This window comes from Mercenaria mercenaria, chromosome 17 (genome assembly GCF_021730395.1).
Source record: "Mercenaria mercenaria strain notata chromosome 17, MADL_Memer_1, whole genome shotgun sequence".
Taxonomy (NCBI): Eukaryota; Metazoa; Mollusca; class Bivalvia; order Venerida; family Veneridae; genus Mercenaria; species Mercenaria mercenaria.
In genome coordinates this window covers 50,326,627-50,470,805 of record NC_069377.1, presented here as the reverse complement: position 1 = coordinate 50,470,805, position 144,179 = coordinate 50,326,627, and the positions used below count along the sequence as shown (strand labels likewise).

Sequence of the window (144,179 nt, the reverse complement as noted above, 5' to 3'; positions counted from 1 at the left end):
TTTGGCCTTTTTGCATACTTGATAATAAATGACATGTCTTGCAAATAAAACTTTTTTATTTTATTGCGCATTTTTGCAAATTTTGGGACATTTCTTGTGCTCAAATTAAGAAAGAAGAACTTCGCACATTAGAATTTTTAAAAAATTAAAGGGTTTGGGTAGACCCCCTGGAATGGGGGCACAGCAAACACCGCCATACCATATTTTCAAATTTGGCCCAAAAAACAAATAGAAATGGGAAAAAAGAAAAACGGGTTCCCCCTAAAAAATCAAAAAAAGAAATTTTTTCATTATAAATTAATATGAAAGATACAAAAAAATAGGGGAGGGGTTAAAGAAAAGGGATGGTGTTATTTGGGGGAAAGGGTAAATAAAAAACAAAATACATTTGAAAGGGGAAAACCTGCCAAAAAAAACGAGGCACCCCCTTTGGGAAGGGTCAAAAAAGGAAACTAGTTTTTTTTAAAACGCATTTGAAGCAAACCAACCTCCCAATTGCCCTTATTTCAACAAGTTAGACAAAACAGTATAAATAAAGACTCTAACTTTAAATAAAAACGACATAAATTTGGAGGTGTTTACCTTTGACTTTTTCATTTTCTTAAGGTGAACAAGAAATTTGACTTAAATAAGAACACTTGAATATCAATCCCAAAAAAAACTTTGAATAGAACCTACCATAAACCTTTTAACTTGACTACTTTTTGTAACTTTAGATCCGGAGCTCAACGAATTTCAGAACAGAAAATTTAAACGCGGCCCAGGTATGTTCATTTATTGTCATTTTAATTGTGTAAATTTAAACAATTTCGAATTTTCCCAAGGAAATAAGCTTTCCCATTGATATTTTAAAATATATAGATAAGAAAACCCCAATTTTATTAAGACAAACTGTATTTATAAATTTTTTACTCTAACAACGACCATGTTTACAAAGGGGCGGGGGTTCTACCCGGGGCTCACCCGTGATAAATTAATGCATGGAGGGGCGGGGGGGTTTTTTTCCCCCCCATCAAAAGCGGGGAAAGCCCCAAAAATTTGAGGTTTTTATTTTGTATCAAAAAAAAATCACGAGTTTCAGCGGACTATTCCGACTTTGGGGCGCAAATCTTTCCGCGAAAGAACGATGCATTTTTCTCGATCAAATCTAAAATCTTTTTATTACATACCATACTATTTAAATAATTTTTATATAAATGATATAAAGTTGTTCTTTAGTCTGAAAAAATTTGAAAAATCGTTTTTAAAGAACTTTAAAACGCGACGACATGCGAAAGACGCACAAATGACTTCACCACCCAATAGGGAATTTTGAACGTAAATACAAAAATTATCTTGCCTCCATAATTTCTTGCATTTATTGGTCAATAGACCACGGGGAGACGGGTAATTTATTTTTCAATAGAATTTTGATTAAAACAAACGGCTGCCACATTTTGGTTTAATTAATAAAGCCAGATTATTTTTAGCTCCAGTGTGTATCGTTTCCGAAGAAATTTTGGGGGGGCGCCGTTTTCTTTCACAAAGTTGAGCTCATAAAGTTTGACAAAAGTTTGCCGTAAAAGCGAATAAACCGAGGGGGAAAACCGGGCGTTGAAATCTTTTTTTGGAAGTTAAATATTAAATCATCGTGAAATAAAGGGAATTTACATATTTGTTGCTCAGCAGTTTGTTGTTGGATATTTAATTCCTGCAAGATAAATATTTTCAGGGAAAAGGGATGAAAGCCGGTATCAAGACATTTTTGACATCATGATATCCGGTAACTTTTGAAGGGAGGAACAAGAAGTTTTTTTGTGTTTCAATTAAACCATTCAAAAATTTAAATGAATTTTGTGTTTTGTGATTTAAAAAAACCAGTCATTGTGCATTTTATGGGTGGTGAAAAAACAACTGTGAGACCAAACAAATGATTGGGAGGATTCCCGTGCATGTAAATTTTTGTTAATTTTTCAAAAAGTGTTATTCGTATACAATAATAAAGGGGGTCGCAAAATAAAACGTTTTTACGTTGTTGGGGACAGGAAAAGGGGTTACGCGTCTGAAAATCCATTCAGGCGAGGCGAGGGTTTCCTCGACAGCGTATACCCCGTATCCGTCACCCAAAACATGTAACTAATAAAATTTTACGTTTAGGTTAAATGTAAATTAAAGGGGTTTATAAAAGATAGCAATCAATGACAAAAACAAAAAAATTAACGCAAAAACTAATGTCAATGATTTTAAACAAGCAAAATTCAATGAATGGGCCTTTTATAATTGGGTTTCTCGACTGATTGTTTTAGTTTTTAGTTTTTTTAAAAAGGTAAACATTGAAACGTGCCATTTCATTCAAATCCGCCAAAAAAAAGCACAAACCACATTTTTTTTTTTATATTCATAACTAAAAAGATACATTGACTGTGTTACTTCTTTTCAGTAAAAGCTTAAATGCATGATTTAAAAAGAACTTTGCAGTCAAATTGATCACCGGATTTCCCAAATTTAATTTTCCGAAATATTGGGGCAACCAAACTATTCACAATTTGATACACATCAACATGAACCCGATACTGTCCTTTAAAAAAAATTAGTTTTTAAACAACCAAGCATTTCAAATTGTTCTACGTAGGCTCACTTCAAAAATTTTCCGTCAAATCGGTGTCCTTTCTATTCTCTAAAAACCTTCATACGTCAAACGTTATTTCGGCTTTTTTACTCGCAAATTTCAAGAAATTCTTTTAATGCTTTGGGCGGAGTTTTTAAAAAATTTATTCATTTTTGGAGGTTTTTTAGGGGTTGTATTAAAAATTTTTGGTAAAACCCAAAAAAAGCATAAGAATTCACGCAATTAGGTACAGGCGGAATACTAAATTGGTTGTTTCCCGGAAGGTTAATTAAAAATTTAAGGTTCTATCTGCTCCCCTTTAAACTGGGACTTCTTTTCAGAGTTTTTAAATTTTTTTAAAAAGATTAACTAAAGTCTAAAAAGAAAATTTTCTAACAAATTCGGGGGCATTGTTTTTAAAAAGTGTGACCGTTTTTTGTATTCTAATTAAAAAACTAATTTTTTATAGAGGTTTAAAAAAGTGAACCTACATTTCTTAGAATCGAAATTTTACCGTAATTGATTTATTTTTGCTATTTTAACAACAAATAGTTCGCGTTTAAAACAGGCTTCGTAGGGAACTTTTCGCGATAATATTTCTAATATTACTAGGGTTTTATTTGATGTTGTTTTTCTTTTAACAAAAATTTTTTAAAATTTTTAAAATTTAGTGATATTTATACAAACACTTTAATTTTTTAGCAAGGCCGGGGAGAAAACTTTTACTTTTGACAGGGAAAATTTTTCCCAAACACCCATGAAACAAGGCCCCAAAATCAGACATCGCCCAAAGAATGCTGCGGGTGGTCGATAACGAAAGAAGTTAATAAACATTATATTACATATATGAAAAAAGTAGGCTTTTTAAGACATGTCACTGAAACAAAAACTCAAGAATATTCTCTTTTTAAAACCTAAAATACATTTTAAAATGAAGTGAAGAACGAGTTTCCGGCTTGATAAAAGCCTCAAAAGTAATGACCAGAAACTGTTTAAAATATTTTTTTCAGATGGGGCTTTTTAAAAAACCAAATGTTTACTATCATTTCTTTAACAACAAAAGGGAAAATTAACATTTCGTTTTAAAAAAAAGTTAAAGGGGTTCAATCCAATCAATTTAAACAAATGCATTTATACCCTTTTTCTCTTTATTAATTTTCTCGCAAGTTTTATATAATTTTTAAATAGACTTATGGTTTTTTAGGTTTCAAAATTAATTTATTGTTGACATGAAATAAATGGTAATTTTCTTTTGTTATATTTGTTAGAAGTTTTTTTTCTTTGAAAAAAATATTAGATCACATGTTTACCCTACAAAACATCATTTATAATTTTTAACCTATCTTTTCGGACAATAATATTAAATATTAACTTTTTTTTCCTGAAAATATCTTTCGGAAATGTTTGAAACAGTGTTGAAAAAAAAATCCCCCCCTCGGAAAAAAATGAGTCCATCTTACAACAAATCAGGGAATTATAAAAAAAAGAAGAAAAAAAACCTACAAGCTTTTGGGCAGAGATTAGGGTACGCAGGGGATTATTGTTTTTTGAGTGAAAAATGACGATAGTTTTTTTTTTTCGTTTTTATTACGTAATTAGGGTTGTAAATTTTTAAAGATCATTTACAAAAAAGAGTATTAACAAATGTATAGACGCCCCACTAGTTGACAGGAAAGGCCCACCGGGGACAGAACCATCAAACAAATCAACCCCCTTTACAAAATTTAAAAATTTATTTACTAAGAGATTTTTAAACAATGAATAGATAGAAAAAAAAAAAAAAACTGATATAAAAAAAAAAAAAAAAAGAAAGTTCAATCTCAAAAAGATACAAAAGTTTTATACTTCCACTCAAAAGAGTGCACAGGTTTTTAATGAAATTTGTGAATTTAAAAGAGCACAAAAAAACAGTTCTAAATTCAAAATCAGCCCCTTTAAACCGTAAATACTTTGATTCCGTTTTGGCTCCCTATGGGGTAGTGATTGACCTAGCTGATTTTCAAGGGATAACAAAAATCACGTTTTTGGGTTTACGGCCAACCAGGGGACGAAAGCCTGGTGGAATATCACATCCAGGCGGGAAAAAAGGAACCTGGGGCTTGTATTTCCGGTTTTGACATCACCGGGAAAAATCGTTGGCGGAAAAAGCAAAATATAAAACATATGGTAACACCATAGAAAAACAAAAAGTCAGGGCATAAAACGCCCCTTTTGGGGTTCCCATCCCTCCGAGGCCCCCATAAATAATACGGCTATTATAAAAATATATTTTCTACTAAGTTAAAAATCACATGATTAAAATACTCACTTTTTCTCCATTATTCCCAAAAATTATTTACTTAAAAGAAAAATTTAAATATGAAAGATATGAAAAGATATGATAAACATTATAGATAGGGACGAAAAACTGCAGCTATTATTTACAACTAAAAATTAACAAAATTCAATAAAAAATCAAACGTTATATGATAGTTGGCATCCAAAAACAAATGCCATACACTAAAACGACATGTATTTATGCAAAGACTGTCACAAAATTTCATATACAATAAATATTAACAAACTGGCACTAGACTTGCCATTAGTTTAAAACAAACCAACAATGCAGAAAGGGCTTTTCCATAATAACGAAATTTTGACAAATTTTTTGAAAAAAGTACTTTATAAATCTGTTACAAATTTCAGTAAAAACTAACATCTTAATAAAAAAAAAAATTTTTAGATTCCCTTCGAAATAATTTCAAAAGTCTAAAAAATTTTAAAAAAAAAAATCAACCTGACAACCAAACTACCAAAATCATGTGCCGAAAAGAAAATGTTCGAATTCTGTAAATGAACAAAAAATTTCCCAAAATAAAAATCGAAGTAAAAATCAACAAAAATCAACAAAAAAATTTCTTCCCCTCGATCGAGCAAAATTTTTCTAGCAAGAAAATAATTCAGACATAGATTCTCTATAATGCGGAAGGGGGTGTGCGAAGGATATCTACCCATTATTAAAGGATAATGTCCCCCCCCAAAATACAAAATTTTTAAAGGATTCAGGGTTAGCCGTGAACCCGACTATTTTTTTCCCAAACAGGATTCACGATATACCGGGGAATCAAAACTACTTTGGCGCAAAAATTTAAATTGACAATTTGAGGCCCTTTATAGTGGTTTGGGATAAAAAAACAAAATTTACTGAAGTTTAAAAAATCAACTTCTTTTTACTGAACAAAATTTTAATGAAATTTACAGGGAAAATTTAAGTTATGAATCAGAAAAACATAAGGTATTTCATGCGTGAAATCTGAATTTACCTCAATAACTCAAAAATTTACAAAAAATATGCAATAACCTCTTTTTCCAAGCAAAAAATAAGGCCGATGTCAATTTGTGACAAAAACCCCCTTAAAAAGAAAATTTAAATTTTTAAAAAAGAAAAAGGGGGGACATACTGAAAATAAAACAAAAAAAAGAAAAAACACACTGTCCATCGACACCATATAATATACCACCTGTCTACCTCACCAAATAATCTGGCCTACATTTTCTCAAACAAAATTGCTAATATTGATCCTAAGGCTTAATCCAACCCCACCCATCAGCGGAGTTGTAAGTTTCGCTTTTTTTCAAAAAATGAGGGTGATGATCTGTCTCAAATACAAAGTCTTACCGACAAATACCGTAAAAACTTAGCTATGCCCAACATCGCTAAACCCCCTTCATCACTGAGATTTTTCCCAAGTAGCAATTTCTACTGCATACGCACAGGTAATTTTCTCCATCACTTTCCCTGAAGTAATACTTGCCTAAACCAAAAATTGAAGCATCAACCCCAAATAAAAAGTCGATCTAAATCTGGCAACTTAAAAATGGGGGCCCCATTAAGCACCCAAAGTCTGGAAAGCCTTTTCTTGACTTTCACCCCTCTACAAGATTTGGCTGCCCCTTTTTTCGTCAAATCGTGAGTGGAACTGCAAGGGCTGAAAAATTTTGGGATAAACTTTCTGTAAAATCCAACAAAAACCTAAAAGAACGTATTGCCTTCTTTTTTTTCGGTTTTCGCACCCTGTATGCCTGTCCCTTTATTTGGAACTGGTAAAGGGTCTAAAATCTCCTATCATGTCCCAAAAACTTTTAACTTCTAAAAACCCTATAAAACACTTTGGGTTTTGCTGTTAACTAGCCTCTCTTTTTGGGTTTAACAACCGTAAGGCTACACATTTTCGGGCCAGTGTTTGTATACCCCAGGATATATCTATGAAGCATCTAGTGCCCGGGCCCTTCAAAACCTTCCGCATCATCTAAAAAACTTTGGGGTCTAACAATCCAAAGGGCATTTTAGGGAACGGGAAAAAAACCCTTTGGGGGTTTAAAAAGCATCAGGGTTTTTCCCTTTTCAGACAAAGGGAAACCTGCCAGTACCTTTGCCAATCTATTTAGAAAAAATTATACTTGATACTTTAAAAACACTCCTCCATTTTTGGCATAGGTTCAGCATCGAAAACCCATTTGTTGCCTGACGAAAATCTATACAAAACCCTTTTTAAAACTGTTTTTTTTTTTCCCTTATGAGGACGATAGGGGGGGAAAAGGAGAAATTTGATGTCGATACTCCCAACCCCAACATTTTATCACTCCTTTTTCACTACTGGCGCGAATAAAAAGGAATGGGAAACCCTTTACTTTTATGGATCTGTAGTTGACAACTGAATATCATTTTCAACAAAATTTAGTTTTTCCCCGGGAATTCTGTCAGTCATCGAAAAAATTTTCTAACAAATCACACTTCCTGCTTACATTCTACTGGTTAACTCGGGATTTACCTCACATTTTGTACTTTCTGTACCTGTTTATAGGACACAAAATAATCCTTTTCAAAACTCTACTTGAAAACTCATCACTATTTCATTGGGTCAAAACTATCAAATCTTCTGATCCCCCCTTTCAATAGCTGCCCCAACCCTATTAATTCCCCTTATCTTTTTATAGACTTCTACACCCTTTCCCTTTCAAACAGTACTGTTTCGCATTTTTGCGTGAAAATTTTTCAATTTTCCGTCACATCTATCCTGTAATCTAGTCTTTTTTACTACCTTACTACACGAAAGGACCCTTTCCAATGTAACAACAATTATTATTTTTCGTAGGTAAAAATACAAGTCCCTTTTACTCCCTCCCTTAAACCTCCTACTCTACCTTTCCTATTTAATACTTTTGTACAGCACTACTTTTTGCAACGTTGCTGACATCTTACACGTATCTTCCAACTTTTCTTGTAAATCCAAACTACTGGTAAGGTTTTAACCTCATCATCTCCGTTTTACCACCCAAAACTCTTTAGCACAGTTATGGGCCCAGGGATTGTTCTCCAAAAAGAACTCAAAGGGAGAAAATCCCAAACTTTTTTGCGGAACTTTGGTAACAAACAACATAGCTTCAAATACCTTTTTCCCCAAACTCAGGGGCCTCCTACACAAAGTTCAAAATCTGCTTTAAAAACCCTTAAACTCTCACTAAACCTTACACATAGGGGGAACGGGTTGTAGTTAACTGCCTTAATGCCAAAACCCACTAATTTTTGCCAAAAGGTCTGACGTAAACGGATCCACAATCAAGCATTTCCTCTGGCACTCCTAATCACTGTACATATTTCTAAGCCCCGCTACTCCCAGTTTCAAAACTAGGGGAGTGCTAAGCTTCTGGATATTAGTAGCATAATCTACCTATCAAAATGACCTTTTTTCCATCATCATAGGTTTCATCGGGCCAACGTATCGACGGGAAACCCCTTAAAGGAGTACAATCAAAAGCATTTTCCTAAAAAGGAACTTTACTTATCTACCCTTTGCTATAACGTTGACAAATTACATGACGACAGTACCTCCTAAACCCCTGCCATTACTCCCGGGCCCTAAAATTCGCCTAAAACCCTATCACTATTTTCCTTTTACAAATGGCCTACATAACGATCAGTGCAACTTTTATCACAGTTTCTCAAGACAATTAGGTACAAAACAACGTCTACTTTTTTCTAAATTTTGGGCGGTATTTCCTCTATATAAAATTTTTCCTTTTCCAAAACCTAACTGAACCTTTTCCTTACACTGCTTAACTACCTTTTTCAGCCTTTTTCTACACAAACTAACGTGCATCTTCGTTGTTATCTAAAATTCCTCTTAGATATATCTAAAACGAGACGGAAAATTAAGCTTTACTTGCCTTAATTTTGGGTTGCGCCCTAGTTTCACGCTGATGGGTAAACTACTAAACTGAGGTTCACACCCCTCACATTACCAAATTTTAACATCATTTGGTAGGGTTATCTACAACCAACGCCCCCTACGTACCCTTGAAATACGGGGTCAATATTATTTACTAATCTCCTATGTTCCCCTCCATCTATGACTTACATCTACGGGTTTTCCTAAAATGACTTCTTCTACTAAGTCCCGTTTCACACACACCAGACAACCTGTATCTCGCATAGCGATTACATCCCTACCATACAAAACCGGGTTTTGGGACTGTATTACACAACTACCTAAAACCCCCTACATCACTTAGTTCTAAAAGCTATTTCCCCCTTGACCTACTTGACTTCCCTCTCTATTCTATTTCTTCCCGACCTCTATCCTAGATCGGGCACGGGCCCTTTCCCTATTTCTATTTTCCTTACATTCATTCTCCCCCTTTACTATTTTCCCGTTTTTTCTCTACCTCTAACTTGCTGCTGCATTGGCACTATTCCGCCTACTTCCACTCCACAGTAATATGTATGCCCTATTCGAACACTTATAACACTTCAACACCCCAAGGGTTGAAAACCTACCCATTACAAATTGTACTCCTCTATTATATGCCACATTTCGACTCTAGATACTGCTCTGAGGTTTTTTTCAATGTTTAAGCTCCGGCCTTATTGTTCGATTACGAATACTTGGGGCCTCCACGGTCTTTTCAAACAAAAAGCACTTCTGCTACATCCCCAGCTTTAACTAACTTTTTTTATACTCAAATTCGGGATAGTTCTCTATTACAACATCTAAAAATTGGGCCCTAAGTATAAAAAATTTAAAAATCCTTCACTTTTTTTCAAAACCTTTCTCAAACTAAGCCAAACCATCTAAAAATTTACTTATTTTGGCTAGAAACATCACAAAGGCTCATTTTCACGACCTCTCATTCAAACTTTTTCTTATACCATCGTCATGATTCGAACGACGTCAAAGCGGCTTTCAGTACATATCCTTCCCATTTTCCCAAAGGAAACCTATCAAAAACTCTCTTGCCTACCCTTTTGAAGGGGAAAGGGAAGTTAAGTGACCATATCTCTTTATTCCAATCCCGCGCAAAAATACGTTTCGTACAATCAAGTACGCATCCTGGGTCAATTTTTTTCCCTCAAAGGGGGACATCTTAAACCTTTTCCTTTTCTAATCATTTTTTTAAGTCTGTTTAAAATTAGCTCGTTTCTAATTTTCCTATTTGCTTCCTCCTTTCTGGTTCTAACTTTCCCAGCTAACATTAAATTCTCCTTTTCCCTTTCTAACTTATCCCGTTCTAACTTACGCCGTATTCTAACTTTTTTCCTTTTCAGCCCCTAACTCTACGTCTTCTTTCTATCTTTTTTCCCTTTTTCCAAATACCCAACTTAACCTTTTCCTCTTGTTCTAATCTTTCCCCTTTTCTGTTCTAAAAATATTTTTGTTTCTCATATTTTATCTTTTTTCCCTTTTGAACCAGTTTAATTCTAACTTTCCTTTTCCCGCTTCAATCTACATGTCTTTCCTCCGTTTCCCCACCGCTCTTTCCTTTTAACAAAGTTTCGTAACCCTCCCTTCATAACCTAACTCCTTTCCTACCTTCTTTTTAAACCCACACAAGTATTTTTAAATGGTACACTACGTAACACTAATAACACTACCACTACAGCTACTAAACAAACCCGAACCCCTAAATAAACAAACGTGAGGAATACTAACTAACTATTTACACTAAGGCCTAACATTACCCCGAAGCCAAAAAAAAAGTCTATCACTAGTATTACTACAAAAACTCCTCACCCAAAAAAATAATACACTAAGTTGCGAAAAAGTAAGGTCAAACGGTTGCATAGGCAACAATCAACAAAATACAGTGACAGAGGGGTAACAATACCTTACCCTTTTCAAATACATCAACGAACTAGTGTTAAACACTTTTGGGAACAAAAAACAAAAATAAACCAAAATGTTTACCTAAGATAAAATGATATAACACAACAGGGACACTAAAAAATAAGAGTAGGTTAAAAAAATTCAATTAAAAAAGCTTCTAACACACACAAATAAAAAAAAAAACCGTATCGGTATGAAAAAGTAACTAAAACAAAAAAGGTCACTGGGGAGAAGAAGGGCACCACAATTAAGAGAGTAGGTAACTCCCTTTTCAAGGGGGGTCACCTCAGCACAAAAATACGGTGGGGTTAATCATTGAGTGACACAAAATAAACCCAAAAGAAAAATAAAAGGAAAAGAAAACACCCCAAACCAATGTCGAAGCAACTTCTATCGTCTGGACCACAAAAGCGGTTTTGCTAAACACGGCTGCTTGTCTTGTCTGGGTAAACTCACTTGAAAAATAATAAAAAAAATATGGTAACAAAAAAACAGAACAAGAGGGAAACTTTACAAATTATTTCGCAGTTAATGGGTGTAATAATGTTTCATAGCTCGTGTCTGGTCGACCAACCCACTTCGACACCATTGTGACAGGGAAAAGGGCCTACCGGGGGACAGCAAACCCTCAGAACAAACAACCCCCCTTTTCAATATTTACAAATTTTTTTAATAAGATGATTTTAACAATGAATAAAAAAAAAAAAAAAAAAAACTATTATAGAAAAAAAAAAAAAGAAAGTTTATATCTCTAGATACAAAATTCTTATACTTCCACTCTAAAATACGTGACACAGGGCTTTAATTAATTGGAACTTTAAGTAGCACAAACAAAACAGCTTCTAAATTCAAAATACAGTCCCTTTAAACCGTGAATACGTTGATTCCGTATTGGCTCCCTATGGTGGTAGGTGATTGCATCCCTGAGCTGACTTCAGAGGATAACAAAAATCATCGTCTTTGCGGTTTACGGCACAACCATGGACGAAAGCTCTGCGCTGGGAATATCACATCCAGGCGAGTGAAGACAAGTGAACCTCGGGCATTGTACTTCCGGGTTATGACATCACCAGGAAAAATCGTCTGGCGGAAGAAGCTAAAATATATAACATATGGTAAGCACCATAGCAAAACAAATAAGTCAGGGCATAAAACTGCTCCTTTGGGTATACCATACCTCCGTAGGCTCCCATAAATAATACGTGCTACTTATACAAAATATATGTGCTACTAAGTTCAAACGTCACATGATTAAAATACGTCACTTATTACTTCCATTATTACCAAAATTAATTACTTAAAAGACTAAAGTTAAAGTATGAAATGATATGAAAAGTATATGATGAAACATTATAGATACGGACATGATAAACTGCAGCTATTATTTACAACTACAAATTAACAAAATTCAATATAAATCAAACGTTATATGATAGTTGGCATCCATATAATATCAAATGCCATACACTAAAACGGACATTGTATGTGTATGCAATAGACTGTCACACAATTTCATATTACAATAATATATTACAAACATGGCACTAGACTTGCCATATAGATTTATACATAACCATACAATGCAGTAATGGCGTTCCATAATAACGAAATGTTTGACATAAGTTTTTGAAACAAAGTACTTTATAAATATCATGTTACAAATTTCAGTATAAATCTAACATCTTATATAAATGAAACATTTTAGATTCCTCTTTCGAAATAATTTACAAAAGTCTGAAAAATTTAATAAATCATCCTGACATACCGAAACTAGCCAAAATCATGTGCCGAAAAGTAAATGTTACAGAATTCTGTAGAATGAACAAAAATTTACCAAATAAAAATCGTAATGTAAAAATCATACAAAAATCTAACAAATAAATTTCTTACCTCGATCGAGCATAAATTTCTAGCAAGAAAATAATTCAGACATAGATTCGTCTATAATGTCGGAAGGTGGTGTGCGCAAGGCATATCTAGTCCAGTCTATTTAAAGGATAATGTCCCGCCAAATACTAAATTTCATAGGATTCACGGTTAAGCCGTGAGCTCCGACTATTTGTGTTTCCACGGGATTCACGATATAGCCGGGGAATCTAACTACTTTGGCGCGAATTTAAATTGACAATTTGAGGCCCATTATAGTGGTTTTGGGGATAAAAACATAAATTACTGAAGTTTATAAAATATCAACTTTCTTATTACTGAACAGAATTTAATGAAATTTACATGGAAATTTAAGTTATGAAATACAGAAAAACATGAGAGGTATTTCATGCGTGAAATCTGACATTTACCTCAATAACTCAAAAATTTACAAAAAGATGATGCAATACCTGCATTTACACTACAGCTAAAATAAGGCCCGTATGTCAATTTGTGACACCTAGTTATAAATATATTTCTACATTTTCACTCTTTTTGGTCGAATTCAATTTCATAGAGACAAAGGCAAGTCTGTTTTAGAGATTTTCACAGAGAACTAACTGATTGTAATATTATCATATTAGACATAGGATATAGACTGGCTCAGTTCACTACATTCAATCATAAAAATGTAAAAAGATAGATCATAGTCTAGGAGTTAGTCTAACACGTGTAGAATATAGGAATTAACATATCCCAAACAGTGATTTCTCGTTGAATAAAATCATTGTTTGGAGTTTAGATGTAATAATACGCAACTGAACAAAATAATTAGTCAACACAAAGTTCATCCACACAGCGGCTTGTCCACCACCAACACTAATTGTTTCTAACAGCGTTTAGAGGATATTTACATTGTCTAATTATATAGTTACAGGAGCATTGCTTGTGCTGAAGGGTGGGTTTTTGCACCAATAAATTCGTTTAAACTGCCAGTTGTCACTGACCGTTGCAAGGCGGTGTCTTCTTGCTTTCATATTTAATATTTTTTGTGCCTGTTTGTTACTTCTATGTTTTTATTGTTACATTTATTTGTGTTTATAGATATACGTGCTCAGCCGATGTGCGTAGGTAGTACCAAGATTTATTTTTATTGTGAGATGTGTATTGTGAAACCATTTAATTTCGTGAGCATGAAGTTTTAAGAATGTAGACCAACGCGGTTATTTCCAGGGGTTATCAATTCAAGGATTTCAAATTTGGAACAAACAAAGGTGAATTTTACCTCTTCGTTTTGATTTGATTTCGTGGATTTATTCAACCACGTAATCCATGAAAAAAGTTCCCTATGAATATTAATGATTTTACAGTAATTGAATTATTTCATTTTAATGACTGAGCCATACATTTTTCTAATTATGGACACGTGAATCTTACTGCTTGATAAGTAACGGAATCTGTACAGCAACCAATATTTAATGGCCGTATTTATAATAGAACATTAACAGTATATCTAACGCTTTATATGATGCAATTTTCTACAGGCTCAATTTATCTTCTTCCATTAAACTGAAAACTTTCTATATAGAGATACCTGAAATAGCGCATTATTTGAAACACTTCTATATAAATACAGCTATGTCAGTGAAATAATATAGGATTGTCAAACGGACCATGCTTCTATATAATGATAACCTAACGGCACAGGTCTGTGTAAAACTACCGCCTACACTGCTGTCAATGAAATAAGAATGATTACATAATGATTTATTACTCTGCTGTAATCTTATGTCTTAAAGAATACGAAGCCATTGCTCGTAGTTAATCTTCATGAATTACATGGTGTCTAGCATTATTATAGAATAAATGCTACACTCATCATACACTATACTGTAGCATTTTACGAGCAGGTCATCAAAAAGCGTGTCAGAAAGCACAAATGTATCTGATACAGCTATAGTTTCGGTGTATCTCGTTTAAGAAGACATAGACCCCAAACTGAACATCAAAGCAAAAAACATTGCATCTGAAATGTACAGTTATATAACTTTATTTTGTAAATCTGTATAAAGAAATAACTGAATTCTGACTACTTTGCATTACATTCCTATTGCTTGCTGCGTGGATGCTAATTTCATAATTATAAACAAATATAAAATGTATTAAGAATGTGAAATGATACAATTATAATACTTGTTAGACAGAAAAATATATTATAGCATACTGGAGTTTTTCTTCTCAATACACATATATTAAAAATGACTAACGCATAATATTATGTTAACCTTTGGAAAAATAGTCTACTTTTTTTGTCTTTCACTTTTGTCTCGTGTCTTACGCGTAATAGTAAAACAGAGCATATTTTCAGAGGAAGATGTCTGTGTTTTGTTTGATAATTTAATTTGTGTGGTACTGTTTCGGTTCTCTGAGCTTTTGCGATTTACATATCCCAATTAGGGTTCAGATCAGTAAGTGTTTTTATGTTTTTCATACGAATTATCTTCATAGATAAATTCAAATGAATATGGGTTGATGCTATTTTCCAATTTAATATAATCTAGAGTAATACTGATATTTGATACAAAAATGCTTTTACTATGAAACAATAGCAGAATGTGAATTATAGATAATCTCGTATAAATGTCGACAGCAGCTACGGACATAGTGAGAAATTGTCCAAACCATACGTTGATATTAACGTTAGACTGGAAACAGCTGCTGTCCAGGAAGACTATCTGTAGAAATGCTACCATGCGGATTGGATTTTAAGTGTTGTTCGGTTTCTATCAAACTTTCACATTTTATTTTCTAGTCAAAAATAATGCCATGAATTTTAAGCATTTCATTCAAAGACTAATTCACATTGACACTAAAACTTTTATGAAGAGAAAATTGAGCGAGACTACATGCACGGAACAGAGCTTCAAGTCGTTAAATGCTTCTTCGGTGGAGCTTAAAAAATTTATGAACAGAATAAGTCGTCCAATTTTATTTGATTTTGGAACAGAGGAAGTTCAAGGTTGTCTCTTTCAGAGGATTGTCTTTCCTGGCGTCAGCGGCTACGAAGTGGCTTAACAACAATAGATGTTCCGTATCAAAGAATTGGTTCAAATCACATGTTTTGCAGAGTTCCGATCAAGTGCGTAAAGGGGTGTTGCACATTTCATTAACTTTCGTGTGTTTTATATATGTTGCTTTGTTGCGTAATATGCTTCGAAAGGATCTCTTCTGATAGACTATATTTCCAACAGAATGGGTTGTCAAAAGCACAAACAAAAATCAAAAAGATATGTTAGAATTGTTAACGTCGATTCTTTAACTGGTTGTACAAAAAAGTAAACTGAACTCTTTTTTTTTATTGCCAATATGAAAGAAGTTTGTCCTGCTGATGTAAACAAGATTTCAGACCAGAACACTGTTCTGCCTATATATTTAGAAAGTGCGAAACATCAAACCTGTAATAAAATACATTATTTTTACAGTCAATAACTACAAAACCTTTTGTATACGGAAAAAAAACAAAACAAGGAGGATGGTTCTGATATGATATATACAGGCAGAGCTTTTGATGACAGATAACAACCTTTCATCTATTCCGAATGTCTACGCTTTCAGATAGCATCATTTTGAAATCATTACGTCTCTTGAAGCGGACCGCTTACGCTTTAATTATTTGAACAATTTCCTCCTCAAATTATGAATCTGTTTAGCAGTTATTTATATTTATGCTATACGTGATTTTCGACAACTCTGTAGACTCTGAAACAAAAGATAAAATTGAAGCTCCGTTGAAACTTTTCCTTCCTTCGTACTAAACTCAACTCAATATGTGTCTCTTCAACAATTTTTCAGTCATATAAACGGCAGCAATAAGCACAATGTCCAACTTTATTGCATTGCCTCACTGAAATATCACGCCGTAGACACGTGACAGTCACATTATACTGACACCGGGCTAACCAGTTTAAGAACTATCCTCTTAATGCGCCTACTAGTACTATGGCAATCCTAGACAGTATTATATGGGAGAGATATATGACGTTCCTTGACACGGAGTTTGCTAAACGTGTTGATCACCACGACATTCAGTTAAAAAAGGCACTTACGGAATACTAAACTGCTGAAACTTAATTAACTTTACGAATTTTAGCACTCGTATAACATTTTGATGGCGCTCATGTTTGATTTGATATGAGGTTTCAATAATGCTGACGTGTGCATTCTATGAAGAGAAGGATTTTTGGCACAATGCTTATCGAAGGCAGTTTCATAATTAATATGATTAGGCAGCAAGAAACTGCGCACAAATACACTAATGCATAATGTATATTTTTTCGCCTCTTTTTCGAAGACAAAACATGAAGGTGGGGCATAGAAATGAGCTGCGTCCTTCCGTCAATCCGTCACACATTGTGTCCGATTCTTAACTCTGCCATCCATTAAGGGGTTTTGAAATTACTTGCCACAAATGTTTCCCATAATGAGAAGAAGTGTCGCGCGCAAGATCAAACCCCCTGTTTTTATCAGCAATCATTAAAAGCCGTGTAGCAGCCGTAAAAGGTCTTCCTGTACTTGGATTCAATGTTGTTATATTGCCTCTTCCTTTGGGGTCATGGAATTTATACAATATTTTGTTTGGTTGCTTTCTATGCCTTGCAGATTTTATTATGTCCACTGAGCGAAAAGAGATCATCTATCACACCTGGGCTAGTTTTGTAGCACAAGCGTTGAAATAAATTTTATAATGGTCATGTGACATGTTACCAGTATTATCACAAAAACCTGGATCGATGACCCCGACACCTGATATTATTCTGCCGTCGTTCCTGATTAAAACAACATCTAATGTATGGCGACGGAAATGGGTAGGTCCGTTCACATGTCGATGCATACCACATGACTGAAGAACACTTTTAAATCTGAAAGCATCCTAGTCTGATGAAATATCGAGAGGGAATTCAAGTCTCCTACAATAATGATGTTATCATCAGAAGTAGCATATTTGGCCAGAAAGTAGGTAGGTCATTGTTCGTCCAGAAACACACTGGTTTTTAAACTGTTTTATTTTGTTGATGATGATCTATATGCCTCTGTCACTAAATCCATTGATATTCAAGTTACAATCCATGTCTTCAAATTGTTTAAAATCTTTGTCACGACCAAATGTAATAACACGAGCAGATGTACATATGCAAGCCATGCCTCCTCTATGGCTGCTACCGTACCGTGCAACATGTATAATCTAATAACCAATAGGTTCACCAATACAGGTTTTATCAAGGGTAATTTCCATCGATGTCTCAGTTAGGGCTACCAAATCCAAGTCCAAATCCAAATCATCAACTATATATTATTCACACAGAAAAATGGTCTTATTTTTGATAGATTTAGATTAAAACTACATACATGGTTTTTCATCCTTTCATAATTTAATATTTTGGTTACATTTTTGGTGTTGTGTTGCCGAGTTTGAAGACTTTGGCGATCCATACTACTATGATTACGATGGCTTCGAGCAGTATTTGTAAATTATTGTAATAGCTTCAAGCGGTACTTGTAAATTATTTAAACGGGCCCCTTCATTGGCATCTCATATTTACTTACTTTGATATTTACCTCCTTTTGTACCCCTTTCCGTTTAAATATCCAATTGTTTTATTATTCTCTCTTTAAAGTTACAGATACTGTAACTTACTTTTTTTCTTTTTGTTTGATATAATTGTTTAATAAATGGTCATTTCATCTTTAAAAGGTGTTGCAACATTTCTGTTTGACGGAGGTACGGGGATCCTTCTTCGAAATATTTTGAAATTTATGAATGTCAAATCCTGAATTCTAGAGGATTTCAACTATTGAAAGTATGGTTGTCAACTACTCTATGTTTAAAACATGTACTGACCAATTAGCCTTGGAAAAATAGATGTTTTAAGTAAGATTTTTTAGGGTAAGATTTTTTAGAGTATTTCAATGATTGATATTGTCAGTATAACATAATGCGCAGCAAACACCATATAGCTTTAATACGTTAAACCGACTCTTAAAATAGGAAACCTAACAGCAATTTAAAAGCATATGGCTTTCGGTGTAATTTTGTTTTTGTTTTAATCTAATCTTGAGCTAGATTTTTGTTCAGTGACTGTGGGGCCGGATTCTTTTTTTCAAATGTGTTGAAGCCAGAATATGTTTTTGAAGCAAATCCAAAGTCAGATTTTTTCTAGAAAATCCCCCCACCTCTCCCTCCCCCACCACACACAAACATCAATCCCGAGTCCCAAAAACATATCAGATTGTTGCCTCCAACCCCCACCCCCATGGCACTTATTAATTTAGAAAAACTTATATCATTATTTCATCTTATTATTATATTAATATTTTTCACAGATTAGGTTTAATCTAAATTTTATCAGTTAAGCATTCACCACATGACTTATGTCAGTGCAATATGATCACATAGAAACTGTAACCGTTGGCGAAATAGCAATATGATCACATAGAAACTGTAACCGTTGGCGAAATAGCAATATGATCACATAAAAACTGTAACCGTTGGCGAAATGGCAACATGATCACATAGAAACTGTAACCGTTGGCGAAATAGCAACATGATCACATAGAAACTGTAACCGCTGGCGAAATAGGCCAGATATGATTTCAAGTGGACACACTTATCAAAGTAGAAGTCTAGAAGAACCACTTTCATGAAAAAGGATGACTGATCTCTTTTGTCACAGAAAAATTCTCTTCGTTTAAATATAAAAGTATAAAACAAATATAAGTGACTCATAGAATATCTACTACTGTTTAGATTCTCGCCTTACGTATACCATGTTTATCTACTGGAATCGAACTAAACAATTCTAAAGACGTTATAAATCTACCAAAATGACAATTTGATTGTTACTTGAGAAGGTAGAATATAATTAAGACGAAATAATTGTGCTATGGAGTCTTAAAAGTGAACTATTTTGGGACAGCAAACTCCCCGTCACTTCTTTAGTGTTCATACCTACTCTGACTGACTTTTATAATTTCTTGGTGACATAATAATACGAATGTGGTTTTGACGTGAAACATGTATTAAACTATTTATTTATATTTTAGAGTGAAAACTATGTACTATGTAGTATTTTGTGTTTAGTGTAGATGGAATAATGTCAATAAAATGAAGAAGAATTGATACTATAATAATTGGAAGGATTTCTTCAACATGTACATCTCATTTGATATAAAATCAATGGCCGTTTACTTCGGCAACTAAAGCAGAATAGTGCACTCTTGTCATCAAGACAATGATAGAAATCGTTTTAAAGATAGTTATCCAAAACAATGTGTTTTTGAGAACTGAAAATATAGAGAGCAAGTAACTGCATGTCAATATATATTTTCGGACTTAACTGTAATCATATCTTAAGTATTGTAACACATTATTGCGCTTAATAAGTTTTTCGACAATATTTAACAACATCCTTGAATTTCAGAAAAGATTTCTTATGACAATATAAATTAGAATAAAAGACTTTGTGTTTTTCAAGTTCAGTTTTTGTTAATCGTTACATATTATACAACCTAGTAAAGGTGCAAGATATTTAAAATATTTTTCGAATTCTACCAGATATGTCCAAACCGTTGGTGTCCGAATATAGTGTGACATCATTAAAAAGTACGGTTCCTGAGCTATCTATCGAGAACAGATTCTTTACAGTAAAAGAGAAAGCAACATATATGAATTGACTGAAATCAACCTCATATCATTAACGCCACTAGACGAACGTGTTATTTCAATCTGGTCTACAAACCTACGACGCATCACCTACTTTAAAAAGAATTTACGTTGTGAAATGCTACTTCAAAGTAATTTGTCAACTCCGTAAATTACATTATGGCATTCAAAAGCGAAATCTAGACAAAGTCTATTTGCGTCGGTAGTGTTACAGGGTGAGAATATGTGCAGTCAGTCCGGGACTCGATCCCGGGACCCCTCGTTTACAGGGCGAGTGCTCTACTGACTGAGCTAATCGGCTGCCTGCCACATCCTCTCCCCTTACGTGATAAAGTCCGTACCGTGACAAACATATGTAGTAAGGTAGAGTCTATGGGTGCACTTATACTTCCTTGCTATTGAGCTAGCTTTTATAGCGACGTGGTAGTGTCCGCCTTAGGTGAATGAGGTTTCGGATTCGATTCCCGGTCAGGGCTGAAGTATTTTCAGCCTGTTACATTTGGCGCCTAGGTAATAACTCACGAGTAGATATGAATGGAAAGCCCGCCCGCTTAGCTCAGAAGGGAGAGCACAGATCTACGGATCGTGGGGTCGTGAGTTCGATCCCCGGACGGGGCGTATGTTCTACGTGACGATTTGATAAAAGACATTATGTCTGATATCATTCGTCCTCCAACTCTGATTCAAGCGGGGAAGTTGGCAGTTACTTGCGGAGAACAGGTTTGTACTGGTACAGAATACAGGAAAACTGCCCGCCGTTACATAACTGAATAACTGTTGAAAAACGGCGTTAAACCCAAAACAAAACAAACAAAGATATGAATGGACATTTTGGAAGGTCCAAACTGGAATTCGAGGGCGAATTCTAAAATGGAGGGGGTGTATGTAGTAGGGTAGAGTATAAGGGTGCACTTATACTTCCTTGCTATTGAGCTAACTCTTTAAGCGACTTTGTAGAGTGTCCGCCTTAGGAGTGAAAGGTCTCGGGTTCAATTCCCGGTCAGGGCTGACGTATTTTCAGTCTGTTACAGTAGTATGTATCGATTACGAACTAATGACTGACACTGTTTCAGACGTATCTGGACTTAGGGTACTAATTAAACACATATCTGGACTGCGATATCATATTTTATCGAAATGTGTTGTAATGTATTCTAGAGTCAAAGTCACACACAAGGTGCTAGATACTCTCGAATCTTACCCTGTTGTATATAACGGTACACGTACTTGTTATATTTGTGTTGCAGAGTTGTTATAGTGGGATTTAGTATTGCCACTCAGTATTTATGACATATTCCCGACTTAACATCATTCAGTTGTGGCCAGTTGTCGAATCGCTGTTTAAATCTCTTATTGTATCATCTTAATTTGACTTTAACTCGGTTTCTGTTTTTCTTTCTTGAAACACAACATTTTTATTGATTTAAGACTAGACATGTTTCCAGATATTTTCAATTAGAATCAAGAACTGCGTACCGGCTTCACTGTTCCACAGTAATGGAAACAGAGATGTATGATCATAGCTATTGCAAATTATAGATATCAACACATTTACTTTTACGCCGGTCTTTACAATTAGTATTTCTGCCGTTGCTTGCCTTTCTTTTTGTCTGCTTATTCCAATTTTTATATTTTACTTTGTATCAAGTGGAGTTGTGAGGTGTTTTGAAATTGTGACTTTGCTATTCTCTCCGAAAGGGAAAGCACATGTCGGTGCTTGGTCCCTCCGGCCGTTCGGCCGTCAGTCCGTCTCGCAATTCTTGTCCGGGGTATTTCTCAGCAACCACACGCTGGAAACGTCATAGGACGCTTAATTTTCAAGAGGAAATGCGCATTTTATCTTCATGCATCCATCGGAGCTTTTGCCCTTTGATTATTTAACATAGTATGCTACGGTGCCATTTCTTGTCCTGAGTATTCTTCAGCGACCATCGAATCTTCATAGGAAGCTTCACTCCAAAGAGGAATGGGCATATTATCTTCATGTATCCATCAGAGGATTTTTCACTGAGTTATTGCCCTTTGATTATTCAAATTTAGCATTCTTGTCCAACTATTCATGAGCAACCATTGGCTATAAATTCAGCGACTTTTTATTGGAAGCTTCACTCAAGATAAGATGCGCATTTTGTCTTCATGTTCCCGGTTGGATGAGTCTTTGCCCTTTGATTACTCAACATACATAAGTTATAGTGTCAGCCTTGTCCGGAGTATTTCTCAGCAACCTTTGGCTGGAATTCAGTGACAATCATAAGAATCTTCGTTCTAAAAAGGAGATGCCTAATGTCTTCATGTTCTGGTCAAATTGTCTTAAATGAGTTATTGCCTTTTGATTTCTCAAAATTAATATTTTTTAACATATAGCACTATTTCTTATCCGGAGTATTCCTCAGCAACCACTTGATGGAATTCAACGAAACTTCACAGGAAGCTTCACTTTCAGGAGGGGATGCACATGTTTTTCTTGTATTCAGTTTCATTTTTGTAGGTTATTTCCTATGATATATTTCCTTCGATAAAATTATATATCGGTTACTTACACATGGACGAATGCATTTATTTAAGAACTGAAATGAAATATCTAAAACGTAAACATTTCTATAAAGTTTGTTATAACATAGAGTTTGTTAGGTCAAGTATTTAGCAAGTCGGACGGCTATTTAAGTAATGTACATGCAATAAACAATATTAAGGCTATTAAGGCACTCGTTTTACCTTTATGTGGTCATTTCCAACTATAATTTATCTGGTGAATTTAAGGATCTTATAGAATTTTAGTATTAAAGCAACATCAATCTTCAAGTGTCGGGTGATATCCGTAGAAGGTCCACGCACCTATATTCAGTTTTGTTATATGTTCTAGTCATTTTCATCATGGAGTCCATTCAGTATATGTGCAATAGAATTACTCTTAATCCTTCATTTTAGATTGTATATCAAAACTAAATGTTTTAACATATTTGTTTTCTTGGATGAATTCATATCTTTTCATCAATATAAAAATAATTTAGCGTTGAAAAAATATCGATGAATAAGAACAAACATAGTTTTACCCTTGAATATATTATGCAAGAAGACAGGATATTTTTGTCTATGTTCTCTTGCACTTTTCCTTAAATGCCGAGATGTTATTATTATAGTAATTATAATTATAATGATTATTATCTTTATACTCTGGATATATTGCAAATTGGATTTTTACGAGGGAGACATCTAATAAGAACATGGACTGTAACAACTCAAAATAAAATGTCAACAAAGTTTCTTATAAATAATAAACGGATATATCTGGTAATTCAGACGTGAAAAGTTGTACTTTATAAGCACCGATTTTCATCCACAAATAATGCTGTCTGAGCTCAGTGTCCATTTGTATTCCTCTTAATACCTTTCATAGCAGACGAATGATGTCTAGATGGATATTTGCACATCTGAATTACGGTAAATTCAGGAAATTATCTCGAAGAAAGTGAAGTGTATAAAGAGCGTAACGCCATCTTCTCTAACTTTTACATGAATCTCCTATTCAAATTACACATAACATTTCTGTCAAGATCATGACATCAAAACTACTTAAGGGATTTGTTTAAATTTCACACAATTCCAGGAACTTGAGAGAAGGTGCTGTGAAAAAAATCATGACGCAGCCTTTAACTGATTTTATTTGTACACAGCATAGCTCTAGAAATACTGACAGGAATATAACTGCCTTGCTTACTTTTTGAATTTTCTACCTTTATACAATTTACCCATAATGCTTTTATAAAGAGCATAACTAAAACTTTTAACTAAAGGAATTTTAAACTGGATTTAGTCTCAGAATACGATAACAGAAAGTGCAATGAACCTGAGCAGGAATCATAAATTTGCTTACTGTTTGAATTATATTCCATAAGTACATCAGTTTGTACCGGTTATCACTGTAAACGTGTCGGCTGGTTGTGTCTGGGCCCTGTATGGGCCACCAGCGCTGAAAAATAGATCTAAATGGCTTCAGTTCATGACAGAAACTTAGTGATGGATTACCAGCTAACTTGGTTTTAAAAATCCTTTTAAGATCTTAGTTTTGTTCAACTGTTTATGCTAAGCCGCTTTTAAAGGCCACTAGTGCTGAAAAAGGAAAATTCTTGAAACAAAGTCTCGTGAACTTTGTGATGCCTTTTCACAATAAGTCTGCAGCATCTTTATATGTCCTTAGATGATATTGACAGGAAACACAGTGCGCATTGTCTATGATTCGACACTGCTTTCATTTTTAGGTATCACCGTTTATTTAATATACTTGTCCGGGACATATAATCAAAACATGGAATATAAGAAATGTATTAAAACTCGGAGATATTAAGAGAACATGCAGTGTTTAAAACCATTATTCCACTTTGTATCTGATTTCATATATCAATGCACTTGTCAGACAGTTTACTTAATTTTGTTTATATTTTAAATTAGACAATGGAAAGGACATTTTCACCAAGAGAACATGTAGTGTTAAAACCCATTATTCCACTTTGTATCTGATTTCATATATCAATGCACTTGTCAGACAGATTACTTAATTTTGTTTACATTTAAATTTGCACAGTGAAATGCGTTGACTATTGTCTGAGAACTGTCACTCTATTTTGCATCATTCTCTTGATTAAGTCACTTTGTCATATTTCATTATACTTGGTCGGACTATAAACACTTTTCTAGGAATATTTAATAAAGATTACTTTAACAACTTGGTTCGTCTGTACATATCTATAGAATTATTTGTCTTCGTAATCTTTGCTTGGAAAAAATACTTTGAAAAGTTGTGATGTGAATACCTTTAAATTGTATACAATGATTTAGAACGTCATCAAAATTTGGACTGTACAAGAATAATTTCAGTTGACGTTCTAAAGAAACTTTATTATAAGTGAAGCACTGTTAAATCATATATTAAGAACACTTGCTCGCACCTTAAATATGTATGATTCACTATTATAAAATGTTTCCTCTTCTTGGTCTCCTTTGCTTTTATGGGGATGAGCATGCCCATAACGGCTCTTGTTTCATTATTTGATTGAAAAAAATAACGCATAGCTGCGTGAAGAATTCACCCTCTTTGTACAAATACTGCATATAACCGCAAGTTTTTTTTTATTCCTGTGTCGTTCTGTTTGGAAATGTTTGATTAACTAGATTACTTCAGGCGTAAAACTCTAAAGATACCGAATAGTGTAAACCTTATATTGAAAAGGTATGTAAACTGTGCATTACACGATTAATATGTTAAGCATTGTTCATTTTACAACAACCTTTATCTTTGAAAACGGCTTGAAGCACATCTAAACAGTGAAAATGAAAATCACAATACATGTATATAAATTTTGATTGTACAGTATAGATACATCATACACAAATGTTCGCCTTAGAGTGAAATTATTATAATAGTTTTGTGAATATTTCTTATCGACTTATAACAACACTGTCGTTTATTGACTTATAAGTTTATTTCTCTTCCGAAAATAATCATGTACTCTCTGTGCTCCATATCATGTTTGTACTTGCTAGGGGTATTGTATTTACATGCTTTATGCAATAAATTGGAATTGAATTGAAAACAGAATTGAACATGTGCCTTCGTTTATCATATCAGAAATTACTTGATATAAACTGCTTTAAATTTTCAGCTATATCCAGAATGGAAAACGTGGACTTCATGGGTAGGGTACAATCAAATATTTGATTGGCACGGCCTTATGCGAATGGCTTGTCGAAAAGGAAAGAATAAAAGACACAATTTACGATAAAATATAATCCAAGACCACATATAAGTTAAATACATAAAGAATTTTTTTCTCCAGTATTCTCGAAGCTACAGAGGCTTTAAATCTAAAGCATCTGACAAATGTTATACGACTGTTTTCATATGGCTTTTTGTTTAATATGTGTGCATCAAGTTAAATAGAAAACATTCTATTTTTGAACAGGGCTATAAATCTTAAAATTTTGTAAATGGATGGCAAGTGAACATATTTCTGATTATAATTTGATTAGCTTTGTTTATATGATTTAAAGAGAATTCCTATAGTTTTTTTCCTTTCATAGACTTTTTTCAAATTCACATATATGATAAGAAAATTTGTGCTGAAAACAATGAACAAATAAAAACAATGGGTCACCAGGTTTGTTTTTGTGAAAAAATGTTTTGAACACACCCACCGTTGCTGAAACTGCCAGCGATTTTTCAAGATTTTCATAATCTTCAATTTTTTTATAAATACCAACCAAAATATACATCAACACAGCACAATAAGGTTTATTCTTTTTACAGAGTTTATTATATACTTATTAGATATCATAGTTATATTTGTAATGCAATATCCTTACAATAATGGGTACAAATGAAAAAAAAAGTCTTGTTTCCTTTTCACTTTTGTGAACTTTTTTCAATGAAAAAATGCCCATAGTGAAGAATATTATTTTTTAATTTTGAAAACACTGTTTCATAGAATTTTTTTCCTGTTTTTCTTGTGTATGAATAATTGTATTGTGAGCATAAAAATGGCTAAAATGTATGGGTCACCAGGCTAAATTTTATGTTAAGACCGCTTGAATACAACACCTGTTCGGACGAAAAATGGCGCGAACCTGACCAAATTGATTACATGTATATCTGCTAGAAGTTAAAAAAAAGTTTTAATAATTCTTAATTCGTTCTATAATTGAATACTAAATAATCTGAAAGGTGATATTGTCTTATCAGTACTAACTCAATTGTCTTACGTTACATGAACAACGCTGTCTTTGTACTAAAATGCGGAGTGAAAACACCCACAAAAATGGCAAAATACCTGGCAGGCATGATACTTGTCAATACAACATAACCACTATCTATTTGTTTACTGATAAAACTTATTATTCTGGAATATCTTAATTCAATATTCATTCATTGAGAAATGATGGATACATGTATCTATTTTTATCTTATAATCATACAGCGTACGTTAAAAGTTTATAATCTCACTGTATTGATTCTACGTCGTCATTAATGAAAGATAAAATATAAAAATTGAATTTGCACGAACTTATTTTACAAAACAACCTTAACGTTTTCAAGTTTCTGTACATGAAAATAGGCATATTCAAAGAATTCAAGTAATGATTTATCAATAAAAGAACACGAACCTGTAACCAGTTCTCATTAGTGAATGCAATGTACTTAATAAATGTAAAGTAAGGATAAACTGTAAAGAAAGTTTATTACAAAAGATAATAGGTAAGGGTAGATTTCTCGGATGCACAGAGCACTACAAACACAGCCTCGAGCCGCGCATTTGCAAAGTAGGGCTCCACAATAAAAAAAGAAGCTGCAACAGAAAAAAAAATACAGACGGGTTGCTTCAAAAATCCAACAAGTACTTTTAAATTTTATGCAAAATATAGATATAGAGGGGTGGAAAGGGTAATGGGTAGAGAGTGGGGTTGGGAAGGGGGGAGAATGTTTTCGAAAAGTATCTCTGATACTCCGTTTGATGACACAGACATAGAAGAAACTCAGCTGCAAATATTTATCTGACGTTTGTCAATGAATAAAAGGAATACAAATATTAAAGATGAAATTGGTCATGGTCGTGGCCGACTTTATGGATATTATTACTTTGCTGTGCGCAAATAAACGCCATAGATATGTAAGCTTTAAAAGTGATTCACCTAAAAACCTATTGTATCCTTGTAAAGCTAAACGAAGCGGTGGTATCTGATATCTGTCAAATTAAATTCACCTTCTCTGCAATAAAATGAGGATTGAAAAACTTGAAATACAGTGTACCTTTTGACTGTTTTAAGATACATTCGACACATTTATTGTGAAGCAGCTTTTTGCAACGGAGCATGTTGATAATTTGACCATATCTGGATAAGGTTAAATCGGAAGTCAACTTTCCTAACGTTTAACTAAGTACGTATACAAGATGATATATTTGTCATCACTTAATACGAGGTGACGTTGAAAGAAATCCAAAAGGACTGTATCGTTAAAGTCTCCAATCCATATACGGAATACTGTAACCTATGAAAGTAAGTTTTAAGAACAACATGGATCGTGAGCTATAAAATGTACGAAATGTACACAATAACGTTTAATCTGACTTCTTCCTGGTTATCGCTTGCCATTCAATTTCAAATTCAAACAAAAATTATCACGCAAATAGCATTTTCAACGGTTTTCAACGTTCTGTTATATTTGAAACAATAATATTTATAACAAAATAAACATGAAGCTGTTGCATACCATTTCTGGTGTTTTGAGATTTTTCATGAATGGAATTAGATTGTATACCACAATCTCCGCTACAATGATATCGAATATGCAACCTTTTCATTTGTGTCATGATGGGCGACCTGCAGTTTTCCATTTTTCTGCTTCTTTGATTTCTATCCAATATAAGACATCAATAATGATAAACTTTTCTTCTCTATTGGCTATCAGTCCTTAAATCATTTCATAAAAGATGGAAGCATGGATAATATTGACCTTTGTTCCATCTCAAAGCACATTAGGATTGATTTTAAAAATCGGCTGTTGGTTTTTTAGGATATAATTAGCAGATATTGTACATTAAAACGTCATTCACAAGGTACATTCAAAATAAAACATTATTAAAAGCAATGGAATAAAACTATATTACCAAAGAAAAGAATCATGCCGCACAATACGATATAAGCAAGTAGTGTGAGCTTAAATCACAGAGACATTTCAAACATGTTTACAAACAAGACTGAATTATAGTGATTTCATTGTTTTTTTGTGTTTTTGTTTCCATTAAAACAGAAATATAAGGTATGGAATCAAGCTGGAATCACAGAGATACAGGAAAACCATGTGTTCTGACTACATTTGTTGCCTTTTACGATCATGCAAGGGTAAGACAGTGGTTCCGGTTTTTTCATACACAAGTTGTCCCGGAACCACATAGGACTGGTGGAATTATATTTTGCAATTGAGCAGTTCTTTTCCCGCATAGCAATCTTGCAAATATAGTAATGAAATATTCAGTTAATCGTACAGAAGCCACAAATCTCGATCATCTTGATCGTCCATGGTACAGATATAATCAGTCTATCTTATTAATACGGATAGTAAAATGGATTACGGGATGCATTGAATGGTTTCATATTGAGGATTAATGCACACGAATAAAAACTCATGTTCAGTTTATAAGTTGCTAAAAGACAATGGTATTTGATGAATTGTAATATCGAAAATTGTAGGCAAGCGCCTCGTGGAATCTAGGCCAGGCAAAACCCACACGAGCCGTAAACAACATTGTAGCTCAAGATACTGTTATACTAACCCTATCACTACCTTTTCTTTCTTTCTTCATGAACAGACTCAAATTAAACCAAGAGTGATACCATTGTGCTTCATTGCATTCTATATTTCAGTGGAATTACTGCTCGGTTATAGTAATGATGAAATGCTCTTTAAAATTAGAAAGGTTTTACGGCGTACAAATATGCTGTAAAATTCAACGACATTCCGAAGAGGCGTGAGCAGAATGGCAGTTGTGACCTGCATTAATTTATGAGATGTCCTAAAGATATAACATTGTTTTATTATACACAAGTTCAAAAGACTCATTGCAAAAGTTACTCAAGACGCAACGCTAGATCAGCTTCACGCCGAGATGCGAGACACGTACACTATACACTATACTGAACCATATCCATTTTAGAAGCATTCATTTTCAAGACGTACCATCCAAATTATGGGATAAAATGGGACACTCATTTAGCCAATATAAGATCAAAATCAACCTTCAATATTGTGAGAAAATGGAAAAGTTCTAAATATATTTTTTTATAACGTCTTTGTTTTGGTTAGACTATTCTGTGTTTAGGTAAGCTACTTTTATTCTTTTAATGTGCATCCAGTCAGTTAGACACGCAGCGCAAACGCTTACAAAACATTTGTGTTTTATTAACCGCCCGTAAGACGCTCTACTGGTGTGCGCCGCCCGTGAGACGCTCTACTGGTGTGCGCCGTCCGTGAGACGCTCTACTGGTGTGCGCCGTCCGTGAGACGCTCTACTGGTGTGCGCCGCCCGTGAGACGCTCTACTGGTGTGCGCCGCCCGTGAGACGCTCTACTGGTGTGCGCCGCCCGTGAGACGCTCTACTGGTGTGCGCCGCCCGTGAGACGCTCTACTGGTGTGCGCCGCAGACTATGCATACTACGTCGTAGACCTTAACAGTTATGCCTGAAACAACAACCTTCTGAGTAAAATTGGCTAGAAAATAGACGATTTCTTCTGCAGCATTTCATTAATTCAGTATTTCTCAGGTAGCATCATTCTATTTTAATCTTCAGTTTAGTATTAGCACCAGTGCAGATTATTGTCCAAAAGGAGTGGTAATACCATTTCATGAAAATGACTTTGTCCTAAAGAAAGTAACACTGATAGTACAAATGAACATCCGGGGGTTGACTTTTGTTTTATTTCAAACAGGTTTTTCATAACTAAGTTCAGTTAAACGTTTCTTTCAATCTAAGGTTCAGACACAAACTTACCGCAAACGTTGGTGGCTTTTACAGGCAACTAAACTCCTATTCCAGCTCAAACTAGCAGTAGTCACGTCTTCATAGTTCGCAATGCAATGATTATTCATACTTTCAGATAGTATCAGTTTTAATAATGTATGACATCACCAAGTTGTACCCATTTAAATCTATCTTTTTCGATTTGATAACACATATAGTGGATATTTATACATTTACTGGTTCAAAACCAGTGAATGGACCTTAAAAGTAACACCACGAGACAGATGAGAGAGTTAGCAGTCGACTGTAATCCCATCATGTAAACACAGAATGCGTCTGTCTGATATTTAAAAGCAATTCGATCCGCTGTTCAATCTTCTAACACGTATCATGAAAGAAAGACAAAATAAACCGGTTATTATTTACTGTGGCGTAAAAATGTATGGGATGTCCTAGGCAAATGACATTAGTCTAAAATTAAAGCCCTGAAAGGACTGATAGCCAGTGCTTATTGAGAGCTATTTCAACCGATAACAACAATCAACATTTAATTGTGTTTAGTACGTACGGGCATGATTAGAACAATGTTAATGGAGGTCCACTAGACAATGCTACATGACAAATATCTAAGCTCTGTGCGTTTAGGTTCAAGACAAGAAGATTTCAATTTCAACTCTAACCCTAACCTTAAACCCTAACCACCCTAACCCTAGAGCGGAGTGATTCCGAATATTTCGAATGTGAATATAAAGTTCATAACTATTCTACAATCCTTTGCTGTTTGTTTTTGTTGTTTAGAACAGTAGTCCTCAGTTGCTCACACACTCACACAATACCAAGATTATAAAAAATAAATATGGGAGTATTTTGTTACACGTCCAGAATATGTGTGATGCGGTCAGATAGAAATAGAAAGAAAACTCAAACGACGCGAGGTTGAAACTTGGGAGTTGATTTAGAGCTATACCAGTTGCAAAAGCACTGGCTAAAAACGAAAAAGTCATGACCCTTCTAGCACCCCGAAGGTACAAGAAAATTGCAAACTGCGCACTGTTTTTACTCGCAAACAGAGCATTGGTTAATATCATGCACGTTTGTATATTATAACTCAGATGTATATGGGGAAATTTTCCTTTAAAAAGCTCAGATAATTTCTAAACGAATACTAAAATATTCCCCTAACATTTAAATAGCTTTACACATCTGACCAGCAGATAAAGAAACATTAAAACCATTAGCCCAAATTCAAACGTAAATCAAAACAAACACATTTACTTGAGTTCTTTATTTAGAACGTTATGATTTTGTACTGTAGATGATGCCATTGCACCAAATCATCTGATACATTAAAATAAAACAAACTGACTGATTTAATGAAAGAAAACATTTTGCAACATCGAATGCTACATACTTTTTCATTGTTAAAGACAATAAGATGTCTACCTTAGCTAGCGTACTCATAAAATATGAATTGAGATCAAACCGTTATTTCTATCTTAAGATACATTGCTATCTGATTTCAGAGTGTTCGATCGGAGCATGCCCCTTTCAACGTGACAAGTTATAGAGTATAGTTTTATCGCACATAATTGTACTTTTCTGATGTAACTCATGATCACCTCGTGATTTAATCGCAGTTTAACAAAACGGTAAACCGCATCACAAGTAAACTAGAGAAAAGGGGTTGGTATTATTACATTAACAGTTTGGAAAACGTCAGGATGTATAAGAAAAGAAGCTGCAGAATATTACAGCTTCATATTTGTATATATAACGTATTCATTCTTATTTCACTGTCAGCAGAGTTGAACTTTTACACAGACACGCCTGACACACTGTGACATTAGGTTATCATGCTATAAGACATAACCTAGTGAACAATCCAATCCTAACTGACATAATTAAGTATAGAGCAACGTAATATAACTTGCTGCTTCATCAGACATTTCATGTCATCCAGTTCACAGTGAAGATGTGGCAGTATTAAGTTCATATGTGCTCCTTAATTTCGTTATCGGAAAGGAACAATGTACTTGTATAGCACAATATACAATTTAATATATCTCAACATAATGCAGCTTTGATTAAGATGTCAGTTTTTATCAAAAAAGAAATTACTGACCTAGATAAGTACATTAATAATTACATTCTGTAATGCTTTAGAAGATACTTCTTGTGGCTTTCAAAATTATTACCAGTCAACAGTGGTACAGATACACGAAGTAGAAGATTTATTTATATACTTTATTTTTTTCAAAACATTGATATCACAATGGCATAGGAGTGTTTAATATTACAAATATCAGTTCATTTTCAAAAGGACATTTATTCTTTTGTACAAATGTAAATAAGATAAATTTCTGCTACATAGTTTTGTAATATCGCCAAGTCCTATGTCGTTTGGGAATTAGATTACCCCGAGTAAGCACTGTTACCACGAACATTGCTGTTGGACAAACTTTACACAGCTCTCTAACGACCGGCCTGACGCATCAACTGTTGTTGTCGAAGTCGCTGTTGTAATCAGCTGAACCCTATGTAAGCCGACATAGGCAAGGCATTTCTCCGGTTTAGTACGTTTTGTATATAATCTAAATTACTGAGGCCTGAAATAAAGTGATGGATATTACAATTTGAGGCTGTCTAAAATCTAAAAACATCGTCTTAAAATGATTTTTCTTCACATATGTGAAACCCAAATGCTGCAAATTTTAACGCATACATATGACACGCTTTAGGTAAAATATACCCGAAACAGAATACTCGAGTTTTAGAATAAAGCACATCATTTTACAGTTGATATATTAACTTAAGTGTGTTGAAGTCTTGGCAATATTCTAAAAATGTTTATTCGTTTCTATCCCAAAATGATTTAAACTATAATGTACTGAACCAATTTTCTTGTCATGGAAAGGTCGATAATGTACAAAATTCAACGTCGTTACTATCCTAATTACAATTTTATTTAAAAAGACAGATTTTAAGAATCATGGCATAGAAATATTATCCTACCTGAAACAGATGTTCGCCATTTTTTCGATGAATTGTCTGCAAATAAAAAGAACATGTGTCAATGTTTTGTTTGTATTCTTATATTTCTCAAACAAAAACGTAAAGAATTATTTGTTTAGGATTACTACGACTACCAAAATGTGTGAAAAAGTCACTTTAAACTCCAGATTCTCATAAGTGTCCCCTATTGGATCCTTGTTCTTGTTTTAACTTCAGTTAAGTACATTTTATCTGAAATCTGCTTTACTAAATATAAGAAAATCATGCAACCGGTCATTTAAAGAAATATATTACCGTTTTGGTTTCTTTTAAATCTAAATGAGCGCCGAAGGTATTGATTCTGCACCAAATTATCTGAAACGTTTGGAATACACATAAAAGTAAGGAGAGATTTAATTGAAAATTACACAAATAAAACTATAAAGACTCTTAATTAACACTTTTTGATTTTTAACATACGTAGTAAAGAAATCCAAACCTTCAAAACTGACAAGCACTCGAACCTACTGTAATGTCAACTGTTAGATAATGCAAACTAAATATACTTGTTTATAGTTCTACTTTTCTTGAAAGATTAAACAATCTCTTGAATCGCAAGATTCGCAAAAACATGAATTAAATGGCAAACGAAATAATATTTCTTGCAGTTCGACTTTTATTTAGCTTTCCTAACACTGTCTCCATATAAAAATGTTTTTGTAATATAAAAATATGGTGCTGCCGCACAGGCAGTGTAACCTGAGAAGCAGATTCTTGACAAAACAAGTACGACAATAAGAAACGAATGTTAATAGAAATAGATTACTAGTACGTTTTCCATCCTGGAGCAAATCGAACATCGTTAGTCTATTGATTTCCAGATCAGGTCTAGTACCTCCTGCATGCCCAACTTCAGACAGGCTGCAAATATGTACAGAACAGCTGTATAAGCATAGGCACAGCCACAGCCGAAACCTCAAGATGTGACCGTAGTCGTACTCCATAGTTCACACCCTATACACCTCACACCTAAAGTATTCAATTTACTACATTGTTAATTCCATTCATAAGAACAAGCTCTTTTTTTCCTTTACTTATGTTGTTTTTGTTGCATAAACTAAAAGAAATTTTCATTACAATGTTAAATCCGCAACATCCTCCAATTTATGAATTATTTGTATCGATGTTTTTAATTTGTGTAGTTACACTTTCTACCCAAATGCCCGAAAGATTAAAACAGTCTTGTCTAGTGAAAATTGTGCGTTAAAATTAATACACGAACTATTTTATTAACTTACTTCTCTAAAAAGAACACCGCCTGTCACTTTGCCATCTACAAAAAACTAAAGTGTACACATGTGTTACATCTAAGAATCACGCTATTAACATTTGTTGTTCTTATTTTACAAAATGAATTGGGGACTTCAAACAGATTCAATTGCTCTCGCTCTTTAACCCGAAAGAGTAAGACGGATTGCCGCAGTTGCCTTTGTGTCCAATTACAGTCGTGTATTATGATCCTTTTAGTAACCAAACTAGTTAATATATAACATCAGCAATAAACCATTTAAATGAACACCGTTCTATGAAGTATTTCTTTTTTGCAGATTCAACAAACTTAAGTTGACTGTGAGATGAAGCAGAAAATGACTGCATGTACAATTTGTCTATTAACAATACCATTTCAAATGTACAATATGAAATGTTATAAAAATCTTCTAGGTGCTTTATTTTATATCAAGTAAGAAACAAAAAGAAGAAATGTCTAGGATAAATAACAAAGACAGCTTAATGACTAATTATGCACACCGCATGGCACATATATATGTATTCAGCTATTAATAACTATTGTGATATCAAATTAAAGAACATAGTGAAAAATCGAAAGCTAAGATATTCAAATATTACATTTAAATCAGCCTGCATAAACATTTTCTCATTATTTAGGAAAACCTACCAGCTAAACAGTTGAATAAATTTATTTATTGATGATAAACCAATTCGCTAGATTGATAATATCAATTTAAAACGAACCATACCGTTGATTTAAACATACACTCATAGACATTTATAATCGATCACCTATGATTTTCATGTAATTTGCTAAGACTACAGTAAAGTATATTACGCATAATTTAAGCCATTTCAATGGAAAATTACCATCACGAATAAATAGCATATTGGAACAAAGGTGATCGAGAAAATTTCATTCCTGTAATTTAAATATTATCCAAGTTTTCGCAATTACAGCAGTGACCGATTATAAAAGTCTTTGAGTGTATATAATATGAAACGTAAAAATATAAAAGAGTGTGGAGAAATTATATCACTATGCTAGGCTGGATTTATCAAATAACCAGTTTAAACTGAATGCAGTCAGTGTTGTGTAATTAGTAACTGAACTACTTTTCCACGATGTTCATGAATGCAACTAAATTTTATGTAGCGCACGAATTACGATATTGTTAGGAATAAAATAAGTATTGTCTGGTTTCAGAAATTACGTTATATTTCTCGAAGCGGGTAAATCCGAGTTCCAAGGACATAAGTTCTAAAGGTGGAAAAAACAATGAATACGCTAGAGTAAGGGTTCTTATGACAGATGCGTACTGTGTTTCCTCGAATTGCAATTATCAGAACTTGAGGATTCATGAAGTACTTTCAACAGCTATAATGTAGTACGGGACCTTCGTGGCAGGGTTGTTAAAAGTTATTAAATACTGATAATGTACACTAACTTACGTTCATGCTTAAAACATAATAGATATTTGCTAGAGTTGTGTTTACAATTTGATAGTCCTATTTTGATAATGTAAATTTAAAGAACAGGTATTAATCTGATAAACATAATTACCCTCAGGAATGATATTAACTATTATATTTGACAAAGATGTGCCTTTACATTTACATATACTAGTCATGTTACAAAGGAGACATTTAATTTATGCCAGAGCATGAACTTTCAAACAAATAACGTAGTGTACCTAATAACATGCAAAAAGTGCAACATGCAATATGTTGGGTAAACTATGCACATTTGAATAGGTAGAAATTTGATATATATTATTTTGTTGATCTCGTATTCTCTTCCGATGTTGCCACAAACTTCCGTTCAAATGATCATTATATGTAATAGTTATAGTATGTGTGAGAGTGTGTTACGAGGATATATCAGAGCTAGGGGTACATCTCGGTATTTTTCTCTGCACATATCTGTCGAGGCCTACCGGCCTCGACAGATATGTGCAGAGAAAAATACCGAGATGTACCCCTAGCTCTGATATATCCTCGTAATACACGAGCATTACATGTTATAACTGTTTTATCGCATAGTTTTATCATTAAAATTTATATATTATTTTCATTTAAATTTGTTTATTATTATTTTTACTCTTTTGATTCCCTTTCTGTGCCTCGCTGACTGAAACACTAAAACTTCTGTTTTAGAAAATGTGTTCCCCAGATAAAAGTATCCAACAGATTTCTGCATTGGTTTTAAATCTTTGCATTTCATTGGCCAAACATATTGTAAAACTTGTTGTTTAGTTTGTAAAAAAAATCAAAGAAAAAGAAACATTTGAGAAATCTCTGAATTTCATATATTTCACGTATTTCTGAATTTGGCGATAACTATCGAGTTTTTGAAATATTCTAGTTTATTCTTTTACTTTATAAACGTAGGTGTTTGTGATAATTCTTTCTCTGTGAACTGTAAATTGGAGCTAAAATCATCTTTTCTTAGAAAGGAAAGAATTATACTCCCTCGATAGGATCTAGATAGAGAAAAAGTGTTGCGATATATATCGGAACAGTTTTACTATGCTGATATATATCACAACAGTTTTTTTCTAATGAAACTCTATAGAGATTTCTGTGTTGATATATATCGTAACAGTTTTGTAAAATATCAGCAAAGATTTTGTAGTATTAATGTATGTTACCATGTTTAACATACTGCAAAGATCAAAGGAAAACTGCCGCACTATGCGATAAGAGTGGCTTCTCATTTTGTCGAATGATGTTGTAAGAAATATTATTGACCATCTCTGTAAAGAAACTTTCTAGATCCATAGTCATAAAACGCTGTCCAGAAAGCTTGAGTTCATAACTGCTGTTGAAAATAGATAAGTTTCGTGTTTATTATATGCCGTTTTGCATATATGTACTCTGGGTAATAATTCGTTATTTTTATCTCTGATTTCTTTAATCTAAATATTCTACAATAGCAAGGTTTAGTATTCTCATATCCGGGATGGTACCCAATAAAGTGTATGTATAATTATGTATTTTGATGTTGTGCTATACGTTTTCCCCATTTCACGTTACGTTGCCAGTTTAACGTCACGTCCGTTGCTTATAAATATTTGAACTATACAACCTGACAAAGGCGAATTCTTCATGTCACAAAGCCAACCAAGGTAGGTGGTTGTACCTAGATGCCCGTCCAACACATACAACACAAGAACAATGTTTATAAAATTTGAAAGTAAATTTCGTACTTGAGTAGTTAAGGCGGCTGACTTCGAATCGTATGCCCAACAACATTTAAGTCAATAATCTTCCTCTGCATACCTTGTAATAACAACGAAAGACTTCAGAATGTACAATTACATGTATACTTGAAAAAGAAGTTAAAATGTATGCATTTTAAAAGGGTATTTCTCTATGAGATTGCCCAAGCTTCTGTTTGGGTACGCGCGAAATAAGAGGAAACGTGGTCAGTTTTGAATGAACTTTGACTTCCTGATTTTGAAAGCGATATTGTTTACACGCTTCGTAATATGTACGACCAAGTCAACTTTCTAATGGTATATCATAAATCTATCAAGAGGTTATGACTCGAATGTTTTAAGATACGCTGCATGTTTACGGTTGAACGCTGCAGTTTCCTTCTTTTCTGAAAGAATTCTTACAGCCTACCGGGACTGAGCCACTTTCATATCTGTCTTCTGGCAGGCCTAGGATGTTTCGTTGTGCCCTTAATGGTGGTTTTCTTGATGCTCTGTCGCAGGGCATTTAGTACATATGGGTTATATTGTTCTTTGGGCCTAAATTACAAGAAGTCAGGTTCGGTAACCAAGCATTTTACCGTTATTTTGCAGTAAGCAATATAAAACGACTAGTTTATACTTTATACACTACGTAGGTCAAAATTGTTTCGGTTATGCTAATCTTACACCTATCCTATTTTCAACAAGTTAGACAAGATAGTGTTGATAAAGTCAATAATCCCTCTAACAGTAGTGACAAAATACCAGACTATAAGGTAAAGCATATAAATAGGATCGGTCTAAGTTTATCAGTAGACCAATGTACTCTTAATTCTCTAACGGCATTATTTTATATGAAGAAAACAGAGATATAATAAGTTTTAGGATTGATTGTAATTCTCTAGAAATGGTAGCAATTACTACAAAAAGGCAAATAAATGACACATTTAGTAAAGAACAATATTGAATATATTTAAAGCATAGCAAAGCGAAATTCGGGAGAGGTTAGGGATTCAACGGGTGGGCACACTGGCTTGTTAAAAAGTAACATGGTAGGGTTTAGGGTGAGGTTTGGCGCCAGTAAACTAAATTAAACTCCCTATTGCTGTTTTTGCCAGTGACCGTGTAAAGGCGGTATCCTACTGTGTATCTTCTTCATGTATGTTTTATGATTTTTTTGGTAACTTCTTTGTTATTATTGCATTCGATTGTGTCACCGTGTACATGTGCTCAGCCACTATGTACGTGTATACAGTTTCACATGTCCGTAGTTCCATCCTGGCTGCTTTATTGGCGGCATGACTCTAAGAAAATATGCACCAGTTCTTGTTTATCAAATCTCTTATCTCTTTTAATAATCTTTTGATTATTTAATTTAGAATTATCATCTTCAATAATATTGTAAATGATTAAAGTCTGTGCTTATACGTGTTCCTAGAACATCGTTCATAGAAGTCTAAAAATGAATAATGAGTGGAACAAAATTAGGTTCAAATGGGAAACTGCTTATTCGTCTAAAAATTCTATGCCATTGTTTTTCAAAGTGTTATCCAATAGAATCCACAACACTTCACATACATGATCCTTGATCTACAAAGTGTACTTGTTAATTTTATTGTTAGACAATTAATAATCTTGTTTTTGTTATGTGCAAATTAAACAATTTTTTTTTTCCATAAAAATGTTTTCAGTTAAAGCTACCATTTTTTATGAGATTGCATGGTACATTAGTATTTACAAAGAGTGGAACAGTCGTATGCTTGTAATAGAACTCTTGTAATGCTTTTAATAGCATTTTGACAAAATCTCTTCATGGTATTCATGTTTGACCAAAATAACGCCAAAGTTCTCATATATGTAAAATCATTACATTTCTTTGTTATGAAGTGTCATGGCCGAAATGACAATTTCATTGGGATATTAATTCGCGTAGACAAAATGAATGGAAATTCTGCATGTTCATTAGGCTTTGGTATATTTCACTCATGACTCAACCACGAAATTCACGAAATAAGTCCTCTACAGTTCATTAGAGAAATACTTTTGCATGCAGTTAGACAAAAAGTCAACAAAAATGAATAGTTTTTATAGTACAACAGGTTGAATTAGTAACATACCGAACTTAGGGAGTTTCTGAGACACTTCAGCGGGCTGTTTACGCGTAACTTTGACGCACATGTCCTCCGGTCTTATAAGCTATATACAACTGTTTTTGTTTGCTTTACCTTTTACGTGGGATAAAGAGAACTAATGTACCAAATATACTGAAATAATGAAACAGACCGTTGGAATTCCGTTTCTATGGTTACTTGGCCACTTTGAAATACAGTCGAGTCCACTTAATACGAACTCGCTTGATACGAATTTTCGGCAAAAACGAACAAAACCCGGATTCCCCGGCTGAGTCCTTCTATTTCTTTGTAAAATTATTTCGGTAATAGCGAACTCGCTTCATACGAATTTTCGGGAGATACGAACACATTTTGGAAGTCCCAATGAGCTAAAATGTTACAAGTTTCCATTTTTTGATACGAACTATTTTTAGATGTCGGCGGCCATATTTTTGCTTCGCTTGATCTTTTAACAGTTTGAATCCGTACAGTGCCGATATTTAGTCGAAGTGATTATCACCTGTAATCGATAAATACATAATAAAGAGATTAACACTATGCATGCAGTTATTTTATTCATCACAATCGAGTTCAAGTAATAATGTCTTTAGCAGTTGAGCGATAATCACTGTCATTTGTACACCTGTCCATGAAAATATAATTTCATTGTACGTTTCCTGTGTATCTATATGTGCTAGATCTATATGTGCTATAAACACTTGATGATTCAATACATTTGTACATTAAAATTTATTTTTCATACATTTTTACGTGTTTAAGTATGAATTTTGTTGACTTGTTTCACTGTTAACTGAATACACTCACTTGATCAATTAAAACTACTAATGAACATCTATTCACTACTGTATTTTTATTTATCAGAAGCTATTCACCGGCGATACCGGTGATACTGCCCTACTTGCTCGGGCAAATTATCCGGGAGTCATACATTCGTTAATACGAATTTCGTTTGACACGAGCATATTTCAAAGGTCCCGAAGAGTTCGTATAAAGCGAGTTTGACTGTAACTAGCTGTGTCACAAAGAAATCATTAAGTTTCTGTCCACAACTGGCTTTATTACTTTATAATACGTAAATCTATCTGTCCATCTCTCCATTAGAACATGCTCATCGGAACGTTCTTAACTTATATACATTAATATGAAATGAACACGTTATAAGTAATTCGTCAATCAAAGAAATAACAATAAACAAAACATCACTGTCATGTTAACAATTTAACGGTACAATTTAAAAGTATAAAAACTAGAAGTATAAGGAATTTTGTCACTATAAGTAATGTGTCACTTTTAAATTAGTTCCATATTAACAAAGAAGTCTTGCAATCGCACCATATACACAATTCATGACTATTGCTTTCTTTATAACTGGAGATTTGGTGTGTTGCGAAGTATATGTTTGCTCCTGTTAGAATATAGCATTTTCATTATGCCTAATGATAATTTAATATATAACTTGAAAAGTCGTAAGTGTCCCGTTTCCTATAAAAAATACGATATCAATTAACCATTTTAGAAAGACTCCATCGATGTACATGCACAGTATATATAACAGTTGTTCGTACCGATCTGTCATCGTGATGTATGTTTGTCCTAATCTTCTTTCTTTTTTATTTTCGTTTTCGACCAGCTGCACGCATACGTTCGCGTATGTCTGACAATGCAGCATTCGTTCTAAAAGGCAGCCTTGAAAATATTCCAGTCATAAAGTCTAAGTTTTCCAGTCCAGCCATAGCTGAAATTTTAAAGCAATTTATATAGAATTATTGACTAAATATACATGTATTTTGTTTTCAAAAACAACATTTCATTATTCAGTCGCGCTATCTAAATGACTCCAAGTATATCACTAACAAAAAAAAAGAAGTAAACGCCGAGTTGTAAAACAGCGACGGTTTAAGTAATCATGTATTTGATAGACATGCATTAACCTTTACCCTGCTAAATTTCTAAAATGGACTGGTCCATCATTCAATTTGGGCAATACCAATTCTTATTCACAGGGGTGTTCAATGAAAATTTACTGACCGAATAGCAAACAGTGCAGACTATGATCAGCCCGCACGGACGTGCAGGCTGATCTTGGTCTGCACTGGTCGCAAAGGCAAACCTTGCCGCCAGCAGGCTAAATGTTAAAATATACCTTGACAAAGTAATACATAACAAAACGTAGGCAAAACATGCAGACAAAGGAACACAGTGTGGTACCTTAAATTGATTAGTTGTGTTGTAAACAATTCCTTTATTCGTATTTATAACTATACTTTTATTCAGTATTTACACGACTAGATTTATAATTAACTATATGGTGCTTAATGTGAACATTTTTTGTCAATATAAATGACGCAAAAATATATGACACAAAATTACCAAATCCGCAGTATATATGAGATGTCAGAAGTCTGTTAGTATTTATACATTCTGTTAAATATGTTGGCTTTTCAACTACACAGAAAACATTCCTTAAATCATGTGCTCGAATTTATATATCTTTATACAACAGTTATGACCACTTTAGATATATAAAGTGTTATTTCTTTTGTAAATAATATTGTAGAGTATAAACCTTCACAAAGTGTCTTCCAACCGTCACCATTTCTACAGACTAACAATTGCTTATGTACAACAAACAAAATTTAATCCTTTGTACGGCGGTTGTAAAAAGTCCTCAGTGATTTTTTTTTTATTTTCTAGTCCTTTAAGATTATTGAGTACCTACATTTTTACTACAACAGATTAAAATTCGGCTTCAACCAGCGCTAATGGGCGTGAGGGATGTTGCACTTTTCAATACCTCTCATGAACAGATGCAATAAAACGAAAAGATTATGTTCTTGTGCATGTTAATAAGTTCCTTTGATAACTTTCAAACAAATGAAACCAGTAAAGGGTTTCACTGCATCACAAAGCACTGACGTTCACGTATGAAAAGCACACTCTAATATGTAAGATATTAAAATGAATACAAATTACATTCTGGAGCTCAGCCAGTATCATTTGTTAAAGCTGTAGGCGATTTATACTTAATGGTGAAGAGCTACTGTACAGAAGCAGGTATTATGTGTTGTCATTTAAGTTTGAGCTATTAAGTAATGCAAGATTTATTGTGAAAACGGAAAAAACACTACACTTTCTCCTGACTTGAAAATTAACTTTCTGTAGCCTTTCATCGCAACTTTTATTTTCTTAAAGATACGAATTTATCCACACAAAAAACAACCACAAAAACAATTATAATAGTTTTGATAAACGTAAACTTAAAACGATACATAACACTATAAAAGAAAACATTATTGGACATACCTGGGCCACGTTTGAATCTGTCGTTCTGAATTTCGGAGAGCTCTGGAACTGAAAGACATTGAATATTTGAAGAAAAGGTGAACTTCGGCTATTTGTTCACAACGCTTTTCAGCCGTGTTTCCGTTATGTAGTAAAATGAGCTTCAAGGTTTCTTAAATTCAGGATAAGGTATTACAGAACCTCCTTTTTGCGTAAAGAGTTACCCTTAAGTAGGTTATTCTCATTCGCACATATAACTAGTGATGGGATTTTTTTCCTGCATTTCATGTACAATAAATAATAGTAAAAATAAAATCATACATTAGCGTTGGAACAAAGTACGGGAAATTTACGTCCGTAAACAGGAAAAACGTCATGACGTTTCAACGTACACCAACGTAGAGTCCCGGCCATTTTTACTTTTCGTAAAATAACATTTTATCATGGAATGTTTTTACTTCGTGATTTACTTAAACTAGATGCCCACCAGCAACTTGACAAGCCCGTCCTTTGACCCCTAACTGTGACCTTGACCTTTGAAATAGGAACGTGGGGTTTGCACATGACACTCCGTCTCATTGAGGTTAACAGTCACGCCAAATATGAACAAGATTGCTCCATGCATGTCAAAGTTATGGTCCAGACAAACAAATCCGGACGGACGGACGCACGCACAACGCACAACGCACGCACATACACCGAACAGCCAGTTGGACGACTATGTCTTCGCTTCCGCAAGCGGGCTCGACAAAAATGAAAATTACTGCGCGAATCTAATTGATATACATTTACAACACGAAAGTCATCTTACAAAAAAGTCTCCCCGTACTTGGATTCAGTGTTGTTATATTTTCTGGTCCTTTGTGAGTCCATTCGATACCCATGTAATACAGTTCCACTTAAACTTGTGCTGAGGCGTGTGAGAGGTGTCGCACTTCTCATTACCTTTTATGAGCAGATTTAAGCAAACAAAGTCTGCTATTATTCTGCTTGGTTGCAATCTATGCTTCCAAAGGTTCTTCTTAAAGATTTTATACACCCGGTGTGTAAGGTCCCTCGGTGTATCTTGGGGTTTTCAAACACCACTGGAAACATGGGAAACTCCAATCCGGTGTGAAGGAAAACTTATTCTCGTCACGAAATCGACAAAATATAGAGGAACATTTTTTTTTTTTGCAGCTTACCCGAAAATATTGACATCGATAATATTAATTTATAATATTTTAATTCAAGTTCAGTTATGGTAGCCAGAACTATAATCGGACATGATATGAGACTAGGACATGATACACAAGACTATCTGTCTATACTCAGTAACTGCAAATGTCCTATATATGATATACTAACCGTGATGTCCTACTTCTGCTACAATTGTCTGGTCACATAACCTTAGTTGAGAACATGCTGCTTCTGCTTTATCAGTCTTGTTACGATCTGATATGATATACAAGAAACAATTTCAGCTATTCCTTTCCATTTTAGATCTACCTCCTTTCTGAAGAGCTGCAGATTATCTCCCTTGGAGTACCACGTGACATAGAAGAGACCGTGGTCTCATTAGGGAAATAGTGTGCTAAATATACCTCCTTATCATGACATGAAATTTAATCATGTTCTTCAAAATATAACTTTGTGTAGAGATTATTTTGATCATGTGATTCCCCTAAAACTTTTGCATTTACCTGCTGAAGACCAAAACTTGCTAAAGACTGGAGTACATGCGTTACGTAAAATACACTACGTTAGAATAACATGTATTTTTAATCTTGACATATTTTGGTGCACTGTATAAATACGAAAAACTGACAAGATCAACAATTAGAACAAGAAAATGGCAGGTGTTAATCAAAGTGACGATGATAACCTAACAAAGGAGTCTGATGAAGTTCAAGAAATGTTTTGTGAGCAATGCGACGAGCATGGCGTGTACGCGGTCGCTTGTGGATTCTGTGTGGATTGTCAGGAATACATGTGTGATATTTGTATGGTGTACCATAAAAGATACGTGCCCGGTCATACCCAACAGGATAAATACACCATGCCTCAGGATTTCTGCCTTGAAAAATGTGACAATCATCAAGAAAAGGTAATCAAATATTTCTGTAAAAAATGCAACAAGTTTGCCTGTGCAAAATGCAAACAAGAAGACCATAAAAGCTGCAACCTGGGTCATATTCCCTCCCTAATACATGGCAACGTTCTTGATGTCAGCAGTGAGATGATTAGTTTAATGGACAAAATTGATATTATGTCTAAAAAACTGGATGAAACGAAAGAAAAAATAAACCAAAACGTTTCTAAAGTTCTTTCTCAAGAAAATGACGCAAAATCAAGAGTTAAACAGGGCATTGTGGAAAAGAAAAAGAATTTCAAGAGACAAATGGATGAGGTGATTAATGCATTTGACAAAAGAATGGATGAAATTATAGCAAAGCTTGAAGAAGAAAGGCATGAAAAGGTGGCTTGGCTTGCTGAACAGAAGAAAATATTTGAAAGAAAACTCAGTGAAGGGGTAGAAACAGTAGAATTTGAAATAGAAAAGTTTGTAGTAGCAGATCAAGCGAAATTAAATGCCCTTCAACAAGATTGCAAGGAAGTAACAGACGATTTAAAGTCATTGAGGTATGATCTAGAACTGAAACGGAATATTGGCCAACTAAGCAATATCTTTGTAACATTTAAAAAGATGCAACCAGACATTATTAAATGCCAAGAAAAAATGAAAACTTTGATTGAAAACAATAAAACCAGTACCTACGAAATTGATTCCGAAGACGTTTCCTTGACTTTAGAACCTAATATTTTAACACATAGTGTCTTTACCATAGGTAAAGTTGTCGATGATTCAACAGACGACAAGATAGCCATTATCCCGAATATGGATCTAATATTGCAGAGTGAAGAAAAGCCAAAGCTTGTAACATTTTCCAGTTTATGTGTTCTGAATGAAAATAAACTTGTAGTTGCAAACTACAAGCACAATTGTCTCTTTATAATCAATAATTTGACTAAAATCACACCTGCAAATGTTGTAAATCTAACTTCAAATCCATGGGGCATTACAAAAATCACAGCTGATCAAGTTGCTGTCACATTTCCGGATGCCAAAAGCGTCCAATTTCTGACCATATCTACTGAAAACATGAACTTAAACCCCAAAAGTTTGCACATGGGAGGAAATTGCTATGGCATAGCATGCACTGGTGAACATTTAGTCGTTTCTTTCCTCAATCCAGCAGAAATCAGAGTTATAAACTTCGATGGGATCGTTATAAATCATCTTGTTAGACCCAATGACGGACGGACTTTATTCAAATCTCCCCTGTGCCTAACATTAAATGTAGACCATTCCGCGTTGTACATATCGGACAGCGAGGCTAACACGGTTACATGTATGAAATTTGAAGGAAAGGTTAAGGCCACCTACAAAGATGATCAGCTGACAAGCCCTTTACATATGGCAGTTGACGGAACTGGATTAGTTTACGTTTGTGGACGAACATCAAATAATATTCATCAGTTGTCTTCTGATCTCAAAAAAGGAATAGTACTTCTCGACAAACATGAACTTACAAGTCCAACTAGTGTGGCATATTGCACGAAAAGAAAACGTCTTTATGCGGGAATGAAAAATAAAAATGTTGTCAAGGTTTTTAAAATAAAAGCAGTACATGATGGTGAAACTTTTGAACAAATATGACATTTATAAAGAGGACTAACAACCGAACAATTGATTGTTCAACTAATACATTTTTACGAACACATGTATTTCTGTGAACCTATCAAGTCAATCCTTTGTTCTATTAAGAGGTTAAAGAAAATCCAATATGACATAATTATGGTGATTATGAAGTTTACATGGATAAAAGAACTGACCAAGATCCAGATTTAGTTAAAACACATTCACAGTTAAAATTGAAAACTTCAGTACTTCTTTATCATCTAGTTATTTATGTCATCTAGTTATTTATGATATATAAATTAAACTAATTGTTGAGTTGTTCAATCAGTTTAACATATTTAATATACAGAGGCAATGCAAATGCAAGGTCGCGGTGAAAATCAATTCAATTCACACAGTTGTAAAAAAGCTGAAATGTGGTTATGCCACAGAAGACATTATTATTGCCTTACGCAAGGACATTGAGTAAACTGGCATTAGCTTCAGTTTTATTAATTCGGCCTGTCTCAGGTTTCAAGTTTATTGTTAAGGTAGTAGTCCGGCGTGAATCAGGTCTACCGGACAAAAACGGATGAGAACAAGACAAGTACCGAATAAGGAACGCAGTAACGAACAAAACGCATATCATCGCATTGCTACCGTACATCTAATGGACAACTTTGGCCGCGGATGCACAGGCTGGTCGCAAAGCCACTATGTTGATTTCTCATGGCGCGGCTCAAATATATTATATTCTCTAAATTTCCATAAAGTTAAGATTATTTAAATGATATAGCAATCGCCACAAAGACGTTAGAGTTGAATCTGTATGAATATTTAGATTTTTTAATAAAGAAAACAAATCTTCCGAAATTGAGTTACATTTCCTATTCAGTTTGAACAAAATTTTCTTTCATACTGGCAAGGATCATCGAAATTGACACACAATCAGTACATACTACTTTGAATTGCATCTTAAAATGCCAAGTCTGTCCCATCTCTTGTAAATGCATCTTTCAACCTGCCGTTTTGATATCACTTTTGCAACTTTACAATTGTAATATGCACCATAGTTGTTTTATTTGGCACCAAATACAATAGTGCTTTGCCTATACCATCTTTAATCACAGTTTGTTTTATCCTGTGTTTAATTTGCAGATTAAATAGTGAAGTTTTTGAGGACCTCTGAATGAGTAACAAACGATTACATAGTCGTAACATTCAATTTTATTGTGTAATCATGTTCATCTGTAGACATTTTGCTAGTATTTTACTGGATTTAGATGTGTTCAGGACTACTTGAGCCTCACTTGGGGCTTTGAATTCTTCATGTTAGGAAGCCATCCAGCTGGCTTACGGAAGGTCGCTGGTTTTACCCAGGTGCCCGCTCGTGATAAACTAATGCACGGAGGGGGACCTGGGGTCTTCCTCCACCATCAAAGCTGGAAAGTCGCCATATAACCTATAATTGTGTCGGTGCGACGTTAAACCTATCAAATAAATAAATCAACCAGGGCCTTCTGCAATAACATTTAGTTCAAAACTTATTTACCTATGATCAATTCGCAATACAGTTCATACAGATTCTGACATGAGCATTTGCGATGTTCTTGCTCACATGCTTAAGTTCCAATGTGCTGTTTTTAGTGATCCAGTTAACAATGAACCCAGAGTATTGCATGTATTTATTGATCTTCATCGAGTATGATTTCCCAAGAATCAGTTTGTAGGGATATTTGGTATCCACCAGTGAATATTATGTCGTGTTGTTTTCAGGAAATATAGCAACGACCTTTATGATTTCAGTTCTCTCTTTTCTTTCTCCAGTGGTTTGTAAAATAAAGACCCATATTCCACTCTTGGCTCAGATGCCACATGTTTTCATACGAGTTGTAAACTGTCTTATTAAGCATGTTAACTTGTTAAAAAGTGTCTACAGAGTTCAATCAAATCAGCTTTTCTTTAGATCTAATTGTCATTATTTCTAAGGTTTGAAAAAAAAAACCGAAAGAAACACAAGTTATTTCGATGGTATCAAAATCTGACAGGTAATGGTCGATTTCCCGGGGCAAAACAAACACATTCAGAGCCATTCATCGCAAAGATGGCCGGCAAAAACAGAAATTGTAGGCCTAGTGGAAAGATACTTACTTTTCATGGTGTACCGTTAAATGGAGTCCACCAAACGAATGGCTGCTTCTGTTGTTTTAACATACGGAGCTCAGGCGTTAGCCGCATGTGGAACGACCTCCTGGAAATAGTTGTCATGGTACACTCAATAAATACAGCGAAGTCTAGATTAAATAGCCATTGAGAGGGCCTTTTAAATTTAATGTAAAATGTGGTGTGTGTCCGAAAAGGTCCCGAATGTCTGTGAAACTATGGACGGTTTGCATATGGAAAATATTTTCGTTTCAAGTTGTGGGTCAGTGATGACTCAAGTTAAAATCACTTCCTTGTAGTTATCTCAAGACACGGCCAATCTTCAAATAACATTGTACGTGACTGTAGTCACAGACTTGTCGCAAACCGATATGCACTTTAGAAAGAAAGCCCCTTTTGATTCTTTCCCACCTCAGGGGCGTCGGAAGGTGTTTGATATTGGGGCCACGAAGGCGAGTAGGTACGGGGAGGAGAAACCCACCATACGCACCCGGGAAGTCTCCAGTATTTTCTTACTATTTACACGACTGTAAGCAAAATGAACTCTGTAACGCAATACAAAGAATACGTGTATTTTTTTTGTATTTATATTAACATACTGAACAAAAATCATTCCGGTTAGGAAGTGCGTTTTTGAAATTTAGTGGTTAGGAGTATCCATTATAAGTTTCATAAAAGATTTCTTATTTTGTTTAAAATGTCAATTTTTGAGTAAAACAATTTATTCCTTTCATCTTAGCGGTGTGATAAATCTTAATACTTACCCCTTTCATTAAAGAAAAACATGATAATTATTTTTCTTAATTTTTTAAGTTAACTCCTTAGATCTAAGCGGCGAGGTATAGCTTAAACGTACCTTTAACTATACATGTCAATTAAAACATGTCGATTTGTTCAAGCGTAATTAAGTCCAATCACGGACATGTGTGTATGATTCCAGTTAACACCCCCGATCGTGTCACCATCACCACGGTAATACACAAATCTGGACAGCGTGTATTGGCCCGCCCTCTTAGCTCAGGACAGCGTTGGTCTACGGTTCGATTCCCGGGCGGGGCGTATGTTCTCCGTTACGATTTGATAAAAGACGTTGTCTGAAATCATTCGTCCTCCACCTCTGATAATTCATTTGGAGAAGTTGGCAGTTACTTGCGGAGAACAGGTTTGTACTGGTACAGAATCCAGGACAACTGGTTAGGTTAACTGCCCGCCGTTACATGACTAAAATACTGTTGAAAAACGGCGTTAAACCCAAAACAAACAAAACAGCGTGTATTGTTTAACGCGAAGCAAAATCTAATTTACTCTACAAAATATCGGGTCCGCGGATCTGTAGCTCAAACTTATAATTTTACAAAAATCGTTTTTGGGCAAATTATTGGGGCCACGACCGCGGCACCAGTTCCGACGCCCCTGCGCCTAGATTATCTATGTATGCAAACGTGAGCAAAGGCGTCATGAAGTAACTTTATTTTTGTTGGGTTGTTTAATTCTTTCACTTTGAGGTCAAGTGCACTTATCACTGGTGCAAGAACTGTCTCTTCGTATCTCAATAACAAGAGGACCATGATGGTCCTGAATCGCCCACTTCTTCCCACATGATCCAGTTTTGAATATGACGTCGTTTTTTCTATTATTTGACATAGTGACCTACTTTTTGAGCTCATTTGACCCAGTTCTGAACTTGACCTAGATATAATCAAGATAAAAATTCTGACCAATTTTCATGAAGATCCATTGAAAAAAATGGTCTATAGAGAGGTCAAAAGGTTTTTCTATCATTTGACCTATTGACCTAGTTTTCGAAGGTACGTCACCCTGTTTTGAACTTTAGTTAGATATCATCAAGGTGAACATTCTCACTAACTTTCATGAAGATCTCGTGAAAATGCCTCTAGAGAGGTCACAAGGTTTTTCTATTTTTATACCCACTGGCCTAGTTTTTGACCGCACGTGACCCAGTTTAGAAAATGACCTAGATATCATCAAGGTGAACATTCAGATCAATTTTCATGAAGATCCATTAAAAAATATGGCCTCTAGAGAGGTCAAAAGATTTTAATAATTTTAGACCCAGTTTCGAACTTGATCTAGAAATCATCAAGGTAAACATTCTGACCAATTTTCATGAAGATCCATTGAAAAATATGGCCTCTAGAGAGGTCACAAGGTTTTTCTATTTTTAGACCTACTGACCTAGTTTTTGACCGCAGTTGACCCAGTTTCAAACTTGACCTAGATATCATCAAGATGAACATTCAGACCAACTTTCATACAGATCCCATGAAAAGTATGGCCTCTAGAGAGGTCACAACGTTTTTTTAATATTTGACCTAGTTTTATAAGGCACGTGACCCAGTTTCAAACTTGACCTAGATATCATCAAGGTGAACATTCTGACCAATTTTCATGAAGATCCATTCAAGGGTATGGCCTCTAGAGAGGTCACACGGTTTTTCTATTTCAAGACCTACTGACCTAGTTTCTGATCGCAGTTGACCCAGTTTCAAACTTGACCTATATATCATCAAGATAAACATTCAGACCAACTTTCATACTAATCCCATGAAAAATATGGCCTCTAGAGAGGTCACGTTTTTTCATTATTTGACCTACTGACCTACTTTTTGACCGCACGTGACCCATTTTCGATCTTGATCTAGATATCATCAAGATGAACATTCTGACCAATTTTTATGGAGATCCATTCACAAGTATGGCCCCTAAAGAGGTCACAAGGTTTTTCTGTTTTTAGACCTACTGACCTAGTTTTTGACCGCACATGACCCTGTTTCGAACTTGACCTAGATATCATCAAGGTGAACATTCTGACCAATTTTCATGAAGATCCCATGAAAAATATGGCCTCTAGAGAGGTAACAAGGTTTTTCTATTATTTGACCTACTGACCTAGTTTTTGAAGGCACGTGACCCACTTTCGAACTTGACCTAGATATCACCAAGATGAACATTCAGACCAACTTTCATACAGATCCCATGAAAAATATCGCCTCTAGAGAGGTCACAAGGTTTTTCTATTATTTGACCTACTGACCTAGTTTTTGAAGGCACGTGACCCACTTTCAAACTTGACCTAGATACCATCAAGGTGAACATTCTGACAAATTTTCATGAAGATCTCATGAAATATATGGCCTCTAGAGAGGTCACAAGGTTTTTCTATTTTTAGACCTACTGACCTAGTTTTTGATCGCACGTGACCCAGTTTCGAACTTGACCTAGATATCATCAAGATGAACATTCAGACCAACTTTCATACAGATCCCATGAAAAAAAAGGCCTTTAGAGAGGTCACAAGGTTTTTCTATTATTTGACCTACTGACCTAGTTTTTGAAGGCATGTGACCCAGTTTCGAACTAGATATCATCAAGGTGAACGTTCTGACCAATTTTCATGAAGATCTTGTTAAATATATGGCCTCTAGAGAGGTCACAAGGTTTTTCTATTTTTAGAACTACTGACTTAGTTTTTGACGGCACGTGACCCAGTTTCGAACTTGACCTAGATATCATCAAGATGAAAATTCTGACTAATTTTCATGAATATCTCATGAAATATATGGCCTGTAGAAAGGTCACAAGTTTTTTCTATTTTTAGACCTACTAACCTAGTTTTTGAAGTCACGTGACCCACTTTCGAACTTGACCTAGATATCACCAAGATGAACATTCAGACCAACTTTCATACAGATCCCATGAAAAATATGGCCTCTAGAGAGGTCACAAGGTTTTTCTATTATTTGACCTACTGACCTAGTTTTTGAAGGCACGTGACCCACTTTCAAACTTGACCTAGATACCATCAAGGTGAACATTCTGACCAATTTTCATGAAGATCTCATGAAATATATGGCCTCTAGAGAGGTCACAAGGTTTTTCTATTTTTAGACCTACAGACGTAGTTTTTGATCACAAGTGACCCAGTTTCGAACTTGACCTAGATATCATCAAGATGAACATTCAGACCAACTTTCATACAGATCCCATGAAAAATATGGCCTTTAGAGAGGTCACAATGTTTTTCTATTATTTGACCTACTGACCTAGTTTTTGAAGGCATGTGACCCAGTTTTGAACTTGACCTAGATATCATCAAGATGAACATTCTGACCAATTTTCATGAAGATCTTGTGAAATATATGGCCTCTAGAGAGGTCACAAGGTTTTTCTATTTTTAGACCTACTGACCTAGTTTTTGAAGGCACGTGACCCAGTTTCGAACTTGACCTAGATATCATCAAGATGAAAATTCTGACTAATTTTCATGAAGGTCTCATGAAATATATGGCCTCTAGAAAGGTCACAAGGTTTTTCTATTTTTAGACCTACTGACCTAGTTTTTGAAGGCACGTGACCCACTTTCGAACTTGACCTAGATATCACCAAGATGAACATTCAGACCAACTTTCATAAAGATCCCATGAAAAATGTGACCTCTAGAGTGGTCACAAGGAAAAGTTTACGGACTGACGCACGCACGCACGGACGAACGCTGCGTGATCACAAAAGCTCACCTTGTCACTTTGTCACAGGTGAGCTAAAAACCAGTGTTGGCATTAAAGCGAAAAATACAGGGAATTCCCGGGAAATATGAGTCAGAAAAATAGTTTATTCTTTAGAGAAGTTACACCCCTAGATTATTAGCTCACCTGAGCACTTGTGCTCAAAGGTGAGCTTTAGTGATCACCCAGTGTCGGTCGTCAACAATTTGACTGTTGACACTCGAGAGGTCACATTTTTGGCCCAATCTTAATGAAGCTTAGTCAGGATGTTACCCTCGATGAAATCTTGGACGAGTTCGATATTGGGTCATCTGGGGGTCAAAAACTAGGTCACCAGGTCAAATCAAAGGAAAAGCTTGTTAACAATCTAGAGGTCACAATTTTGGCCCAATCTAAATGAAACTTGGTCAGAATGTTACCCTCAATAAAATCTTGGACGAGTTCGATATTGGGTCACCTGGGGTCAAAAACTAGGTCACCAGGTCAAATCAAAGGAAAAGCTTGTTAACAATTTAGAGGTCACATTTTTGGCCCAATCTTAATGAAAGTTAGTCAGAATGTTACCCTTAATAAAATCTTGGACGAGTTTGATGTTGGGTCATCTGGGGTCAAAAACTAGGTCACCAGGTCAAATCAAAGGAAAAGCTTATTAATACTGTAGAGGCCGCATTTATGACAGTATCTTCATGAAACTTGGTCAGAATGTTAATATTGATGATCTTAAGGTCCAGTTCGAATCTGGGTCATGTAGGATCAAAAACTAGGTCACCAGGTGAAATCAAAGGAAAAGCTAGTTAACACTGTAGAGGCCACATTTATGACCACATCTTTATGAAACTTGGTCAGAATGTTAATCTAGATGATTTTTAGGTCAAGTTTAAATCTGGGTCAGCTGGGATCAAAAAATAGGTCACTAGGTCAAGTCAAAGGAAAAGCTAGTTAACAGTCTAGAGGCCACATTTATGACTGTATTCTCATGAAACTTAGAATGTTAAACTTGATGATCTTTAGGTCAAGTTCGAATGTGGGTCATGTTCGGTCAAAAACTAGGTCACGTGGTCAAGTCAAAGGAAAAGCCTGTTAACACTTTAGAGGCCACATTTATGACTGTATCTTAATGAAACTTGGTCAGAATGTTAATCTTGATGATCTTTAGGTCAGTAGGTCAGGTGAGCGATACAGGGCCTTCATGGCCCTCTTGTTTTTATAATCCTTTCATAACAACACAATGAAAAGTCAATAACAGTATACAATAAACCACCAGCTGGTTGAGATACACAATGCATTGCTTCTTGTTGATCATATAACATGTTACAAACAACTAAACAGCTGTATCACATAGCTCAGAGACCGAAGTAGGCCGATATACTGGTGTTGACTGAAAATATCCTATCTGCAAAATGCTCTAGTCAGTTTGTTGAATCTGAATACAATTTTCTGCTTTGTTGTTATAAGTATTCACATATTAGACAGAAATATTGTTAATACAGCTTGGCCATCTGTTAACAATTCATATATATTATGTCCTCTTCCAACAAGAAAAGAATGATAACTAGAAGATGCTTTTGTAGAAAAGCGCATGTCTCCCCCAATGCATAGTCGTATAGGCAAGAAGTCAATGTGGGACTGGAGCAAAGTCAAAGAGACACTGATGATTGGCTGCAATGGGGATCATCTACTTGGTATGTCCAATCATCCCACTAAGTTTCAACATTCTTGGCCTAGTGGTTCTCAAGTTATGAACTGGAAACGTTTTTCCATGTTCAGACCCCTGTGACCTTGACCTTTGATCATGTGACACCAAAATCAGTACTATGTTTCAACATTCTGGGTCAAATGGTTTTCATCGGCATGAGTTTTCTATGTTCAGCCCCCTGTGACCTTGACCTTTGATGGAGTGACTCCAAGAACGATAGGGCTCATCTACTCTGCAAGTCTATCACCCTGTGAAGTTTGAAGGTTTCTCGAGTTATTGACCGGAAATGGATTTCCATTTTCTGTCGCTGCGACCAATCATCCTTTGAAGTTTCAACATTCTGGGTCAAGTGGTTCTAAAAGATATTGATCAGAAATGGTTTTCCATGTTCAGACCCCCGTGACCTTGACCTTTGATGGAGTGACCCCAAAAACAATAGGGGTCGTCTACTCCATAAGCCATGCCACCCTTTCATGTATGAAGGTTCTAGGACAATTGGTTCTCCAGTTAATGATCGGAAATGAAGTGTGACGGACGGACAGGGCAAAAACAATATGTATCCCCTAGTTTTTTTTTGGGGGGGGGGGGGGGGGGGGGGGGGGGGGGGGGGGGGGGGGCGGGCGAGAGAGAGACTTAATGAAGTCTCTATATGGCTGCAGAAGCCAAAACCAGATAGTATGCCAAAACAAGTTGTGTTCAAGTTTGATTAAAATTCTTTGCAAAATGTGGTTTCTATTGTGTTCACAAGAAATAGTGGACAGACGACGGACGATCACAAAATCTCATCTTGTCACTATGTGACAGGTGAGCTAAAAATAATGGCAGAATCGAAGCTTTAGTAACAATATAAACACTTGGCATCAATATATGACCTAAGTTATACTTCAAAGGTCAGTATTTTTACCAGGACAAAATGTTAAGTGATATCAACTGTACATTCAAATTAAGCTTTATTAATTTGTAAGATTCACATATTAAACCTTTTTATTTTTTATCAGTACATTTTGATTATCACAGAAAAAATCATTAATCTTTCATAGAATAATTTCACATAACTTTAATCATAGGAAGTTCCAAGAACTATCACAGAAACTTTCCTGTCCTCCTTGTACCAAATCTGATTATAAACCAGTGTTTTATTCCAGCTAATGTAACTGTTATCAAACGGGACTTTATTGCAGTCTATGAAAGAATGTTTCTATGATGGCTGGATTCATTTTTTTATTTTGTTGGATTTAACATCGCATCGACACATGATAGGTCATATGGCGACTTCCCAGTTTAATGGTGGAGGAAGGCCCCAGGTGCCCCTCCGTGCATTATTTCATCACCAGGGGGCACCTGGGTAGAACCACCGACCTTCCGTAAGCCAGCTGGATGACTTCCTCAGATGAAGAAAGTTTAATTCCATCAAATGTCAATGTAACCACAATGGCACTTCATTATTTTTCTGGGAGACCTATGAAGTGATGTTTAATTCCTGCCCATGTCTATGTAACCATAGTGGCACTTCATTATTAATCAGTGACATCTATGAAGAGCCAATGTCAATGAAATCAGAATGGCACTTCATTATTCATGAAGTGATGTTTTATTCCGTCCAAATACCAATGAAACCATAACTGCACTTCATCATTCATCAGTGACATCTCTATGAAGTGATGCTGAATTCCAGCCAATGTCAATGTAATCACAATGGCACTTCATTGTTCATCACTGATAATCATAAGATGACGTTAAACTCCAGCTATTGTTAATAGTCAGTAGTATAATCATGAGGTGACGTTAAACTCCAGCTATTGTTAATAGTCAGTAGTTTGTAACTGATAAACCTTTGGTCCTTTCTTCAGCAAAAACCCTTGGGTATTAAGGGAACCAACAAATGATCCAAAGTCAGCAATATTCATTCCCAAATCCTGGAAATAAACAAGATATTGATCTGCAACACATTAGTGAACAATTAACTTGATCCATCATTTTTTGGGAGGGTTAAGTGCCACTCAACATAAATTTCAGTCAGATAAAAATATTACTTAACCTCTTTTACATTTCACCACAGGCTTTAGAAAACATTGCCTGAACACTGTTTCTACAACTGCCAGACTTGCAAGTTGTGCGTTTACTGTAATACAAATTTACCTCTTGAGCATGTTTTATGTCTAACATTCTGCAAAGAGAACTCACTGACTTAGTCATGGACATGGAGACAAGATTTCAGTGCCAGAGAAATGACTCACAAGCACTTCACCAATATGGTAAACAATGAAACACTGAGGCAGACCTGAAATCAAAGTACAGCTCACTCGAGCAATTCATGTGATCTCTGCCCGTTTTCCTTATATTTTCTATGTGTATATTGCTCGAAACAATGGATTTTATACTGTATAGAATCAAGCAGGCTTTGATAACACAAGTTTGATGCTAAAGACCTCTTTTATCAAAATAATAACTACAATCTCAACACATTACACAAACTGTTGATCACCTAGGCTCACCCGTGTAATTAATGTGGTCCCTGTCTGTTTTCTTAGTATTTTCTATGTATATATTGCTTGAAACACTGGATTACTCAAACCCTTGTAACCTCACGTGAGCAGCAGTTTACAGTATAGTATCAAGCAGGCTTTCAGAACAGAGTTTGATGCTAAAAGACCCCTTTTATTGAAATAATAACTACAGTCTCTTTACACAACTCAAACAATAAACACCAGTACAAGAAAGATGCATTAAGAAAACAAACAGATAATTTCATTGCAAAATAAGTACTTTATTAGCAATAGTAGCTTTTAAAATACCTTTGCTATCTGCTGCATCTGTTGTATGGTGAATATAGAGTTGTATGTTTGGTCCGAGATCCTCTGCAGAGCTGCTATGAATTTTTTAGGTTGGGATCGGCCACTCATTCCTGACCCGTGTTGAGATCTCCTGAAGTCCAGCCCACCAAACTGGTCTGAATAGGTGTCAACCATACTGTAAAATTACGTCTTTTTAATTAGGAAAGAAATAGAAGTATAAACTGGCAAGAACAGAAGTATAGAGTGGTGCTTTTTTAAAAAGACACATACCTTTTCTAAGTTTTCATGCACTGAAACTTGCTAAGGCAGCTTTATTTAGAAAATAAAATAGAAAAGTAAATGCTAACTCTCTACAGAGAAATATATTCTGAAAATTACAAATGGTGCTAGGTAGATTTTACGCATAAAAATCAAAGGATCACAACTCGGTGGAAAATCATTCAGAAAGAAAAAAAACGTTATATATGCATAAATTAACAGTCCATCCAACACAAATTAGTCAATATATCTGGAATCTATTGTCTCAAAGTACAGAATTTTTCCAGGACCACAGGGATAGCTCAGACAATGATACAGAGTGATTACCACGGAGATTTTGACCTTTGGCAAGGCCCTAAATAACAAGACAAGTCCACCAACGCATTTACCTGTACTTCATAATCTCTATTACATCATCTGCATCTTCTTTGGTTGCCACCTCTCGAAGTTCAAGCCTTGCTCGAGCCTCGGTCAGCCTGATCATGGACTCCAGCTGCCGGGTAGTAATTGGGGTACTGTCCTGGGTCTGGTGCTGCTTGCGTAACTCTAGATAGAAATTTTGTATGGCCTTTGCTGCCTCAGGACCAATCTTTGGATGGACATATTTCCTTGCATATCCTACATACTATTATGTAAATCAACATATTATATATAATAAACAGTTCAAAATTATCAAAGTTACATTTTTAATGATTCACCGATATGACATTCAAGTGCTTACTTTGAGCAATAATACTGAGACATAATAAAAACTGTCAATAATTTAGCAACATGTATACCTTTTTCTTTCTTTCAGCTCACTGCAACACAAAATTTCGTTTTTTCAAAGTTAATTCTATATTAATACCCATGTCGAATTTTACAATCCCCCAAAGCCCTACATTTTTTACAACAAAAATACATTTTCCCATCAATAAAATCAATCACTACTACACTCTGACTCTGAACTAATGGATTATTTCTCTAACAACTAATAACACTCACCTTTCTCAGGAGCTGAGCAGGTATTGGATCAAAATGGTGATTTCTGGGTATTTTCAATCTCTCACTTAGCGGTTTATCTGACTCCCAAAGAAGCAAAGACTCATTCATACTCGAGTCCTACAATTTACAGAGAAACTAGATTATGTCCATAGACACAGGTGCCCCCAGTCCTGTCACTTTACATGGTTTCATGATTCTAGGTGAAATATTTATTAACACATATGCAACACAAACTTAAGCATTTTACATGCATTTTTAATTGAGTGAAGGACCATAACTCTGGTCTAGCTGAATGAAATCCTACAAGCAATGAATTTGAACAGGTAACTGAAATTCCATTCATATGAATAAAAATTGATTACTAAAAAGTAGCTCAGAGCCTCAGGCATTAACCAGTGACAAGTAACTTGCTATGTTTTCATTCTCTTCTGTGATTCTTCTATGCAAAAAAAGCGAGATGCAATGATGCCGACGTCTGATGACTTTGGATTACAGTTGTTTTTTTTCTCTTAACATTTGAAGCAGTGATTATCAAAATTCTATTATACTTTACCATATACTTTGCAGTGTTTTAGGTTTACTATCATTCAAAATAAACTTACTGCAGATCTGGAAGTCTTGGAAGCCTGCTTTCTGCAAGATATTCAAAATAGACATAAAAATTGTACAATTTACTTATTCATTTTGTTGGGTTAGAAGTCACAATGATACAATATTAGGTCATATGGCGACTCTCCAGTGCTTAATGGTAGAGGATGATGCCCTGTACCCCTTCGTGCATTATTTCTGGATGGGAGGGCAACTGGGTATCACCACAAACCTTCTGTAAGCAAGCTGGGTGGGTTCTTCATATGAAAAAATTCTACAGCCAAGAGAGGTCTCCAAATTTTGGATATCAGTGACCTCAACCACTCAGCCCATGAGGCCCTTTCAAATGTTTCTAAAGAAAATCTGAAATATATCGGTTTTGAATTATAAACTGCAAAGATGCTTGAATAAATTGCCATCAACTGACTAGAATTACCTGTAGATATATCCTATATTACATATCCAGATTTTTAACAATTTAAATGAATGCTAATTAACATTTACAAATAATATCAAAGACTTAATGTCAGGTTTACAGCATCTAAATAAACACAAAACTGTACCTATTTTGTTTTGAATGAAGTGACATCACATGTTCTGACAGCATACTGTCCATCTCCTTAAATAATAATACATAAAAGATAAACATGGATTTGTGAAAATGAAACAATTTATAAATACCTCTGAGTATAGATGAAAGGTTTTTCACAAACACTGTACAGCGTTAGTTCATTTCAACTTCTGGACAAGTTATGAGAACTGTTCAACACTGAAATGTTACATTCTTTTAAGACAAATTTAATGAACTGTTTAAATGTTAAAACTTAATAAACAGGCTGCAAAAATCCAAACAGAATTTGGTTTGTGTTGTTTAAAACTAAAATATTTAATGGGATTTTATTCAAATGCGGAAGCGACATGAATTTCCAACTATAAACTACCATGGCCTACCTTCTGCTTGGTGTACAAGTGCTCTATGCCTAACCACAAGCTAAGGTTATATAGCAACTTTTACAGCTTTGGAAAAAGATCAACTATGCTTCCCCGAGGAAACTTCAGACAGGCTTGACACAAAGACATTTTATATGCCACCAAAACTGCTTCCTCAAATGAAAAAAATCTGACCCTGGTGTGACTCAAACCAACATTCCTTGCTTCTTTCACTCTGACATTGACTACATTTTTCTAGAAAACAAGCAACATAAAAACCTGCCTATATCATAAAATATCTTTAAAAAAATTCATATCTAAACCAGACAGAAAAAAGTTTTTAGATACAAAATACAATACTTACCTCATCTGGTTTGTCAAGAAGAATGAATACCAAATCAAATCTTGATAACAAAGCTGAACCCATTCTAAAAATATAATAGGCATAAATTTGAAACACAAATTCCTAGCTAGTAAATGTAACCTTTCCATTATTTGGCAGCTGCTGATTACCTTTACAACCATTCTTTGCTTTAAAACATCCTATATTAACAAATTTAAGGTTAAAACTTTGTCAACAAGAGCATCTTAATGTGGAGCAATATACGCCCAAAGGTATGACCTTTGAGCGCTATGTGTGACCTTGACTTTTAAGCGAGCCATCCAAAACATGCGCTCTGCACGTTCTCTCGATGTGATGATCATTTATAACAAGTTTCTTTAAAATCCTTCAAGCAGTTCAAGAGTTACTGAAACAATGAAGACATGAAACAAAGTCATATGAACTTTGACCCCTAAGTGTGACCTTGACCTTGAAGCAAACCAGCCAAAATATGTGCTCTGCATGTCGTCTTGATGTGATGCACTTTTGTGTCAAGTTTCTTCAAAATCCTTCAAAGGGTTCAAGAGTTACAGAGCGGACACAACTTTGCTAACGGACAGATGGATGGATATGTCCCTTCGGGCGTATAAAAATGCAAACTTGCTTGAAGCTAAGGTTTATCTGATCCAATAATTACAACTTAATATTCTGAAAAATTCTTGTGTCTTCATAATATTATTGTAACAGTCTAACATTCTTACCACTGTTTTTACATATGGGCCACATTTCCGCAAGTGTGTTAGTCATTTTATCCTAAACAGGTTTTTAAGGACAATGAAAGCATATAAAATGCTACAATTTCAGGAGCGACAAAAACTGTTTTGTCTATAAAGAGTAAAGCACTGACAGCAGGAAGGATGTATATAGGAAGGATAAAATATTCTCTATACATGTATCTACTCAAAAAACATAAATCATCTCGCGATAGGTCTCACATGACTATGTTACCTCGACTGTAATGGCAGTTGCATGCAGAATTTGCGACTTTTATCTAAAAAAATCATCTTAATAACTGACATTATCATAATAGAGGCAAATCTTTTTTATAAGCAGTATATTTCATTTCTGGAAAACTGACTTCGATGGGTCTGAACACAAGTATAACAAGAGCTGTCCGTAAGACAGCCAATACTTGACTATTCGAATTGTTGTCCCAGAAGCAGGAATATTACCCTAAATGTTAAAATATCTATAGAGTTTCAATCCAGTATCTGCATTATTTTTATAACCCCGAAGACAAGTGAAGTTTCGATTCAATATCTGCATTTGATTTGGAGATAGTAACTTGCTTGCAAAACTTTAACCAGGATTTTCTAAGTCCAAAAGGGGGCATAATTTGCCCAAAAGTTATGGGACTTGACCCAGTGAGGTTGGTAATTGACCTAGAAAAGAAAAAATAAGTTTCACAGCTACATGCCTTTAAGTAATAGCTATATGTACTTGCATGCAAAACTTGAACCAGGATTTTTTAAGTCCAAAAGGGGGCATAATTTTGCCAAAATGCAGGTCAGAGTTATGGGACTTGATGCTATCAACTAGTTTTGTAACCCTGAAGACACATGTGAAGTTTCAATTCAATATAATTTTAGAGGTAGTAACTTGCATGTAAAACTTTAACCAGGATTTTCTAAGTCCAAAAGGGGGCATAATTTGGCGAAAATACATGTCAAGAGTTATGGGATTTGACCAGTGAGGTTGGTAATTGACCTAGAAAAAGAAAAAAAAGTTGCAAAGCTATATGCCTTTAAATGATAGCCATATGTACTTGCATGCAAAACTTTAACCAAGGTGTGACGCTGACGCCAGGGTGAGTAGAATAAATAGTCGAGCTAAAAATCTGCAAAAGCTAAAATTGTACAAGATTTTTACAGCAAAACATTTGAACTTGATGTAGACAATCTCAGTACACTTGGAGTTTGATTAGTCATCAAAAATATGACACATTTTATCTTTTGTTTCACTCAGCAGATTTTGGATAATAAAGCAGTTTTGTGCCTAGGTTCTTTTTATTCTATTTCATTGGGGGTGATCAGGACTTTACAAAGGATCATGGTACACATACAAGAGTATGTGGGTATTTATTCACTTATATTTCATTTGGTAATCTGTAGCTTCTTATCCATTCCTTTTACCTTACATTACTATTAATCTTGACAGAACCATGAGAAAGTTGGTACTTTAGTACTGGTCAATTGTTAAAATATGACCTAGTGACAGGTAATATTACTGGGACATGGATCTGCTTAACAATTCCAGTCAAATGGAACTCCAATAACAGATTTTGAGGTAAAGGATACAGAAATATATTCAGACAGTAACAATTATTTACTTTACAGGGTACTTGTCTAATATTAATTAAGAAAATTTTAATTAACATAAACTTACTTGAGATTTTCAGCAACAGTTTTTGCCTTGTTATAATGACCTCCAACAGGGTTAGCTGCTGCTAATATTGATGTCCTAGCTGGAAGGCTGTAAAAATAGAAACATGAACAGTTCAAAAAGGGAATAACAAGAACACTTTGACATTGGAAATAGTCCTCAGTGCTTAAATAAGGAAAACAATCCGTCATTTCCACCTAGTGTCTATCAAAAGTACTGTACACATCTCAAAATGGAATGTTGATGCAAGAGAAATTTTATTTTCTGAATGAAAATAAGCCATACTACTAAGCTAAGTCTTTCATATCAGTGAGCTATGAAGACAAAAATAACTCACAATAATTCCTAATGCCAGTTACCACAGATTTGTTTACAAGTGTTTTCTATCTGATGGAATTCACGGGCTTTAAAGACCATCAACTTCATGAATCAAAGTCAAAGAGACATCTTACCTACAAACAATCCCAGCTTTTGCAATACTTATACTCTGCTGTTCCTACAAAAAATATATAGTTCTATATTCATTTCTTCTGTTCTGCTGCAGCAAGATTTCTCCATAAGGACTGACCAGAAAATGTTTATAAGTATCCAGTTACAAGATGAATCAACAGAATATACTCTCCTTGAATACAATAAAGTCACAAAGTAACTTCCATTAAGGATGTCATTACTACCAGTACTCAAGATGCTAAAGCTCAGTCCAGTCCAACATTAGAAATAGTGTTGTTTCCCTTCTTGCTGTTGTTGTTTCCCCCAGTAAGGCAGGGATTTTTTGTTCATAAAATTCCTTCTTGTTTAATATATTTCCATTTAACAAACATTCTAAATGTTACATTAATCTGTGCCTTCTACATATCAATAATAACCCCATCTTTCATCTGTGTAATCTTTATAATAAGTTTGATTTAAAAGTAACAACAATGAAGTGAACAAGATCCTTTCAGAATTTGAACTACAAATTCTAACAAGAGGACGATGATGGTCCTGAATCGCTCACCTGTCCCCACATGAACTGAGTGTGATGTCGTTTTTTTCTATTATTTGACATAGTGACCTAGTTTTGAGCTCATGTGACCTAGTTCTGAACTTGACCTAGATATCATCAATATAAAAATTCTGACCAATTTTTATGAAGATCCATTGAAAAATATGGCCCCTAGAGAGGTCACAAGGTTTTGCTATTATTTTACATAATGACCTAGTTTTTAAAGGCATGTGACCCAGTTTTGTACTTGACCTAGATATCATCAAGATGAACATTCTCACTAATTTTCATGAAGATCTCATGAAAAATATGGCCTCTAGAGAGGTCAAAAGGTTTTTCTATGTTTAGACCTAGTGACCTAGTTTTTGACCGCAGTTGACCTGGTTTCAAACTTGACCTAGATATCATCAAAATGAATATTCAGACCAACGTTCATACAGATCCCATGAAAAAATATGGCCTCTAGAGTAGTCAAAATGTTTTTCTATTATTTGACCTACTGACCTAGTTTTGGATGTGACGTGATCCAGTTTTGTACTTGACCTAGATATTATCAAAATAAACATTCTGACCAATTTTCATACAGATCCCATGAAAAATATGACCTCTAGAGAGGTCACAAGGTTTTCTATTTTTTGACCAACTGACCTAGTTTTGGACCGGACGTGACCCAGTTTTGTACTTGACCTAGATATCATCAAGATGAACATTCTGACCAATTTTCATGCAGATCCCATGAAAAATATGACCTCTAGAGAGGTCACAAAGATTTTCTTTTATTTGACCTACTGACCTAGTTTTTGACTGCAGTTGACCCAGTTTTGAACTTGATCTAGATATCATCAAGATGAACATTCTGATCAATTGTCATGCAGATCCCATGAAAAATACGGCCTCTTCAGAGGTCACAAGGTTTTTCTATTATTTGACCTACTGACCAAGTTTTGGACCAGACGTGACCCAGTTTTAAACTTGACCTAGATATTATCAAGATGAACAATCTGACCAATTTTCATGCAGATCCCATGAAAAATATGACTTCTAGAGAGGTCACAAGGCTTTTCTATTATTTGACCTACTGACCTAGTTTTGGACCGGATGTGACCTAGTTTCAAACCTGACCTAGATATCATCAAGATGAACATTCTTACCAATTTTCATGCAGATCCCATGAAAAATATGGCCTCTAGAGAGGTCACAAGGCTTTTCTATTATTTGACCTACTGACCTAGTTTTGGACGGGACGTGACCCAGTTTCGAACTTGACCTAGATATCATCAAGGTGAACATTCTCAACAATTTTCATGAAGATCCTTTGAAAAATATGGCCTCTAGAGAGGTCACAAGGTTTTTCTATTTTTAGACCTACTGACCTAGTATTTGACCGCACGTAACCAAGTTTCGAACTTGACCTAGATATCATCAAGGTGAACAATCTGACCAACTTTCATAAAGATCCCACGAAAAATGTGACCTCTAGAGTGGTCACAAGCAAAAGTTTACGCACGCACGCACGGACGACGGACGCTGCGCGATCACAAAAGCTCACCTTGTCACTATGTGACAGGTGAGCTAAAAACTAATGTTACTTTCGTAACTGTGATAAAATGTTTTGGGTAGAAGCAATTTTTGTGGGTAGGCGGTAAAAGCTGAAGCATCCTGGCACCAGAACAGAAAGAAAATGCCTCTTACATGTTATACCCTACCCCTAGGTATTCTATAAGAACCATGGTCAACGGAAAAATATACTTACCCATTTCAATTTCGCATTTCATACCTAAAACGCGCAGTTCAGTAAATGTGTTTTATTGATATTGAACAAGAGGTAATTTATCTTTCATTGTGTACCTGTCACATTTTTTTCAGTATTTCTTACTTGAAAGAAACAAGGCGTTTATAGTTTTTCAACATTTCACAAAAAACTACATTGAACTTCCCTAGTGAAGTTCTGGTCTAGATTACAAAACCACTCTGATTGGCTGATGTGAAAATGTATGTCAGTCATTCTCTAACTACACGTGTACGTCAATATGTGTATATGCAGCATAAATGTGCAATATGAATGAAGTAAACAGTACAGATGTACACAAATGTATACCTTCAAACTGAAAATCATATATAAGATTAATTTCGTTCATCATTTCAAGTTTTATTGTAAAACTGTGAATATTTTGCATTTTGTTTTTGTTTGGTTACATTTTGCCTAGTAGTAACATGTGCACACTGCTGTGACCTCTAGACCGGATGTTCATTAGGGAAGTTCACGCAAGTTTTTACTGTAACGTGTACGAAAGCATAACATCTGTGGAGCATCTCTGCAATATGAAATATTGAGACAACTGACTGATACAAGATGTAAGATAAATTACCACCTGTTCAATTTGCTGGTTACCCATTCACCAAACTGCGCGTTTTAGGTGAGAAACGTACGATTGAAATGGGTTTGTGCACTTTCCCGTTCATGACCATGGTTCTTATAGAATACCTAGGGGTAGGGTATAACATGTACAGAGGCATTTTCTTTCTGTTCTGGTGCCAGTGTGAAACATGCTATATTTTATTTCAAGCTTGATAATTAAGGTTTTTGAAATTTAGAATACCCATGCAATCAAAATGAAAAAAAAAAACAAAAAAAAAAAACAAGCATAATATATAAACAGAAAATAATACTCTGGAATGTTTCAAAAACAATGGACATAACTAAATTTTGGGTAAGGAATAGTTTTACTATTCTTGCCCTTTGTATGGAATCATCTAAACTTTCAAGGGCAAGCTAGTGGTATCTAACCATAAAATTAATATGGATGCATCTCTTCATTCCTGTAGTAACTTTTGCAATTTTTTTTTTGTATGTGCCAGCTGACAGACTAATACAAAATATTTCAGCAAAGCCCTACCATAGCTTCTAGAAGGGCCTGATGTTGGTTGGACATCTTATCAAACTCGTCTATACAACAACATCCCTGGTCTGCTAGTACAAGAGCACCCGCTTCCAGAGCATAGTCTCCAGACCCACCATCTTTAGACAAAGTCACCTGGGTTGCATATTTCAATAGTAAAGCAAAGGGTCATATCAAATTACTATTTCAATCTATAAAATTAACATGACCTATCAGTCATTTACTAGGCAAGGAATTTTCCAGTTCAATGCATAATGTGACACTGACCCAAAAACAATAAAGGTCATCATTTGACCACATAAAATCTTTCTAAAACATTTGGTCATAGGTCAAGTGTTTTTAGTCTCAGTCACTTTGATACTGTGTTTCTGACGGTTATCTACTGACCATAGACAAATGTTATAAAGTTTGATGGCCCAAAGACAAAGTGTTCTCCAGCTATTGATTGAAGCTATTTTTAGTCCAAAAGTCACTTTTAACTTGACCTTTGACATACTGAACTCCCAAAAATACACAGATCATCTACTGAACACATGGAATCATCCTATGAAATGTGACGGTCCTAGGCAGAAATATTCATGATTTACTAATAGAATCTGTCATCCTGACCTTCACCTTTGTCTAACGCCTGAAGCTTTGGGAGAAATCTTGTTATGATATGTTATTGTAGTTCCATGCATTTTCCAGTTATTGACTGGAAGCTAATTTGTCTCCAGGTCAATGTAACCTACTGACCACAGGTGATTACCCTACAATTTGTTCTCTAGTTACCGATCAGAAACAAGAGTCAGTCTACCAACCTTTGGACAGAAAAGCCATTGGAGGGTAAATGTAATTGAGCCGTGCCATGAGAAAACCAGCATAGAGGGTTTGCGACCAGCATGGATCCAGACCAGCCTGCGCATCCGCGCAGTCTGGTCAGGATCCATGCTGTTTGCTAATAGCTTCTCTAATTGCTATAGGTTTTGAAAGCGAACAGCATGGATCCTGACCAGACTGCGCAGATGCGCAGGCTGGTCTGGATCCATGCTGGTCGCAAACCCACTATGTTGGTTTTCTCGTGGCACGGCTCAATTTCACATAGAATTGACATGTAGTAAGTTTCCTTTTTTCAAGACATTTACAACAATCTATTTTAATTCAGTCTCAACAATTTAAAACTTAACTAAGGCAAACCTAAGTCTATTTTCAGGTTTGTACATATTTCTACATTTTTAATTTTTCAGTAAAAAATATTGAACATATGACTACAGCTAGCCCTAAAATTAAGGTTCTGTTTAAACAGTTATTTTCACCAGTCAAAGTTTAAGAATAATTACTACTAAGCATTTCTGTTATAAATTTTATACAAAACAGTAATTTAATTACTTACAGTCAATCCGGATGTTGTTGTTGTATTACCACACACATATACACTTCTAGGTGCAATGTTTGCTGTGGCTTGTAACATCTTAAAAAAAAAAAAGAAGAGTATAAGACGAGTCTGGTTTCTCATGTCCTAGGAAGAAAGGATAGTAGGGTCGCTATAAAATTTCAAGTATTTAAGCGTTTGTTTTCTTGTAAATATTACATAAGATTTTTCCTCTCCACCTTCTGTAAGCTTAATGTTGGACCTCTTGCAGTGCTGAGATGAATAATTATTCAGAACTCAACAGAACCTTAAAATCAATTATTTAGCCGAACTCTTTTAAATTAAATCACTGAACACTGATCTCCTTATCTAACTTGTTTGTTTCAAAGCAAAGACCAGGGTCCACACAGACTTTTAAGCAAAGATTTCAGGACTTTTTTAGGAATTTTTCCTCATTTTTAATGAATGATTTTTCAAGATTTTACAATAAAGTAGTATCACTCTAAGTTAAACACCCTTAAACTGCTTTTCTGATACATTTCTTTTACATACCTGTGACTTGCCAAGACCAGGATCTCCAACTATAAGCAAATGAGGATCACCTCTAACTGGGATTCTGTTCTGAAAATATGGAAATGGCAAGCAGACTCCATTTAAATAATGAATTTACATGTAATCAATCCTTGAAAACTGAAACAAATGTGAACAGACAGACAAGGAGAAAATGGTCTCCTGCAAATATATGCCCCCTTAAAATTATTCTTTATAATCTTATTCAAGAGGGCCATGATGGCCCTAGATCGCTCACATGAGTTACACTGCTTGCTTGAACAGTTTTGAAAGATTATTATGCAAGGAAAATGTCTGTGAAATTACTCTGAAATAGTACATTTGTAAAATCTTCTTAAAAGGCTAGCAGTTTCTTACAATGATTTTAAAATTGGCCTGCTGTCTCTGACAAAAAGTTTCCAATATATGCATATAGGGAAGAAGTGACCACAGCCGCTGGCAGCCATGTTCATTGATGAATCAAAATAATTTGAACAATCTTGGTAGAGGGTCACACTAGGACTATTTTTGTGAAATTATTTTAAATCGGGCCAGCAGTTTCACACAAGATTGTTAAAGTTTCCACTATAAAAATATAGGGAAAAGTGACCAAGCCCTCTGGCAGCCATGTTTTTTGACAAATCGAAATAATTTGAACAATCTTGGAAGAGGGTCACACAAGGACCACTTGTGTGAAATTATTTCAAAATCAGGCCAGAAGTTTCATACAAGAAGTTTTTAAAATGTCCAATATATACATATAGAGAAAGTGACCACACCCCTAGGAAGTATGACTAGAGGGGCAGATGCCGGATGATCATAATAGCTCACCTTACACCTGTACACTGCCAGCCATACTATCACAGGGAACAAGTGTGAAGTTTCAGTGCATTCCCACAAGTGGATACTAAGATTACAGCCCACATACAACAACAGCTGTCACAGGAGACAGCGCACTCGACTATTTCGATGCTAGATAGTGAAACAGGGCACATCTGAGGAAGCTGGAGCTGTCACTGGAGTGTTTAATTACTCCAATGTGGATGAAAATATTGGACAGTAGCTAATAAGTCTGTGTCTAATGTATTTAGTAATAACAGAGATAGAGAAGTGTACCAAGGGGACATGAATCCCCACCATTTTTGATCCTCAGCAGAACACTGATCAAGTTTGTGAAGTATCAATTCATTCCCATTAGTGGATACTGAGATACCAGCTTACATACAAAACTTAACCAAAAATTGTTGTTGAAAGTTCAGCTAAAAAGCCCCAAATATCCTAATTAAAATTTGAGAACACTTTTCCAAAACTACCTTATCATTTGAGAATTTCTGTGTTCCTCCAAACAATCCCAGCACCAATCCTGCCTTCACAAGTTCATGGCCATAAATACTTGGACATACTGAGCTGAAAACATAGTAATTCCAACTATTGTGAAACATTTCATGCCACTCATCCTTGAAAGACAGACGATTTCCCTTCACTCACAGGTTTTTAAGTTTTAACTGTGTGATTCTGGTTCAACACCATTTTTCAAGAATAGTTCAGTTATCCTCTATGTTGGTACTGTCTTGTTCTCCTCAAGTAACTAAAACTTCCCAATATGAATTAGTGGTGAACAAATGGCAACTGGGTTCAATATTTTACAAGACAACAGATAATTGACACAGCAGTTAAACTAGTGCATAAAATTTAGACCATGCATTCGTAAACACAAAATATTATATCTCTAAATTTGTACACTTAAATACAGTATACACCTGAGATCAGTAAAAGCAATTTTTTCGATCTTACCCAACCAGAAGCCTGAATAACTGTTCCTCACTCTGTATCATCTCTATCCCATATAATTCCTTCATTGTAAAGTCCATAGCAAGACCTTCACTACCAGACTTATTCCCCTTGGTATTGTTGACCGAGTTAGCATGTACATACAACAGAAACATACATTTGTCCTTGTTCTTTCCTCTACCTAAAAACATGCCAATTCATTTTTGATGGGTTTTAACTCACACAGACATAATTTCATATGGCAACCTTCCAGTGGTGGGTGCAGTGTTTCTGGCTTGGGCAGGCACCTGCCTAAAAGCACTGGCATTCCGTAAGCCAGCTGGATGGCTTCCTCACATGAAAGGATTTTACACCCCAAGCAAGGTTTCAAAACTCACAGTAGTGATAGGCAAGTAATTCAAATTCAGCAACCTTAACCTATCGGTCACACAGGCCCCTAAGATGCAGAAAATGAATAAATTATATGTACATTATTACATTTATATTGTTGGTCTCAACTTACAAAAACTTTATTTTAATGGAAGAAATGTTATTTTCTCAAAATTGTACAAAATGTGGAAGGTAAAAAGTGTAGTTCAGCCTTTAAAATGGATAATCTAGAAAAGTGATAAAAGCGGTGAAAAAATATTGAAATTCATGTCAGCAAAGTAAACCGATGCAAAAAAGGAAGAAAAACATAAGCTTCAGGAGACAGAGTGCTCGACGATTTTGATGCCAGAAAGTGAAATTGGGCACATCTGAGGAAGCTGGAGCTGTCACTGGAGTGTTTAATGACTCCAATGTGGATGAAGATATTGGACAATAGTTTAAGTCTGTGTCAAAAGTATTAAGTAATAACAGAGATAGAGATTAAGTGTAAAAAAAAAAAATTGTAAGTCCACACAAAAATCTTTACCAGGTAGAGATTGGTCAAAATACACCTCATAATTGGATGTAGCATGCATGTTGTACTACAGAAAAGTGGTCTCGATTTTTCCCTACGACTAGTAATGAAAGAGTTACAATATAAGCTATTTATAGTAACAACAAAGGGAAGTAATTCTAAAGAAGGGAACTGCGCATGACACTTCATCTCATGATGGTATATAATTGTGCCAAGTTACATCAAAATCCCTCTATGCATGAAGAAGAAATGCTTCGGACAGTCATTCTTGTATCTGACCTTTGGCCTCTAAGTGTGACCTTGACCTTAGACCTAGGGACCTGGTTCTTGCGCATGACACTCCGTCTTGTGGTGGTGAACATTTGTGCCAAGTTATATCAAAATCCCTCCATGCATGAAGAAGAAATGCTCCGGACAAAGTTTTCATTCTTGTATCCTTTGACCTCTAAGGGTGACCTTGACCTTAGACCTAGGGACCTGGTTCTTGCGCATGACACTCCGTCTCATGATGATGAACAATTGTGCCAACTTTCATCAAAATCCCTCTATGCATGAAGAAGATATGCTCCGGACAAAGTTTTCATTCTTGTATCCTTTGACCTCTAAGTGTGACCTTGACCTTAGACCTAGGGACCTGGTTCTTGCGCATGACACTCCGTCTCATGATGATAAACAATTGTGCCAACTTTCATCAAAATCCCTCTATGCATGAAGAAGATATGCTCCGGACAAAGTCATACTTGAATTTGACCTTTGACCTCTAAGTGTGACCTTGACCTTAGACCTAGGGACCTGGTTCTTGTGCATGACACTCCATCTCATGATGGTGAACAACTGTGCCAAGTTTCATCAAAATCCCTCCATGCATGTAGAAGATATGCTCCGGACAAGGTCTGTGGAGCTCCCCGCCCGCTCGCCCGCCCATCCGCCCGCCAGGGGCGTTCCCATAATACATCCCGTTTTTCAAACGGGCGTATAAAAAACACTGAAGTACTGGGAGAAATTTGAATCAAATCTATTTCATAAAAACTGAGATAGAGCAAAAGTGCATTAAAACTTGAATCTGAAATTCTAAGTAAAAAGAAAGCATAACTCATAATATATTGGTGCCAGCATTATGGATCTTGTGTCATATGGTATGGGTGATAATGTGTGTGTGTGTGTTTGGGTTTAACGTCTTTTTCAACAATTTTTCAGTCATATAAACGACGGTGTCTACTTGTAGTGATAATGTGGAACAACCACTAAAAGCTTGAATCAAATCCAATTAGTAACAACAGAGATACGGTGAAAAAGCATCAAAATTAAACTGAAATTCTAATAGGGGGGGCATAATTCATGAAATATTGGTGCAAGAGTTATGGCCCTTGTGTCATATGCTGATGCAGAACAACTATTTTAAGTTTGAATCAAGTCCATTTATTACTAGTCAGGTTTTTTATATCAACAATTATAAACATAAAACTATTGGATATTTAACTACTGTTACCTTCATCAACACTGTTGACTTTGACCACCCCCGATACTGTCACTATGTCCCCTGGTACACAACTGTCCACTGTAAGAAACACAAGCATGCCGATTATTACTTTAAATCAGGTAGTTACTACAATATGAATAAGAGCTGTTAAAAGTACAGTGCACTTAACTGTTTGAAAATGTTAACCAAGATATTATCATTATATGATATTAGTAAGTGTGAGAAATGTAAAACAAAATATGTTGAAGTGAGGATTACCAGTGTGTGATGGGGGAAGTAGGTACTAGGGATACTATGAACCCATACCAGACGCAAGTAGTTGCGAGAAATGTTAATATTTTTTTTGGAAGGTAGGTGACCTGTGTGATACTAAGAAACCAGAAGAGATTAATAATGATATAAGTATGGGGGTAAGGGTCGGAAATGGGGGTAACAGGGATATCGATACTAAGAAATATGAGATATAAGTGAAATTCAGAAGGGTGTGATAAAACTTTTGATACTATTACACAATCTGACCCCACTGACTTTGACCTTTGATGTATCTGACCTAAGCCAAAATATGTCTGCCCTTTAAGGCCTTACTAAGGTCAATCCATAAGTGAAACTTGATAATTATAGGGGCTACTGTTGACAAGATGTAGTAAAATTAAGAAGCCATAAAACTTTAACCAGCACTATTAAAACAATTGAACCAAATGACCTTGACCTTCAGAATAACTAACCTATAACTATTAGACGTTTGCTCCAAACCAAAACCAACCATCATGTGAAGTTTGTTAACAGGTGCTGTAGTTCAGAAGATATAGTGAACATAAAACTTTATTCTGAATAAAATGGTGACACTGCCGCCCCATAGCTGAGCTAAAAACAATAGTGCCCAACTGTCACAAAATATGCCAAGATAACATACCCATAAATACCATAACCAAGTTTGGTGAAAACTGGATAAGAACTGCTCAAGACATGCAACGGAAAACTTTTGTGGATGAAACCTACCCTCCCATGTCTCATTCCATGGGTGTATTCTAAATCTTGACCATTTAAATAGTAACTAATGTCACAATATTTTCTTTACATTTCTTTAAGATATTCATCTATTTTCTTAAACTGTTAACCTTAAACCTGCTGGTGGCAAGTGATTCTGTCTTTGCAACCACTGCAGAACAAGATCAGCCTGCACCTGATCATGGTCTGCTCTGTTTGCTATTCAGTCAGTAAATTTTTATTGAACACCCCTTTGAATAATAAATGGTACTGCCCAAATTGAATGATAGACTGGTCCATTATAGAAATTTAGCAGGGTAAAGGTTAAAAGACTTGAAAATATTACTCAAATATTCATGCAGCATTTTTTTAGTAACATTTTAAATGCACCTACATATTTCATACCCATTTGAAATTAAATTTCAAAAATACATAAAACCTTTTTTGTCGGTAGAACTATTTGACAATGTATTTGTGTAGCCACTGAAACAAGAACTAGAAGGAGGTTACATACCCAAGTCATGTGTAAGTTCACAGTCAATTGTCCGAGGTATTCTACCTGCCTCTTTCTGATCTTCACCCATTATTTCCTGTATTCTAGAAAACAAAAATTGTTAAGATTTCTTTAAGCCTATTATTTCTTGAATTCTAGAAAACAGAAATTGCTGAATTTCTTTTCACAAATTACTCCTTGAATTTTAGAAAACAAATTTATTTTTTCACCATTTCTATGGTTAAAGCGTACATTTAAACTTTCACATGAAAAAGAAATAATTTCATCAATGTTTAAGTTATTGTCAGTCAATTTGTTTGTCTGGATGGGTCTCAAGTCACACCAACACCATTTAAGGTTATATATGACTTTCTAGCTTTCAGTGGAGGTGCCCCTCAAACCATTATTTTAGGCATGCGTGGACAGGTGGTTATAACTACTGACCTTCTGAAAGCTAGCTTATTGGCTCAGTGTTTTGGTGAAATTTTGCCTAATTGTATACAGCATATAGTGTAAACACTGTAAAATACGACAAATGAAAAGCCATAACTTCGCTGAAAATCATTAAAGCCGAAAATGCTGATAATATGCATAGCAAGACCTGGCACTGATCATTTCTGTAATGTTTTGTGGAAATCTGCCCTATCATGTAAGAGGTCACTAAAGCATCATAAAATTGGATGAATCAAGGGCCATGACTTTGTTGAAAAACAACAAACTAAAACATGCCGACGATATGCACAACGAGGCTTGGCAATGATCACTTTTGTAAAGTTTGTTATAAATCATCCTGATGGTATCTGAGCAGATGCCCGGGCTAAAACTCCACTGAACCGAAACATGCCAACAATATTAACAATGAGGCTCGGTACTGATAATTCTTGTAAGGTTTGGTGGAAATCTGCCAATTGATATAAGACATCATAAAATTTGACCAATCAAGAGCCATAACTCCGCTGAAAATCATAAATCCAAAAAAATGCTGACAACATGCACAACTAGGCTTGACAATGATCACTCCCATGAAGTTTGGTGTAAATCAGCCTGGTGGTGCCACAGGGTTGCATGGACAAACTTTGTGACAGATAGACAGACATATGGTCAGACTGACAGCACTAAATCAATATGTCTCCCTCTCAATATGTGGAAGACACAATGATAAATATCTAACAAAAGAACCTAATATTTTGCCAGTCAATGGTCTCTGTAAGGTTTGAACTTCTCTGAGGCTGAAACACCTTCCCCCTACAATCAGCTGATGAACACTGAAAACATACCATACATTTTTGCCGTCAATACCATGGATTGGGTACTATTCGTTACAGGTTTATTTCTGCAATTTTTTTGCAATAACAGCATCATGTGAATTCAAAACTTATGAATATGAACCAAAAGATAGAACAACAAGAAACGCGGCAATGCCACGAAACCAGGTTTTCAACACTTTTCATAAGAATAAACAAGAGTGCCAGAATGTCACAATATACGCCCGTCACAGCAAATTTCTTTACTCTAGCACCTGTATTTGCAGATGTAATTTTAATTTTGTGGTTGTTTATTATTGTAATTCTTTTGTTTTTCTAAGTCCACAAAAAAAATCCTTACCAGGCAGAGATACCTTAAAATACACCTAAAATTAGAAAGTAACAACTATGTTGTACCACAGAAAAGTGGTCTTGGTTTTTCCCTACGGTCAATTATAAAAAAAGTTACAATATAACTTATTTATAGTAACAACTAAGGGAAGTTAATCTTAAAAAAAAAAAAAAATGCAAAAAGAAAAATTGTAAGTCCACACAGAAATCCTTATCACGTAGAGTCAAAATACACCTCAAAATTGGATGTAACATGCATGTTGTACTACGGAAAAGTGGTCTCGATTTTTCCCTACGTCTAGTAATGAAAAAGTTACAATATAAGCTATTTATAGTAACAACAAAGGGAAGTAATTCTAAAGAAGGGAACTGCGCAAGACACTTCGTCTCATGATGGTGTATAATTGTGCCAAGTTACATCAAAATCCCTCTATGCATGAAGAAGATATGCTCCGGACAAAGTTTTCATTCTTGTATCCTTTGACCTCTAAGTGTGACCTTGACCTTAGACCTAGGGACCTGGTTCTTGTGCATGACACTCCGTCTCATGATGGTGAACAATTGTGCCAACTTTCATCAAAATCCCTCCATGCATGTAGAAGATATGCTAACCCTAACCCTAACCTAACCCTAACCCTAACCCTATTTTTAGTAACAATGACCTTGACCTTGATCCCAGAAACCCCAAAATCAATCCCAAGCTACAACTTTATATAAGTTTTCTATACACCAAGTTTCATCATGATAGCTCATTCCTAAGTTAAGTTATTGACCGGAAACCCTTTTTCTATTTTAAGTAACAGTGACCTTGACCTTGACCCCAGAAACCCCAAAATCAATCCCAGCCTTTGTCTTGATATAAGCTACATACATACAAAGTTTTATTCAAATATCTTTACTGAAACAAAAGTTATTGACCGGAAACCCTTTTTCTATTTTTAGTAACAGTGACCTTGACCTTGACCCCAGAAACCCCAAAATCAATCCCAGCCTTTGTCTTGATATAAGCTACATACATACCAAGTTTTATTCAAATATCTTTACCGAAACAAAAGTTACTGACCGGAAACCCTTTTTCTATTTTTAGTAACAGTGACCTTGACCTCAGAAACCCCAAAATCAATCCCAGCCTTTGTCTTGATATAAGCTACATACATACCAAGTTTTATTCAAATATCTTTACCGAAACAAAAGTTATTGACCGGAAACACCAGTTTGACGCCGCCGCCCGCCCGACCGACCGACATCTACCCCAATCTAATAACTCAGGTTTTCGTTGAAAACCTGGTTAATAAGCTTGAATTCTCTACTACGCAAACAAGTCTGTTGCTTTTCAAGTCTACAGTAAGAATTTCTGCCATCCACGACCTTAGGTTTTAGTACATGCTCAGACAATCTTTTACTTTGCTTTTGTCATTAAAATATATCAGTGTATTTCTGACACATCAAATTTAACATTTCAAAACTGAAAATTCCTAAAATTAATGCCGAAACATTTTTCGATGTCATTTTCTAAATGGCCACAGATTTATACTAGAGTTCACAATTGAATAATTACTTTTCTGTGTCATTAGAATTACTTACGGATGTTGGAAGGACATATTTCCCATCTGGCAAATTTATAGTCTGCAAATGAAAAACATAATACGCATTAAGGCAAGTTTTACAGAAATATATACTGGAACGAGACAGTAATCATTGTTCATAAAATTCAGGGCTGGACACATTGTTTGAAAGCAACTTGTCTTGCAGGACTGCTGCCAAGAATTTTCACTTGTCCTGCTTCAGTTTGTACTTGTCCTCCAATTCACTAAAGAAAAACTACTTTAACAGCTTTTGTTTTAAAATCCATTAAAAACTGTACATACTGGAATTGTCTACCTATTGCGATCATAAAGTGGTACTGTAACAGAGCGGGACAGATTCTGGAGTTGCGAATAACAAATTAACTTTCGTTTTAGATCTTTTGCACAGCTACACTAAAATTGGATTTTTAAAAAATATTTTTGGAATAAAATTGCACTCTTCCTGAAAACAAGTGCAATAGCAAGTTCCACTCCCCTGAGTACATTTCTACTCGTATATACAAGTGGACGAGTGTATTTATCGAGCCCTGTCATGGTTCGTACAGAACTTTCAAAACAAAATTCAAGTACTTTTCCCCATTTTCAAGGACTACAAAATCGCATTCATTTCTTTTACTCATGAAGTATTCTGTCGATTTTCTACAATAAACACCGCGACAATAACCTGGAAATGACCTTCAATTCAGCACCGATAAAATTTCACGTTGTGATAATTGCGTTTAGAGTACTAAAACCCGTCCCGGTACCGTACTATCATTTACTCGTCGGTAAGCCCTGTCGAAGATACTATCATTTACTCTTCGGTAAGCCCGGTCTGTCAATCGTTCGTCTTTTTTTCGATATTTTGGTCTGATCTGTTATTTTTTCTGATTTTCTATTCGCAGAACATCAATTCAAGGACAATTTATCAAAATTTACTCGTTTTTTTCAAAATTCAAGTACTTTTCAAGGAGTTTTTGGCAGTTTCAAATTCAAGTACTTTTCAAGTACTAGGCATCAAATTCAAGTATTTTTCAAGACCTGTGCGAACCATGCCTGTTAATAAACTGTAATATTTAGTCAAATGTGCACTTACATTGTACCAGAAAATGAGATCAGTAATGTTTGAGATAAAACTGAACCTTCCTACACTGTGTGACACAGGATACCTCAAGGCTGAAGTATTTACATCACTTCAGTGTGAATATTTATAATCACCACCTATGCCAAATTAAAAGTCAAAACCTTGAATGGTTTTTCACTTATAATTCTAACAGGAAATATGATGGACAGATGGACAAACAGATGGATGCATGCATCATGGTATAAGAAGTATATTTCCTACTTACCTGCACACTAGAACAATTGTTACATTCAAAAGCCAGGACTGTACATAATGGTTTGATATTGCTCACTCTGACAACAGTGCCTTTCACAGAGACAAACTTGCCTGAAAATGTATGAGAAGGCACATACATAACCTTGTAAAGTTCATTCAGCGCAGTTTCATTTTACAGTAAAACGCTGTAAGCTAAAGCACTCAGGCTCACTAGAGCAATTCATGTGATCCAGTTCCTTTTCCTTCTATTTTCTATAATAAACAAGAGCTGCTTTTGAGAAAAGTGTCTCCCACAACTGCCTAATCATCTAAATAGTAAGTATATACTGTTTACTCACTACAAATATACCACTGAAGAGTAAAAAGGCTGATTTTGAGTAATTCAAAGGCCATAATTCTGAAGTGCCTATGCTGATTTGGCTACTAATCTAACTTGGACTCCTATACTACTCATGTACTACCAGAGCATATGCACATTCATAAACCCTATACTACTAGAGCGCATGCACATTCCTGGAGCCAAAAGGAACCCTACACTACTCATGAGAGTAGTATAGGGTTCCTTTTGGCTCCAGGAATGCGCCTAAAATCTGAGCGTTTTTCGGTAATTCAAGGGCCATAATTTGGCCAAAATACATGCCAAGAGAACATAGCCTCTGGTGTCCTCCAGCGATCTGTGCTTTACTGTAACAGAATTCCTTTAATGAAGTGTGGTCAGTGAAACAACCAGTATGAGAATTTTTTAACAGTATAACAGTTCTCTACAGGATTAGATTGCCATGAAATCGTTTATTTTCATTCTTATCCTTTAACCTTGAAATACCTAGCATAACAATCTGCCTTTAGCCTTGAAAACCTACCATATAGATGATCTATAACCTTAGAATACCTACAAATGGCCTTTAACCTTGAAATACCTACCATAATAGTTGGCCTTTAAACTTTTTAGAGGTACAGGTGTTCCGTAGTTGAGTATTCGTGCATGTATGATGGACACATAATAATCTTCAGGTGTAATTTCTGTACCGTTCTCCACCGCAGCATCTCTAGCTTCCCTCAGTCTCTTGTGACTTACGTGCTGAAATTTTCTCAGGTCATTGTTTTTTCTGAGATTTTTATATCTAATGCTAACTTCATATATATTCAATTAGGTCTATTACAAACATATTTAATGAGATTTTACAAACTGGATATTACATTGCACAAAATTTGACAATTAACATAATTATTTTTGGATTATTCCTATCCTAATTATCTTTACTATGGACATCTGATGAAGATGTAGCACTCTACACTCCTATTGTGAAAACGTGTGGAAGCTTATAAATGAAATATATGCCGAACAGGTGTAGAACACTATCCTGTCTATAGAAACAGTTACTGTTCTTACAGCCTTAAATCTTGTCTCAAATATATCCCATATCCTCTTCAGTTGGCATCATTAAATTGAATCTAAAGTACTTTAGTTTGTACAAAAAAAAAAAAACAATATGCAAAAATATAGCACTAATGTTGTAAAATTAGAAACATTTGTGAGAACTTTTGCGTATCTGGCATTCTTACTATTTCTTTAAAAAATGTGAACCGTTTTTGTGGGAAAAAATTACAGTTTAAGCAAATATTAAATCTCAGATTTAATGAATGTGTTGCAATACAAAAATATTTTATATTATAATAACACAAGTTACACCTACCTGATGCATAGCTAACCCCATACATGCGAGCACTTTCTGTGGCATATCCTTTAGTTCTGTTTGTAGATCTGGTAAGCTCTCACTCACACCTATATAAAATTACTATATACTATAAAACTTCATTACCCAGAGCAGCCACCCTCTTGAAAGTGACTTGGAGCACTAATGTCAGTCAATGTTGAAATGTAAAGTTTTGTACAATTTAAATGTGGGGAATTAAAATAAAAACTAGATTTGTTTTATCAAATGAAATATACCTTTTTCACTGTCTCTAACATTGTTGTTGAAATACAATGATTCCTAATTTTAGTCATTTAGAATCATACTTTTTCTTAAGTTAATTTGAGAAAATACCTGTACTTCAAGTAATATTAGCATTTTAATACTCTTAATTTATTCATCTATTTTGCCATATTAATACATGTACCATTTACAGACAGAGACAAATCACAGTATTACCTTGATCTGAGATTAATTCTTTGTAATCAACAATAAAACTTCCCTTCAGTTCTATGTCATCCTAAAAAAGTTAAAAATATAGCACTTTGGTATTCGAATCAAAGCAATAATTACTGTATTTTGAATACTGAACAACGATAAAAGAATCAATAATTATATATGGCATCAATATTTCAATAAGTTTTGCTAGTATTTATTATTATTTACAAAAATCCTTTACACTTTTAATAGCTTCATTTATTTACATTTTAAAATGATGTATTACTATTCAAAATACTTTTAAATATGACACATTAGTCAGTATGTATCACAAATATCATGCAAGGCTCACCAAATTGTATGTCTGTAACCAACTAAGGAAGTATTTCTCAAACACATGTATCTTCTGGACTGCTGGCGAATGGTCACTGTATACTGAAAGACATTTACCATATTGTTTAATTAAGCCTCAAGGTAGTTCTGCCTGTCTGAAACAACAACTGTTTTACAACGTAGAATTTAATCAAACCTTATTATTCAAAGCATCATTATTATAACATCAGATGTAAATTCAATCAATAAATGACAGGATTATGTGCTTGATTTTTGTTTAATAGACAAATACTGGTCCTCCGGTTATTTTTCACAATGGACTTCTAAAAGAAAATCACACTTGTGCTTAGAAAAAGTTAAACAATGTAGATTTAAATGAAAATTTTCACAGATTTACCTACTTTTAATCACATAACCAAACAAGTGAATGAAGTATTGCCATGCAATACAAAGTCCCCTACTGGAAGGCACCTAATTTTCTCTACTGCAGTATATAACATAATGTACTGATATCTGTCAATGATGTATCAACAATATTGTACTATATATACAATATGTTATAACAACACACTTGGATTACAAGAGCTCGTCGAACACGAAATGTTCCCCTTAATGCATTCAGTAATTGCACAAGGAACAGAAATTATATGCTCACTGTAAACAAAAGTTCTACCATTCTGGTTTAAACTGACCTTGACCTTTAACCTATTAACCTAACAAGAGATTACAGATTGATCTTGGCGCCATCCACTGAGCCATTTTTGAATGTTTCAAGACTAGCTCAAGGTCAAAATCATGGTCAAATTTCATTTAGGTATAAAACAATGTGTATGTGGTCCAAAATTGAAAGCGGTGGCTTGAGAAATGTGAAAGCAGGTCACTAGATCAATTTCAAGGTAATGTTCGTTTCGGTAGACAGAACTATGCATGTGCTTCAAATTTGGAGGCTGTAGCTTGAGAAATGTGAAAGTAGGTCACTAGGTCAAAATCAAGGTCAGATTCCATTTCGGAACACAAAACTATGCAAGTGGTCCAAATTTGAAGCCTGTACCTTCAGAAATGTGAAAGTAGGTCACTAGGTCAATCTCAAGATCAAAGTTCATTTCAGTACACAAAACTATGCTTGTGGTTCAAATTTGAAGGCTGTAGCTTGAGAAATGTGAAAGTAGGTCACTAGGTCAAAATCAAGGTCAAATTCTTGAGAAATGTGAAAGTAGGTCACTAGGTCAAAATCAAGGTCAAATTTTATTTTGGAACAAAAAACTATGCATGTGGTCCAAATTTGAAGCCTGTACCTTCAAAAATGTGAAAGTAGGTCACTAGGTCAATAACAAGGTCAAAGTTTTTTTCAGTACACAAACCTATTCATGTGATCCAAATTTGAAGGCTGTAGGTACAGAAATGTGAAAGTAGGTCACTAGGTCAAGATCAAGGTCAACTCATGTCAAGGTTCATCTTGCCACTCAAAACTATACATGTGGTCCAAATTTGAATGATGTAAGTTATGGACATGAAGATTCTAAGTTTTTCCCTGTATAAGTCTATATGAACCATATGATCTCTGGGGCGGGGCCATATTTGACCCGAGAGGGATAACTTGAACAAACCACTGAACTTGGTAGAGAACCACTAAATGATGCTACATTACAAATTACCAAAGCCATAGTCTTTGTGGTTTGGACAAGAAGATTTTCAAAGTTTTTCCCTATATAAGTATATGTAAACCATGTGACCCCCAGGGCGGAGCCATATTTGACCCTAGGGGAATAATTTGAACAATCTTAGTAGAGGACCACTAGATGATGTCATATACAAAATATCAAAGCCCTAGGCCCTGTGGTTTTGGACAAGAGGTTTTTCAAAGTTTTTTCCTATATAAGTCTATAAAAACCATGTGACCCTAGGGGTGGGGCCATATTTGACCCCAGGGAAATAATCTGAACAATCTTGGTAGAGAACCACTAGATTTTGCTACATACCAAATATCAAAGCCCTAGGCCCTATGGTTTTGGACAAGATCAGAAACCATTTAACTGTTCCTGGCCAATGTAACCTTGACCTATGACCTAATGACCTCAAAATCAATAGGGGTCATCTGCTGGTCATGGCCAACCTAACTATCAATTTTCCTGACACTAGGCCCAAGCGTTCTTGAGTTATTGCCTGGAAACCATTTTACTGTTCCTGGTCACTGTGACCTTGACCTTTGACATACTGACCTCAAAATCAATAGGGGTCATCTGCTGGTCATTACCAACCTCCCTATCAACTTTCGTGACCCTAGGCCTAAGCGTTCTTGAGTTATCATCCGGAAACCGTTTAACTGTTCAGGGTCACTGTGACCTTGACCTTTAACATACTGACCTCAAAATCAATAGGGGTCATCTGCTGGTCATTACCAACCTCCTTATCAACTTTCATGATCCTAGGCCCAAGTGTTCTTGAGTTACCATCCGGAAACCGTTTTACTGTTCAGGGTCACTGTGACCTTGACCTTTAACATACTGACCTCAAAATCAATAGGGGTCATCTGCTGGTCATTACCAACCTCCCTATCAACTTTCATGATTCTAGGCCCAAGTGTTCTTGAGTTATCATCCGGAAACCGTTTTACTATTCAGGGTCACTGTGACCATGACCTTTGACATACAGACCAAAATCAAAAGGGGTCATCTGCTGGTGATGACCAACCTCCCTATCAACTTTCATGATCCTAGGCCTAAGCGTTCTTGAGTTATCATCCGGAAACGGATTGGTCTACATTCCGACCGACCGACCGACCGACCGACATCTGCAAAACAATATACCCCTCCTTTTTCAAAGGGGGACATAAAAATGTGCATATATAAAAACCCACAGTTGTTTTCATATTGAAATGTTTTTGCCGATTATAAAAAAGTTATCATATAAGTTATTTATAGTACCAACAAAAGAAAATTAATCTTAAAAAAAAAAAAAAAAAAAAAAAAAAAAAAAAACTATATAATATAAGACCACAAGAAACTCTTTACCAGGTAGAGATAGGTCAAAATACACCTAAAAATTGGATGTAACATGCATTCTGTACCACAGAAAAGTGGTCTCGATTTTTCTCTACGGCCAATAATAAAAAAGTTACAATAAAATCTATTTATAGTAAAAACAAAGGGACGTAATTCTAAAAACAAGGGTGCCTCATGGTGGTGAACATTTGGTCCAAGTTACATCAAAATCCCCCAATGCATGAAGAAGAAATGCTCCAGACAAAGTCATTCTTGAATTTGACGTTTGACCTGTAAATATGACCTTGACCTTAGACCTAGGGACCTGGTTCTTGCGCATGACAATCCGTCTTATGTTGGTGAACATTTGTGCCAAGTTACATCAAAATCCCTCCATGCATGAAGAAGAAATGCTCCAGACAAAGTCATTCTTGTGTCTCACCTTTGGTCTCAAGTGTGACCTTGACATTAGACCCTGGGCTTGGGTTTTGCGCATGACATGTTGTCTCATCCAGGAAAATATTTGTGCCAACTGATACTTAAATCCTGTTTTGCATGACAAAGTTAGAGACTGGACAGGAAAAACATCCTACTGACCTTTGATCTCAAAGTGTGACCTTGACCTTTAAGCTAGGGTACTGGGTGTTGCGCATGACACATCATCTGATCATGGGGAACATTTATGCCAAGCAATAATGTAATCCCTTGATGGATGACAGAGTTCTGGATCGGACAGGAAAAAAACCTTATTGACCTTTGACCTCCAATTGTGACCTTGACCTTTGAGCTAAGGGTCTGGGATTTGCGCATGACACGTCATCTCATCATGGGGAACATTTGTGCCAAGTAATATTAAAATCCCTTAATGAATGTCAGAGTTATGGACCGGACACGAAACAGACCCTGTTCATGCTATGTTAACATTTGACTGCTATGTGTGACCTTGACCTTTGAGCTAGGGGTCTGAAAGTTGTGCATGACACATTGACTTATTATGAGGTACATTTGTGCCAAGTAATATTAAAATCCCTTCATGGACGGCAGAGTTGTGGACCGGACAGGAAAAAAGCCCTGTTGACCTTTGACCTCCAATTGTGACCTTGACCTTTAAGCTAGGGGTCTAGGTTTTGCGCATGACACGTCGTCTCCTCATGGGGAACATTTGTGCCAAGTTATATTAAAATCCCTTCATGGATGGGAGAGTTATGGACCGGACAAGAAAAAAGCCCCATTGACCTTTGACCTCCAATTGTGACCTTGACCTTTTAGCTAGGGGTCCGAGTTTTGCGCACGACACGTCGTCTCATCATGGGGAACACTTGTGCCAAGTAATATTAAAATCCCTTCATGGATGGGAGAGTTATGGACCGGACAAGAAAAAAGCCCTGTTGACCTTTGACCTCCAATTGTGACCTTGACCTTTGAGCTAGGGGTCTAGGTTTTGCGCACGACACGTCGTCTCATCATGGGGAACACTTGTACCAAGTAATATTAAAATCCCTTCATGGATGAGAGAGTTATGGACCCGACAGGAAAAAAGCCCTGTTGACCTCCAATTAAGACCTTGATCTTTGAGCTAGGGGTCTGGGTTTTGCCCATGACACGTCGTCTCATCATGGGGAACATTTGTGCCAAGTAATATTAAAATCCCTTCATGGATGACAGAGTTATGGACCGGACACGAAATTGTGGACGGACGGATGGACAGACGGACGGAATGGCGGAAAAGCGCATTCCTATAGTCCCAGAAACTGGTTTTCAACCAGTAGAGGACTAAAAAATTCTACCAGGCATTATACCAGGTTTCATGGATAAATGACATGGTGCCATCACTTCCAGTCAATCAAATGTGCAGAACTACTTTAATACAGCACTGAAAACCTCTTAAAAATTGTGCGAGACAGGTGCTCTTAAGAATGAATTGACAGAGGTAATTCATATTCCACTTCCAATTCATCAGTTATTTCTAGTGGTAAACAGTACTAATAAAGAATAAAACAAGAGAAGTCACTAGTTAATGCGGAAAGCTTTTGACACGACATTAACAGCTGTCTGTTATTGTAAATTTCATTGACTAAAAGTTACAAAAGCTATGGCAAAATACAGGCTATTACCTTCATCAGGAAAATACAGCTTCCAGCCATGATACGGGGAAGCTACATCAATTTTAGTTTGAACCATGGTCGGTCTTCTAGACTGGCTAGACTTGCGATCAGGCATCATCCCTCCACCTCTGTTCCCTCTATTACCTCCTACAATATTGAAAACCTCGAACCTTGAAAAATGTATGGTGCATTTCTTATTTTACAGAATGGAGATTCTACAAGTGTTGTTTCAATAGTGATCAAACTTTGCCCTCATTTGTTTTCTGAGCTCCGGGTAACTATTTCGATTACGTGTTGCTAACAAATACATGTATATTAGTTTAGTTTTTCAGAAGTCTACTTAAATCCACCATGTAAGAACAACAAACCACAATAATCAGTTTTCTCTTAACTAGATGCACACTGGCAACATGTTAAGCCCACCATCTGTCAAAAGGACTATTAGTAAATGACCTTTGACCCCTAACTGTGATCTTGACCTTTGAGATAGGAACCTTGGGCTTGCACATGACACTCAGACTCATCGAGTGAAACATTCATGCCAAATATAAACAAGATTCCTAAATGCCTGTCAAAGTTTTGGCCCAGACAAGAACAGACATGACCTTTGACCTCCAAATGTGACTTTGACCTTTGAGATAGGAACCTGTGGTTTGAGCATGACACTCTGTCTCAATGAGGTTAACATTCATGACAAATATAAACAAGACTGCTCCATGCATGTCAAAGTTATGGTCCAGACAAACAAATCAGGACAGACAAGCACACATACACCAAACAGCCATTTGGAGGACTATGTCTTCGCTTCCACAAGAGGGCTCAACAAAAACTGATAGAAGTTGACCTAAATTTCTTTTTTAAAATCATCTTGCAATATATTTGTCAACTATCTACACACAAAACTTTCAATATCTAGGAATGACTTTTCAAATTTAATATATCATTACTTGTCAGCTCTTTAAATGCTACTAGAGAAAAGAGATATTCTCCTTTCACTTGCTAATTCATCTGTACATATATATAAAGAAACAAACAAGCTAAATTTCCTGTTTTAGGTTATAAGAAGAATAACAAGAGCTGTCAGTAAGACAGCACACTTGACTTTTCTCAGTGCTTGACTCTGAATAAGAGCTTTGCCAGTAAATAAAAAATCCAAGTTAAAAAGGGACATAACTCTTGTCAAAATTCAAATCAGAGTTATGAGAATTGTGTCTCCTGGTGTAGACTTTGATAGTAAACTATTTTGAGAGTCAAGTCAAAAGCTTTAACAGTAACAGAGATATCTGACTTTATCAAAAATTTTAACAAAACAAATCTAAGTTAAAAAGGGACATAATTCTGTAAAAATTCAAATCAGAGTTATGGAGATTGTTTCTCCTGGTGTACTGGTGTAGACTTTGATGGTAAATAAGTATTTTAAGTTTCAAGTCAAAAGCTTTGATAGTAACAGAGATATTTGACTTTATCAAAAACTTTAACCAAAACTTCTAAGTTAACAAGAGGGTCATGATGACCCTGGATCGCTCACCAGAGTAATATGAGCTACATGTTTCAAATGTCAAACTGATGATTTTTAGAAATTTTTTGGAAGATTTTCTGATGTACAATCAAGTAACCCCTGGGGCGGGGCCAAGTTTACCCCGGGGGTTATGAATGGAACAGAGTTTGAAGAAGTCTACTTGGCAATGTAACATATCAAATATCTAAGATCTAGGCCTTCTGGTTTATTTTTAGCAAATTTATGAAATTTCCCTATATACAATCAAGTAACCCCTGGGGCTGGGTCAATTTGACCCTGTGGGGGGTCAAGATTTGAACAACTTTTGTAGAGGTCCCCTAGGCAATGCTACATGTCAAATATCTAAGCTCTAGGCCTTCTTGTTTATTTTTAGAAAATTTTGAAGATTTTTCTATGTACAATCAAGTAACCCCATGGGGCAGGATCAATTTGACCCCGGGGGTCATGATTTAAACAAATTTTGTAGAAGTCTACTAGGCAATGCTACAAGTCAAATATCTAAGATCTAGGCCTTCTGGGGCTTTTTAAGAAATTTTTTGAAGATTTTCCTATGTAAAATCAAGTGACCCCTTGGGCGGGGTCAATTTTGACCATGGGGGTCATGATTTGAACAAATTTTGTAGAGGTCCACTAGACAATGCTACACGTGAAATATCTAAGCTCTAGGCCTTCTGGTTTATGTTTAGATTTTTTTTGAAGACTTTCCTATGTAAAATCAAGTGACCCCTGGACCCCGCGGGTCATGATTTGAACAAATTTTGTAGAGGTCCACTAGGCAATGCTACAGGTCAAATGTCTAAGCTCTAGGCCTTCTGGTTTATTTTTAGAAAATTTTGAAGATTTTTCTATGTACAATCAAGTAACCCCATGGGGCGGGGTCAATTTGACCCCGGAGGTCATGATTTGAACAAATTTGGCAGAAGTCTACTAGGCAATGCTACACTTCAAATATCTAAGATCTAGGCCTTCTGGTTTATATTTAGAAATTTTTTGAAGATTTTCCTATGTAAAATCAAGTGACCTCTGGGGCGGGGCCAATTTTGACCCCAGGGGTCATGACTTGAATAAATTTTGTAGAGGTCCACTAGACAATGCTACACATGAAATATCTAAGCTCTTGGCCTTCTGGTTTATTTTTAGAAAATTTTTGAAGATTTTCCTATGTAAAATCAAGTGACCCCTGGGGCAGGGTCAATTTTGACCCCGGGGGTCATGATTTGAATAAATTTTGTAGAGGTCCACTAGGCAATGCTACATGTCAAATATCTAAGCTCTATGCCTTCTGATTTATTTTTAGAAAAATTTTGAAGATTTTCCTATGTAAAATCAAATGACCCCTGGGGCGGGGTCAATTCTGAACCCGGGGTCATGATATGAACAACTTTAGTAGAGGTCCTCTAGGCAATGCTACATGTCAAATATCTAAGCTCTAGGGCTTCTGGTTTTTGAGAAGATTTTTTAAGATTTTCCTATGTAAAATCAAGTGACCCCTCGGGCGGGGTCAATTTTGATCACGGGGTCATGATTTGAACAAATTTGGTAGAGGTCCACTAGTCAATGCTTCAAACCAAATATCTAAGCTCTAGGGCTTCTTGTTTTTGAGAAGAAAATTTTCAAAGTTTTTCCTTTCTGTTGCCATGGCAACCAGAATTCTGTATGGAATTCAATTCTTTGAATAATTTTTAAAGAAGACCATCCAAGGAACATCCCTGTGAAGTTTCATCACAATTGGCCAGTTGGTTTAGGAGGAGATGTTGTTTAAAGGAAAGCGTGGACGGACAGACGGACGTACAACGGACGGACGACCGAACTACAACGGCCTGGCGGCCGGACGGTGAGCGACCACAATACCTCACCCTGAGCACTTTGTGCTCAGGTGAGCTAAAAAGGGGCATAATTCTGTCAAAATTCAAATCAGAGTTATGGAGATTGTTTCTCCTGGTGTAGACTTTGATAGTAAGTAACTATTTTAAGTTTCAAGTAAATAGCTTTGATAGTAACAGAGATATCGACTTTATCAAAAACTTTAACCAACAGCGAAGCCGACACCGGGGCAAGTGCAATAGCTCTACTTTTTCTTTGAAAAGTCGAGCTAATATATGGAACTCGGGATTACCTCTATTTCCATAATTATTGAAGTACTGTCCTCGACCGCGCCATCTCCCTCGCCAGTTTCCACGACCACCATGCCATCCTTGACCCCTCTGACCTTTTCCCCTGCTGCCTTGCCAGCTGGAGTTACTAGACTGACTCATCTCTGTGCTTGTTGTATAATCATTTCCTAAACAAGAATGCCAATTTTAATTTTGGATACAACAGTTCAAGCCCATGATTCAGTAAAAATTCAAATGCCTGAAACTCTACATTCTAAAGCCCGAAATATCCTTTTCAGTAGAGTTATATACTGTATATTCGCGGCCATAAGTCGACCTCGGCCATAAGTCAAGGGGTATATTATGGTGGGAGAAAGCTGGTATTTTACCTGAACTCGGCCATAAGTCGAGGGCAATTTTTTAAGATATTTCGTAGGTGTATAAGTATGTTCAATGCTCATGTAGAGGGATAAAAAAATCTTCATAATTATATAAACAACATATAACAAAGTATTCAAATTATTAATTTTATTTTTATATTAAAAATATTATCCTTTATTGTATGAAAAGCATATATCTTTAATTTATTAACTAGAAAATGCTTTTGTAAAAAAGCGCATGTCTCCCCAAATGCAAAGTCCTATAGGCAAGAAGTTAATAGGGGTCAGGAGTGAAAGTCAAAGAGACACTGATGGTTGGCTGCAATAGGGATCATCTACTTGGCATGTCCAGTCATCCCCCTAAATTTCAACACTCTTGGCCTAGTGGTTCTCAAGTCACTGTTCAGGCTCCTGTGACCTTGACCTTCAATCAAGTGACCTCAAAATAAGTAGGGGTCATCTACTCTGCATGTCCAATAATCCTATTAAGTTTCAACATTGTAGGTCAAGTGGTTCTCAAGTTATTTCCAAAAAATGATTTTATATGAACAGGCCACTGTGACCTTGACCTTTAATAGACTGACCCCAAAATCAATAGGGGTCATCTACTCTGCATGTTCAATCATCCTATGAAGTTTCAACATTCTGGGTCAAGTGGTTCTCAAGTTATTGATCGGAACTGGTTATCAATGTTCAGGCCTCTGTAATCTTGACCTTTAACGGAGTGACCCCAAAAACAACAGGGGTCATTTACTCTGCATGAACAATCATCCTATGAAGTTTCAACATTCTGGGTCGAGAAGTTCTCAAGTTATTGATTGGAAATGGTTTTCCATGTTCAGGCCCCTGTGGCCTTGACCTTTAACAGAGTCACCCTAAAATCGTTACGGGTCATCTACTCTGCATGACCAATCATCCTATGAAGTTTCATCATTCTGGGTCAAGTGGTTCTCAAGTTACTGACCGGAAATGGGTTTCAATGTTCAGGCCCCTATGACCTTGACCTTTCACAGAGTGACCCCAAAATTGTTATGGGTCATCTACTCTGCATGAGCGATCATCCTATTAAGTTTCAACATTCTGGGTCAAGTGGTTCTCAAGTTACTGACCGGAAATGGTTTTCAATGTTCAGGCCCCTGTGACCTTGACCTTTAATGGAGTGACCTCAAAATCAATAGGGGTCATCTACTTTGCATGTACAATCATCCTATGAAGTTTCAACATTCTGGGTCAAGTGGTTCTCTAGTTATTGATCGGAAATGGTTTTCAATGTTCAGGCCCCTGTGACCTTGACCTTTGACGGAGTGACCTCAAAATCAATAGGGGTCATCTACTCTTCATGACCAATCATCCCATGAAGTTTCAACATTCTAGGTCAAATGGTTCTCCAGTTATTGCTCGGAAATGAAGTGTGACGTACGGACGGACGGAAGGACGGACGGACGGACAGGGCAAAAACAATATGTCTCCTGGGGGAGACATAATAAGATATTTCATTCATAACATTTAAAACATGTTACATGTATCAAAGCTACAATAAACATAAGTATCTGTAACTGATATTTCACTGTATGTTCAAACACAAAGTGTCAATTTAAAATCCCTCAAAGTCACTCTCGTCATCACTGTTAAACAGTTCGTTGGCTAACTCCTCAGTTACAGCAGGGTCATACACATAGTCATCACACTCAACATCATCATCATCAACAACACTGTCAGTAACACTGCACGAGGAGGTGAATTCCTCGAACAATGCATCGTCCTGTGTTCCATCAATCGAGTTAGAAATTCCACACTTCAGAAATGATTTCATAACCATTTCTGATGGTATCTGATTCCAAGCATTAACAATCCATTCACACACTGTGCTAAGACTTGTCCGTTTAAGGTTGCCAGCCTTAGTTGTCTCACGGGGACCGTTTACCATCCACTCATTCCAACTGTGACGAACATGAGACTTGAACGGTTCATTCAGTGACACATCCAAAGGTTGCAAGACAGAGGTGCAGCCTCCTGGAATTACTGCCTGTCTCGTGCCCTTTTCTTTAAGTCTGTCCTTCACTTTGTCTGTTAAATGAGCACGAAACATGTCCCATACTAGTAACGATCTCCTATTTATTAAGCCTCCTGGCCGAGTGAACCATACATCATTCAACCACTGACCTGAAACACTTTCATCAACCCAGCCCTTGGGCTGCACATAAACACATATTCCGGCAGGAAATTTCTCCTTAGGCATAGTTTTCCGTTTGAACACTACAGCTGGCTTTAATTTAGTACCATCTGCCATGCAGGACAAAATTACTGTGAAATGTGATTTTTCATGACCTGTAGTTTTCACTGACACTGTCTTTACACCTATCGGATGCACGGTTGTGTTCCCCGGGAGATCAAAAAACATGGGTGTTTCGTCCATGTTTCCAATCTGTGAAAGTTCAAAGTCAAATTCTTTCCGTTCACGGATAACAAACTGGTGAAATGATGTTACGTGATTCTCAACATCGCTGGGTAATTTCTGTGCGATGTGCGTCCTCTGGCGCAGAGTTAGTCCATGTCTGTTCATGAATCGTGAACACCAGCCTGCCGATGCCTTAAATACACCTTTGTCTATGGAATACTTCGAGTCCTTTGCCAAGTGCAAAGCCTTAATTCTAATCACATTTCTCGTCACAACAAAAGCACTTTCCCGTAATTCTAAAATCCAATTTAACAAGTCTGTCTCTAGCCTCTCGTATGGGCTCAAACGCACAACACGACGTTTCTGTCCTTTAGGACCTTCGATAATTCTGTCCTTGGATTTACGCAAGTTTTTCGCTGACCCCAAACTCGCGTTCAGCGGCACAATTGTTAGAAGATTCTGCGAATTCTATTACACGAATTTTGAATGCATTATCATATGCAACACGCTTCCGTTTAGGCATTTTGTCACAGTTCTATCAAAATAATAACGGATAATCCGATGCGTGCGTGAAATTTAACAGTTTAATGACAGTTTATATCTCAAACAGAAATCAATACAAGAATGAATTCATCATAAAGGTATCTAACATATTTACGAAACTGTAACAACAATTGATGTGCATAATTACTGAAGACACGCCTTCGACCTATGAAAAAAATGCTTGACATTGAGTAATAAATTTTGATTGGTTATGGGAGTGCCAAACGACTGAGTAAATATTTCTGATTGGTGGTGGTTCACGGGGTGCAGTGTTTTTGTGCATATCATTAATCGCAGGCTTTGTCGGTGTGAACGTCGCTTTGACAAAAGATAAAAGAGCCGCCAATTCTTTTGATATCGAGGTGATTCGGCACCTGCTAGTTGTCATGTTATTCACACGGATTAACTTGAGAGGACAGTACCTATTTAGTGACTCGGTTCGTTTTTGTTCTACTGTTCAAAGTATTTTTAATTATGTTTGCCGATACTTGCTAAAAAATTTTTTTTGCCGAACGCGGATAAAAAAGGATATTGTATTTAATAATTAAAAAGATTGACTTTATTGTTTTACAAATGATTGCCATTCCTACTTTATTTTTAATTATAATGTTTGCCGATACTTGCAAAAAATTTCTTTTTGCCGAACGCGGATTAAAATAACAATATCCGGTAAAAGCTTTACGAAAGATTGACTTTATTGTTTTACAAATGAGTGTCATTCCTACTTCCTTTTTAATTACGTTTGGCGAAACTTGCAAAAAAAAAATTCTACAAATGCCTGGTAAAAGCTTTTCGATACTGTATTTGAAAATAATTAAAAAGATTTAATTTATTGTTTTACAAACGAGTGTCATTGCAACTTTTTCACTATACTTTATATAACTTGCATAAGAAAACATTGTCACTATTTTACGAACCGTCTTGCCGATACCGGTAACGGGTGGATACGGCGTCCGATATTTATACAAGACAAACATGGCGCTCGGTTGGGAAATGACAAAAACATTATTTTCATTTGATATTGCAGCCATAAGTCGACCCAAGAATGTAAACTGTATATTTGATCCTTGAAAACTCGACTTATGGCCGCGAATATACGGTAGTGAAATTCTGGCACTCAAAAGCCTGAAATCAGAACCAAGGATGAAAATTCACAGGCTTGAATAACAGTCATTTTTTTATATTTTCAGAGACTAGCATCCATTAAAGGGCTCACTATTAAATCATTTGCAAGGACCCAACATACATTTTCACTTTAATTTTTTGCCTGTCTGGAAGCAACTTGCCTGTTGTAGGCAAATTGGGCAGTCCTTAATGTCTAGTCATGGACTTATGTTTATTTGCTCATGAATCATTTGTTTGAATATTGGAATTCCCAGATTCAGCATAATGTCACAAAATGGCCACTTAGCTATGGAGTATACAACTGCTTAGTTACATATACTGAAATGAAGTACCACCCCAGACATTTCTAGCAATTATCACAGTTAAGAAGATTGTTTTTCACAAAAAATCATGTATTATGAGTATTACCATGACCTTAATTCAGTATAAAAGCTATATATAATGCTAAAAATTAGATTCAAATGTCTTGAAGTTGAAAGAATGTCCAACTGGTATTACAACAAGAGGGCCATGATGGCCCTATATCGCTCACCTGAGTACCATTGCTCTTAATGATAAGATCAAGTTTTGAGATAGATCACATAGGCATACACTTTAAATATCATCAGGATAAATATTTTTCTTGTAACAGTCTCTTTTGACCTATGGGTCACATACTAGTCAGGGCCAGTCTCCATACAAAGTTTGATGGTCCTAGGCTCAAATGCTGCATTTTTGTACTAGCATGACTATTCCTTACCCTGGAAGACTTAAATAACATTTAAAACTAATCTCATTAGATGCTGCTGAGGTATATTCATTTACATAAAATAAAGGGAGGTATATAAATTCAGTCAAAAGTTATCTACCCAGATTGTCCGAGTCCATCTGATGGCATAAATGACATTTCAAATCAGTATCTTCATTGGTTACCAAGATACATATTTAATTTGAAACAAAGGGAGTTAATTTGACATAAAATCAGTCCATAGTTATCTACCCTGATTATCTGAGTTCAACTAATGACAATAATGAATTTATTTCAAAGGAGTCCTATAAGTACTTATTGATATAAATCCATTTTGTTTAAAATCAGGGGAGATAATCATATATAAAATAACTCGAGAACTTATGACTGGGTCTGACAGATTCATCATAGAGTCCAAGAGTTATTGTTGTTGAAGATATTTTGCAAGTTTGTATCAAATCAAACCATAAATGAAGTCTTTATATAGCTGCAAAAGCCAAAATAGCAAATTTTGGACCTTTAAGGGGCCATAACTCTGGAACCCATGATGGGATCAGGCCAGTTTTCGAAAGGAACCGAGATATTATGCTAGTATAAGTTGTGTGCAAGTTTGATTAAAGTTGATTGCGAAATGTTGCCTCTATTGAGTTCACAAGCAAAAAATAGCAAATTTTGGCCCTTTAAGGGGCCATAATTCTGAAACCCATGATGGAATCTGGCCAGTTTTCAAAAGGAACCGAGATATTATGCCAATACAAGTTGTGTGCAAGTTTTATTAAAGTTGATTGCAAAATTTGGTCTCTACCATGTTCACAAGCCAAAAATGGCAAATTTTGGCCCTTCAAGGGGCCATAACTTTGGAACCCATGATGGGATTTGGCCAGTTTTCGAAAGGAACTGAAACATTATGCCAATACAATTTGTGTGCAAGTTTTATTAAAGTTGATTGCAAAATGTTGTCTCTATCATGTTCCCAAGCCAAAAATAGCAAATTTTGGCCCTTTAAGTTTTCGAAAGGAACAAAGAGATTATGCCCATACAAGTTGAGTGCAAGTTTGATTAAAATCAAATACAAAATGTGGTCTCTATTGTGTTCACAAGGAAACTGCAGACGGATGACGGACGGACGGACAACGGGTGATCACAAAAGCTCACCCTGTCACTACATGACAGATGAGCTAAAAATGATCCAATCATTGCAATTCTATATCCTGGGTTTTTCCCAGTGACAGGTTTTACCCTGTTTGCTAGTTTCAGTTTACCTACTCATAAATGAAATCAAAGTCAAGGTCACTAGGGGGCCAGGACTCACAATAAGGATGTAAAATGAGTTTTTGAACCATCCTACAAAGTTTTTTAAGAAATTTTTGTGAATTTTCAGAGGTCAAAAAAATCTAAACAAGGCAGTCTGAGAGATAGCTATATTCCCTGCTACTGTTATGGACAGTGAAAGGGTTGATGGTATTGGGTGGAAGCTGGTGCTGTTGCAACTTGTGTTTTGCACAATGTCTCACTTAATTGTTAGTGTCAGTGCATTAAACGTTTGGCACAAGTATCACAAAAATCCGTTAAAAGATTTATGGGATATTAAGAAAGCAAAGGCTCAGATCTTTCACCTCAAGTTGTGACCTTGACCTTGAGCCTGCATGGCTGACTCATAGGTTTTGTAAACCATCTCAATAAGGTGAACACTTGACCAAAGTTTCAAGAAAATCCTTCAAGCGGTTTAGCAGAAACCGCTTAGGACAGGAAATTGAAGTCTCAAACATTTGAGTTGTGACCTTTACCTCGAGCTGGCATGGGTGAATTTCGAGTTCTGTTCATCGTCTTGATAAGGGGGATATTACAGCCAAGTCATATTAAAATCCTTCAAGGGGTTTAGAAGATATAGAGCAGACACAAAATGTAAGGCTTGAACCTTTGACCTTGACTTGTGACCTTGACCTTGAGCCAACATGGCTGACTCGTAAGTTCTGCACATTGTTTGTTTGTTTGTTTTGGGTTTAACGCCGTTTTTCAACAGTATTTCAGTTATATAACGGCGGGCAGTTAACCTAACCAGTGTTCCTGGATTCTGTACAAGTACAAACCTGTTCTTCCCAAGTAACTGCCAACTTCCCCACATGAATCAGAGGTGGAGGACTAATGATTTCAGACACAATGTTGTTTATCAAATAGTCACGGAGAACATACGCCCCGCCCGAGGATCGAACTCGTGACCCCGCGATCCGTAGACCAACGCTCTTATCTGCACATTGTCTTGATCATCTGACCAAAGTTTCATGAAAATCCTTCAAGGGGTTTAGGAGCTACAGAGCGGACACAATTTTTATGTATGGACAGACGGGCAGAGACCATTCCTATCATCCCCCACCACTTGTGGCGGGGAATTAAAAACACTTATTTCTTCAAGGTCACTCAGGTGCCAGGACTCACTATGGGGTTGTAAAATTAGTTTCTAAATCATCCCACACCGTTTTAAAGAAATACGTGTAATGTTTTTTGAGTTATTCCAAATTGTTGGCGCTGTCGTCCTCAATATATCTGCGTGGCCAAATGTTGGCGTTTTTTTGACGGCTTTGATTCGGCGGTGTTAAGATTTGGCACTATAGCTCTCAATTTCCAAAATAAAACCTGTTACAAGTCAAAAAATCGCCAAATTAAACCACCTTCTGTTTTCCCCCCGTAATAATGACCAATTGTAGGTTTGACCTGTCAAAAATGAATCAATGATAATCTCCTGAAAGGCAAGTTACAAGTGATTGAGATCTAAATCTGTTAAATCCCTCGGAGCATTGTAGTATATTTATATATGTAATTCGATTAAACATTCATGAATGGTATTGTCATCAGGGCTTTTCACCAGGAAATTGGGAAGAGGCCCTGGCCTTTCAAATTGGGAAATTCATATGCGGTAATTGCTCATTTTGGGAAAACAGCATTTTATTGAAACAGCTGGGCCTTTATTCCTTCTGTTAAAGAGTTATGTAACAGAGGACACAATTTGGTGGTTTCCTAAGGCCTAAAAAAAAAAATTCTTTGTTTCCGGTAACATGCTCAACAAGAGCTGTCTCCATAGGATGACATATGCCCCCTATGGCACTTTGAATGAGTAGTTATGGCCGATGTTAGAGTTTAGGACCTTTGACCTACGAAGCTGGGTCTTGCGCGCGACACGTCTTACTGTGCCACACATTCATGCGTAGTTATTTTAAAATCCATGCATGAATGACAAAGATATGGACCGGACATGCCCATCAATGCACTATCATGAAAAATGACCTTTAACGTCTAAGTGTGACCTTGACCTTTGAGCTACAGACCAGGGTCTTGCGCGCGACACGTCGTCTTACTGTGGTACACATTCATGCCAAGTTATTTGAAAATCCATCCATGGTTGACAAAGATATGGACCGGACACGCCCATCAATGCACTATCCTTTAATGTATAAGTGTGACCTTGACCTTTGAGCTACAGACCTGGGTCTTGCGCGCGACACGTCGTCTTACTGTGGTACACATTCATGCCAAGTTATTTGAAAATCCATCCATCGATGACAAAGATATGGACCAGACACGCCCATTAATGCACTATCCATTAATGTTTAAGTGTGACCTTGACCTTTGAGCTACGGACCTGGGTCTTGCGCGCGACACGTCGTCTTATTGTGGTACACATTCATGCCAAGTTATTTGAAAATCCATCCATCGATGACAAAGATATGGACCGGACACACCCATCAATGCACTATCCTTTAATGTCTAAGTGTGACCGTGACCTTTGAGCTACGGACCTGGGTCTTGCGCGCGACACGTCGTCTTACTGTGGTACACATTCATGCCAAGTTATTTGAAAATCCATCCATCGATGACAAAGATATGGACCGGACACGAAAATTGCGGACAGACTGACAGACCGACAGACTGACAGACGGCCAGACGGTTCAAAAACTATATGCCTCCCTTTGGGGGCATAAAAAAAATTAGGGTAGGTAGGTCGGAAATTTTTTTTCTTTTTGGAAATTTTTTTATTAAGGGAGACTTTTCGGAAATTATTTTTATGTCAAAAAGTGATTACAAATAAGGGGGTTATGCCATTAGGGCATCAGTAAGTTGATTTCTAACATCACTGGCCATGTTTAAAGCATAAAAAGGGCAGTTTTGCATCTTTTTGTTAAAAAGTCGAAAAAAAAATTCTCCAAGGCCATAAAAACATTTAGGGTCGGGGCCAAAAATTTAGGGTAGGTCGGGATACCGGAAACAAACAATTTTTTTTTACACCTAAGCATAAATGAGCTCATTGCTTCCTATTTGTGATATGTTGCCATAAAAAAAAATTTTTCTTTTTTTTTTTTTTTACATTTTGGGGAAGTTCCTGCGCAACAGTAAGGAAAAACTGACCTTATTTTCAGTTGGGAAGTGGCCGAGTATCGGCCTCTGTTATATAAAGATGAAAATCCCTGGTTGTTATCGTCATAGTCTGCAACGGTATCCGTCATTATTCAATTATAATTATGTTATATTATATCAATACTGTACATCATTCTTATTGAAATTTATGTCTTAAATTCCTGAATGGCTCTGCATGCCATGTCTAAATACTACTGATAAAATGCAGGGCTTTTCACCAGCAAATTGGGAAGCGGCCTAGGCCTTTAAAATTGGGAAATTTATGCGAGATAACTGTCCAGTTTGGGAAGAAATGCTATTCATGGAAAGATGGTGTTAGTGTATAAATATAAACAGTAATAAATATTTTCAACTCAAATTTTATTTTAACTGTAATAGACTAAGACTACTGCACTTTATTTTTCAGACTTCACGTTTCACAAATTTAATCATAGGCCATTTCTTTGGTGGTATTATTACCGGTACCCTTGAATTTACGCTTATTTAACTCACAGTAGAACCATGACCTCTGATTTCTTTTGGTACCACTATGCACTTGATAGATTTGCGGTAATATTTCCTGTTTTATGACATTTTGTCGGGAAAATAATCAACCAGAAGTAAACAGAGAAAGACGAATTAAATTTATCTCCCCTGAAGCACAGACTAAAATCTAAAATCCAGGACACGGAACATAACAGATTAGACTCCTACTGTGCGCTACAGTAAGACAAACAAGAGCTGTCGGAGGACAGCAACGCTCGACTATTTAACCCTTTCCCACATGGATACGTTTATCACCGTATCTATCGATTACCGAACAGAAACGTATTGACCCGAGTCTATCGGTTCCCCGATAGAAACGTATTATACCGATTAACGGCCATTTGAACAGAATCGTTTTATCCCGTGTCTCATAATCAATCGCTTTATTTTCGTTCTTTCCCTAAAGAAACAAATTCCGGATGTTTACTAACTCAAAATATGGGATTTCGTCATCATTATTTACGTACAAGATCATGTGGTTGCTATTTAAATTTATCGAGTACTTTGCAAAGAAAGACACCGGGGTTTTTTCCTACATGTGCACGACGCTACGTCATGGAAAATTACTGAGAAAACTGCTTGCAACTGGCCGGTTCGCGGGCTTTCCTCGTTCTAAAAATAACAACCATTTAACATCAAAGTATTTTTAAATGTGTTAGGTCATGAAGGTCACGCGTGATACATGCGGATTTCCCCTAAATAACAATTTGTGTATATGATGCCTTGGAATTTATGGCCTTACATAACGGGAAGTGTTAATCAAAACAGAAGGACCGCGGCTTTCAAATATTTTATGACACCCCAAGAGTTAATTGCTGTGGAAGTCACCCATGATGTACCGACGTTTGATCATCAAAATATTACGTAATATTATCTTAAATTTTTTAATTTTTAGCACAAGAATACTGTAGTCGTTTACGAGTCTCGATCTCAGCAATCTTTTTGCACTTTCAGAAATTTTATGATCCATTATTTTTGTAGTGTTATTCAGTTTGATGGTTGTTTTTTAATATAAATACTTACCGATTCCGATTCGGAAGATAAGTCTATTAACTATAAATCAAACTTTCAAACATCAAAATAAAATTGTATATGAATTTCAATGTGAAAATAATCCAAAACAGAATTTTATGCCTAAAAATATATATTCCCGTACTTTAACACTTTATATCTTCGAAACTCAAAGAGAAACTACAATAAATTTTGTATCATCGGAAAGAGAATTTAAATTGCTACAAACTTTATATTGACAAAAATAATGTCAAACTTACAGAAAATATTAAAATAATGACATTTTTAACGTAAGTGTGTGTAATCACAAAATAATGCCAACACCTCTGTTCAGATAAGACAGTCACCTTTATCAGCCATATACCGATTATTGATTATTGATTATCACTTATCAGTGTTATGTAAAAGAGGTTACTTTGGCTTCTGTTCTGTGTGGTAAAGGGTTAACAGCCTTGTCGCTTGAATGAATAAGAAAGTCGAAAAAGGGGCATAATTTAGTAAAAAAGTAAAATAGGGTTATGGAACCTGCATAGTGCTTATCAGCTCATGACAGTGAACTAGTGTGTGAAGTTTCAATCCTTTCCCATTAGTGGATACTGAGATACCAGCTTACATACAAAAACTTAACCAAAAATTTCTATGTTGAAAAAGGGGCATAATTTTGTTAAAAAGCAAAATAAAGTTATGGGACCTGCTTTGGGCATGTCAGATCATGACAGTGAACAAGTGTGTGAAGTTTCAATCCATTCCCATTAGTGAGTACTGAGATACCAGCTTACATACAAAACCTTAACCAAAAAATTCTAAGTCGAAAAAGGGGCATAATTTTGTAAAAAAGCAAAATAGAGTTATGGAACCTGTGCAATGTAAGTCAGTTTATCACAGTAAATAAGTGTGTGAAGTTTCAATCCATTCCCACAAGTGGTTACTGAGATACCAGCTTACATACAAAACCTTAACCAAAAATTTCTAAGTCAAAAAAGGGGCATAATTTTGTAAAAAAGCAAAACAGAGTTATGGAACCTGTGCAATGTAAGTCAGTTTATCACAGTGAATAAGTGTGTGAAGTTTCAATCCATTCCCACAAGTGGTTGCTGAGATACCAGCTTACATACAAAAACTTAACCAAATCGGGACGCGGACGCGGACGCCGACGCATGGGCGAGTCCAATAGCTCACTATTCTATGAATAGTCGAGCTAAAAATCAATACCCGACAACCGCTTCCTCAGGTAAAACTAAAATGTAAACAAAATTAAACCGTTTGTTGGTGTGATTTTGGGAAATGTTACCTTGCTTTTTGGGAAGTTTCTCTGCCACAGTTGGGAAAAAATGCAATATTTTTGGATTGGGAAGTGGCCGAATATCGGCCTCTGTTATATAAGGAGAAAAGCCCTGAAATGTAAAGGCCAACATATCAAAGGTATTGTAAACACAGCAAGATGTCCTGCATGCAACATTTATAAGTTAGACGCTTCAAATCAAAATGAAGTTGAAATAAAATAGAAATGTCATATTACACAGTTTTTATCACCTATTACAATATACATCTTTTATCATGTATGTTAACGTATTGTATATGTTTTCACACCTGTCACATTTGAGATATGGACCTATAATTGACAACTTCAAAATAATACACGTGTGAAGAAGCTCCCCATTATGAAGACCAATGATAAAATGACGATGTTTTCTTATATTTCTTTCAAATTCTTTAACGTACTATCTCTTCTTGATCAGTAAGGGGTGTAATTGTTTTAAGATATGTAACCTATTTCAGTTACTTTTTCAACATTATTCAAGCATTTTATAACCTGTATTAGTTATAAAATATATTTAACTCACTTAAGTTATTAAAAAAAAGTATTTTTGCTGTTCTCACAAAGTGACCTTTAAAGTGAAATTAATAGCAAACTGTGGTTAATCCAATTCTCTTTTAGTCTGATCATGACCTGATAAGCATAATGGGATGTTAAGAGTTTTATAGCTTTAAAACTTTTGCATAAAACTTTATCAGCCTTACGTAAAAATTTTTACTGCATAGCTGGAAAGATAAAAGTTAAAGGATTCAAGAAATAATTGCATTAGTCTCATTCAAAATTACGAGGAATTGCAGGCCCGTAGCCAGAGGTAAGAAAATAGGGAGGCACTTTCTAGTGTGTGTGTGTGTGTGTTGGGGAGTGGGAGGGGGGGGGGGGGTCCGGGGGCATACTCCTCCTGGAAAATGTTTTTCGAGGGTGCAATTTAGTGAATTTTCCTGCATTTCAAACACGTTTTTGTTACTTTTAAGATATTGATTTTGGAAAAAACAAATGACACTTAAAAGATTCGAATAGAGCTAGATCTAGCTCTACATTTTTGAATGAAAATAAGAATTTTGAAATAGCCAAAGTATTTGCGATTATTGTCACCCTAAAATACTCATTTAAAGGCATGTGGTCATGTTTGCTTGGTTCTTACATCTTCTGTTTAGTAAATGTATGTTCACTTATAAACTTTTTAGCACGATTGACATGAAACGAAAATTTGAAAGAAGCAACAAAGTTTATACATATACAAATACAACACAGGCAACTTCTGGGCAGTGCCATTATGGCGGCTTTGCAGTGCGCTAAAAATCTTTCGCAAGAACTTGAACCAACTGGCAGCGACAGAATAAGATGGAATATAAACTAATGAGCGCATAACTTTAACTTGTACGAAAACTATGCTATAGTATAATTATTTTTGATATTAAAATGGGAGTAAATAGTTTAAACAAAATAAAATGAAATAATAGTGCCTCAGCTCAGTTATGCTTTTAAAAGAAATTATTGGTGCTTCAAAATATATCCTTCTTTTCTCATAATTTTGGCAGAAAAACAGGGAGGCACCGGCCTCCCTGTGCCTCAGTGCAGCTACGGGCCTGAATTGGCACAGAAGGGCTTTGTAATATTTTACGATAAGTGAAACAAGTTATGAAAGTATAAGCAATAACTCAAATGGGTTATAAACTGTGATTTATAACTTGAAATAGTTACACCCTTGACTGTTGATAGTGATTCAAGTTTCCTATTAAGGTTTGCTAAATTCCAACCACTGGTTGCCGAGAAATATCCCGGAGCGTGGCAAAAAAGCGGGACAGATAGATGGATGGAAAAAGCGGCGCCTATATCCATTATATGCTTCCCCTTAAAAATATAAATGTCACAATTAAAAATGATATGAAAATACTTTTAAATAGGGGTGTTTTCAGCAGTACTTCGACCTAATTCAACTTCGAATTGGGGGCATTTTGACCAAAATTTACATTTTGACACTCATCAGTTTATTGACCATCTGTCCCAACGGTAGATCTATAATTCTTTGGAAGAGAAGCAGTTCCGAGATCCTAGGTTCGTATCTGGCCTGTCCGCACATAAAATCGTCACATACATGTATAACTGATTCATAACCTTATCACGACATCACAGTACATTAGGGGTTCTAACTGACCAATCAGAGAGGTGCATTTTCGAGTACCTGCCGGTTTCCACTTGGGTATAACGAAGTATATTTACAATGAACATATAGCGACTAACTTCTTTAGTTTAGAAATACAGTGCTTTAGGGTATACCGGATAGCTACCTAATTTTTCCTGCATTCCAATTCAAAAAAATGAAAATAGTAATTTTTTTTTCAGTATATCAGACAGAAAACATCTATTTTTCTTAAAACATTCAGCTTTTAATAGAAATTCGCATGTTTTTTCTCTCCAAGTCATTGTTTACATATACGCTGATTTAGGGTGTACAGGATAGCTTTGGTCAATTTTTCAATTATTAGTTTAAAATCCACTTCTTAACAAACTTTCCAAGATTTCTTTACTATAAATCAGAATAATAATGTATTCTCTTTTCAAAAACATTCAGCTTTTTAAATTTCTGTCAAATACTTTTCATTCACAGACATTTTTTACATATTACACTGATTTAGTCTATAGGGGATAGCTACATTTTACATTTGGTGACATATGAAAAATAACACAACAAGCAAATATTTAAAATGTATTTCAGAATGTCTGTTTGCATGCCAGTAAAAGAATGATATGAAAATTTATAAAATAAGTGAAGTCTAAAGATAAAATTTATACCCTAAAGCACTGTAAATATCACATTTTAGAAATCAAATCAAGATTTCTCACTGCACATGCCCCAGACATGCCAGATGATGCTACAAACAACAAAACTTTGAAGTTTCATTGAAGTATTATATCGATTTAATACCTTTATTTTAGTACAAAAGAGATAAAACCAACAAATTTCACTGACGAACCAAAATTCATTCGTTTGACATTTTGGCGCCAAATTTTTTAATTAAAACCCAACGGTAAAATCAGCGGAACGGATTCTATTTCTAAAGTGCGAAACTAAGTTGTTTTACGAAAATGTTATAAAGGTAAAGTAATTGTTTTTATTTACCGTCGCTCTGTGAAACAATTAACATAAGCTCTGTAGAGCTTTTGAGCGACCTTATTTTAAGAACATTTAAAACCATTTATACCTTACCCCCAGCACTTTGCTGGTACCAATTTACAGCTGGGCCGACTGAGGCAATTGTGATATTTAAAGTGCCTTTTCCAAGGACACACCGTAATGTGAGTAGCCAGGATTCGAACCAGGGGCCTCCACCTCCGTGGGAAAGCGTCTTAGCCCTCTCAACCAATGCGTCCATTTTTAGACTCTTCCAAGCGTTTATACTACACCTGTATTGCTAAGACAGATCAGTGGAACAGACTAGTTAGTATTTTTGAGGATCCTGTGTAGAACACAAACCAGCGACCCCTGCTGCAGTTCATCCCATGCATATTTAAAACAAGATATGTATATTAATGGTTTTGTAGTGATTCGAAGCTTCTGGTCAGTCAGTTGGTAGAGCACCTGATTTGCAAGCAGGGGGTCGTAGGTTCGAGACATACACAGGGTAGATGATTTTCTCACAAAAATACAACATTGGCGATGAGGTAAATTGGAAAAGTATGGGCTACAGTGGCCCATTTATGTGGAGCATAAGGTTAGCAGGTGTTTTACACTGAAAAGTTGATGCCTTGCTTTATGATTCCACTGTAAAGAAAGGCTTCGGTGGTCAGTTATATAGAGTATGCGTTATTTGTAGAGGCTATACTCTGTTGTAGGCTGAACATTTGATGCCTTGCTCTATGATTCCTTGATAAGGTTTAAGCCTTCAAAATTAAGATAAGGAGGTGTAGTGATTCTAGACTTCTGGGTTACCAGAAGCGTGGTTAGATAATTTGGAAGAGAACCTGAATTGCAAGCAGGATATCGTAGGTTCGAGTCTACCCTAAATAGATGTATTCTCATCAAACTACAACACTTTTATTATCTAAATATCTATTACAACCTTTGGATAATGTTAGGTACTTAAAATGTCGGCTTAACTTTTTGTTAAGTTTTCAGGAGAGACGAAAAGCGCTTTACAGGGTAAATATCTAAGGATCAAAAATATTTCTTGCACACATATTTGGTTGAAACAGAATTATCGATTACACTTTTCGTTACACACCCCAAGTTTCTAGGTTCTACAATATCACACATATACGACCTTTTATAAAGACATTATCGTCAAAGGTTGAAATATAAATGAAATATATGTGATATACGACTGTTTCGAATTAAGAAATGTCGTTTTAAGAGATTTTCATATAACGTAACTTTCATGTAGCAATATCTTAGTAACTATGAAGAAAAATTATTTATTATCGTGATATAATTGATGTTTTCAGCTTTAAACTTTTTGTTTTCTTGTTAAGTGATCCGATGCCTTTCTATCTATCTTAGACTACAGTAACTGTTTAAGTCCCCTTTAATTTATTAATGTTAACCCTATCAGATCTATTTAGTATTTTGTAGACCTGGATCATATCCGTTTGATTTCTCCAATATTCAATAGGTGGAAGACTTAAAATTCACATTTATCAGTGATATTGTCACTCGAGGGCATAGATGAAGGGTATTTTAAAAAGCGCAATTACATACCTCTGTAGGGGCCTTTTCAGTTACAGAAGTGTAGAAGTGAGGAATAATCCCCCTGATTAATTTGTCAGAGCTTCTCCACAAATGCTTTTAAGGTTAGGCTTAATAAACGTAGTGGAAGCGGGTATTCGAATTTTATGACAGATGCTATTAGTCACATATGAAGTTTACAAAAAGCATGAAGTGACATTTGTAAATGGTTTTAATATTAAGGTGATATGAACACTTACGAATTCAAAAACAGTATATAATAATAAAATGAATATAGCTTTTGATAGTTCACTGTCTACTTTGAACATATTTTTGATAATTTCCTCTGTGCTTTCAGAAAGGTTATGGATGCCAAATAACTGCTTGCTCCACGGATTTTTTATATTGTTAGTTCATGGGCAAGTATAAGCAAAGGGTTACCACAAGGCTCCATCCTTGGTCCCCTTCTATTTAATGTTTTTATAAATTATATTTTTATTTCATAACTAACAGCACTCTATATAATAATTATTATGCTGATTATAATACTTTGTCATTCCATTCTCCAAATTTTAGTGAAGTTATTCAAATCCTTCAAAATGAAAGTAATGTTCTTATTGATTGGTTTAAAGTGAACAAAATGCAAGCTAATCCAGACAAATTCCAAGCTATAGCAGTTGGCAAGAAATCCTTCCTTAACAAGAGCTGTCTCCATAGGATGACATATGCCCCCGATGGCACTTTGAATGAGTAGTTATGGCCGATGTTAGAGTTTAGGACCTTTGACCTACGGAGCTGGGTCTTGCGCGCGACACGTCGTCTTACTGTGTCACACATTCATGCGTAGTTATTTTAAAATCCATGCATGAATGACAAAGATATGGACCGGACACGCCCATCAATGCACTATCATGAAAAATGACCTTTAACGTCTAAGTGTGACCTTGACCTTTGAGCTACGGACCTGGGTCTTGCGCGCGACACGTCGTCTTACTGTGGTACACATTCATGCCAAGTTATTTGAAAATCCATCCATGGTTGACAAAGATATGGACCGGACACGCCCATCAATGCACTATCCTTTAAAGTCTAAGTGCGACCTTGACCTTTGAGCTACGGACCTGGGTCTTGCGCGCGACACGTCGTCTTACTGTGGTACACATTCATGCCAAGTTATTTGAAAATCTATCCATCGATGACAAGATATGGACCGGACACGCCCATCAATGCACTATCCTTTAATGTCTAAGTGTGACCTTGACCTTTGAGTTACGGACCTGGGTCTTGCGCGCGACACGTCGTCTTATTGTGGTACACATTCATGCCAAGTTATTTGAAAATCCATCCATCGATGACAAAGATATGGACCGGACACGCCCATCAATGCACTATCCTTTAATGTCTAAGTGTGACCTTGACCTTTGAGCTACGGACCTGGGTCTTGCGCGCGACACGTCGTCTTACCGTGGTACACATTCATGCCAAGTTATTTGAAAATCCATCCATCGATGACAAAGATATGGACCGGACACGAAAATTGCGGACAGACTGACAGACCGACAGACGGTTCAAAAACTATATGCCTCCCTTCGGGGCATAAAAACCCTTTTTTCCAAATTGGCAATAGCAACATAACCTGTGAAGATACTGTTAAGCTCCTAGGTATAGATATTGACTATAAATTAAATTTTGAGAGTCACATTGGTAACATTTGCAAGAAAGCCGGTAAACAATTAAACGTCCTTAAAAGAACAGGTAACAATTTAAATAAGCTCTACAAATTGACCATTTTCCACACTTTTATTTTATCGAATTTTAATTTTTGTCCAATGGCTTAGCATTTTTGCTCTGAAAATAGTACTAAGAAAATGGCGGAAAAACTGCAAGAAGGGGCACTGAGATTTGTTTACGGTGATTATTTATCCTCCTGTTCTGATTTATTGCATAAAGTAAAATTGCCTTCCTTACATATAAGAAGAATGCGTATAATGGCTATTGAAACTTTAAAATTCCTCAATGGTCTTTCCCCCGTGGTTCTCTCTGATTTAGTTGTAAAAAGGAATTCTTCAATAAACTTTAGATATTCTAATTTTTACAGGTACCTAGAGTTAACACTACAACTTATGGTAAGCACTCCTACAGATATGCTGCTCCTGTGTTATGGAACTCTCTCCCAGATTACTATAGATCCTGTAATAACTTTAGTCAGTTTAAAAATCTTATACAGTCATGGAATGGCTCAATTTGTAAATGTTCCCGATAGATACATAACACAGGCATAGCATAAAGTTAAGTGCATGTTTGGCATAGTGTATTCTCAAGCTTAAGGTTTAGGAGTATATCACCAAAACACAGAAATATTTTATAAACGAACAACATCGTAGAGATGGTACCTAAAAAATTTAAATTCATCTTTATAGGTTTTTTTCAGAATGAAATGATAGCTAAGTGCACCAATTTTCTAAATATATTTATGGTTTTCCTCTTCTCCATGTCAAAAATAAAAATATTTGATATCTAAAAAATGACTTTCTCAAAATATCTGAAGCAAAATGGACAACTCTTGTATTGACCGTTTTTCAAAGATTTTAGGACTTCCCCAATTATAGTCTATATCAAAAGCTCCCACAGCTAAATAAATTCAATAGAGTATAAGGTAAGTTTACTCTACTTTCAACATTTTGAAAGAGCCTATACTGAACTTCCTTTTGTCTTTTAATAAAGTCAAATTCCAAGACTAGCCAAGAGTCTTAAACGCTTGAAAAAATTCTGAGTGAAAGAGAATAACATGTTCTTTATTATAAGCTTACCAAAACCACATCAAAAATGTACCTTAAAGAAGTTATTAAAGATTTTATATTGTAAACAAACCCCTACACCATTTTACCATCAATATTTTCCACTCATGAATGCACTCAATTCAGGTGATAATTGTTGATACATTTGTAAATGAGAGGCCCCAACAAAAACCTTTTTTCAAGTTGTGTAAACAGTATAAGTTTTAAATTAATGTTGATATCTGAAATCATCTTATTACTTTGTTTTCAACAATAAATAAAACACCTTTTAGTTTGTTTAAAGGTAGTTGACCTGTAACGAAAATCATCAAATAGAGTAATCTCCATATGCTTTTTCAGCATTTATTCGTTTTTCAAGGAAAGCAAATGATCGTGCTAGTTCCCTCCAGAGAATGTTTAAATTGAGAGTTGCTTAAAATACATTACATAGTTTTCTCAGCTTTCCTAAGATTTTAACGTTCACTTTGCTTTGTTCTTCATTTCCTTTCTTGTGAAACGTGTAACTGTCTGCCTGTCCCAAACTCTCCTGGAGACGAGAAATCTGTGTCTGTGAGAATTCCTTCTGTGATTCAAAGGCTTGAAGTTTGTTGGTCATAAGCATTTCCATTTTAGTGAGAAGCTCATTTTGCTGTTCATTTTGTTGCCTATCCCGATCTATGGCTGCACACGTGGTCGAAAAGCATATAAAAGCACGTTGAATAAATCTAGCTTTGTGTGAAGTCGCCTGGTAGAATGACAATCTAATACACTTTTACAACTTATATACTCAACCACGAGAAAATCGTGCATAAAGACCGACCAGTATATCACTACCTTGTATCCAGTAAGGTACGCTTAAGACAAATATTTCACGCTATACTGCGAATCGCGTGAAATTGATATTCTGCCATGGCATTTGTACAGAAGTTGAAGAATCTTCAAAAACGACTTGCTGAGTGCCCACACTGTATATATATAATTATGTAAAATGAAACAGGCAATATGCATGCTATCCTGAACAAGATGTTTAAAATATTCGGGCAGATAATAATATGATTCAATCTGCTTCGAACACTCATCGGCAATACACTTCCTGTGGCATGTCGTCGCCACGGCACGGAAGTATATCAAATCATTTGGGCACGAGTTTCATCGCCGGTATGTACCAAAGATGGATCTAGGATTTCTGTTTAGGAGGACAGAGTCTATACTGATTTGGGTGCAGTGACCCCATCGGAAAAGTTAACCTCATCTGGTGCAATCTGGCATATTTTTGACGAAATTGATCTTGTAAATTTTCGAAAAAGCAACTTGACCATGTGGATTACTTTTTTGGTCTAATAAATGTCTGCTTCATAGCCTGAGTGGGGGGGAGGGGGGGGGGGGGGGGGGGGATGGTGCAGCAACCTTGGATCCTCCCTTGTGTGTTATATAATTGTATGTAGTTTCAAACTTCTACCGCATTTTAAGTTTGATGAACCGGAAGTGATGGGGTAACGTCATTTAACCGGAAAACGTACAATAAAGCCTGGATTCGACATACGGAAATGAAATAATGGCAACATGTGAGTACATTTATTACTATGGCGCGGTTACTATCTTTCTTAAGTTAAAATATGATATTAAAACGTTTGACACGTTTAATAATTCAAAATAATGTCATAAAATTAGCTTGAAATGTGCGGTTCACTTCAAATATATAAAAACAATAAGCACACGGATCTATACATTTTATTTCACCTCATTATTGGGTATTTGTTTATTTACGACTGTGAGAAGTTTCATTAAAATCTACATTGTAGAAAAACTTCTGTTGATGGAAACGTTATGAAAGAGTGATTTTCCCATAGACTCCCATTATGAAAAAAATCCGTGAGGTCCAAATGTTTCTGTCTAGCAAAAATTCAAGCACACTACCCCATCTTTTTTATTTGCCGAATGTTTTAAGTATATTCTTAAGTTTAGAAAAATCAGAGTTTAATCAAATTCTACATTGTAGAAAAAATTTCGATCCGAACATGCATAAGCTTTTTATATTTAGCAGTATTAACTGTCGTTGTATTTGCGACAACTCACAAGGTAAGTACATGAAAGTTGGTGAGCGAAGAAAGCTGAAAAATGCAGAAAACATATAAAAATTGGATAAACAGTCAGTTAATGGAATAAAGATTGCAAACTCTACCAAAAAAGTGGTGCGTTCGCACCCGTCGCACCTCCTCTAAATACGCCCATGAACTGGTTATTTATATCTATCGTTTGTAAACTATTAGAAAAAGCCTACAGTGTTATAGTTAAATTAGATATAGAGATCGCTTAATTCAGTGGTACTAGTAAGTTTCCATATAATTAAAATGAGACTAACACTCCCATGTACAGTTGAACCTGCATGAGCGGTTACCTCTGTTAAACAGCCACTTGCCTTAAGCAGCCAGTCAGCTTAAATGACTTCCCAAATTGACTTTTTGTTCTAATTTCAACCGCTCTTAAGCAGCCACCTGCCTTTAGCAGCCAGATTATGCTGCTCCCTTGGCTGGCTACTTAACACACTGGTTTGAATAGACCAATTGCCAACTATGGCGTAGCATTAGGGTCGAAAATGCCGATTCAGTTTTAAGACAATTCGATTTAGTATGACCCAGGGTCGGACATATTCCAATTAGTATGACCCTGGTTGAGAATTAGCTTAAAGCTATTTCATTTAGTACGACCCAGGGTCGGACATATTATATTTAGTATGACCCAGGTTCGGAATTAGCTTAAAGCTATTTCATATTTAGTACGACCCAGGGTCAGGCATATCGGAATATGACCGACCCAGGGTCATACTAATTGTAAATATGTCCGACCCAGGGTCATACTAATTGGAATATGTCCGACCCAGGGTCGTACTAAAGATGGCTGCTGTAACTGAGGGTCATACTAATTCTGAATTGTCTTAAAGCTATTTGGAATATGTCCGACCCAGGTTCATACTAACTGGAATATGTCCTACCCAGGGTCGTACTAATTCGAATTGTCTTAAAGCTAAATAGATTTATCTTAATTCAGGGTCGTACTAATTCGATTTAGTATCATACTAATTGAAATTATCTGACCATGGGTCGTACTTAATGAAATAGCTTTAAGCTAATTCTCAACCAGGGTCATACTAATTGGAATATGTCCGACCCTGGGTCATACTAAATCGAATTGTCTTAAAGCTAAATCGGCATTTTCGACCATCACGGTACGTCATAGCCAACTGCATGATTGAAGAAATATATTAAATTTTTCACAGCCTCCGTGACCGGCTTCACTGTTGCTGTTACACATTTTCTAGATGTCTACCTACGGACATTAATTAGTGAAACTGACTTCGGAATGCTATGTCGTAAAAAGTTAAAAACAATGAACGCTGTATTTTATTATAGTTAAAATTTCAGCATGGAAACAAACCAGTTTATTCAGTGTAACACATAGTAGCTTGTAAAATGGTCCAGACTAACTACCGGCATGAGTTCAAGACATTTTCAAATGAATTGGGTAACAATGGCAAATTCTGAATAATTTCAATAAAGCTTTGGGTTATTTGGTGACTATAAATGTAAAGAATTTCAAATATGAGAAATAACGGTCAAATCACGGCGGGTAGTCAACACGGCGGCTAAATGTCCAGCGTGTATATTAGCACAAATTATAAACAACTATTTTGTATTATAGAATACACCAGAAAAAAATTATGTTGAACCGGAATACCCCATATTAAATAACTTTTTGCCTAATATAAACAACTTTTTTGTAACAAATATTTCAAAATTGATATCCCTACAATGTGAGAGGTATATAATGTACATGATGTCTATGTATTATTTATTTACGTACATCACCGGAAAATAAAGTAAGCGTCTCTTGAAAAGGGAACCGAATTGGTAAATAGTATTACCTATGATTTTTTTAAACTTTGCACAGATATTTAAAGTCTGCAAACATAACCACTTTGCAATTTTTGCCGGAGTATTTCTTCTCATCAGCAGTAACAATGTGCCCAATCACGTGATCGCGCTACGTTATTTTGTTCCCGCTACAAGCTCGAAAGTGAAAGTGAAAAGGTAAACAAAAATTATAAATCAATGCGTAAGTTTGTTATTCAATACATTGTATAAATATCATGCACATGATTCGAAACCTATTTGAAAGTGCTTCCCCCGGTACTACCATTTCCCCACCAAACCAACCTCGTTTTAATGCTATTCCTGTTCAACCACTTTCGATATGTGTGCTCTGAGGTGTTCCCACTACAAATCAATTGCAAAAAATACAGAAAAAGCACTTTCTTGTGGATAAAATTCACAGCATAGGTCATCGTTATAAACCATTGATTACTTTAAGACCATGATTAGCTCGGATATTTACTCGTAGTTGCTTATTGGACAGAAAATGCCATTTTATGGAATGTTCCCACAACAAGTCCATCGCAGACCATGTTCTCACAGAAAGCGACTTTTTGTTTTTCATTTGTAATCTAGGTGCTAGCTGTGAGTACGTATGTGCAGAATGCGGAAAAGCTTTCGCCACCTCTACAGAGAGGAAACAACACCAGCTAAGAAAGACAGATACACATTTGACTTGTGATACGTGTGGCAAAAAGGGAAAATCTACGCACACACAATGACATTAGGACATGCATAGTTTCATAGAATATCCAAACTGTCCATCTACATATAAACACAGGTCGGCTCTAAACCGTCACTTCAGGACGGCACACAAGAAAGACTGATATGTGATGTTTCTCTTTGAATGTTTCATTTTTACAGCGATTTTACACTACTATGTTCATTCTGACAAAACGAAGCCCCTAGTGAAACAAATCTTTCTAATACGTAAAAATCACAAACTGTTGTTCTAGTCCTCTAGTGTTAAAATCTCAGTGGAGTAGCTTTAAGAATTTCGAAACTAGTTTGAATCATTTTCGAAAATTTAAACCTTTTTAAGGTCTTTGCCATATTATATTATTTGAGTAAAATTACAAACTTTGTTTAAATTACTATTCCAGAATGAGTGGCAGTATTAAGCTGTTCTCCCTTGATCTACGTAAGATATAGGTTTATAACATACTGTATACCATTCAAGTGTTTGGGTGATACTTGTCCCTTTGTTAAACTGACACTGATACAAAATGAGCCACGAAAGTTTACATTCCTTTACTATGGTGGCATATTTCTGCATACGATAACCAGATAAGTTTCGCGAAAATGTATCGAGTTTTCAAGAAAAACTTTAAAAAAATTCGCGAAAACATATAAGCTTTTCGCGAGCACATAAAAGCTTTTCTTGAAAGGAACTGCAAATATTAAGTGGATAAGTTTGTGTTAGTGCCCACTTCTGCATAAGAAAACCAGATAAGTTTCGCGAAAATGGACCATATTTTCATGAGAAACGGTAAAGTTTTCGTGAAAATAAAATATTATTTTCGCGAAAACATTTTATTTTTACGAAAACTTTACCGTTTTTCATGAAAGTTTCATCCATTTTCGCGAAACTTATCTGGTTTTCCTATGCAGTAGTGGGCACTAACGCAATCTTTTTCCATTTAATATTTGCAGTTCTTTCCGTGAAAAGCTTTTCTGTTTTCGCGAATAATTTTCTGTTTTTCGTGAAAACTCGATACATTTTCGAGAAACTTATCTGGTTATCGTATGCAGAAATATGCCACCATACTTTACACAGACATTTTTGTGCCTAAAATTGATTATTTTACGTTACTAACACATAAGCATTTTCATAGGATAGACTCACTAGGTTCGATCGAGTTTAAGTAGAGCCGTCTGGCGACAACGTCGGTACACTTAAGGTTATATGCGCCACAAACGATTTTCAGCGGATTGTTATGAAATTTTGCCAAATGAAAGTTGATAATATTTTCGATTGACATTTGTGCTGCGACGAAGATGTATTTTAACTTTGTAATGTCTAGATTTTAAAGTGTTCCAAGGTCTTCGCTATAAGCCAAATTGTAATTCGTTCGAACCCAGATTGAACTTATTTCTGATCACTCAGAACGGTACTAATTCATCATTCTTTTGACAGAATATTTCAACTGAGAGAAACGCAACCAGCTTCATTGGGTGATATGATTTTAGAAATTCAATCATAACCATGTTAGGATCTTTAACCCTCTATTACACGTGATAGAATATCTCATTAAAAGTCTCATTAGATAGCGCACTTTCTCAGGTCAGCTATCGAGGATCATCTGTAATGACCCTCTTGCTTTATCAACATAATTTATTTGTTTTTTACATGCGCCACATGTTTTATTCGAAAATAAGAATTGTAAGAAAGAAATGATATACTTCATGCTTCTTCACAAAACCAAGATTTCATACAAAGAGTAAAATGCATCTAGATAAGCATATCCTCGTTCACTTTAGTATCATTTTATACGTCAAGACCCATCTCCAGAGTAGGTAGAATTATTTAATCATTTCTGCGTGCACAACCGTCATATCTAACTCACATGACACACTTCTTAAATGAATTTGAATCCAGCGTGCCATCTCAGCAAAATCATACTTATAATCACTGAATTACCTAAACTTACGAATTATTTAGCAAAAATAAATGGCTTACTCATCAATTCTACTATTATATGCAAATTGTAAGACCTATATAACACCAAAAAAGAAACACCTTCAAATTATAAAAGTCGAAAATACTTTTTGAAGCTGCATCATATTTCTTTAAAAGATTTAACCTTTATACCTGCATTGTATTACAATGTTGCTTTCTGTGAGAACATGGTCTGCGATGGACTTGTTGTGGGAACATTCCATAAAATGGCATTTTCTGTCCAATATGCGACTACGAGTAAATATCCGAGCTAATCATGGTCTTAAGGTAATCAATCGTTTATAGCGATGACCTATGCTGTGAATTTTATCCACAAGAAAGTGCTTTTTTGTATTTTTTGCAACTGATTTGTAGTAGGAACACCTCAGAGCACACATATCGAAAGTGGTTGAACAGGAATAGCATTAAAACGGGAAGGGTTTGGTGTGGAAATGGTAGTACCGGGGGTAGCACTTTCAAATAGGTTTCGAATCATGTGCATGATATTTATACAATATATTGAATAACAAACTTACGCCCTGATTTATAATTTTTGTTTACCTTTTCACTTTCACTTTCGAGCTTGTAGCGGGAACAAAATGACGTATATAGCGCGATCACGTGATTGGGCACATTGAGTAAAGCGTTCAAAGTGACCCGCATTTTAGACTAATTAAGAATACCCGAGTTGACTGTACGGCTGGACTGTTCACATGTTGGAAGAGTATTTCGTAGACGGATTGATATTGGAGTGGGGTGATGGGGAGTAATCTGGGTAGTACGGGCTACGTAAATGTAGGATTAGATAATATGAATTCCTGGAAGGTGTGTGGTGGTGGTTTACTAGTACTAGATTGCAGTTGATGTGGAAACGACTTTGTTCTAGGGTTTGCCAATTTAGAGAATAAATGATGTTAGAAACATCTTGTGGAGTGGAGGTTAGAAGTGGGGGTAGGAGGGATACCGGTACTGAGAATATCATGAGATGTAAGTTAAAGGAGATAAAGTGAAATCAAGAAGCACGCCATAAAATCTACACTATTTATAAAGTCTGTTCGAGGTCTGATGAGTAGTACAACAAATTGTCTAGTTCTGGTCAATCATTGTGCCGAGGTAATTGAAGATCCTTCCATTCATACAAAAGTGATAGACTGAACGAAACAACTATGTAAACAGCTTTGACCTCAAAATATGACCTTGACCTTTAAGGTCGGGATATAAGTCTAGAATGTGACACATCGTCTTGCCATGGTAAACATTTGTTTCAGGCTAGTTGAATACTAGTATCCATTCGTTCATACAAAAGTTACACTGGGCAAGGAAAAAATGTAATAAAATCTAAAAGATCCTTTGGAAGCATAGAACGCAACCACGCAAAAAATAATATCAGACTCGGTTTGATTGTCTGAAGTAATGAAATCTGCAACGCACCCTAGCACCGGCTTCTGTGGAACTCTATTGAATGAACGCCGGCATGATCCAAAACGACCAGAAAATATTAGCCTACATCACGGAGTACAAGTACAGGGAGACATTTTACAGCCGCCAAACAACATTTAAAGACTGCTGTTGATAAAGTTAATAAACTCTAGAAGAACCTTTAGAGGAATAAAATGCAAAAAGCAGACTCGATTTGATCGTGTCCTTTCTAGACAGGTAATTAAATGTGCAACACCCCTCACGTCCCCTAGCATCGGCTTCAGCATCTATTACTTCTGTGACACTGTGGTCAGTGGTTTGCACACTGGCCTTCCAATCCTGAGGTCGGGGTTCGATCCCCGGCAGCTACTCGGGAATTTTCAGAAACGCTTTTCAGTGTTTCCCACCCAACTAGAAGTGTACTGGTCAGGAGCCCAGGCAATCCTTGCGTGTATCAGTGCTATACACTGGGCACGTTAAAGAACCAGGCTGTCTATTCGAAACGAGCTAGGCTAAGTTAGCCGGATAAGCCTGTATCTGATTTCTGATCTCTCTGTCGTTGGGGCTTTGTCTCACTCTGTCCCACTGGTCAGATCGCTCTGTGTCTGTACTAGTAGAGGATGAATTATGCGCCCTGTGTGGCTGCATTTGAACTATGTAAAGCGCCTTTGGCGCTATATAAATCTGGTATAATTTAATGTACAACGCCGGTGAATATACTATGTGTAAAATTAGGCGTTTAATCAAATAAAGCAGTTTCAGTTTCACTGAAAAATCATCGGAGTCCGATATCTCCAAGTGCGACTTTGACCAGGAACTTATAATAGATGCATTATTCCTGATTTGATCTTAAAGGTAGGCGTAGGGTAAAATTGGGTAACTGGGACAATGGGGAAACTGGGACACTTTACGCTTTTCAGTAAATCGGGGTAAATATTGGTTACGTTCCGTAAATAAGATCATATGTTGAAAAAGAACATTCAGTGTTAAAGTCTATTATGACAAAACTTTTTCTGCCGATGGACTGGAAAATATTTTAAGAATCGATTTTCTTAGACATATGTTGAGGGTATTACTAATTGAATAAAAATAAGAAAACATAAATTTACGCTGTAAATAATTATGCCTATTTTTTTTTTCAGATGGTGCATTAAAATATTCTCGTTATGTTCCTGTCTAGTGAAACGCACAGTAGAAATAGTCGTCTGACTTTATTGATGTATTTGCTTATATGTAGTCGGTATATCAATAAGATCTTAAAGATATTTAATTTTGATACGGCTTGATCATAAATGTGACGTCGTGATAATTTTGACGCAAGAAGCTGGTTCTCGTATATATGTAATATCGCATTAAACTTGCTTGAAATATTGAAGCGTATTATGTATCATTGCAAATCAAGGACATGGCATTATTTTTTAAAATTCTATCGAAAAGTATAATAATTTTGTTTTAATGACTTTCATTTTGAATAATAAAGTGGCCTGTCATGAACCGTTGCGTTGACGTCAAACAACGACGTTATAAAGCAGGTGCTTGTTTGTGAAATATGGCAAGTCCAAAATATTTATATTGGTATGTGTTGATACCTTCAGTTATGCGGGAAGAGTTGCAAAACTGTAGGTATCACATTACTATTTCATACAATAAGATTTGTTTTTGAGAAATTACAACATACTTTATTTTGAACGTTCCTTTTCAAAAGTGTCCCACTTACCCAAATGTATTAGGGCAAGTGGGACACTGACGTTAAGAACAAAGTTCTCCATGATTTAATTTTTGAACAAACTGGATGCTGGAAGAAAAAGGGGATTTGCTCCAATGGACAGTACATAAAATGTTGTACATAACTGGACATAACCACTATAAATTGTCAACTTTTAATCTTTTTCCACGAATGAAATGAAAAAAGGGAAGAAAGTCTAGTAATGATGAAACTCTGATATTTTGTAAGTACGCCACTAGTTCACAAGCGTGGTCATAATCTATATTAGCTTAACTTGGGTGCAATTACTGAACATTTTCTACCTGATACCAAGTTTACATGATCCAAGTCACTGTTTAGTCACATATGTTTAAAGGGAGGTCGTTCCGTAAACCCCTCCCACTCATTCCGCGTAAAATCTGGTGAGTTTAGAATTATTGATAGTCTAATAGGCTAATACTGATATTTATTTCATGTTTAAAGAAACTGTCGGCAAATCTTATATTAATAAGTAGTATTTATACTAGGTGAAGCGTAGAAACCAACTGACAGTCAAGCCAACTGGGTAGCTCTTTTTGTTAATTACTCCTTTAAAAGATGAAGTTGTGTCAAATATTCAGGCTAAAGCAAACACCAAATATTGGTCACACAACACATTTTAGGTACAGTTGCCAATAGTTTCCGAGAGCGTATGCCCATGTGTCCTTCTAGATCTCCTTAACCCTGCCTTCATTCCCCTCGCATCTCATCCCTTCCTCCCCGAGTCTTCCTGTATGCAAAAAGCTAGTTAATGTCCTTATTTCTTTGTGAAAAAAGACACACATTTCAATTGTCCCGTTAATATTTGATAAAATCTATGTTTTAAGACTGTTTAAAATTTTGATCAGTTTCAAGTGTAAAAATCACATATATAAGTACATAATGGATTATGTCAAGTTTAATAATTATGTTTAATTCACACATAGTTATTTACACTTATAACATTTTTTATTTTAAACGATTTATATAATAAGCATATACTGAAACAAATAATGACATAATTTAGGCAAAAATTGGACATATTGATTTCTTTATGCATCCTTGTTTTACAAAACAGTCATAAATTGTAATTAATATTGAGCTATATTTTCAGTTTAGACTTCTGTTTTGATCTGTGGACATGAATTGTTTCATTTTTCATAAATGCGACTGTATTACAACTAAAATGTCCTAAGTTACCCCAGCTGGGTAGGGTATCTTGGGACACTTGACCAATGTTTAATTAATTTATAGTTAATCACAGGTTATCAGGTATTTGTAAAAGTTTATATTCGTCATATATTGTATAGGTTGCGTATACTGAAATATCAATAAATCCAGTTTATATTTTGTCGTTCTAAAATATTACTCAGCAGTGTTTCTTTAAGTGTCCCAGTTACCCCATTTTACCCTATGGGTCTTGAATATGACATCTTGTTATGCTGAATGTTTTTACCAATTTATCTTATAATGTATGCATAAGTAGGTTATAGCGCGGTAAGGAAAGATGACTTTAATTTTTTGACCTCCAAGTGTGACCTTGACTTGAAAAAGTGATATGAGTTTTAATCCCGACATGTGCTCTTATGATAAATGTTTATATCTAGTTATTTCAAATTCTGACAGCACAACAAAGTTATAGGCTGGACACAATTTTGTGCACGGACAGACAGACGCACGAAAATGTGCCCCATTTTCGTGGTGGGGCATAAAAATCCTAGAATCCCTGGAGACCTTTCAAATGATAACATACATATGGGTCTGCCAAAATAAAACAACAAATGAAAAATCCGTTATAGATTTATTTTGTGGATCATTTCTTTCTGACATTCTTGGTGTCATACGAGGAGTTATGGTATGGACACCAGGCCCCAATTTCATGAATAACCTAAGTGATTATTTATTTTTGCTTTGATTATATTTTGTTTTTTTTGCGCTATATATGTCTCCAATGTTGACTTTTTCATCTGTATCAGAACCATATATGATTATTATTAAATCTATATTTACAGTCCTTTACATTGGTTTAGATGTAGTCACATGATCAATGATAAAAGCCGTATTGACTAGAAGGCGGAACTAAAAAAACCGTATTGACCTCCAGCTGTGACGTCAACGCGGTTGACGTCAAAATAATGCGACGTCGTACACAATTTACTTCGACCAAAGGCTGCAGATATTTGTATTCAAATTTTTTACTTATAAGTAGGCTGGATTTAATAATAACAATCGTTGCCTTTTAGGTTTGGTCGATATGTGTATTTATCGACAGGCAAAACACAGCAATTCTGATTTTTACAGAAAACGAAGTAAAGAAATAGGAAATATACTTCAGCAAGTATTTAAATTTGTTATATCTTGTTTAAATAGAAATATCTTATTTTATGCTAACTAATGAAATACTGTATTCTACCAGTTAAATATATTCATTTATTTTATGTTTTTCTGTGGTTTATCGAAATATAACGGTGAATTATATCCTGATAAACTCACTGGCCACTCAGTGAAAATTATCAAATCTGATACCCGGATTAACGTCAAAAAGTTTACCGAGCGTACTGAAAGCCGGAAACAATATGACGATGACGTCGTTAAAATGACGTCATCTTTGCGATGCTTCCTGATAAAATTTCCCGCAAATTTCGACATTTTATTGAAATAAACACAACAAAAGTAGAGTTTTAGACATAAAATAAACAGAAAAATTGTTGGTATCGATGTAATATCACGGTAATTTCACTCGTGAACACCAAAAGTTGTTATTTTCACTCGTGGCTGCGCCACTCGTGAAAATATCACTTTTGGTGCCCACTCGGTGAAATTATAACGTGATATTACACCGAAACCAACAATTATCCTCTATATTTCATCACTCACACTGTGAAAATATGAAATCTATATTTTCACACTGTGAGAGATATAGCTCCGCCCCCTCATTACATTGTGTATGAATTTTAAATTACTTGCTTAAAACAGGATGAAAATTGTAGCCGCACTTTGTTCTTTATAGTATATTTCTCGATTCAAATTATTTTAGTTAAAGAGAATTTCATACCGTTATGCAGCAAAAAATAAAACAAAATGGAACTTTTTGTTGCATGCGTCTTTATAACGTCACAGCACGTCTGACGTCATGTCTGTTTACGCGCGTCTGTTTCCCGCGCTGAGATTAAAATAGTTGCAAAATGCACATCTAAACCATTCTCGCATACCAGAGGTCTACCGTGGTTCCCCGGATGAACGTCTCGGGATTTTGACGAACATCTGATGGATGAGAATGATCTAAACGTAATTGAGCATTAAATAAAAAGAAAATTTGTTTTTCGTGAATATAGAATATATCTCACCTCGAAGTGAGAAAATTTTCACATTTTCACTCGCGCTACGCGCTCGTGAAAATATTTGAAATTTTCTCACCTCAGTGAGATATATTCCATATTTACTCAAAACAAACAAATATCCTCTATTTATATATTTGTATGTTGGCCTACTGCACAGGCAAATACTATTAACCATTGTATGATTAAGCTATAAATATACATTGTTTTAGAAGAAAAAAAATCAACGTTAAACAACAATAAGCAATAGCACGATTTTAGAATAACTGACCTAATTTTTTTTTGTGAAATTAGCGCCAGACTGAATAGAACTTACGACTGGGTTTAACTGCGCGACCGTCACCACTGCTTCTTCTGGCTGATTTCTTTAACTTTACAAAAACTTAAAAAAATGAATTTGATTTCTGAAAATCTATGATTTTACTTCTGGAGCTTAAGGATGTGATCGTTTTTTTCCACCGTTAAGATTTTTTTTTCATAATCTGTGAGCTTGAAGAACATTTGTTTCTAAGACAAACAAGAGAAGAAACAGCACAGGTCACCGAACTTGTTTTAAGTTTATATAGGGCATTTTCTTCACCGACTGGTTTAAGCATTTCTGAAATTTTGTAAAATTAAAAAAAAAAAAATGGTAGTACTTTATAAAACATATAATATCCTATCTAAAGTTATAGGTATTTCAGGACTTATACAGGTTACTATGAATACAAAGTGATATCAGTATTATATATGCTTAAATGTCACTAACAAAGCTCTTTCACTTTTACATGTTGACATAATTACCCAAGCCACTTTTAATCTACCAAAAATTCTGCCGTTAAGATTTTAAAAACATTTTGCAGCTTTGACACACAAAAATGCTTCGAAATAGAAAGAAAAAGGTAGGGGTCACCGTGCATCTGTAAGAGATTTATTAAGAAAAATAAACGTTTAAAAACTAATGAATTTTCATTTATATTTTTAGTTCTTTCTGTTTTAATTTATATTTCTTAGATAATATAAAGTGTTATGTTAAAAACTTTTTATTTAAGTTGTAGCTTTGCTTTATTTATTCTATTATTTGAAAATTACGGTATGCAAGAAAAATAATCTGTCAGAATAAAAAGCTTATACTTATACGATATGCAAGAAAAAATATCAGTCGTGTGTTTACGAATCGGATAGAAATATCCGCCGCTCTGCCACCTGCGTTCGTAAACAAATATTATTACTCATTCCGGAAGGCGAAAAGACAACGTGTGGCGGGCGATGTTCGGTGTGTGTTGTGTGTGTGTGTGAGGGGCGGGGGGGGGGGGGGGCGACATTAGGCGGGGCGACGTTAGGCAGGGCGGCATAACGACGTTCGGCGGCAGGTGACGTCCAGCGGGGCGCCTTAACGACGTTTGTCTTTCTATCGCTGCGACAGAATAAAATAACAAAATGGCACAATCAGTCACCATATCAAAATGCAGTTTTTAAGTTCTTATGACTTGAACAATAACAGACAGGCTGAATCAATAAAACTGAAGTATTAAATGTCAGTCTGCTCTATTTTTCACAATAGTGTGCTTGCGCAATGCTATAATTATATCTCATGTGGCATACCTATACTAGTTGTGAGATCAGTTTTTCGACTTAGTGAATTGAATTGATTTTCACCGCGATCTTACATATAACTTTGAACTGCTTCTGTATATTTGATGTATTTAACTGTCTGAACAACTTTAGAATATGCTTAATCTTTAAATCATAGATAATTAGATGGTAAACAAGTAATGAAGTTTTCATTTTAACTGTGAATATTTTTTACTAAACGTGATCTTGAAAAATTAATGAAATGTTTCAAATATTATCCGTGAAACAGTTTTATCCATGTAAACTTCATAATCACACTTTGAAATTTTAGATTTTCTTTAACTTCTTAAAAGAACAAAAAATGATCACCTGATAAGTTCGCAGAAATACAGAAGTGTTCGTAAAAACTATAATATTAGTTGAACAATGGATTGTTCGGTTGTAAGTCCTCATTATAAATGTCATATTTGTTCAAAAGTTTCAACATCTTGGACTGTTTTTATTTTAAAAACCTTGACAACATTTTTATTTTTCATTCCCGCATAAATACGTTTTCTTTCCGTGCAATATGCCACACTGGTTGGACTTGTAAGTTCATGTTTGTCGAGAAGTACTATTCCTTTTTTGAGATCAGAAGACAACTGATGAATATTATTTGATGTTCGTCCACAAACGTAAACTAATCCAGTTCCGTCAACTGCCATATGTAAAGGGCTTGTCAGCTGATCATCTTTGTAGATGGCCTTAACCTTTCCTTCAAATGTCATACATGTAACCGTGTTAGCCTCGCTGTCCGATATGTACAACGCGGAATGGTCTACGTTTAATGTTAGGCACAGGGGAGATTTGAATAAAATCCGCCCGTCACTGGGTCTTACAAGATGATTTATAACGATCCCATCGAAGTTTATAACTCTGATATTTGCTGGATAAAGGAAAGAAACGACTAAATGTTCACCAGTGCATGCTATGCCATAGCATTTTCCTCCCACGCGCAAACTTTTGGGGTTTAAGTTCATATTTTTAGAAGAAATGGTCAGAAATTGGACGCTTCTGACATCCGGACATGTGACAGCAACTTGATCAGCTGTGATATTTGTAATGCCCCATGGATTTGAAGACAGATTTACAACATTTGCAGGTGTGATATGAGTCAAATCATTGAATATAAAGAGACAATTATGCTTGTAGTTTGCAACTACAAGTTTGTTTTCACTCGGAACACATAAACTGGAAAATGTTACAGGGTTCGACGTTTCTCGACTTTGTAATTTTAGATTCATATTCGGGAAAAAGACTACCTTGTCGTCTGTTGAACTGACAACTTTACGTATGGTAAAGACACTATGTGTTAAAATAGTAGGTTCAAAAGTCAAGGACACATCTTCGGAATCAATTTCATAGTCACTGATTTTATTCTTTTCAATCAAAGTTTTCATTTTTTCATGGCATTTAGTAATGTCTGGTTGCATCTTTTTAAATGTTACAAAGATATTGCTTAGTTGGCCAATATTCCGTTTCAGTTCTAGATCATACCTCAATGACTTTAAATCGTCTGTTACTTCCTTGCAATCTTGTTGAAGGGCATTTAATTTCGCTTGATCTGCTACTACAAACTTTTCTATTTCAAATTCTACTGTTTCTACCCCTTCACTGAGTTGTCTTTCAAATATTTTCTTCTGTTCTGCAAGCCAAGCCACCTTTTCATGCCTTTCTTCTTTAAGCTTTGCTATTATTTCATCCATTCTTTTGTCAAATGCATTAATCACCTCATCCATTTGTCTCTTGAAATTCTTTTTCTTTTCCACAATGCCCTGTTTAACTCTTGATTTTGCGTCATTTTCTTGAGAAAAAACTTTAAAAAAGTTTTGGTTTATTTTCTCTTTCGTTTCTTCCAGTGTTTTAGACATATTATCAAGTTTTTCTTTTAAAGTTATCATCTCACTGCTGACATCAAGAACGTTTCTATGTATAAGGGAGGGAATATGATCCAGACTGCAGCTTTTGTGGTCTTCTTGTTTGCATTTTACACAGGCAAGCTTGTCGCATTTTTGACAGAAATATTTGATAGCCTTTTCTTGATGATTGCCACATTTTTCAAAGCAGAAATCCTGAGGCATGGTGTATTTATCCTGTTGGGTATGACCGGGCAGGTATCTTTTATGGTACACCATACACATGTCACATATGTATTCCTGACAATCCACACAGAATCCACAAGCGACCGCGTACACACCATGCTCATCGCACTGCTCACAAAACATTTCATGCACTTCATCAGACTCCTTCATTAGGTTATCATCGTCACTTGGATTAACACTTGCCATCTTCTTTTATACGACAATTTCTAACTGATACCAAAATATGTCAAGATTGGAATTGCATCTCATTCTAGACGTAAATCTGTTACAATATTGTAAACGCTAGCGTGCACAGTAAATCCTATATTTGGATTGTCTTGTGAAATCCAGAAGTTGCTAATCATATACACGAGCACTTTGCCAGTCAGAACGTAAATGTGAGGAATAATGTAGGTTTTTAGTTACAAGTTGCTATCAATATAGTGGTTATTTAGGTACAATACAGATCTGCGGATCGTTTGTAAATCAGAATTTAGCAAGCACCTACATCAAAATGACACTCCACACGGTCAATACTGATTATATGACACGTAGGCGCAAGCCATGCGACAGTTGTTAGAAGTGAGATTGATCTCGAACTAAAAATATCTTTAACGATATTCTGCGTTTGTGAGGATTTAATTGTACTGAAAATGTTGGCCAGAAAAATAATAAAGATAGGTCATACTGTGCATGCTTTCTCACAATGTCCTCTTTAACCATGCGAAGTTTCAACTTTGTAAATTCACAATAACTGTTGTGACACTCTAGTCTCCAGCGCGTGTACGTTCACAACAGGTAATTAAATGTGCAACACCCCTCACGTCCCCTACATCGGCTTAAGCTCTTGCACTTCTGTGGCACTGAAAAAAATCATCGAAGTCCGATATCTTGACCGCCAAGTGTGACTTTGACCGGGGACATAAAATAGATACATTATTCCTGCTTTGATCTTACAGGTAGGCGTATGAGTCTTGAATACGACACATCGTCTTGTTATGCTGATAGTTTTTGCCAATTTATTGGAGTATCTATGTATACACAATTAAGTTATAGCACGGAGAGGAAAGACGACTATAAATCTTTGACCTCCAAGTGTGATCTTGACTTTAAACATAGGGACACGAGTCTTAATCCCAACATGTACTCTTATTATGATGAATGTTTATGCGAAGTTATTTCAAATTCCGACAGCAATTCTGTCAACAAAGTAACAGGATGGACAACATTTTGTGCACTGACGGACAGACGCATGCAAACATTGATATGAGCCCCACATTTTTATGGTGGGGACATAAAAATATCCTACTACCCCTGGAGACCTTACATATGGTCCTGCCAATATAAAACAACAAATCATGAAAAATCCCATTATGGATTTGGTAAGATTTTTTTTCTCTGTTAATAAAACTAATCTACGCATGTGCAGCTGATCTCAAAGGCTTTATCTTAGCCTTTAGCCTGCTGGCGGCAAGTGATTCTCTCTTGCAAACAGTGCCTGCACATCTGTCCAGTCAGTAAATCTTAAGTGAACACCCCTTCGAATAATAAATGGTACTGTCCAAATTAAATGACGGACCAGTCCATTTTGAAAATTTAGCTAGGTAAAGGTTAAAAACGGAATGTGTATAATATTTCTATTACAGACAAAACAGATTTATGTAAGGGTGCATCCTGTCTATTTTAACTGCAATTTATAACATTTCAACTTTAGACTCTGATCAAAACATATTACATACAACAGTATTGTATACTAACGAGATATGAAAACGCAACAAACGTATGCCTGAATATAAATATTTGCTACAAAAAAGATTCACACAGTCATACACATCTCGATACTCTATACCCATCGTGTTTTTGTAATCAGCACAACAGACCGTAAAGCAATGGTCACATTTACGTTCACGCTCGTAGTTGGTCGTAGTTCATTTTAAACGTAGTTTGTCGTACGTTGAAGTACGTGTAAGTACGAACAACTACGTTCAGCTACGAGTAAATCGGGTAGGGTTAACTAGGGTATCACTACGTCTTACCACGAGTTACTACGTTACACTACGTATATACTACGATCGAAGTACGAACAACTACGACAAATTACGATCAACTACGTTGAGCTACGGAAAAGCGTTTAGCCGTAGTGGAGCCCTAGTTTAGTTTAGCCGTAGTGGAGCCCTAGTTGATCGTAGTTGAACCGTACTGTCGATGTGTTTTTCTTGTACTACGATCAAAAACGATACACACTACTGTTAAGTACGATCAAGTACGTTTAACTAAGATCAACTACGTTCAAACTACGGTCACAGTAGGGTCAAAACATTGTAGTTAATCGTAGTCAGATTTTGAACATGTCGAAAAATTATTTGCTTACTACGGACAAATCATAAGTTCGAACTACGATCATTACTACGTTTGACTACGATTATCTACGTGTAACTACGCTTAGTACTATCAACTACGATCAACTACGATCATGCCTTACTACGATTAACTACGTGTAGTGTGACCACGCCATAAAATAGGCACAATGTGTATATAGAGTATCCAGATGTGTTTGTGTTGAACATTTAAGGAGATGTCACGGCTGAGAGAGTTTAGCATTATTACAATACACAGTCGGTATTGAAATTGTGTTTCCAATACAAGTGCTCATTAGATAAATCCTCAATATCTATGTGAAAATAAAGGATGTGTTTTGTATGATTGCAACACTGTGAGTTGCTCTAATTACTGACAAATGACTGAAACAATAGGAATTCGTACGAGAGATGGATAGACAAAACGACAGTGAGGTAACAATATATTCTTTTATTGTTTTAATGTACGAGTTGTAAGCTACAATAAAGAATACCCATTTTATGAAAATCAAACTGGAAGTTTGAAATAACAGAAAAAAATTAATTAGGTCATGAGTCATCATATACCTGTCAAAATTTGTCATTAGTTTTCACGAGCTGTCAAAATTACTTTTATCTCTCTATTCTGCAAATGCATTGTTTTTGAAAGTATCTTGGACGGATATTGTAGTGTGTAACTTACTTTACATTCCACATTAATATTTGTGCTTGAAATTGCTTTGTTGAGCTCACCGACGTCACATATGAATGTCTATTGTTTTTGTTTACTGTCTGTTATAAAGGTATCAAATCTCAATATTAAGATATAAGAATTGTTCCTTTCTGATAGACAATGGAAACAAGCTCATCACTTGGGGTTTTTTAGTTGTAAAAAATAACATCTTCTTTTGGCTTTAAGAATGCCTCCTTTAACTGAAGGGAACTTATTGGGCGGGGAGGGGGGGGGGACCTGGCAACTGATTTGTTATTGTTTTACTACACCTCTAGATGTTCCAGAGAATTTTCAACATCAGAAAGATCAACCAGAATCCATCTTTTAACTATCAGAAAAGTGAAATACATAGAATCATCAGTAGAACCTTAACTTGCGATATATTTTTAACATTTATTCTTTTCAGCGGATGTTTACAGTTCAAAATAATGATGAAGAAGGTCATCCCATTAATGTTCGGTTTGCAAATGAGACCCCATCTATACAGAAAATGACCACACACAACCTTGAAAATCATGGTGACCTTGAACAAGATGAAGACCATACTCGGGCTGCAGGTTCAAGTAAAACTTGTTTCATGGTAAAAGCTGATGCAGTTGACGGCAGTCATCGGAGCTTGAATGTAGAGGTTGATGAATCAACATTTGGGAAACTTCAGTCAGGTAGAGTTTAAAAATCAACTTCAGTTGCAGCCACTGGGGCAAAGGCTGCAACTGCCATCCAAAAATATATTAAAGAAACAATAAAAGTTGCTAGTTTTCAGACTTGAAGGGTATGATTGTTAAATTCATGATTCATCATTCAGTGTTACGTATTTACTTCAAAAATATTTTAATTTGGCACGGTTAAATTGTAACGATTGTACTAAGGTGATAGGAAATTTTCTTTCAAGCAATATTTTATTCTGAATTTATATTTAATACCAACTGCAACAGCACAACCTTTTTAAGTATAAAGCTTTGAAGACAAAATATGCTTCCGCTGGTATCCTACTATCAAATCTCAGATAGGATCCTCACAAATTAATGCCTTGCGGACCAGTATTTCAGTTTTACTTGAGATAAGTGCTCACTTCAACTATAGCTTACAATGTAAAATTGTTCATGGAAGATGCAGCCTCAAAAGAGCATCTAACTTTAAATAGCCTTTGAACTAGGCTGCCTGTAACAGTTTATCTATAAGATAATCATATGTTTGCCATATTATTATTGATCACAGCTCAGAGTTGATATGCATACTAAGGAATTGAACCATGAGGGAGTTAGCCTAAGTAATTAAATGTTATTAAATTAGAATCCTAAGTAGTTCACACCCCAGAAAATCATTCAGGAAAATTTGTTAACACATATTTATTCTTAAATCTAATATTATGAAATAGTGACGGTCTTTATGTTAAGATTAGTCAAAATGGCGATATAAGACCGATTAAAACTATAAATGGCTGCCAACATGTCAATTCTCATGTGTCTGAAGAAATTGGTGTTGGGTCCGGTTGAGTTTTTTGAGGCATGGGGGTTGCCATGTTGGCTGCCATATGGCGAACATCGTCAGGCTATATCAATAATGTCACACGGTGTAAAGTGACAGTCAGGGTCAAGCCATCTAGCTGGCGACCCACGCTTAATAATGGAGCCGTGTCAATTTGAAAATCCAAACCTTTAAATAAATGATCAAATATAATCAATAAGTGTACTTATGTCGTCATGGTTATGGGTCAAGGTCACTGTCCGTAAGTGTTGCTGTTTCCCTGTCTGTCTCTCTCTCTCCAATAACTATGTCCTACGGCAATTTAGGTCATATGAAACAGTATCTGTTACGTGAGATGTAGCACAAAATGTTCTCTGGACCGTTTAGGCTGGTACCGATCCAATCCTCCGGGGCGAATGCATTTACACAGGCATCATGCTCTAATTTTTACGTAAGATATTTTTATTCTATTCTTTTAATTTTGATATATCGGTAAATACTGGTTACTGATTAACTGGTTCTTACTTTGATCACACTCGTTCATTCATCATTTATTTGAACAGATTTTATGCTCGTTCTGTATGTTAATATGTATCTCCTTAAATTGCATTATAAACTATTAATTAAGTAATGTGACCTATTAAAGGTCATTTAGGGCGGATTTTATTGCTGTAAATTTAATATGTAGCACACTATTGTGACGGTTACTGTAATAAACAAGCTCTTATCTTACATTTAGATTGCACCTTTGTTCATATTGATCAAAGGTTTATAATTTCTAATTTCAATTGTTAATTTGAGCGCGTTCATTAAGGTTTTAAGCATTGACAAAATATCATCTGTACAATAAGTAATTATTTGTTTTAACTTTAAACGATGCATTTTAGCTGTAAGGTATCTAAAACGTAACGTAAAATAAATATTGAAATGTTTGTTAAAAATATTCTTCGGAATGAATCACTGTGTATATTTGTTCAGTAATTATCAGTCGGATGTTTAATATGTTTACATTTAGGCGCAGTTCTATTAAATATATTACACATTGTCCTAAAGTTTCAGATATTTGATTCCCCAATCATTAAATATTTACAACATATTGACGTTGGGGAGAAGTAATTACATTACGGATCACATTTTGAAGTATTTTTAAATAAAATGTTTACTTATTGTTTGTTTACCACATGAATATAGCCATGTATTATTTGTCCCCTACTGGTTGAACACAATTTCGGGGACTATAAGAATGCGCTTTTTTGTCCGTCATTCCGTTCAACTGTTTGGTGTCTGGTAAAAAAATCTACCATTCATCAAATGATTTTTATATAACTTTGAAAAATACTTCCTGTAATGAGGTGTGCCATTCGTAGTTTCAAGACACCTAGCTTTCTGTTCACTCCATAACCAATCAGGAGTTTTTAATATAACTTCTGAAAAAGTTCTTTTTTAAAATTAAGAACAGATATATAATTGTGTTCGCAGACAAAACAGTTTTACAATAAGTGGTTTCTGCTTCCTATAAGAAAGTTAAATATTACCCCAGTGATTTTAGATAAACAAATTTTGTGCCAAAACTTTCTGTTGTGTATATTTCTATTTCAATGTGAGTAATACTATTTTATTTTTATTCTTGTTTAACTGTCATATGATTTGCCACAAAATTCATAAAATTAAGAAACGGGAAATAGCTGCAAGAGCAAATTTTCCGAAGGCTCTGATCAATAAGAAGGCTCGGAATTACGAGAAAGGGGCATAAATGCAAACTTCCTTAGTTTTTATCGGAAAATAAAAGGCACAACAGCTCGACATCAGTCTATCACTATTTAACTGAGAAAGAACTATGATATTGCCTAAAATGAACATGTTCTTATGAAATAGTTATGTAGATCTAATGATAGCGAGGTTTTTTATCCACGTTGTCTCGAGGTTTGGGAAAAACCTGCCTTACTCAGGCAGACTTGTAAGATCATTTTTCTTGCCTACTGTTAATATTATTTTAACACTTTCGAAAATACTGTTCAATAAAAATCGCTCATGCACTATGACGTCATAATATAATGTGGAATCATGACGTCAATACACGCACGTGTAGCTTAGCTTATCTATTCCCTAAGGCCAAGATAAGGTAATCTCCTACCCGGATAACCTTGTCTTTCCCCGACTGGTAGGCAAGAAGTATAATAAAGTTTTCCAAAACTTTGACGTTCAATAAAAATACTAATATTCAGTTTGATGTATAAATATAGGTTTTTATTTTATTTCAAATTCTGTTAGCGCAATTAGTGGATTTGTCGGAAGATTATAGGTTCGTACTCGTCTTAACACACACAGAAGAGTCTGTCCTTAAATCTGCCAAACCAAATGCATTTTCGTTTATTGGGTTTAAAAAGAGGTGTTGACGGCTGTCGATGTTTAATTGTATTTTTCAAGCTATATTCACCTTGTAAATAGGATGCCTAATTTAGTCCAATCACACACGGTATAAGAATGTTGACAAAGTATCATCTATGCAACTTTATTATTTCTACTCACATATAACAATGTAGTTGTGAGGTATCTAAATTTATTTAAAACGAATGCAAAATTAACATTGTTCCTTTGAAATGCATATATTTGATCATATACAAAAAGTGTGAATTTCAATATGTTTACAATTATGGATGCTGTTTTAAATAGATATTGAATTTGGACTAAGTTTCAAATATTCCGTATAATTAAGTATTCATAAAATATTGATGATGCAGAGATGTAATTAGATTAAAGGCTACAGCACTATCAAATTTTGTTTAGTAAACGTTAGAATAACGTCTATTTTAAACAGATTGTGTCATACTGACATCAATCCAATCAGTGATATGAAATGATGTTACGAGCATCAGTCGTTACATTTATTTAAAATGAAATGCATCTGTCTTAATTCCTCTATTCCTCTATAAAACACTTTCTGAAAACATTTACGTCACATCTAACATGTTTATGGAAAATGAGATTTCTGCGGTGTTGTGTAGACAAGGTATTGTTATCAATACTAGAAGACTAATAAAACTTTTGTTTAAATTCAAAATTTGTATTGGCAGCAAACGGTTTCATTTATCATTTTTGACATGAAACGGGCACAAACAGAACAAAGAGAGCAAAGACAACACAGCAAGTATTTGTTATTTCTCTTAATTGTATTTATATGAGCAGCAAATGGCCTCTTTTATCATTTTAAGGTATGACTAAAATATTATAATAAATACTAAACTAACAAATAAAGGAATTCAGTGGGACGCCGCCTTAGAACGGTCAGTGGCTAAAACACCAGTAGGAAAACTGGTAAATAGTGCACCAAACTTCACTCTAAAACGGTTTTAAAGGTTTTCTAATCACGATTTTATATTTAAATGTTTCATTTAACCAGTCTGTAGATAAGGTATGTTGTTACCACAAAGACTGTAACGATGTGTTTATATTTTCATTAATTAACTAAGTAATGTTTACAGCAATACTGTGCTAATTGCTTACGTAATATGAGAATTAAGTCAGTACTCGACCAGTACAGAATTTTCTGACTGATTCAACCAATTTGACATATATCAGGACCTGTTCTTAGCATAAAAATAGACATCTTCTTGAATTTTTCCAAACACTATAAGTTTTAGCAGTATATCACAAAACCACAGAAATTTTTAGTAAACAAACAATATCTTTACAAACAACCTATCTGTCCATTACATATTTACTGTTCTGTCCACTAGAATTGGATAGTTAAATATTCTAAGAGTTGTCCCCCTTTAAAAAACAATGTCATTTGTAAAGAAATAAAAGTAAATAATTATCAAAAACGATGTTTAACCTAGTTACGTAAAGTTTAAGCACATGGGCATTGTTGCAAATGCATCAAAACAAAGACATGTAACAGCTTTTTAAAGGCGTTGAACTGTCAAGAAGTGTGGCCGCTTAATTGAGTCCCTTTCTGGAATTCAATGCATATGAGTTTTACCATGGTTTTGTAGAATAATATAAATGTTTTATATGCTGTTTAATTTTCATGTAAAACAATTCTTTCTTTCTATGATTAGGTGACGTTCGAACTTTTTTCTCCGAAACATGGACCTAACTCTCCATAATCTAACTAATATCATTTGACTTCTAATACAGGTACTAAATAAGATAGTGCGAAATACCATACATTAACCTGTCATCAAGAGCTTAACTAAACAGGCCAAAACATGTCCCAGACAAAAAAGCAGGTCATTCCCAGTTAAAGAGTGCCTATCATGCAGTATTCAACAATTCCACCCTTCCACCAATACCCACAGTGATTATTTAGCCAATCGTGTGTAGTGCCGCTGGAAAAGCCCGGCAACTTTGTAATTTTACAGACAATTTATTTATAGTTCCGTGAATATGCATTTTGGCTGTAAAAAAATGTAAAAAAAAAAATGCGTGTACGATTTTTGTATGTCACACTGATCTTTTTAAGTATGTGTCTGTGTATAAAATCGGGTTTGGCATCTTGTCAAAAAAATTTTAGTCATATCAACAACGGTATCTACTTGTTTGCAGGGAGCACAGTTCCAAACATTACAGTACTACAGCCTCGCTGGAATATCACGCACCCAGTCACACTATACTGACACTGGGTGACCAGTCCGAGAATTAGTGTCTTGAGCCTGCGCGCAAAACGAGGAAACTAATTGTACACTTTTCACGCTTTGGTATGAAGAGGCCAGGAAGCGAACCCACGACCTCTCGCATTCAAAGCGGGCGATCCACCATAAGGTTACCGTGGTGGTATCTTTTAATTACATGTATTGTTTCTTTATTTTCTTTTTTGAAATTATAGCACCAACCTCACTAAACAAATCAGCACTATTTATTTTATACTGAACACTCTGTTATTGATTCATTTAGAAAATATTTCTCTGAAAGAATTTCGTCTTACGGAATATTTACACATTATGATGTTTATTACAGAAACAAGGACGCTTTACTGCCAAAATCGTCACCGTTAATTGACTATTTGTCTCCGAAAACACTTCTTCTTGTCTGTTTTATGATAGCTACGTCACTTTGCATCCCATTCCATAGCCGCTTAAGTTTTGAAGTGGATATTGTCATCTTGAGTTTGGTAGTCGAGCTACAATTTTCTACGTCGATGTCATTACATACAACCTTACGAAGAGAGGTATAATGAACATAGTTTTATAAATAATTGTTGTAAATTGATATTACTATCCTCTCATAAGCAGACTTAATCAAATCGAGTCTGATTTTAGCATCACATGGTTGCGTTCTTTACCACCAAAGGAACTTCTTATAGATTATATTAACTATCACAACAGCTGCAGTCTTTAATTGTGGCAGCTGTTTTTGTCTCCCATTTCTTAGCCTAAATGTTGTAGTATTTTCTGATCTTGATCCTTTGGAATCATAAAGTCTATTCACTATTTACGGAGTTCCGCTATAGCAGCTGCTAGGAGGCGTGAGTGTTGTTGCAAATTTCATTACCTCGTGAACAGACTGGACGAAGCACAGTATGCTATTATTTTCAGTTTGTCTATGTTATTATTACTTACATACTTTTATTTAAGAAACTTGAAGGTTCTTTGTATCTCGATGGCACTATTTTCCTAGTGCTGGATACTCTAACTTAACTCGTTAATTCATCCCGTTTTTGAACAAGATTAAATTACTTTTCCGACATTTTGGTATTTAGTAAAACTACCTGTGTCTAGTTACTTTTTGTTTCTTGGTGAGTAGTGCTAACTTGAACACAGTATGAAACAAAGTTATTATTAACAGAAGCGTGATCTGGGATACTGTATTAGGCTTGAGTTAATTTTATCAGGTTGGATCGCAAGAGGCGAGAAAGACCCTTTCATTACGTACCTCAACCTTTTTGTTCGTTATTTTGTTTTTGACCAATGAACATTGAATGCAATCTTCAAGGTTTATCGATGTTAAAATAGAGCTCAGTATTTTTTTTCTTCTGTGCTATTTATAGGATATGTCATGAATAGTAATTAATGAAAGTTGTCAGGCAACATGCGCAATGCAGGATTTCAGTACTATACGGAATTTGTTTTCTGCTTGTTCGTATTTAGTTGTGAAATACAAGCCGTACTTTTTTTCAGAATTTACACAGGTATATACTAAGACAATCAATTTACCTTTTGTTGAATTTTATTTCAATTTATTCGAATATTTCTCGGCAAGATGGAACAAGTTCTCGTTATTTCCGTTGCATGAAAAATGTGTCATAATCAGCACACGCTTGTCGTGATTGTAAATGCATTATTTACTTCTATGAAATACATGTCCGTGCCTTTTACAGGAGATTGCTATTCCAGCAATCGAGTTAAATAGATCGTTTTTTTTTTCTTTTCAATATTTAAATTCGAAAGAATATTATACTTGATGAAATGAAACCATACAATTTGTTGGGATAATGAACTGAATAATAACATGCAGAATGTATATCGCGTTTTCGTTTTTGTTTCTTTGTTTTTTGTTTTTTGTATATTTATAGTTAAATGGAGTGTTTAAACCATACGCTCTAATATTGCATGTTTATAATCAATAAAAAAGTGTAAGAAACGTTATTTAATTCTTAAATACAAATTTGATTTATCTTTAAGGGGGTTAAGATTTAAGTTAGGTGCGCACTATGAACGGGTTTGTGTTTGCTAATTACCACTTCAAGGTTATGTCTCATTTTGTTCCTTTATTTGTTGGTTTCGTCCTCGTTGTACTATATTGTTTATTTTGTCATTTTATTTTGAGTATATATAACATATAATATACTGCTTATGGGATAGGGTTTTGATTAATTAATTGTACAAGTATTTCATTATATTAGCATTTGTTGGCCAAATTTAGCATTGACTTAGCATTATCTAGGATTCTGACTAAAAATTGATTCAGTATGCGTGAAGTATGTACGAAATCTTTAAATATGTTGTGGATAATATTTATACACCATGCAACCCGGTCTTGGTCATCCAACTTACATAGGTTAGCAAATCATGCTTTAAATTGGTAGATACATTTCATCAGTTTGGTTTAATGTAGATGTACTAAACAAAAGCTCTCGATGTTTTGCAATAACTTTTATTTGATTCAACGCTGATCAATGTAAGAAATAGTGTAAGGTATTTATTCTACTTTCTGATTTTGCTTTCCTGCTAAAGGAATCTTTCCAGGTGAAATGTTTAGACACAAAAACATTATTTTTCACTTCCTACTTTACCACAATGCTGCTTTATGAATACACCAGAACTGCCCTACACACAGGTATTAACGCCAGAACTGCACTACACACTGATATGTATATATATCCTTAACTCGGTTACAATGTCTCACAAAACAGCAGTTGTATTTTATTCTTGTTTACTGATTAACACAAGGAAGCTACATTTACATGTACATATTCTCTCTCTGAAAGTTAACACATTGAAATTATAGAGAAAGTGAGCGTATACGGAAATAATTAAAGTCAGAACTATTTTACGATAATTGAAATCTGTGAGAATAAAAGGTCGCATCATAAATTCTTATAGGTAGAGAGAATTTATGTCTTAGAACTTATCAACCCCATAATACACCAGATCAATTACTGAAAAGGCGCCTAGTAGGTACAGATGAGGGAGCATATTTCACATCTTGATATATAAAAGTGTCGCTTAAATATCAAAATAGTTTCTATTGTTCATACAATTATATACATGTATACACGAAATAATCATGAGCAACAAAATAAAAATATAAAGAAAAACGTGTATGGTTATTGGATAAAGTCAGGAAACATAGACACCTCTTTACTTTGTATCATTCCCGCTCTTGCCAAACCTTACGGTAAAAATAATACATAACAAGTTTCCAGTAAAACATATGTAATTGTAACAGGGACTTGAACCTTCTTCAGCATCATTATTATCATTTTTGTGTTCTATGCCAATAAACTATCACTGTTACTATTAACACTGTATAAAACGTTCTCTCAAAAAGAAGTTCTACATATTGTATAATTCCAGTTGTAATATGTATTACTGAGGATTCGCTAGTTAGAAGCTTTTCTAGCACGTCGCTGTCGATCTTCGTAGACCCTAGATACTGCCTGATTTATGGTAGCTACGTCACTCTATGGCACTGAATAGTCGTTTTAATTCTAAAAGTAGATTTTTTCTCCTTGAGTTTTACGATAAGACTTCATTCTGCTTGAATGAAATTATATATATGTATAGCTTCGCTTCATACGTCTATATATATCTTCATAAGTAGATGTAAAAAGGGGTACATGTTATATAAAATGTGAAAAACTAATTTTACTAACTTTATTTTTATTCATAAAGAATGTTGGTCACACTCGTGTTATTATTATCATATGTAAAAGTAGTACATGCATCACTAACTTATATCCTTAAGTCAACCAGGAGTCCTCTAAGTTATTGATTTTTCCTGCATTGACATTTAATGAAACAATACCTGAAAACGATACCAAACTGCACTTTGTATATAATGATAGTTAACATTTAGAATAGCTGAACTAATGTGTTTGAAAAAAATATGTAAATAACCAGTTTCAATTAATATAATATTTTTTTCGAAGCACAGAGCGCCACTAAGTAAAATAATAGCACAGTATCTTTGAATGAATGAGTAATATAAAAAAGAAGTGTATTTTAAACTGCCGCAGGCCTCATATCACCAAAACAGTGCGTGTTTGGAAAAAAAACAGATTTCAATATTGATTTACCCGCATGCTTTATTTAGTGTTCTGACATCCATTTCTTCAAATCGAAAAATTTGAAATCGAACACGCAATGTTTATCGGTAATTCCTTCCTGTACAAGATGAAAGAAAAATAATGGTGTTTATTCAAAATCTTCGTTTAGAAAACCGAATGTCGATAAGAGCATATTTTTTAAAACTATTACAACTTTAGTAATTGATTTAGGACAATTTTAAGTCCTTTAGATTCAAGCATTCGTTCAAACTAACCAGCGAGGGTCGAAACGTACCGTTCTATCAAAATATATACCGGTACTTTCTTTCAACTAGTTATGTGCTGTGTATATTATGCATTAGCAGACAATATGATTCTTTTTATAATAATAGTATCAAACAGACAGTCATATGGAGCTTCAGTGCAATTGTCACTTACTTCGAGTAATGGTTCATTACTAAAAGCGATGACGTAAAATCTAATGCTACATGTCAGATATAATCTGTTAATGTTTTGCTTGAAGTATTGTTGAAAGTCCTGATTTATGCGATGAAATGAATATTCTGACCTTCAGTTGGAGAATACAAAACTTCGCGGGACAGACATTCTAGAAAATATGACAAATTAAGATCCATTCAACGCAAGGTAATAAGTAAGGAATATGATTTTTTTGTTTCCTTGATAGAAAGCACAAGGTACAAGTGTTCTATAGTTAAGCGAAATTGTCGAGGTCAATCTGACCTTATTTACCTACTGACCCCAGAAACAAAGGACATCTACTGACCAGTGCCAATCAACCTATTAAGTTTGATGACTGTAGGCCAAAGTGTTCTTCAATTATTGAAAAGAAATGGTTCCCAGTCTAGAGGTCACTGTTACCTTAATTTCTGGCCTACTGACATCCCCGCACAAATACAGGTCATTTGCTGACCATGTTCACTCATTCTACGACATTTCACCATTATGAGACAAATCATTTTATAGTGATAGATCGGAGTCAGAAAAACTGTTAACCTGACCAAAATATGGCTCATGTACTGACTACAACATTCGTTCTAAGACGTTCTACCATTTGAGATCAAGCATTTTCTAGGAACTGACTGGAGTCTTTTCAGACTAAATGGAGCAGAACAAATTTCTAATTTCATTTCACAGTAAACCTGACTTTCCAATTAAGGACCATCAGATTAATTCCGATCGTCTATTGAACGCCCAAATTTATTCTTTGAATTTTGACTATTGTGAAAACCTTGTTACGATTGGAAACTAAATTTCCCACAGACCGAATAGACGGTGATAAAGAAAAAAACTCTGCAATATCTTTTCTTCGAAGTTTGTTGGGGGTGGAGGTTGATACTAATTTGATATTTCTCTATCAGCTGAATATAACGTGCAATTGCCTGACGTATAAATGTTTAATACAGACACTGGGAATTTTCTTCTATTTCATTAATTCTGTCAATAACATTGTGCAATTCTCACAAATAAAGTCCCTTGTGGAATAACATCTTCTCTTATTGCAGGATCACTGTCGCAGTTTAACATTAATCAACTATGCGTGATATATTCAATGCAAATATTTGTTTAGATAATCAAATATTTGCCAAACAAAATGCAAAATTCTCTTACATAGCACTTTTACATGAAATTGTCAGAATGTTACTAGTGACACATGATGTATTCCTGACTGAAAATGAAATGTAACTGCTCAGAAAAGAAAGCTCAGACTGATTGTGAACGAACAACAGGAACTTATAGAAATTATGATAAACTATTCACACAGGCATTTTGTGATCTCGATTTAAAATCAACTTCCACATAGTTATCGAAAATTCAATTTCAGTAATCTTAATTTCATGTAACCCACCGAAACTCTGGCATTGCTACTGTTTGAAAGGCATTTTGTTTGATCATCGGATGGGTAACAAGTCAGGACGATCTAAACCAAGATGACCATAATGTCCAAATTCTTAAAAGGCTTAGACCGTGACGGACTATTTTTTTCTTTTTTATCGTCAATGGATCAACTTGCAATGGATATATTTTATATCATTCGTTTACGTACCAAAAAAAAAAATCATGTTCACAAGAAACACACTATTATATTGATCAAAAATTAAGATGGACAGGATAAAGCAAAACTATATTAAACAAATGGAAATATGTTTATCATTTCATGAACATACTTCGGTAAAATATTTAATAATCGTTACAACAAATACACGACATATAGTTAAAGAAAATGTAAACACAATGTGTTTTCGAACATTCCAACTTACACCATATTCTAAGAAAGGTGACTCTTTATGTTGGACATCAAGAAATGTTTAGCAGTATGCATCAGAAATTTGGCGGTATAACTTGAATAACTTAGAAAATACTTCTTCTCATGCTTGTCTTTTAACTAACCTTGTTCTGGTAAATTGTTAGTTCTTTACAATTACATTAATTTAAGTTTTGATACCTATATAGTATTAGTGTTTAATGCCGGAACTGACCTTATACAGAAAAAATCGTCTGCTGTGTACATTCAAAAATATAACAAAGTTTAGTGGATCAAGAGCTGCTGGTTCCAAATCGTCACATTAACATAGACACTGACGGTGGCTGACTGACACATAGCTTGCATGCATAAGGAATGTCATCTCTGTGATCGAAAACCAGCTGTCTGTACGTGTCTCCTGTAACAGGGAATCGATCATACCGATTTTCGTCACACAGCGACGAAAATCGGGATCGATCCTTTCACGGTAACATGCGATATATACCGAATGAGATATACTATCGAATTAAAAAATGTGGTCTTCCGGCACGTGCACAGAGCGTCTGACTTCGGATTTTTTGGAAGAATATGTTTTTCCTTGTGTATAATAACTGTTCACATAAATTGTCCTTCCGCAACGTCTTGCACATCAGTACAATATGGGCAGTATCGTTCTTTATTCCAAAATCTACCTTTAAATTGATAGAAACGCATATTTCTGGGCAAGCTGATGGACTGTCACGATTCCCGATTGAGGCATTGCCTTATTTCATATTATCTATGACAATCAAAGACCTGAAGAAATATTTTTGATACAAGATGAATTACTCATATTAACGCGATTCCTTCATATTTTAATTGAAACATGTAAAATTCCCTTAAAG

General features: G+C 35.4%; 3 protein-coding genes and 1 long non-coding RNA gene across 6 annotated transcripts; 1 reads left to right on the top strand and 3 right to left on the bottom strand.

The window, feature by feature from the left end:
- Nucleotides 1–33,059: 33,059 nt before the first annotated feature.
- Nucleotides 33,060–35,311, bottom strand: LOC123537447 (uncharacterized). 2 transcript variants are annotated; one of them, XM_045321162.2, is made up of 5 exons: nucleotides 35,119–35,311; nucleotides 34,647–34,849; nucleotides 34,136–34,195; nucleotides 33,842–33,877; nucleotides 33,060–33,435 (listed from the first exon to the last, which is right to left on the bottom strand). In XM_045321162.2, the coding sequence occupies exons 2-5, from the start codon at nucleotides 34,822–34,824 to the stop codon at nucleotides 33,353–33,355; spliced, it is 357 nt and encodes a 118-aa protein (XP_045177097.2). In that variant the 5' UTR covers nucleotides 34,825–34,849; nucleotides 35,119–35,311; the 3' UTR covers nucleotides 33,060–33,352. The 2 variants fall into 2 exon arrangements, with proteins under 2 accessions (XP_045177097.2, XP_045177100.2); XM_045321165.2 differs by having other exon boundaries at nucleotides 34,653–34,849.
- Nucleotides 35,312–39,185: 3,874 nt separating this feature from the next.
- LOC123536626 (uncharacterized) lies at nucleotides 39,186–43,974 on the bottom strand. The gene is made up of 2 exons (XR_008368033.1): nucleotides 43,746–43,974; nucleotides 39,186–42,177 (listed from the first exon to the last, which is right to left on the bottom strand). It is a non-coding gene; the product is annotated as an uncharacterized LOC123536626 (long non-coding RNA).
- A 1,342-nt stretch (nucleotides 43,975–45,316) lies between these two features.
- Nucleotides 45,317–47,730, top strand: LOC123535730 (uncharacterized). The gene has a single exon (XM_053528142.1). The coding sequence runs from the start codon at nucleotides 45,556–45,558 to the stop codon at nucleotides 47,422–47,424; it is 1,869 nt and encodes a 622-aa protein (XP_053384117.1). The 5' UTR covers nucleotides 45,317–45,555; the 3' UTR covers nucleotides 47,425–47,730.
- An 8,970-nt stretch (nucleotides 47,731–56,700) lies between these two features.
- Nucleotides 56,701–106,957, bottom strand: LOC128550074 (DNA helicase MCM8-like). 2 transcript variants are annotated; one of them, XM_053528140.1, is made up of 26 exons: nucleotides 106,808–106,957; nucleotides 91,191–91,355; nucleotides 87,565–87,702; nucleotides 82,489–82,571; nucleotides 82,158–82,218; nucleotides 81,699–81,787; nucleotides 80,926–81,082; nucleotides 80,015–80,115; nucleotides 78,685–78,726; nucleotides 76,685–76,770; nucleotides 75,527–75,609; nucleotides 74,035–74,103; nucleotides 71,666–71,843; nucleotides 71,185–71,278; nucleotides 69,875–69,943; nucleotides 69,344–69,421; nucleotides 67,969–68,106; nucleotides 64,539–64,582; nucleotides 64,090–64,176; nucleotides 61,687–61,750; nucleotides 60,956–61,011; nucleotides 60,407–60,437; nucleotides 59,805–59,921; nucleotides 59,210–59,445; nucleotides 58,563–58,737; nucleotides 56,701–57,683 (listed from the first exon to the last, which is right to left on the bottom strand). In XM_053528140.1, exons 2-26 carry the CDS (start codon nucleotides 91,327–91,329, stop codon nucleotides 57,570–57,572), a joined length of 2,529 nt encoding a protein of 842 aa, XP_053384115.1. In that variant the 5' UTR covers nucleotides 91,330–91,355; nucleotides 106,808–106,957; the 3' UTR covers nucleotides 56,701–57,569. The 2 variants fall into 2 exon arrangements, with proteins under 2 accessions (XP_053384115.1, XP_053384116.1); XM_053528141.1 differs by lacking the exon at nucleotides 106,808–106,957 and adding an exon at nucleotides 106,531–106,626.
- Nucleotides 106,958–144,179: the final 37,222 nt, after the last annotated feature.

Excerpts from the sequence above, each read along its gene's own strand:
- LOC123537447 (XM_045321162.2), bottom strand. The coding sequence starts at position 34,824 with ATGGAGTACGACTACGGTCACATCTTGAGGTTTCGGCTGTGGCTGTGC. Across the intron at positions 34,196-34,646 it reads CCAGGATGGAAAACGTACTA|ATAATTTGGTGCAGAATCAA; the intron begins GTAATCTATTTC and ends CAAACGTTTCAG. Across the intron at positions 33,878-34,135 it reads ATTTAAAAGAAACCAAAACG|ACAATTCATCGAAAAAATGG; the intron begins GTAATATATTTC and ends TTTTATTTGCAG.
- LOC123535730 (XM_053528142.1), top strand. The coding sequence starts at position 45,556 with ATGGCAGGTGTTAATCAAAGTGACGATGATAACCTAACAAAGGAGTCT.
- LOC128550074 (XM_053528140.1), bottom strand. The coding sequence starts at position 91,329 with ATGAGTCAGTCTAGTAACTCCAGCTGGCAAGGCAGCAGGGGAAAAGGT. Across the intron at positions 64,177-64,538 it reads AAAGCTGGGATTGTTTGTAG|CCTTCCAGCTAGGACATCAA; the intron begins GTAAGATGTCTC and ends CTATTTTTACAG. Across the intron at positions 60,438-60,955 it reads CTTCATTCAAAACAAAATAG|AAAGCAGGCTTCCAAGACTT; the intron begins GTACAGTTTTGT and ends AATATCTTGCAG.